General features: G+C 42.3%; 3 protein-coding genes and 1 non-coding gene across 7 annotated transcripts; all 4 read left to right on the top strand.

The window, feature by feature from the left end:
• The first annotated feature begins 8,818 nt into the window (after nt 1-8,818).
• PCLAF (PCNA clamp associated factor) lies at nt 8,819-11,454 on the top strand. The gene is made up of 4 exons (XM_063445882.1): nt 8,819-8,940; nt 10,712-10,792; nt 10,899-11,091; nt 11,331-11,454. The coding sequence occupies exons 1-4, from the start codon at nt 8,877-8,879 to the stop codon at nt 11,374-11,376; spliced, it is 384 nt and encodes a 127-aa protein (XP_063301952.1). The 5' UTR covers nt 8,819-8,876; the 3' UTR covers nt 11,377-11,454.
• A 2,884-nt stretch (nt 11,455-14,338) lies between these two features.
• CSNK1G1 (casein kinase 1 gamma 1) lies at nt 14,339-103,635 on the top strand. 4 transcript variants are annotated; one of them, XM_063449290.1, is made up of 14 exons: nt 14,339-14,906; nt 53,686-54,095; nt 57,018-57,058; nt 73,304-73,373; nt 74,367-74,518; nt 78,040-78,274; nt 81,555-81,640; nt 83,112-83,196; nt 83,804-83,952; nt 84,109-84,216; nt 88,031-88,141; nt 89,422-89,528; nt 91,088-91,111; nt 101,742-103,635. In XM_063449290.1, exons 2-14 carry the CDS (start codon nt 53,915-53,917, stop codon nt 101,797-101,799), a joined length of 1,407 nt encoding a protein of 468 aa, XP_063305360.1. In that variant the 5' UTR covers nt 14,339-14,906; nt 53,686-53,914; the 3' UTR covers nt 101,800-103,635. The 4 variants fall into 4 exon arrangements, with proteins under 4 accessions (XP_063305360.1, XP_063305359.1, XP_063305362.1 ...); XM_063449289.1 differs by having other exon boundaries at nt 14,339-14,914; XM_063449292.1 differs by lacking the exon at nt 88,031-88,141 and having other exon boundaries at nt 14,339-14,914.
• Nucleotides 52,816-52,897, top strand: TRNAS-CGA (transfer RNA serine (anticodon CGA)). The gene has a single exon. It is a non-coding gene; the product is annotated as a tRNA-Ser (tRNA).
• Nucleotides 103,636-109,151: 5,516 nt separating the features above from the next.
• Nucleotides 109,152-118,151, top strand: PPIB (peptidylprolyl isomerase B). The gene is made up of 5 exons (XM_063449288.1): nt 109,152-109,366; nt 113,492-113,605; nt 114,750-114,843; nt 116,274-116,458; nt 117,722-118,151. The coding sequence occupies exons 1-5, from the start codon at nt 109,232-109,234 to the stop codon at nt 117,842-117,844; spliced, it is 651 nt and encodes a 216-aa protein (XP_063305358.1). The 5' UTR covers nt 109,152-109,231; the 3' UTR covers nt 117,845-118,151.
• Nucleotides 118,152-121,896: the final 3,745 nt, after the last annotated feature.

Below are 121,896 nucleotides of genomic sequence, written 5' to 3'. Positions count from 1 at the left end.
TTCAATGCTTTCCAATGGGGAGGTCTAATGCGTGTGCGCTGCATTGCATAAGGTCTCCCCTGTCGCCGGCCACGCATGCGCAATAGGTCTCCCCTGCCGGATGACGCCGGAGGGGGAGGAGCGTGGGCGGACCCTGAACCAGCGCCGAGGGACATTGGCGCTGGATACAGGTAAGTCACTGAAGGGATTTTAACCCCTTCAGCAACATGGGATGGGGGGGTGGGAGGAAGAGGGACCTGCAGTGCCAGGAAAACGGTGGTCTGTCAGAAGTGGTCTGTGTGCCTGGAGTGTCCCTTTAAGATTATTAGTACACTAAAGCTAGCATAATCTTTGCACAGAACTCACATTAGGCAATTCCGGAAAAGAGTTCTGGGCTGCCTAAGAACTCTAGGAGAGTTGGGAAGTTCGAGATCTTCTTCTTTTAGACCTTTTATGTCATCATATAGAGATGAAATAATCCCAATAATTTTATTGGGAGGATTATATAGCTTAGGAAGGTCTTCCAGAGAAGGGTTGTGGGGGATTCTAGAAAGAGCATCGGCCTTTTTGTTTCTAGACCCAGGTCTATAAACGATTCGAAAATTAAACCGATTAAAAAAGAGATTCCATCTTACTTGTCTAGCTGATAAGGTCTTGTTTGTGTAAAGATATTTGGGATTCTTGTGGTCCGTATAGACCATTGTGGGTTTTTTTGTTCCTTCAAGAAGATGATGCCAAGTCTCAAAAGCTGTCTTTATACCTAGTAATTCTTTTTCACCGATAGGATAGTTTTTCTCAGCGGAGGTCAAAGATCGTGAAAAGAAAGCAACTGGATGGAGTGGATCTTGAGGTGTCTTTTGTTGGGAAAGGACTGTTCCAACCGCCGTGTCTGAAGCATCCACTTCCAGGACATATAGGAATGTAGGGTTAGGTAAAGGAAGAACAGGAGAAGTTGTAAATCTTCTTTTTAAATCGTTGAAGGCTGATTGAGCTTTTTTATTCCAACAAAATGGATGTTTATTGCTGTTGAGGAGATTAAGAGGATGAGCTATGTCAGAGTAATTTCTAATAAATTTTCTGTAGAAGTTGGCAAACCCAAGAAAACGTTGTAAATCCTTTGTAGAAGTAGGGATAGGCCAGTTAAGAATACAATCTATTTTGGAATTATCCATCCTTATGGAATGAGGTGAAATAACATATCCCAGAAAAGTGATTTCACTGACTTCAAAAATACATTTTTCTGGTTCAGCATATAGTTTGTGAGTCCTCGGTCTAGATAACACCCATCGTACGTGTTTCCTATGTTCCTTAATATTGTCGGAGTATATCAGGATATCATCCAAATATATGATAACACATATATCCAGAAGATCCCTGAAGATATCGTTTATGAAATGTTGGAAGGTTGCGGGGGCATTACAGAGCCCAAAGGGCATGACAAGATATTCGTAGAGGCCGTATCGGGTCATGAAGGCGGTTTTCCATTCATCGTTTTTTATTCTAATAAGGTTGTATGCCCCAAGGCTGTCAAGTTTAGTGTATACAGTAGCTGTTCTTAACCTTACCTAAGGTATCAGTGGAAGGGGATAACGATTTTTAACAGTTATTTTGTTCAATGCTCTATAATCTATAATAGGGCGTATGGTTTGGTCCTTGTTTCTTACAAAAAAATGCCAGAAGCAGCTGGCGAGGTGGAGGGTCTAAATGTGTCCGTAAGGGATAGGAGCACCAGGTATGAGATCTATTGGACAATCATATATTCTGTGGGGTTGAAGAGTCTCAGCCTCTTTCTTACTAAATACATCTGAGAACTCTGAATAGCATATAGGTATAACCGGTTCTTTAGTAAATTGGAGAATGGGGATATGTGGTAAGCATGTTACTTTACAATATTTAGAGGTGAAAGTGAGAGAAAAAGGAGACCAGTTAATTAGCGGATTGTGAGTCTTTAACCAATGGATCCCTAAAAATAACTGGATAAAGTGGAGATTTGATAACATCAAAGACAAGGAATTCGGAATGAGTGTTGTTGGTAATCATTCTTAATGGAACGGTCTTGTTTTTTATGGGACCTGAGGATATGAAATAACTCTGACAGAGACAAAAGTGCTTTTACGAACACAAGGGATTGTATTATTTGTTACAAAGGATGAATCGAGGAACACCCCATTAGCACCAGAATCGATAATGGCCTCAGTCATATTTCTTTCTTTGTCCCACTGTAAAATGAGAGATATGGAAAAGTGAGTGGATGGATTCGGAGGGAGTACGTTCAATACAGAAGTAAAAGAATTATGCTTACCCCCTTTAGAGCGTTTCAGTAAAGGGCAGTAGGGCACTCTGGAATAAGATGTTCTTGTGAGGCGCAATACATACAGAGGTTTAGATGTCTTCTTCTTGTTCTTACTTCAGGGGTAAGGGGACTTCTTATCACACCTATTTCCATAGGTTCTGTTTGTGGTGAGGTTTTTTTCAGGCAGTTTTGAAGGAGCAAATGTTTTTTTCCATAATGAACTGGAGAGAACTTTTTCAGCCTTTCGTTCTCTGAGTCTTCTATCGATACTGATAGAAAGTTGAATCAGTGTGTTTAAAGTAGGAGGGAGTTCAGTTCTGGAGAGTTCATCCTTTACTGCTTCGGATAACCCGAGACGGAACTGATTGCGTAAAGTTATGTCGTTCCACTGGGTTTCTGTTGTCCATCTTTTAAATTCTGCAATATAATCTTCGACAGGTCTATTTTTTTGATGTAAGGTTCTAATGGTCAGATCCGCTGTAGCTTGCTTATTAGGATCTTCATAGAGGAGAGACATGGCTTCAAATAAATCATCTAATGAATCTAATATGGGATCATCATTTTCTAGGAAGGAGTGAGCCCAGGCCATAGGTTCACCCCTTAGGAAAGATATCACAGAACAGACTTTAGATCTTTCTGTGGGATAAGATCTGGGTTTGAGGGTGATTAACCATTTGCAGGAATTCAGGAATTCCCTGTATTTGGATCGATCTCCATAAAACTTTTCAGGGTTGCAGATGGCAAGATCACTAGCAGATTGAAGAACGGCTTGTGGAGCGTGATTCTGTATGTCTCTGACATAGGCTAGGATTCTTTCATTGGCAATCTGTAAGTCTTGCATGCCTTGGGTAATTGTGTCCACTCTGTGAGTTAAGGCAGACATTTGGGAATTGATATCTGCTGGTTCCATTGTTAGGGCTAGATTATTCTGTTATGCTACTGAAAATAACAGATGGAACACAACTGCAGAAAGACGAGGAATTAATAATTGGATGAATAAACAAGTAAGGAACTTAAGAAAAAACTATTACTGTAGCTTTAAGAATTTTGAGTACGGGTGTTAGTTGCTGAAAGGGAACAAGCAGCAGATGATTTTCAACAGTGTAGCAGTAGTAGTAGCTAAAGAGGATTAGTATAAGGTGAAGAATTATTTGCAGGAAGCAGAAAATATAGCTTTTATGTAGCAACAGTGTGGCAATTGCAAATAGCGTAAACAGGCACAATCCAAAATGAAAACTTGAATTTAAATACTTAGGGTTCAGTGGGAGATGATTCCACAGCTCTTTGTTAGGAGTTGAACTCAGTGAAGTTGAATCCTTTCCTTGGTGTAGAAGGAGTGGGTAACTTTATACAATCCGAGGTCGAGGAGAGGAGAAGGTAGATCAACGATTTCCAGTCCAGGGGTTCGGTACATGTATATCTAAATGCAATAATTTGTAGCCGGTCTGAGGATCTCGGGGGAAGCCTCAACAATAATCCAGCAGTTTGAATCTGGCGCGGTCTCCCTATGTAGCGTTGAGGAGACTGCGTCAGAGAAGGGGGCTCCGTCTACCCGGAAGTGCCTGGATAATGGTGATGCTGACGGGTAACACCTGACAGAGGGGTAAACATCACGCTCCTCATCCAAGGAAGCATTGTATACCATCTGGGACATGGTTTGTACGTGTTTCTCCTTTTTTAGGGGTGCTTTACCTTTTTTAGACTTCTGTTTCGACCTTTCGCCCTTCCAGTGGCGTTTCGCCCTTTAGAGGATGAATCTGAATCATCTGACATCTCTCTTGTCTCTCTTTCAGAGTGCTTGGGGGGCGGTTTTGGCAGTTCTTGGGTAACCGGTAGCTCCTTAGCTAAGGCCTTTACAACTGAAGCGGCCACAGCCGCATTAATCAGGACCTGTAGGTCTGCTGGCATTTGGGAATCTTCCATCTCAGTATTCACTCTGAGTCTCCTAAATAAGTATTTTAGTTATAAGGTGGATAGGCACTTACGGCAGATCATCAGCAGGGACCACAAGGGGGTTTTAACAGCCTTTATAGTATACATGGCCATTTCACATATAGGCAGACAAATTCTGGGGCACACCCAGAAATAAAGGAGACTGCGTGCACAGCTCCACTCAGCAGCGCCAATCAAAATTGTGGCTCACCCCAAGCCGGAGTACTAGGTACGAGAACCTGACCGTCTGACCCACCCTTAAGGTTTCCAATAAACTGTAGCAGGTCCCTGAGACAGGCAGTAAATACAGCAATAGCAAGATATTTGAGGAATAAAATACATGTAGTACAGCACACTGAGGGATTATGTCCACACATCACAAACTCCGAATCACACTGAGTGTTTATAATGGCTGCCGGGACTCTCGCTATGCAAGATCCAAGATGGCCGCTGAAAAGCCAGCAAAACCGTATATAGGATTTGTGGGAAAACTCACGAACGGGTCAGTGAAAATTTCTGCAAACAACATTAAGCCGCAAAGGCTATTATGCGTGAACAACCGTTCGCGGCAAACATGTGAACCCAATGGGAAACCCTCTCTCGAACGCGATGTGTTTTAGTTGCGTTCAACAGGTAGGTATAGGCGAACGCTTTGGATAGTTACGCATTGAATTCAATGCTTTTCTATGTGAAGAAGCTGATTGGCAATATTTGCGGAGCTCATCAGACGTGCTGTATGTCGATCAATGCTTCTTTATTATTATTATTATTATTATTTATAAAGCGCCAACAAATCTCGCAGCACTGTACAATGGGATTATAAGAAGCATTTTATTGGGTGGCAATGAGGAAAAAGATAACACGGCTTTACGGAAAAAAGGTGAAAAATAAGAACTTGGTCTGACGCTGGATTCCAGGGAAGTTTTATATTTGTAACGATTTTTTGAGCAAAAACGAGGAGGAGTACACAGCAAAGAAAACGCACCAGTGTTCCTGCATTTTTTGCCAAGATTTCTGCTGGTGACATTGGCGCTTGCGCTGCGATAGCCTGGGGTCCCCAAAGAGGTCATTGATACTTTTGTGACGCTGTCAAACCTGGGTGGCGCCATCTTCACTTTTCAACTTCTGGCGCCAACACCAGACGTTTGTGTCTGCTCGGTGTTAACGCCAGGAGCTTACCTGGATTTATTAACTTATATAGTTCTGGTTAATAAAGTGTTAATTCACATTAGATTAACCTGTCAATCATTCCTTGTTCATGGTGGCAAAAAAAAGTATCCAACACGTTAAGATGGAACTAATACACATTTTATTAATGAGACAGGTATAGGAGATATTTATTATTTTATTAATGAGACGGGTATAGGAGATATTTATTATTATGGGTATAGGTGATATTTATTAATGAGAAGGGTATAGGAGATATTTATTATTTTATTAATGAGACGGGAATAGGAGATATTTATTATTTTATTAATGAGAAGGGTGTAGGAGATATTTATTATTTTATTAATAGCAAGATATTTGAGGAATAAAATACATGTAGTACAGCACACTGAGGGATTATGTCCACACATCACAAACTCTGAATCACACTAAGTGTTTATAATGGCTGCCGGGACTCTCGCTATGCAAGATCCAAGATGGCCGCTGAAAAGCCAGCGAAACCGTATATAGGATTTGTGGGAAAACTCACGAACGGGTCAGTGAAAATTTCTGCAAACGGCATTAAGCCGCAAAGGCTGTTGTGCGTGAACAACCGTTCGCGGCAAACATGCGAACCCAATGGGAAACCCCTCCTCCCCCCGTCCTGTCTCGGTTGGAGTCCCCCAAGGCTCCGTCCTTGGTCCCCTTCTATTTTCTCTTTATACTGCCTCTCTTGGCAAACCTATTACCTCTTTTGGATTCCACTACCACCTGTACGCTGATGACACCCAGCTATATCTCTCCTCCCCGGACCTATCCCCTGCCGTCCTGCAACGTGTCACTGCTTGCCTTTCTTCCATCTCTGACTGGATGTCCTCCCGCTTTCTGAAACTCAATCTCTCAAAAACTGAGCTCCTTGTCTTTCCTCCTCCTAATACTGATCCTCCTCTTTCGCTCTCCCTTCAGGTTTCTGGTACTAACATCAGTCCATCCCTGCAAGCGCGCTGTCTTGGCGTCATACTTGACTCTGGTCTCACCTTTGAGCCTCACATCCAGCATGTTGCCAAATCCTGTAGATTCCATCTTAAAAACATAACCCGCATCCGCCCCTTTCTTGCACCAGATACTACCAAGGAGCTTGTCCATGCTTTAGTAATTTCCCGCATGGATTATTGTAACCCTCTCCTGATTGGTTTTCCCAAAAGCCGTACTGCACCCCTACAGTCCATATGAATGAACATGAACGCTGCTGCTAGACTGATTTTCCTCTCTAGTCGTTTCTCTCACACCTCACCCCTCTGTCAGTCCTTACATTGGCTTCCTGTATGCTATAGGAGTCAATTCAAGGTACTAACTCACACCTATAAAGCACTGATCAACTCTAGCCCCTCTTATATCTCTTTACAGATCCATAGGTATGTCCCTTCTCGGTCTCTCCGCTTTGCCCGTGACCACCTCTTGTCCGTTGTCCCCACCTGTACGGCCAACTCACGCTTGCAGGACTTCTCGCGGGCGGCTCCCTTCCTATGGAATAGCCTGGCTTCCGCCATCAGACTCTCCCCTAGTCTTGCATCTTTTAAGAAGTGCCTTAAAACCCATCTCTTTAGGAAAACTTATGGCCTCCAAGACTAACCCCTACCTCGCATACCTGTCTCTTGCCCTCTCCTAAAGGGCAGCCCACCTTATTTGATTGCAAATTCATGTCCTAATGTGTTTTACACCCCACCTCCTATAGAATGTAAGCTCGATTGAGCAGGGTCCTCTTCAACCTATTGTTCCTGTAAGTTTATTTGTAATTGTCCTATTTATAGTTAAATCCCCTCTCATAATATTGTAAAGCGCTATGGAATCTGTTGGCGCTATATAAATGGCAATAATAATAATATTAATGAGACGGGTATAGGTGATATTTATTAATGAGATGGGTATAGGAGATATTTAATATTTTATTAATGAGATGGGTATAGGAGATATTTATTAATGAAAGGGGTATAGGAGATATTTATTATTTCATTAATGAGATGGGTATAGGAGATATTTATTAATGAAAGGGGTATAGGAGATATTTATTATTTCATTAATGAGATGGGTATAGGAGATATTTATTAATGAGAAGGGTATAGGACAGGGGTAGGCAACCTTTTAGCAGCACTGTGCCGATATAGGATTATGATGTCCCGTAGCGTGTCGATCCTATTTTTTTTAAATTGAGGTGTGTATGCTGCCGTATTCTGCTTGTGTAATTTTTACTGTAATTGCTTTGTATTGTTGTATTTGTGCGTATATGAGCTATTATATTGTATATGTTCAGGAGTAGTTGTGGTATGGTGTATGATACATATGAATGTGGGCTGTGTATGAGGGCTGCTTTTGGAATTGTGTGTGGATATGTCACATTGTATGTTGGTAGTGTGTGGGGCTGTTTGGGGTATTGCATGTGAGAGGCTGCATGTAGATTGTTAGTGGTGTTGCGTTTGCGGGGATTGTGTGTATGTTTGTGTGTGGGCTGTTCGTATTTGTATGAGGGGAGGGTTATTCTGCATTTCTGTGTATATCTAGCAGTGTGGGTAGCTTCCCTAGGTTCCAGTGGGGATCGGGCCGACCAGGTATAGCTGCAACTGCTCTGCTACAGTGTGGATTCCCATTCACAAGTGCTGGGAGGAAGTGATCTGAGATCACTTCCTCTACGTGCTGCAATGCATAAATTGAGGATTGTCCTTCACCACCTCTTCGTATTAGCAGATATCTGAAGTTTTACTGGGACTCCTGATAGGAAAGAGCCTGTTTGTCTCTAGCAGCCTCGAGTGCCGTGCAAAGACACCTCGAGTGCCGTACATGGCACTAGTGCCGTAGGTTGCCTACCCCTGGTATAGGAGATATTTATTATTTTATTAATGAGATGGGTATAGGAGATATTTATTAATGAGATGGGTATAGGAGATATTTATTATTTTATTAATGAGATGGGTATAGGAGATATTTATTATTTTATTAATGAGATGGGTATAGGAGATATTTATTAATGAGAAGGGTATAGGAGATATTTATTATTTTATTAATGAGATGGGTATAGGAGATATTTATTATTTTATTAATGAGATGGGTATAGGAGATATTTATTATTTTATTAATGAGACGGGTTTAGGTGATATTTATCATTAATGAACACAGTATGACATGTATAGACCCTTGGTCCCAGCCATTTAATCGCCCTTTTTGCTCAGGGCATGGCTTCCCGCCCACAGCGCTGTGAGGATCAGGCGGGAAACTCCCAGCTCCCTCCTTCCCTCCTCCCACCGGCTACAAACTCCCAGCAACACGTTCGGGCGGGAAAGTGAGAAACAACCTCCAGCTGAGCTCGGATTGGTCGCCGAGGAGCAAAACGGGCGGGGCCACGGCAGAGCGTGCCCAATAGGACTCAGGGGGGCGGGGAGGAAGTGCGGTTGCGGAGGGCGGGAAGTTTAAATGGGGCTCGCGCTGGCGCGGGGCGGTCATTGTGCGTCCAGGCGGCGGAGAGAGCGGCACGATGGTCCGGACTAAGGCAGACAGCGCGGGATCCAGCGGGAGCGGCAGTGGCAGCTACAGGAAGGGTGAGCGCACTTACCGACATAGCACACACTGCCTGACTGACCCCCTCACTGCCTGGCGGGGAGAGCCGGTACCCGGCCTGGCGGAGTGTCCGCTCGGTAATGGCGGCTTGTTGGATCCTGTCACGGAGGGCGCCGAGCTCGGCTCCCGGTTATTAACTCCGGGTGTGTCCGGTCTGACTGTCCGGTTATACGCCGAGCTCCCGAGCTGGACGTTTTGGCGCCAAGTTCCCGGCTGGAGCGGATCCTGCTCTGTGACCCTCAGCCAGCTTCCCGCCATCCGGCCGGTGTGATGTGTAACGCGGGGCACCGCTCTGGGTGATGGTAACTTCACACCCCGCCAGCGGCCAGGCTGTAAATACAGCCCATAGGGAGAGTTACACCAAGGAACTACGAGTCCCAGCATGCTTTGCTGTCACTTTGAGCGCTAAAATCTAGGAGAAGTTTAACCCCAGCCCTGCTTACTGGGTTACAGCAGCACACTGCATGATACAATCACACTATAGCTTTATAACTAACTTTAAGTAATTTGTTTTTGTTGAACGCTAGAACTGTATTGGGGTCACACTTCATTATATTACTGGTGGTGAGTGATATTGGTGATTGTTTGCAGTGGATATCACTGTGTTGCCTTAAATCTTGTATCATTACTTGTGGCTTTTAATTCTTCAAGGATGAAAGTGGTTTCCCTTTCCTGACAGTCAATCTTGCCGTGTGTGTATATGTTCACAGCTGTTTCTGTGACAGTGTAACTTGCCATGGTTTCTTTTTTGGTGGTCCTTTATCTCTCAATATGAAGCCCTGTCCTATGCTTATTGGCTACTCTGCAGCCCATCCTCCTGTAATAGCCACTCTCAGCACACAGAACTACACATGCGTCCTGAAAAGCTGTGACTGTTATAAGATACTGGGTTATGTTAAACATTGACACCACTTTATTTTAATTGTTTTTGTTGAGTAGATCATATACCTTTTTCAACTTTGGCTTCTCAGACAGTCTGCTTTTGTTTGAAACTACATTCATGGCTGTCAAACTGATGACCACCGGAGGCTGTATAACATTATATGGACACTATAAATTTTTCTTCATTCAGATTTGTTTTGACTTGCGTTGTGGCCCTCAAAATAAGAAATTATGTCAAATGTACCTTAATTACGGTGCTAGATCTGTGGTGGAGCAGCAGCTCTATAGTCTGAGGTCAGAAAGCTGGCTGATTTTGTCCAGTGTAGTGGAGCATTGGGGACATAGACTTATAAGAAACATCACACTGCGTGAGTTCCTTCACATGTACTCTAAGTGAGCTTTTCATAGAAATACATGGGATTCAATGTATTAGAACCACTGCCACCTGCTGTATTTATTCACCAGCTCAGACTTTCAGCTTTAAGGCAATACATTACCCTCAGCAAGAATATGCACAGAATTGACATAAATCAGCCTGGAACAAGAGGATACATAAATGCTGCTAATGGCATACTTACATCTTCAGCAGCTATAAAAAAAAAAATTGCATTTCTTAGTGAGATGTTTCCTGCATGGACTCCAAGGCCAATTCAAAACTCTGAAGTGGTCATGGTGTTTGAACTAAACCTTTAACCTCATACAGTAGATTAAAAAAAGTTCTGCACAAATATCTATTGTGACTAACTGGCATTTTCAAACTTGAACTGACATTGACCATCTTAAATCAAATTAATTGATTCAATGCTTTACATATTTATTCATAAGTGTTAACTTGCTTGTTTTTTTTTAACAACCTGCTTTTTCTTAAAGCTGTTGCTGCCAGAGCCCCAAGGAAATCATTTGGAAGCCCTGGTCCCTCTAATAATGTTACATCACCAACTGGGAAAAAGTGTAAGTAGGTTATTTATTGGATATCATCTCTTGATTTTCTTGGAGTATCCAGTGTTGCTATGTTAAGGCTAGGTTTAATTAATGTTAATTCAATTCACTTTTTTAGTTGATAAATATGCTGGTGGTAATCCAGTGTGCGTTAGACCAACTCCAAAATGGCAGAAAGGTATAGGGGAGTTCTTTGGCTCTCCCTCAACAAGTCAAGGAGAGAATGAGAATCAACCTGAAAAAGAAAACCGTATTCCATCAGAAGATGAAGAGGAGGCTGGAGGCAGTGGTACATCTAAAGCTCCAAGAAAGTAAGTTTGTTTGGGGCTTTTTTATTATAAAACAAATACAGAGTGTAAAGTCTGTTCCTTGCACAGAGGAGATGCTTCAAGTTATAAAAGCTGTCATTACAGTAAATGTCATAAGTATTTATGCAATGTTTTTTTGGTTTAACTTTACAATTGCATAGAGCCCTGATGTCTGTACAATGTCAGTATGCCGGTACACCTGAAGTCACTCAAATGTAATGCATATCTCTTGTCTGTTGCAGATCTCGCAGACTTCCTTCAGATGATGAAGCTGCCTCAGAAGATTAATAAGACTTTTGGACATGTTAACATGTTTGCCATTTTTTTAACTGTTGTATATTTGTAAATAAAGTCTGTAGTTTTTTTTTGTACAGAACTGTTGATGCTCTTGGTTGCGGTCATGTTGGGTTTTATAAATGGATTTTCTTAAATTCAACCTGCTATCCATAAATGCATGAGTAGATTCTCTGCATGCAAGCTGCATTCAAGCTGTAATACGTTCTGAGGTAATCTGCTTTACACATGAATTATATGCAACCTATTTAACAGATACTTCATTTTTCCTGCCATTCCTTTGAATTTTCTACTTTTGTAGAAATGGAGACTTAAAATATTAGTTTTGAATATCTTATGTGCTGCAGCTTTTTAAAAAACATGCAATATAGTTTGTATGTATTAAGTAGTAACAGTCTTTATGAAAGTCTCAGAATTACACCTCTCTATGCACACTTCTGACTGCTTTCTTAGTAATGAATAAACACTGTTGGCATCTTGCCTCCAAGCGAAATGGAAAACAAACCGTGGTGATTGTAATATCTAACCTTTAACTTCCCTAAAGCGATCCCTTTTTCCCATGTTAAAATAAACTATCACTAATTGTCTGATAGTGGTCTGATTTCACTTGGTAGGAATGCTTGTAAACTATCATTTTTATGGTGTTGCAGGCTATAATTTGGTATTTCTAGTTGCCCAAACTGTTTTGACACAATTCCCAAATGCTTTTGAGGGAAGCAGAACTGTTTTTGCACTGGGTTATTCGGACCCTGAATGAGACCTCACAAATGGTTAAATTGATCAGGTCGGAACAGCCCAGTGAAGCATTGGATTAGATTTACTGATTTATGTAATTTGAACACTTTGAGTGGCTGTCCCATGCAATGTTGACAGATTAATCAATATGTTGATTTGTCATTTGCAGAGCTATGGTCCATTAGAGTCTCTGAAGGAGTGTTCAGATCAACAAAAATAAATATCAATTGATCATTGTAAGGGTACAAACCCATCATATGAGAATATAAATAAACCAAACGGTAATTTCATAAAACTAACATCAAATTTATTTCTGAATAATGTATGGCAAGATGGAGAACTGTATAAACAAGATATATGGAATAATTGTATTGCAAAATCAAAACTTACAAATATATAAATGGTAACTTTAGAAATGCAGGAAACGGTTGGGTAAAATCTCAATGTCTGTCTGCATGCTTGTTCCATGGGAGGATTCCAAGCACCAGTCATATTTTAATCAATTTGTTTGGGGACTAAATTGCTTAAATCAACTAACAATTAATATAACTTTATTTAATGTTTAAATTTAGCCCATTGGGCATTAATCTTTAGATTCCCTCTCTCCTTCCTCCACGCCCCGTCTTTAAACTTGCGAAGAAAGGAGAAAAATGTATCTTAATCCAGGGCCTGTCAATGCTCTCAGAGCTGCCTTCCATGCTTTCATCCAAATTTTACCAAGCACCTCAATAGATCTAATCAAATGCTTCTCATAGAAAAGAATTTGGATCATTTCACCAGTTTAGAGCGCATGTCCATCTGAGCCAAGGAAGAGGAGGCACAAATAAAATGGCAAGAGTGAAGAGTAAGCTTCCCCTTACAGGGGGAGGCTTGTTAAATCTTCTGCTGGCTTGCTGATAAACTTAACTTTGCACAGGATTGATAGGCAGATGTGCTAGATATGTAACTAACTGCTGGCACAAAAGTGCAGATATCACTATGTGCAGCATTTCGAGCAGAAATTAGAGGTCTACCACAGTGACCACTTAAAATCATTGTTCATGGTGGCTATGGTAACCTTTTAAATAAATTAGTGAGTTTCTCTAAGCATCATGGTCACTGAAGTCTGATGGTCATTCACTAGCTGAGCATCAGCTAATGAGTTTGAGCTTTTGCATAGGAATGCACACCGAATTGATATTGGCCGGGAATGAACTCTAAGTTCTGGTTAGATGCCCATATGGCGTTTTCAGCAGCAAAGGGGTTTATGTGCCCATACAAACTCCAGGCACCACGCCCACTTCAAATCACTGATCCTTTGTGACATTTAGCACTGAATATATAAATGAACAATGGAAGACAATCTGATGTGCTGTGAAAGGAGTTTCGGTTAAAATGCTTCCCTGTATAAGAGTACTGGTTAATTGTCAGTTTGAAATCTGCTGCTCTTCCCTTTGAACGTTTACATGTCATTGCTGCGTCTGAGCTACAAGAGATATTGAGAGATTACTCTTAAAGAAACATTCCAAGCAACACAAATCAGTACAGCAACACCCCGACTGAAGGAGTCAAAGCACTTTATAACACTTGGACTTGTTACCTGGGGCACCACTGTTTTCAAATTAATCGCAGTTTCCAGAGCTCTTCCATTTTAGACTTTTGATAAGAAAACATTGGACAGCAGGGCTTAAGTATTTTATCTGAACAATCAAGGAGGATCAACAAAAATCTATTAAACACAATGAACACCTTTGAACTTGGCCCAGAAAACATATATCAAGAGAAGAGAATCTGGTTGCAGATTACATAAACTACTCCAAGATAGCTAAACTGCAAGCTGAGTTATATCTGAGGTTTGGTGAGAATCCACTAGGGGGCGCTTGAGTCTTACAGGCAGGAAGTGTGGAGCTCTTCCGCATGGTAACTATACAAGCGGTTACTATGGTGAGATAACCCTGCCGGCGCCATCTTGGATGCTGGCAAAGCTATCCATGCCAGAGAATACCACGCGCTGGGCAGCCTTCTTCATACTGATCGATCCACTCAAAACAGCAGTTCGCTTGTTCGACGAGTGTCTAGGTCCGCAGCCTTTCTCTCTGCCGACGGGTTTTCCTGCCCACCTAGAGCCCGGCTGCCCGTAAACAAGATGGCCGGCGGGAGCTTCTCCCCTCATTGTCCACTGTGCACCCTACGTCATGACGCTTGTTTCTCCAGGCCACGCCCCTTTCCTTGTTGTGCGGGAGCAAAGGGCGGAGTCGTCATTAGCGTTTCCGGTGTGGGAGCTCCGTGTTGTGAGGAGATACCGGGAGCTCAGACTGGGAAAGGGGGCGGCCGACAACCCGGAAACAGCCGCCATTACTCGGTATACCGGAGCCTGGCGGGGGGGGATCCTCGCTGTGTGCTGAGCTCTCTGCCCTGCCTGCCAGCCAGCCGTGTACCCGGGGAGGGCCATGCTCGGGGGGGCCGCCGGCGGTCACTGAGTGCTGTGTGCTCCTCACTGGGCTCTGCCGTCCCAGCGCTGGGTAATAGGAGCTCAGCAGGTGAAGGAGACCAGCTGCACCCCCTCTCTCTGACCGGGTACCCCAATACTAAGACCTGCTGGGAGTGAGAGGAAACCCAGGGAGACCCCCAGCAAGACCACCACCACCCTCTCCAGAAAACCAGACAAAGGCATCCCACTCCCTGGGCTAGGAGACCCCCAGCAAGACTAGACCACCACTTTCTCCAGAGAACCAGGAGTCCCAGGACACCAAACAAAGGCATCCCACTCCCTGGGCTAGGAGACCCCCTGAGTGGGGGGACCAGAACAGGTACCAAGGTGAGGGCAGAGTCTCAATATCCATCTCAATCAGAGACCCCTGAATTCACAGTGCTGCTCTATCTATCAGGGGTCTCTGTTAGGGATCCAAGGGATGTACATGGCATTTTTTTCAATGTTTAAATTAGTTTGGTGACTTATCTATAAATGGGATACAGGATATTCTAAAATGATAACATATTGCAAAAATGATTCTAAAAACATCTTCATTGGAATGTTCACATTGTCATGGGGTGGGTGGGGGGTCTCCAATGCACTAGGGAAGGCAGTGCTGCTTCAGGTGATAACCTATTGTGGGCAGTTGCCTATGGCCTGTTTTAGTATCTGCCTTTTCCAACCAATAGGGGCATCATTTAAGATCCAAATTCAAAGATCCGGAACCATGTCTCTAACCTAAGAACGATGGGGTTTTGCATGTCGTGGGAACCTCATCTAATAAGGGAATATATAACTCATAATTTGTATGTTTAAAAAAAAAAAAAAAAGAGATTTTGTGTATTTTGCATTGATGGTCATATTAATAATACTGATATTTGTTTAGCCCTAATCAATCACACTGAAATATTGTCATTAAGCTGTAGTTGATGATCTGAGTTTCTGGCTCAGCTTTGTGGATTGATTCTACCACTCAGTATGAAATCAATACAGCTATTTAATAATTAATAAACCTGTAGAAGAAAATGGTATGTTTTTAAAAATTGTGTTTGTTTATATCGCATATGGGCAGGTGACCCATCCCAGTGTTTATTTCTTTAGGTCAGGCGTGGGGAGCCTTTGGCCCTCTAGATGATTTGGACTACTTCTTCCATTAATGCTCTTACAGCCCTAATGCTGGCAAAGCATCAAGGGATATGTAGTCCACAACATCTGGATGACTGAAGGTTCCCCACCCCTGCTTTAGATAGACTTGCCTGCATTGTAATTTAACATGGAGGACATCTAAATGTGTACTTGTTTATACAAGACAAGTAAATAATTGTAATCACTGACAAGGGTGTTGTGTACTATCCTAAATATACAATTCATGCTAGTCATCAGATTATACCTTTATAGACTTTAGAGATTATTGTGTTTGAATAGTGAAATCCCTGGAATGTATGATGCCTCTGAGTTCCATTACAGAATGCTGCCATAGAGAAACTAAAATTGATGTTCATTATGTATGCTGGACATTTGAAGTATTTGTCAGCATGAAATGTAATTTGATGGCAGCATGAAAGTGGTTTGCGATTTATTTAAATAATCTGCTAATGGGAAAAATTCCTAGATTTTACTAGTAACATGACGTAAAGTCATGATTTTATTAAAGACACGGAGGCGAGTATTATGCATATCTCTTTCTTTATTTCCTCAGCAGCAAAGATAGAGGAATATAAATATTATCAAAAATGAAAGAAAAAACTGTACAGGCATAACGAGTAGCCAATCACATAACAGAGGAAGTAGCTATATAAGTCCTGTGTCTCCCACAATCCCCCTCTTTCTTGCGCAACCGAAGACCAGGTAAGATAAACGATGTCCCACTTGATCCAAACAGGAAACGGGAAACAAAACGAGAACTTCAAGCTAAAAAGATAGAAAAATATGGTAATTTCCAAACTCAAACTGTAGACTTACCAAACATAAACGTGAGGGATCTACATGAAACATGATTCTGAAATAGAATATATACATGATTAGAAATCAATATAAAACTGTCAAATCATCTAAGCATGATAAAAACTACATAGTACAAAAACATGAACTCAATACAGACCCAATTGCCCACGTACTTGCATTGCATCGAAGCATCTCCAATCCCAAATCCACACCGGGAGGGTGGGAGGGAATAATACTCGCCTCCGTGTCTTTAATAAAATCATGACTTTACGTCATGTTACTAGTAAAATCTAGGAATTTTATTAAAGACACGGAGGCTCCTATTATGCAAGTTTAAAGCTGTGCTATCACCTGAGATGCGACGTGTTCAATTGGTCTGAAATAGAAGTCTCTGAAGGTCGACTCTCGGGACCAGTCCGCTGCGCGCATGATGTCCTCCAGGCGGCAACCAACTGTGGATGCCTTCGAAGCCATAGCACCCCTTACAGAATGAGGCGTAAAGACAGATGTGTCTATACCCGCTAGGGATAAAAGCCAACGAATCCAACGCGCCAGCGTCGGAGTCGATACTGGGCGATGAGGAGCCTTAAACGAAATGAATAGGGGATGGCGTTCAGATGAGCGCACCGTACGTGTAGCCTCTAGATAGGCCTTTTAACAATCCACCGGGCAGAGCGCCGGACACAACGGGAATCTAGGATATACGAAGGATTTGGACGCCGACTTAGTTCTCCTAGATATGGTGAAAGTAACGCCATCCTGCGTAAACACAAAGGCACCCCAGTCAAGAGCCCTAACATCGGAGACTCTCTTACAAGAGACCAGGCAAAACAGCATAACCATCTTGGAGGATAGTTGTTTAAGAGTCAAGTCCTGGTTAGGGTACCAATCCGACAGGAACCGCAACACAATGTTGACGTCCCAAAATGTCGAAAACCGCGACCTAGGCGGACGGACGAAGCGAATACCCTTGAGAAGACGGCATACAAAAGGATGTTTGCCGATGGGTACACCGTCCAAACCACCATGACCGGCCGAAATGGCCGATCGAAAAACATTGATAGTCCTGTACGCCTTGCCTGAGTCGAACAGGGCTGTAAGAAACCCCAGGATCAAATGGAGAGGGGCAGATATGGGATCCACTGCCCGTTCCATGCACCAATCAGACCAAGACTTCCATGCAGCTCGGTAAGCTGATCGTGTGCCCGGAGCCCAGGCGTTATCGAGGAGCAAGAGAGTCGACTGTGGAACGTCAGGGACAAGCCAGCGTCCCCTGAAAGGAACCATGCTACTAGGGGCAATTGGTGCTGGAGCACCAATTCGTGCGAGTTCCCATCCGGATCCCGAAGGAGGTCCTGGAAGTTCGGCAACAGACGAGGGAAGTCTATGGACAACTCCATCAAACGAGGGAACCACGGACGTGATCTCCACAGAGGGGTGATCAGGGTCAGACAACAGTCGTGACGAACCAGCTTCGAGATCGTACGAGCGATCATGTTGAATGGGGGAAAGGCATACAGGTGGCCTGGAGGCCATTCTTGAAGAAAGGCATCCGTCGCCACTGCCGCCGGGTCCGGTCTCCAACTGTAGAACCTCGGTAACTGAGTGTTCAGTCGAGATGCGAACAGGTCCATCTCGAACCGACCCCACAGCCTGTTTAAGCTTTGGAAGACCGAGGCGTGCAAATGCCAGTCTCCCGAGTCTCTCAAATGTCTGGAGTTCCAATCCGCACCTGAATTGTCCAGACCCGGAATATGTTCCGCCGTCACCGAGACGTTGTTTAGGAGGCAGAATTGCCAAAAGTCCTTCGCCAGCAGAGCCAACATTTTGGACTTGGTTCCGCCCAAGTGATTTATGTATCGGACTGCCGATACGTTGTCCAATTTGAGGAGAACACAACAGTTCGCCTTTCCAGGGGTAAGGCTGCGAATCGCAAAGTCCCCCGCCAGGAGTTCTAGGCAGTTGATGTGTAACGACTTCTCTGCGTCGGACCATCTGCCCCCCGTGGAAATGTCTCCACAACGAGCCCCCCAGCCGTGCAAGCTGGCATCTGATTCTATGACCACGTCCGGAACGGAACCGAAAATTGCTTTTCCGTTCCAGGCTTCCATGTGTGCCAACCACCATACCAGCTCGTCTCTGGACTCCTCGTCCAGACAAAGTCGGGATTCGTACGATCGACCCGAACGTAGGTGTGACCCCTTGAGCCGCTGGAGAGCCCGGTAATGTAAGGGGCCTGGGAATATCGCCTGAATGGAGGAGGCCAGCAAGCCGATGATCCTCGCCAACTGCCGGACTGACAAGTCCGAAGCGCGAAGAGCTCGACGGAGCTCCTTCTGGATGGCTTTTATTTTGGATTCTGGCAAATACAGGAACTGCCGTACGGAATCCACCTGGAACCCCAAAAACTCCATAGACTGGGCGGGTGTCAGGACCGACTTGTCCCAGTTTATCAGAAAACCTAGGTTCTGTAAGAGGTTGATCGTCCAATCTAAATGCAACTTCAGGCATTCCAACGACTGGGACATGATTAGGATGTCGTCCAGGTAAATAATTAGTCGAACCCCTCGGGTACGGAGGAACGACACCACCGGCTTCATAACCTTGGTGAAACACCAGGGGGCCGAGGAGAGGCCGAACGGAAGGCATGTAAAACGCCAACGCCGTCCGTGCCAGGTGAAGTGCAAGTAGTCCCTGGATTCTATCGCTATTGGAACCGTGAAGTACGCATCCTTCAGGTCCAATTTGGCCATCCAATCCGACTGTCTCAGAAGGTCTCTGAGACAATGGATGCCTTCCATCTGGAAATGTTGGTAGCGTAGGAAGGCGTTGAGAGGGCGAAGGTTTATCACTGGGCGGACACCGCCCCCTTTCTTGGGTACAAGGAAGAGATTGCTCGTAAAGCCTGGAGTGGCGAATGGCAATTCTTCGATGGCGCCCTTTGAGAACATCTCCGCGACTTCCGCGGAGATCATCGCGTCCTGCTCCTGTGGGAGGGACAATTCCCTGGGGGTATACGTTTGGACAGGTAGGGAAACAAAATCTAGTTGGTAACCCTTTACGCATTGCAGAACCCAAGCATCTGAGGTAATAACTGCCCACCTTGGGTAAAATAAGGCTAGCCTCCCCGCCACCCGAACCTGATCGAGAAGGGAAGAAGGGGTACTCACCATAAGGGCGTCTGCCCGACGACCCACCACGGGGGTATCTAGAGCCCCACGATCTCCCTCTAGCCGGGAAGAAAGGAGGCGTTTTCGGGTCCTGGAACCCTCGAGAGGGGAAAAAGGAACCTCTGCTGGCACGGAATGAGCCTCGGAAACCACGGCCGGGAGGACGGTTCCTGCTACGCCCGGCCCCACCGAAAACCTTGGGCGCGAAGACGCGCTTCATATTAGCTTGCGCCTTGTCAATAGCCGTAAAGGTTTTTACGTAGGACCCCATGTCCTTCACGAAGGATGTGCCGAACAACATCCCCTCATCGGCTGAGTCAGGTTCAGCTACGGTCATAGCAGCCAGCTTAGGGTCTATCTTCAAAAGAATAGCCTTGCGTCTCTCGGAAGACATAGCTGTGTTGGCATTCCCCACAAGGCATATAGCTCGCTGGACCCACCCGATGGCCACATCCATATCGAGAACTGAGTCGCCATTACGGGCTGCCTCAAGGAGCTCGTACAGCTTAGACAGGGGGCCCAGCGTATCCAGAATTTTATCCTGGCACCCTTTCAGGGAGTGATCAAGACCCTTTTTGGGCTTCCACCCAGACTTATTAAGAAATTGGGCAATTTGAGGGTCCACGTCAGGGGTCTTACAGGCAGCGCCAGGGAGGGAAGGTCGTGGGCATTCGGCACGCAATTTATTGCGGCCTTCCTTTGACAGAGGCGTGCGAATCCTCTTAGCCACATACTGGGCGATATGGTCCGGAGGGACCCATTCGGCAGACCGCGGGTGACGCAGGTCGTCCGGGTCAAACAGGGGGTTCCCCTGTGGGTCTAAAAGCCCTTTTTCATTATCCCCAGCGGGGTCTGGCACTTTTCTACGGGGAACGGCAGAGGACCCAGAAGGGGTTACACCCGTAAGGGGTTGATCCTCGCCAGACTCGTCCTCCCCATAGGAGTCATATTCCATAACATCGGAATCATTGTCCACACTCCGGTCGGTATCCGACCCATCATCCAGGGCTCTAGCCCGTTTCCACAATCTAGCCTTTTTAGCCCGGCCAGGGGCTCTTGTGCGCGTGGGATGCGCGCTATCTGCGACCGCCAGAGGCGTGTCAATCATGACAGGCAAAGCCTGCATCGAGGAGTGGGACCCGATATGTCTAGCCTTTGCCTTCGCCTTACGGGCACCCGGCACAGTTAGGGCAGGGGAGGGGGACCCCACACCCAGGGGGTTAGGGGCAGCCATAGAAGGCAAGAGCACAGACTGAAGGGACTGGGCAAAAGAGGATGAGACAGTCCCCATAGCGGAGGCAATAGCCTTCTCAAGGGAGGAAGCCATAGTAGCTTCTAACAGGGCCTGGAGCTCCTGAGAGGCCATAGCGCCCTCAGGATTATCTACTGGAAAATCCCCAGAGGGGACGGTAGGCCCATCCTTGCTATCCTGCATAATGAATACTAGAAATGGGTTGATTAACCCAGCAGAACAGAGAAAAAGCTAAACCTGATCGTTGGTGTAGTAAGGGGACCCGTAGTAAAGGGACCGACCGCACGGCACAGCAGGGTGAAACGAATGATCGCCCAAAATGACCGCCGCACGTGTCAGGGTGTGCCCGTGGACCGGCTCCAGGCGGGGGAAGGGGCGCGTGCACCCACCCGCGTGGGCAGCCCGCGAGAGGGGAAAACGAGCACACTCAGTCGCGTCCACGGAGAAAGGGGGCACGCGGCTGAGATAGCGCCGAGAAGCGGCAACAGGGGCGGTATGAGGGAAAAACAGCCCGCGGCGGCGGGCAAAGCCCCTAGGGGAAACCCCCAAATACACCAACGATGTAGGTACTAGATAGTAATCAACAATAAATAAAAACGACAATAATGAACAAGCATAAGTAAAACATGAATCACAAGTAAACAAAATGCAATGAGTAGGAGAGCTCAAGTAAAATACTTAGCTGTCTGAGGAAGCAGCAAAGAAAGAGGGGGATTGTGGGAGACACAGGACTTATATAGCTACTTCCTCTGTTATGTGATTGGCTACTCGTTATGCCTGTACAGTTTTTTCTTTCATTTTTGATAATATTTATATTCCTCTATCTTTGCTGCTGAGGAAATAAAGAAAGAGATATGCATAATAGGAGCCTCCGTGTCTTTAATAAAATTCCATGTTCCTTCTATGGAGACAACGACCATTTTTAAAATAAAAATTATGCATTTTTAAGCAAAATCCTCACTTGGAAAAACATATATATATTTTTTAAAATAGCTACAGCTTGGCTAAATATTGATATTGCATGGTGAATAATTCCAATCAAATATAGCTTTTATTTAGTTTCTCAATATCTCACTGTTTATGGCTGTGGTAGTTAACTTGTAAATCTGGTTTTATATAGATAATTTGCACTTTGCAGCCTATTAGTTTCCAAGAAACATTTGCTTTAATGCAGTTTCATTGTCATCTGCTTAAAGTAACCAATTACCTTTTTCCTTAATTTAGCATTTCATCCGCTTTATCAAAGCACCCTCTGTAGTGGTAATGATGCTGAGTCCCCTGGACTGTCTGATTACAAACCGCTTAAGACTGGCTGTTTTGGGTGCCCCTCTCTGCTTCCAGTGTGTGCTAGCCATCTGTAATGGAATTCTTACTTTTGCGTTATCACACTAAGGCCTCAGATTATATTGTTGGATAATGCTTGCAAATGATTTAATATTTTTTTTTAGATAAACGTTAAAATTGATTTAATATTGGGAAAAATATTTTATTTTTGATTTATTGATATATTTTGTGTTATTTTAATGTAAAAAAAATAATTTTAAAAGTTACTGCAAAAATATTAGTTTGATTCAGTCTGATTTCATGTTTTTGATTGGCCTGTGTCTGGCACTTAACTACTACAGTGTGCCTATCTTATTATTATTATTATTATTATTATCGGCACTTATATAGCGCTTTAAAATATTATGAGAAGGGGATTTAACTATAAATAGGACAATGACAAGAACACTTACAGGAATGATAGGTTGAAGAGGACGACCCTGCTCAAACGAGCTTACAGTCTATAGGATCCCTTGTTATGCTTAAAGCAACCCTGTCGCCATCTGGGGTCCTTGTATAATTTGCAAAGATCACTGATATTGATACCGCCGCTCGGGGTCCAATGGCAAGGGTTGTTGGGTATGATGAGTTAAACTTACTTAAAACCTGTTACTTCTTTCCGTTGCCATCATCTTCTGTCCGATCCTCTTCAACTCCAGACGCTTCAGCTCTTTTACGTTTATGGAGGGTCATGCCGGGTCCTCCACAAAAAGAGCCTGGCCCCCCTCAGCCGTCACTCATGCTGAATACACTTTCATTCACATTTTTTTTTTATAATTAATATTAGTCTGTAGTGTTTAATTGACAAGAGGAAAAAAATATTTTATGCAAGTAAACGTAATTAATACGCAGCTTCACGTTTTTTCTTAATTGAATGAAATTAAGATGTCTATGGGAACCATACAGCCCGTACTGGTATTTTTACCTTTGTGTGCTCTTCATACTGGGAGATCGGGGAGGTAGATCTCTGATATAGAGGAAGGGGGTCTGTGTGCAGGAAACTTGTATTTGATATTTTACAAATATATATATATATATATATATATACATACACACATTACACACACCTGTTTGTGTGTTGCATGACTATTTGAATTGAACATTGATGCCAGTTACTATTTTTGTGTAATTTACCTAATCCACCACTTAAACACTTAATATGTCTGTGTAAAGTTTTCCCCAACACTTTTTCACTGCGTCCATATTTTTGGCCACTATGTGTTCAGTTTTTCATCATTGAGACTTTTTAAATTTCTATTTATTTTTTTTATTTTTACTGGATTCATTTCACAATCTCTAAACTATGTGTGTGCCTGCACAGACACCTTTTTTATATTTCCCTGAAGCCCCAAGTCTAGTTTTGGTGGTTAACTCCAATGCTTCACAAAAACTTATCAGGTTAGGTTGGTTTTGATTTTTTTTATTTTTTTTTTTAAATATTTGTAAAGCATTTTTTATGTGTAGTTTAGTATATAGGACACACTCTGAAAAATATATCCAGAGAGTTGTGATTTTGGAAATCCTACATTTTCAATTTCTGAACTCTATTTTAAGGTTCTATGTGGTGAATGAAGTGTCTCCTGGTTCAGGTGTAGGTAAAATGGATGAAGGTCTTGATACTAAAGTATATGTAAAACCTCCACCTGACGCACCAGGTTTGTTCACTTTACATGTGATGTTGAGGTGGTGATATATGCATTTTCTTATAGAAAGCTTTATTAAAGAGCAGCACACACAGGTGTGTGGGTAATGCCTACAACCTGTCTATTTGTAACAAAAAATTGAACCGTAATACAGTATGTGCAATATGCACTGGTTTCAATCTATCTTCAAGATACATCAATGATCCAGGAGTTTGGAAATGGAATTATTACATTCTATTCAGAGTGCAATGTTTACAATCCTGTATAGGGAGTGCACCTTAATATCTTGTTTAGAAACCATTGTGCCAGTGGGAGGTGGATTGCTGAGAGGGGCAGTTGGAGACAATGTGAATGAGCTATAGAGAACTTTAGAATGTGGGAATGGGCAAATAAAGTTAAAATAAGACGGTAATCACAGTGCTAGCAGCAGGAACATGAGATATATATATATATATATATATATATATATATATATATATATATATATATATATATATATATATATATATATATATATATATATATATATATACACACCCCCACCCACCATCAGGGTATAGTTCTATTGGTGATTATCGTGTGCCTTTAATACAGCTTTTCCAATGAAACAAGATACCGTAGTTATAACAAAGAATACGTCTAAAAATACAATTTCTCATTAATTATCAACATGCAAAAATATTGCATTGTAATGGCTGCTGGCTATAACATATTCGAGGTAGACAGTGTCCAGTGATTATGATATACTGTAAGTTATGTCTACTTGTCTATATTAACTGTATACAAGTCCTGTATCAATACAACATCACTGTTTGTTCTTTAAAGGGACACTATAAGCACTCAAACCTCTTCAACTCATTGAAGTGGCCTCGGTGCAGTGTCCCTGTCCCCTTATCTCTGCAATTGTAATTATTGTAGTTTCTGAGAACCTGAGATAATTACCTTGCAGGGTTAAGACTGCCTCAGACTGCAGTCTGACTGCCATTAGAGGCACATTTCTGGTGGTTAGGCCACTTTTAGTCAACTTACTGACATTGGACGTCCTTACACTCTGCATGAGGACCACCAGCGTCAAGAGAAACCCAATTGGCAAGCATTGCAGCAAGGCTTTCCTGTAGGCCGGGCCTAATGCGCTTGCGGCACTGATGCCACCTTCCAAAGTGGGATTGGGTATTTGTGTAGGGATGGGCAAAGGTAGGTCATCAGGTGGTGGTCTTCATCACCTGTTATTCCTTGCATACATTTCCACCACTAATCATTGGCGAGTGAAAACATTAGCCCTGGTGAGTAGAAATTCACCATTAATGTGTATGCCACGGACTCTCCCGGCTTGCAGGGCCACTGGCAAGTAACTTTTAAGGCTTGGCTAGTAGAGTAGAACTTGAAATAGTAAGCCTTTTTTCTGTGTGTAGCTGTGAATATATATATATATATATATTAGTATATTTTTGTTTCCATTGGTTATAAAAGTACATTGAGAAAATGTTTTATGATTTTAAAGAAGCGGGTAAAAAGTCGTTTACATTTTTTTATTTTTTATTTTAAACAAAATATTTAAAATTCAAATAATAAAGCTAATAGAATTCTTTTAATTCCAGAATTATGAATAACATATTCTAAGGGATAATCTGAGTTGCGGCCATGTATGTAACTGTACAAATGTATTTTTTCAGAAAAAAATAACCGTGCAGTTGAATTTTCATCAGATAAATCCTGTTTTATGTAATTCCATATTATGATCTAGGCTAGGTTAAATGTCTGAGATTGCTAAAGGCAGATGTTCAATTCTAGTGGATCACATTAGAATTAGTAGTTATTTTGGTTTGGTCGTCAATGGCTTTTGTTCTGATTAATTCAATGAACGCGTCACAGCTTACAACTGAACAGATGAGTGATTTGGGAACTGTGATCGTATGCTAAACTTGCATCCATCAACTACACAGATACACGGCCTGTAGAAGCTGTAGTTAATGTCACAAAAAATGCTCCCACATGTTCTTATTTTGGGAAAACAGAACCTAATTATTTTGTTGTGGTATTTAACCTTTTAATAATTTTGTTTACACAAGTAGTAATTAAATTTGCTGATAGGCTTATGCCAATGTAGACCATTTTTCACAGGCAATCATAAAAAAAAAAGGCTTATGTAAAACGCAGCCAATAGGAATACATTATAATGTTGTGAAAAGCCCTTTCTTCACAGTGGATCTACCTGCCCAGCTACATTATATTGTTATTCATATAGAGCTAGCAAATTCCGTAGCGCTGTACAATGGGCATTCCAGCCATTGACGGTACAGTAGTCAATTCGTAATGAAGTATGTAGGGAGGTCTACAAAGGGCCATTTCCCGACCCATGATTGTACTGACCGAACGCAAGATAGATTGTAATATTCTATAACAGAACATGCTGCAATATGTAGATTGTATCATCACATTATGCTATGAAGGAAATGTGTCGTAGATAAAATACAGTCAAGCCACTTCTCAATATCTCTAAAATTCATTCCAAAATGGGTTCTAGAAATGTTTAAAGTTGACCTTTCCTAACTTAGTTAGAGAAAAAAAAATGCTTCTTCATTGTTGATTGTCCACAACCCAGCTTTGCAGTACATTTACATGCGCGTAGAGATTATAAATTCTTTCATTGCTTGTGCAAAGCATTGCCATTTTACATTTTTTATGCACATTGTGTGGAATCGATGGCAAAAGTAATCACCGTGTCATGGTCTGTTTTTTTTTTTGTTTTTTTTCTGCTTTTTTTTTTTTTTTTTTTTTAAACACCTTATCTTTTTTTAAAAGCATACACCCAATAGGATATCGTTTTCATAAGCATCCAGATAAAGGTGATTTGGCTACTTTATTGAAGTATCTTAATGGGACACTAAAGTCATCAGAACAACTACAGCTTATTGTATTTGTTCTGGTGAGTAGAATCATTACCTTCAGGCTTTTTGCAGTAAACACTGCCTTTTCAGAGAAAATGCAGTGTTTACATTACAGCCTAGGGGTACCTCCACTGGCCACTCCTCAGATGGCTGCTAGAAGTGCTTCCTGGGGCAGTGCTGCACAGTGTGACTGCCATTCAGTGTCTCATCCCTCTGCATGGAGACACTGAACTTTCCTCATAGAGATGCAGTAATTCAATGGATCTCTATGAGGAGATGGTGATTGGCCAGGGCTGTTTGGTTTCTACTGGCTCTGACCCTGATCTGCCTGCGTGACAAACACACGGAAAAGCATTGTGATTGGCTTGGATCACCACTTCTGATGACAGCCAAGCAGGCACATCAGGGGCAGAGCTAGCAGCAGTCTGGAATAAAAGTAAGATTTTACTATATTTGTGGGGAGTGGGGTGCAGTGGGGCTTTTTGGTGGGTTATTTTTTTTAATTCTTTATTTATGCGTGCTTGGTTTAGCAAGTTAACAGAATCTCACGTAAACAATGGTATGACATTTTGAGCGGAACAACAAAATAGTGTTAACATGGATGACAAGGTAGTAAGCACATTTTTATATAGCTAGCAAGTTGGGTGACATACCCGGGGTCGACAAGGTTGTGACAGGCATGGTGACATGTATGTTACTCCCCTGGTGTACTACAAGTGTGAGAGTGTGAAGATGCTCCCTAGTTCGGGCTCTTGTGTGTCGGTGTGTGTGGGAGCAGGTGTATATGTGTTGCAGGTAGGTTCAGGTGTGTGGGTTTGGATGCCTATGTGTACTCGCCTGTGGAGCTCTTAGTAGTTCCATGCTAATTGGGCTGACGTGTTGCGCGCTCCGGTATGCGTCGTACCCTGTGTGGCATCTCTATCCCCCTATCCCTGAGGGTGGGCGGAGTGGTGTTAAACCAGAGTGGGCGCCAATGTTCTATCGTGCGTGGGGGGCTGTCTGCCGCTCTTGTGAGTGCGGGGGCGCCAAGGCTGTGGTTGTATTGTGGTGAAGGAGAGAAGAGGGGGAAAAAAAAAAGAGAGAGGGAGAGGAGCACAGAGGCATGTGTGCGATGCAATGTGTGATGAGTGAGTTGCAGCATACAACCAAGAAATAAAAGGTAAAATAGAGTTGGTGCTCTCTGGAACTACCCTCATCACAGGATGTCTGGATCTTCCCTTAGGCGGTTGTGACCGCGCCGTGCATATTGTCTCTGGGCTCAGTCCTTGTGCAAGGTCAGGTGGGTAAAGGTTATGGGTTACATAGTAACTGTCCTGGATTGGAGCTGTCCTCTGGGTCCCAGCTCTCCGGTTGGCTTACGGCTGTTGAAGGTTGTAGTCCCAGTGCCCTCAGGAAGGTGGGGGTCCCGGATGGGGATGCAAGGTAGTGTGCAGTCCCATTGTGATGGACAAGTAGTGCACCCGTGTTCCCCCACCTGTAGACTATGCCTGCTTTGCGCAGCGCAGTTGTCACGGATCCAAAGGTCATTCTCCTCAGCAATGTGGCTCTGGTAACGTCCTGGAAAAAGGAGAGCTGAGCACCCTCAAATGTCAGCGGTGTTTTGCCTTTTATGGCGGTCATTATCAGAATCTTGTCAGACACTGTCAGTAAGCGCAGGATAACATCTCTGGGCGTGTTGGGTGGTAGGTGTGCGGAGCTCGTCACTCTGTAAATCCTGTCCAGAGTTATTTTCTGTGCGGTTGTCTGCGATAGCATTGTTGTGAGCAGCCGCCGTGTGTAGTGCGGTAGCTCCTCAGTCGTGACCGCGGCTGGAACACCCCTGATTTTTATATTCGTTCAATGTTGTTTGTCCTCCAGGGAGGCAATCTGCCCAGCTCTGCTTGGAGTCGTTGGACCGAGTTCTTGAGGGTGGACACTGTGTCCTGTACGTTGGTGAGGTCTGCCTCCACATTTCCAACCCTTTCTGTTACGCTTTGTACGTCAGCCTTGACCATCGCGACGTCCGCCGCTAGCAATATTTGGATGTTGATCAGGAGGGCCTTTAGGTCCCCTTTAGTAGTGGTGGCTGAGTCATCTTGGGATTCAGGTGTCAGCGGGTGTTCCGCCGAGAGGGCCGTTGTTGTGGCTGGCTCACCTTGGTCGTGTTCGGGTGCCGGGCCGGCTGGGGGTCGATGCGTGGTGTGCGCAGACTCTGGTTGCGCAGGCCGAAGCCACATCTCCCCTATATCTCTGCCTTGCGTGTTGGGGCCAGCTGTGGCTTTGTGTGAGCAGTGGCCCATGGTAGTGGTACCTGTGTCCGGGTTGGATGCGTAATGTTCTAGGAGGCTTCCGCCGAGGTAGGCCTCTAGGCCTTGGGTTGGCGATGCGCGGTAGGCCGCGGATTTGCGCCTCTGCCTGAGCTGCTTGGGTGTCTGGGAAAAAAGGCATCAATCGGTCCGGTATGTATCGCTGGTCAGCGCCGGGTACCCGTCGAGGCTCGATGGGGCTTTGTTTGGGAGATTTTTGGCAGATTATCTCCGCGTTCGGGAGAGCAGGTTTAGATGGCGTCTGTACAGGATGGCTGCCAGGCTCCGCCCCCCCTTTTTGGTGTTTTTAACACTATAGGGTCAGGAATACAGGTTTGTGATCCTGACCCTATAGTGTTCATTTTAAGAAAAAAAAAATGATTGAAGCATTTAAAGGTGAAAAAGGCAACTCTGTGGCCCTGAGAACTTTTTTCTTGGGAACGCTCAAAAGGCATCACTAAAAATAGTTACCATACAAAGCAGGTCCTCCGGCTTTACTACATTGTAATTTTATGATCTGCATCTCTCTTCAACACAATGACTGTTCACCTTATATTAACCTACCTGTTATCAGATACAAATTGATTGTCTTCGCATGTCACAGAGATTCTATGCTTACCTGTACCCTTATTTACTTTCTGTGTATATATTGCTGCAGTCTTATGATTGTCAGTAGGTATTTATTTTGGAAGTGTGGAGTCTAAATATCTACAGCCTGCTTTTACTGGCAATTGATTTCCACGTGACTTCTCTCTCGAGCAGTGGGGGAGTCAGAGTACAGAGTATCCTGCTTTCTCTGGGAAGCCCTTCTACATCAGGCATGTAGTCTATAATGGCAGACTGTAAGGAGGAGCAATGGCACTAATATACCTCTTCACACACTACCACTGAAATATCCGCTATGCCAATATGTCCATACAAAAATAGGTTTGATTTAATGCCCAAAACGTAGACACATCACCTGGACAATTGTAATTAATTCCAATTTATCCATTCATTTAAATTACTTTTCCAAGTTTTAAAGAAAACCTTTCTAGTAATTGGATCAGTGTAGATGACATGCATGTTCTTTCATTCATTCCCCATCTGTCTCCTCTTGTTTGTGCATCTTTACAATATATGTTGTCATTTGTTTCACCCAGTTAAAGGGTTAATCCATCTGTTATATGTCCTGTCTCTTCCACCCCCCCCCTTAAAAAAAAAAAAAAAAAAAAATATATTATTTATTTTAAAACATGAAAAATTGATTTAATCAGTATAAAACTTAACTGACATCCAGCACTGGGCCAAGTTTCACAGATCTCCGGTGATGGTGCATGTTCCTCTGTTCTGTCCAATTTAATTACTACTCATAGAGTAACACTTATTGGTCTTTGGCCAATGCTCCAATGGGTGCATGAAGGTGGGCAAGGGGATGGAATCTCATAATGGGAGAATAGAGGATGGAGAGGGCTGCCACTGTTGGAGGGAGGGAATATTTTAAACCACATTGACAAAGGCTTCACATTGCAGGTGCACTCAGCACTGCCTGCAGTTGAAGAATCAGATTACACTGACAATACATGCATTTTATGCACAGTATTGACATTTTGCAGTCACTGGGCTGTCAAAGTCACGTGTTCAGAGGTGCAACTTGCCCTGCCACAAAAGTGCAAATATCTCTGGATGTACATTGTTTCACATCCAGATTCCTTCCTCCATGACCTCTTCTAAAAGCAGGAAAGAAAATCTCTTCAGATGTGTTTGGAAACATTAGAATACGAATTAGAGCATTTATCCAGTTTAACGTTTTTAAATTTGTACTTCACCTTGAATTCTTACTTTAGTTAATAAACCTGTGTTAATTCTGGCAATTCATGTTTATCCTTTGGAATAGCATTTCCCTTGCCTTTTACTGTTAATCAGACTTTGAGTTGTTTATTAATATTATCATGAAGTCTTTGTGTAGGTGGAAGATGTTGAAGAACCTGATTTTTGATTTGTGTTGTAAATTTAAAGTGTCACAACAGTGATCACTTTGTCTCAATTAAAGGGACACTGTAGGCACCCAGACCACTTCAGCTCATTGAAGTGGCCTGGATGCAAACTCCCATCGCCCTTAACCCTGAGCATGTAATTATTGCAGTTTTTATAAACTGCAATAATTACCTGCTAGGGTTAACTCCTCTAGTGGCTGCCTGTCTCGACGCTGGACGTTCTTATGCTATGCATGAAGACTTCCAGCGTCACCGGAATCCCCATAGGAAAGCATTGAATAATGCGAGCGTGTATTAGTTCTCCGATGAGACAGGAGAGATAGGATAGAAACATTTAAATACATAAAGGGAATCAACACAGTATAGGCTATATTTAAAATAAGAAAAACTACCGCAACAAGAGGACATAGTCTTAAATTAGAGGGGCAAAGGTTTAAAAATATCAGGAAATATTACTTAACTGAGAAGGTAGTGAATGCATGGAATAGCTATCAGCAAAAGTGGTAGAGGATAACACAATTAAGGAGTTTAAGCATGCGTGGGATAGACATAAGGCTTTTTTCATTCCCTGCTGGTCCAGCAGTCTTCCCAGTGCAACGTTGACTGGTTGCAAACCCCTCTGAATGCCCCCTTCAGGTCTTTGACTGGAAGGGAACAACTGTAGAAGGCCGCACCCAGTCGGAGGTGATTAGCATAGGGCCGCACAGGAAGATCTGTTTATCAGTTGCAGGGCGGTGAGGGACTTAATAGAGCTGGTGCTATAACAATAGCACTGGCTCTGCCATCCTGCCAGCCATTGTAAATGAAATTTGTTTGCAATACAGGAAGTAATTTTTGCAATGGTTAAAATAGTGTAAACAATATTGCAAGATATGGCAATCCTGTATACACAATTGATGTGAAGGTGTTAGGGCTTTGACATTATGCTGCACACGTGAAAAATCCCACACGTTCGTGTTACATACAGAAGAATGCTTATCATCGTTAAGGAATGTGTTAAAAATATTTGGGTGCTCGACTTATTTTATTATCGTTCCTTGGGTTCTTGGTGGCTGAACATCAAGTGGAAGTAGCCCTAAACACCATGTCTGGAGTGCTTCAGGTTAGCCACCTCTTTAATGTTCTAAAATGGCTTCCAGAATGTCTTGTTTTATATAGAAATCACTGCCCCTTTAAGTAGTCTGATTTTCCTTCCTCAGTACCACACAGACCAGTTGTGACTAGTGACCTCAAGAGATCTGTTTTTATTCTCTGCAGGAGTCATCATAGCCTCTTAAATTCCGTTCTATGACCGTCTGCTCTCTGCATTGTAAATGTCGTTGTGCTTGGAATTAGTCCTCCTTCGTGTTACAGCTAAAATGTAATGATAAAGAAATATGATTGTAGCCACAGCAGACGTTCTGACCACAGATAATTATTGGCCTTGCAGAAGTCTGAATGCCAGTAACGTTTAGTACACTAAGAGAGACTGTAATCTCCCTATGGCAGTGTCTGGACATTAAAAAGTACGCTCTGATTGTTTTGTAAATCCCCATGCAACCATTAAAAAAAAAAAAAAATACATTTAACTCTCCCTCTGTGCAATGCACTCCCATACCTGAGGAAAAATCTTGTAATTTACTTGTTAGTGAATATTAAATTATAGAGCTTACTGCCCTCCCGTTTGTCATTAAATTAAGTAAATAGAGTTTAACTCCCCTTTTTACCAGTGACGAGATGTCCAGTGAGCTACTTACTTCTCCGCCTCCTGTGACATCATCCTGCAATGTTGCAGTATAATGCTACTCATTGGTGTCCTGATGTGCATTCGCGGTGAATGCTGCATGCATCCAAACATACCCATAAGAAAGTGTTTTATTCAATGCTTTCCTATGAGCTGCCACGCTACATGACTGAGGTTTAAAAGGTCAGCACAGTGGAAGAACCTCTAGCCACTAGAGGTGTGTTTTCCCTTCAAAATAAACATTGCCCTGCTGCCAAAGGCAATGTTTTGCCTTGATGGGTTAAGCATACATGACTACTTAACTGAGATTAAGTGTTCTGGGTGACTTTACTGTCCTTTTAGTTTGGTGCCCCGACAAGGCTTGAAACCACTTGCTTATAGCGATGCGTTGCCTTATAACTGTTTTCTTTTTTTAGTTATATTTTTGTCACTGCGTCTGGTGTTTAGCAGAAAATGTGAAATGATTTAAAACATTGTGTGCAGCTATTGTGACTTACAAAGGTACGCATGTTGCTGTGTAAATAATTGTGTGAAGAGCATATGTTTGGCACGTGGGACCATATTTATCAAGGCTAGAGCAGTTCTGGGCCATTTGGAGAAATTGCCATAGCAACCAGAGGAATCTTTCCGCACCAGATTCGTCTTTCTAAAAAGGTCTCTTCCTGCGTTCAGAATGTGTGTGCAGTGTACAGTCTCTGAACGGGTTACTCTGCTCCACTCTCTCTGATATATTATACTGTCATGTAATATTAATGCTGGGGGGGGGGGGGGGGGGGGTGGGCTCGGAGGGGGTACTTAAAAGGCTTGTATTGATTCTTTCTTCTGTATACACAAGGCCATTTTCTACCTCCTCTTCTGTACTCCCTTCCCACTGTTCTCATTGACAGTGCTGGGGGTGAACACTTAGTTTCTGTCAGTGAGTTCATGCTGTGCTTAGCTCTGTCTGAGAATACTCCTATTGTGATTTCATGTGGGTAGTATAATTTACCTGACACCCCCTCTGTGTAAACTCTTCATGGCGTTCCTCCTTCGAGTGGTGATGAACAAGTGAGGTAATTCCAGATAAAGCTGTAATCACAGGTAGAATTAACGCAGATGACATTGCTGGCTTTTCCAATAATGTACGGCTGGATGCTGATTGCTCTTGTTTACACAATGTTTGTAAGCCCGGCATTTACATTCTAATGCCCTTATTCTGATCTCCGCATGTCTATAGTTGGAAGAGACCCTTTCATCAGCTCTGTTCAAACCTAACATTACACACACCACACACCGCCCCCCCCCCCCCACCCCATGTACAGCATGATGTCTAAGGCCTCTTTTAATGAAAGAAGGAACTTTGCACTTTTATAACAGACACTTCCTGATGCCCTACAAATCCAAAGTAAAATACAGTGCCACAATAGTACAATAAAATGAGCTGCTTGCATTCATAAACTCTCCATAAATACATTTAAAATGGGTTATTAGTGTTTGCATCATGGGAAATATAGCTCGCAAACGTCACAGTGATGGCACTAACTTGTCCTCTTCTCAATGCTCCTGGTAGTATTTTAGGACTGTATGTTCTTCATTATTGCTGCAGTTATATGCTTGTCTGCTCGCCTGTACAGTGTGTGCAGGCTGTATGACTCCTAATTAATATGTACGTTCTGTAGTGCTTCTATAGATATCGCATGCAAGAAAACATGAATAAGAAACCGGATTATTTTTTTACCACGGATATTACAGATCACCAGAACGGGTTAATTCACCACGGGTCCAAGACGAAGGAAAGACCAATGTTTTAAAGGGTCACTTTAGCAAACATGGAAGACTGGCTTCCACGGAAGGAAAACCAATAAATAAACAAACCAATCTTCCCAAAATGTCAGTACAGTACAACTACAGCATTTAGTTTTATTCTTACTTTATTGCTAGACGTGTCTGTGATAATATTGTATAATTTTTCCATCCAACAGTAATTTTAGCTCTTCAAGGTGTGATTGCAGATATTGTGATGACCCTGTTTGCACACATTGTACCCAGCAGCTTTCTTAGTACCTTCTTATAAACCCAGCTCCAATGTGCTCCTGTGATGTCCACCTATGGCTGCACTTACCAGAGGCCCATTATTATTTGGCTTTATTCTCTCCTAAAATGGACTGGGGCAGCTTGTCTGGAATGGGGATAAGTGCTTCCCCTTCCTGCATTTGCTCCACCATGTGAGGAGTCCATCTGGATCTACTTACATTGCACAGCTGTGCCTTCTACCCAGCGATGCCAGTGTGTGCGAGAGAACAAAGGTTCACGCTGAAATGGCATCCAGCATCTTATCAAATTAAATTATTACTGAGGCCCTGGCCTTCGTTACTCCACCTTATTATTCCATTTAAAACATGGCATCTGCTCTTTAATTGAACACTAAGTATGGAAAGAGCTGTATTCACTGTTAATCGTGCTACATGGATATTACTCGGTAACAATTAACTATTCACATGTACATGCCTGTCTGCAGTAGAAATGCTTACCAATACATGCAGGGTTACTCACTACAGCAGGGGTAGTTAACCTTTTATTACCGACCGCCAACTTTTGTATCTTTGTTGATGTTAAAATTTTCGTACCATCCACCAATGCAGTAACTAATTTTATAGCGCATGTATTTTTTTTTCTCCAATTTTTTGTAAAAATTTTTTGGAGAAATATGTACTTAAATTTATCTATTTTTATTTTTTTAATTTTCTATTCTACTTTTTTTGTGTGGGTGTGAATGGTGTAGTGTGTGTATAGGGTGCATAAGGTCTATGCTGTGTGCAGGTAGGTGAGATGTGAAAATCTTATCATAATGTGTGTGTGGGCAGTATGTGTGTTTGTGTGTTTGTGTGTGAAGGGTGCATAGGGTCTATGCCAGGCTTCCCCAAACTCCGGCCCTCCAGATGTTGCTGAACTACAACTCACATGATTCTCAGCTATTTCATTCTTAGAATCATAGTAGTTCAGCAACATTTGGAGGGCCTGAGTTTGGGGAAGCCTGGTCTATGCTGTGTGTAGGTGGGTGAGATGTGAAAATCTTTCAGCCAAGCTGGCTCTGCATGGGCCGGTAGGGGAGATAAAAGGATCTCCCCTGCCGGCCTTGGTCCATGGCCAACTGGGCCCACCGCGAGTTTTCTACCGGACCCACCACTGCCCACCTGAAACCCCAAACCACCCACTAGTGTGCGGTGGGGACCAGATTGACTACCCATGCTACAGTGTGAATTGAAAATGTTTCCAATTTGATTACCTTGACCTGAAATTGGAAATCCAAGGTCTGATATAGCATCTTCTTTAGAAAATGGGGAAGGTGTGTGTGTGTGTGTTTATTTTTTTATGACATTAGCTGAAATAGCTGCTGTCCTGGTCTGTAACTCCCACTAATCGTAGGCAGCACCAGGAGTTACATTTTGTCTTCCCCTAAAACCTCTGCATTACTGCACACATTAACCTGCACACTGCACTACACTAAACATTGACTCCTACATTACCTTAACAAAGGGTAACATAAATAATTCATGTAGTATAGAAAGATCTATAACAGCAAACTGTTAGGGGAAAATAATGCTGCCTTCTTAAAACACTTGACTTTAGTTCCCCTGGTTTATCAGGATGTTTCCAGAACATGTAGATTGCAAATTGCCTTTTCTAATAATATATCAAGTCATTTCAATGTGTCCATGTCCTGCTGCCAGTCCAATGCTCCACTTTGTGTTTGTCTCCGGCCTCTAAACGAACATCCACCTGCCTTCCTACAGTGTTTTATCAAATGAATTCAGGTTTCAGCTTTAAATGGCGCTGGGAAATTCTCTATACCCTCTTTTCTTTATTCTCTCTTAACTGTGGCTTTTGGTTTTCATGTGCGCCTCTTGGTTGTATTTTGTTTTTTTATTTATTTATTTGTTCAGTCGATTACACTTCCTGTTTGAATCAGTGTCTGGACTTGTGATTGTGACAGAAGTTTGCGATGCTTTGCCAGCATCAGTCCGGAAACAAGCTACGTTGAAGTAGAAACCTAAATAAAGTGCACAGGCTAACAAATGCATGCTGCGGGTGCAAGTGTCTACATTGATTTCAGGTTAAGTTACGCCCCTCGTGTAGCAGAAATCAGGAGTTCGTGGTGAGGTCAGGTGACGTGCCAAAAAGTCAAGTCAGCCTCAAAAGAAACAAACTACATCATGATTCAGTCTCTGCCTTCAATAACAGACCTCAATATACATGTTCTCTCTGTGTCAGGGATCTCAAACCGGAACTGTCCCATTAGATCTGGACTAATTGATGCAAGGGATGGACTCTACGTATGGTGTTGTGAGAAGTATGCATTTGTTTTGTGCCAAAAGCAGGTCTTTGGTTTGGTTTTGTACCCCATATTGTTGCCATCGCACACTGATGCTCCACTGTTCTTTCAAATTATACTTTGAATAGCTTCCATTAAACTATTTCTGCAGAGAGCTTGATAGTTTGACTGGTGAGCCATTACTTTACTTACAGACCCTTTAAAAGTAAACTATGGGTGGAAAATGATCCCCTATTTAACGTATTATTTTGCTAATGCATTAAATAATGCAACAAGGTTTCCTGTAGATGCAGTGTTGAGTGAGCCTGCTTGACTCCCTCCATCACAAGAAAAGAACCTATCCATTCAGGAGTGTCTCCCACTGATCTATGGAGTCTGATCTTATACCATAAACACCTGACGTTTTCTACACAGGATGAGTGTAAGTGCTTAGTAAACAGTTAGCAGCCATAATGCAGCTGTTATAAGATTACACAAAAGCCTCGTTAAGTGATCGGGACTGTGTACAGCAATCAGCAGACCTATGGTCCCATGGGTCGGTTGTGACTCCAGAGGAGGGAGATAACTTAGTCCAAGTTGTGTGTACATGTTCCAGCTGTTTAACAAGTCTTGGGGGCTTGGTTAGATCAAAGTGATTTTTAAAAGTGGCTGCAGTTGTATGCATCTTTCAGAGTTGAAGGCTGCTTCAATGAGCTCAGTGCACTGTCATTTTTGTGATGATGCCGGGCAGTCATGGTGCTTAGTAACCCATTACACATTCTGGCTCCTTCCTAGTAACCGGTCCTCCCTTTGTACAAGCAATTGTCCTGGACCACGGTGTTCTGGGAATAAAATTTGGGGATTTAAAAAATAAAAAATAAAATGTCCTTGGTAGTACAAGGCTCCATTAGAAACATTCACATCTAATACGAATGTCTAGAACTTACAGAATTGTTTACTCAAGTGTGAATTGTTGAGAATTCAAATTAGAAGCCAGAGAAAAACTGCTTTGGGAACATTCTTCGAGATGTGTTTTTTTTTCAGTTTGTCCTTTTTAGTGTAAAATGTTAAAATCAACCAGTAATGTTGAAAAAAATCACATCTCGAGTGGATTGGCTGTATATTGCCGTGTTTCAGAAAATTATCCAAAGTTGTAATTGAAGCTCTTCCAGTCCTGAATCTCTAATCTTAGCCTTTAGACAAAAGCCCTCGTTCCCCGGGTATCTGGTGTAGACCAAATCCATTTATTTCAGAAAATAGATATGATCTAATGCACTGAAAAGAATATAAAAGACAACTGTAACAAAGAGCGAAAACTAAGCAATAGGTATGTCTGCAAGTGCAATTCTAGATATACCATATATACATAGAGTACCTAATGTATTATCAGACAAGTCAGGACATGTTTATGGCTTTATCAGGGGTGAAACTACTGCTATACTAGTCAGGGCAATGTCCACGACTCCAGTAGCTGACGGTCAGGTTTAAGGAACACTCCTGGCACCATAACAACTTCATCAGAATTAAATTCCGTTGCTTAACCCCTTAAGGACCAAACTTCTGGAATAAAAGGGAATCATGACATGTCACACATGTCATGTGTCCTTAAGGGGTTAAAGGCCCCTGACACTTTCTTACCTTACCATTAAAAAAAATAATGAATGGGTCATCCCAGGGAGGCAGCGCAAAACACAGTTTTTTTGTTTTTTTTTGTTATCCTTGAAATGAACATTTAATTTTTTTTCCAAAGAAGCCACTTTAATAATAATAATAATAATAATAATAATAATAAGCAGTTATGGTGCTTAGATTGTCCTGACTAAGCTAGGCCCTGTGGTTCAAGTTAAAATTGTCATGAAAGGGTGTTTAAAGAGTAAGGCATGATTATTTTTTTTTTTTTTAAGTAAAAGTACACTCTTTCCCCCTGTTTACCTGGCGGTGTGTGTGAAGAATTTGATCCATATTTCACTTTAACTGGAAAATCTCCCCATAAAACTCTTCTCCATCTTCTATTTCAGACATGAGATGGATATCTGTCCTGTGCACTACGATCTATAGGTTTTTCTCTGTGCAGTGACGTTTTTTTTTTTTTCTCCTGCTGCCTATTCCCGGTCTCTGTGTAGCGTAATGCCAGTAACACACATTGGTCCCCTGGAATCGGAGGGTCTCGCACCTGTTGGCACTTATCAGTGTGCATAGCCCTACGGTCTCCTGTTTCAGCAATCGCTTCCTGTCCTAAATCCTTGCTGTCCCCGTGCCCTTTCCCTCATACTAATCATTTGGTGTCTGCTCTGATTCACAAATTATCTTAACCAGTTTGAATCCAAATTGCCAATGGATTAAGCATCCCGTCGCACCTTGTAAAGGTAAAACACCTGTGTGTACATGGCAGTGCAGGTTTTAAGTTACTCCCTTGTCAGTTCTTTACGAGCTTTGCTTTAGTAGATAATTACGTCCCAGTATGTGTTCCAGTGATTGATTTGAAATGGCTCGCACCGTTTGGTTGTCCATTGTGACTTTCCTACAACAGCATTTTGTTTTTAAATGTTTGACAAAAAAAGTGCATGTTTTATTACTCTCTTCTAGAGAATTGTTTCATGTGTTATATTGTTTTGTGTTGGAGGATGGGTTGTTTGTACATGCTTAATTGTCTTCTACTTGAAACATTACGTATAATTTCTTTTTTGTTGTTTTTCGGGTAAGGGGGCAAAAAAGTTTTTATTTTTATTTTTTATTTTTTTTCCCTTGCTAGTTGTGTTTAGTCTGCGCGGCTCTCTGCCTTGCCGTCCGGTCTGCGCGGCTCTCTGCCTTGCCGTCCGGTCTGCGCGGCTCTCTGCCTTGCCGTCCGGTCTGCGCGGCTCTCTGCCTTGCCGTCCGGTCTGCGCGGCTCTCTGCCTTGCCGTCCGGTCTGCGCGGCTCTCTGCCTTGCCGTCCGGTCTGCGCGGCTCTCTGCCTTGCCGTCCGGTCTGCGCGGCTCTCTGCCTTGCCGTCCGGTCTGCGCGGCTCTCTGCCTTGCCGTCCGGTCTGCGCGGCTCTCTGCCTTGCCGTCCGGTCTGCGCGGCTCTCTGCCTTGCCGTCCGGTCTGCGCGGCTCTCTGCCTTGCCGATTTTCTGTCCCATTGTTTGCAAGTGTACATTTCAAATCAAGTTTCCACGTGTTAGGGGGGTAGGTGCACACTGACAAACAGGATTTTCAGGTACTTGAGGAAGCAGAACACTAGCCATGTGGTTTCGTATGGATTTTTTTTACATATGCCTTTTTTTTTTTTTATCAGCTTTTCGGAGTATATGTATTGTAACTAGATTTCTATATTAAATATAAGTTATAGCGTTGTAAGAAATAGGTGTCCAATGTGATTTCTCTCCCTGCTTTCCATAATTCACAAGCTTTTATGAGAAGTCACAATTCTTTTACTGTAACAGTGGCTAGCTTCACAGCGAATGCCTGAGGCAATGACTAAAATGTGCTTTACCTCTATCCCATACACATACATACAGCTTATCATTATTATTTTCTATCCTTTTATATATACTTCTGTGTTTACTGTTAGTTTTTATTACATCTATCTACAACTGCACACCTCACTAGGGCCCCTGTCCGTAAAAATATTGAGTACTTTTAAATCTTCGTTACTGGAGTAAATCTGCTGCATTAAGAATGTTTTCTTCTTTAAAGGCACACTCTAAGTACCATAACAAGTAAAACATGCTATAGTGGTTATGGTGCAAGAAGTGCCCTGGACCCCTCCCCCGCCCTCTGATTTCATTTGGAGAAATGCCAGTCTCTCTTACTACGGATCGTCCACTAGTCTGCTTAAATTACAACCTTTCTGATCCTGGATCTGCTTATCAACTAAAATGGTCTACAAAATTCCACCTGGAGAATCTTTTCATCCCAGCGCTACTTGTTAATTTCTACTCATCCACACAGGAATAATGAAAACCTTGATTCAAACAACATACTTCTTTCATTGTGAGATCAAAGAGATTGCAGTCATTGTTTTGATCTCAAAAAGGTAGATTATATCATTTATGTACCTTTGGTCACTCAGGGCAAGGGGTGTGCAAACTGTGCGGTGGTGTCGCAGCGCGCACTATGGATGAGCGTTCACTTCCGCCACTGTGTCTATAAAATGATTTGTTTTTTGTGTGTGAACGAGGTGTACATAGCAAGGCGGGTTTATGAAGGCAATGCAAAATATATGCAGTTGTGTTTATAGAGTTCTTCATAATGTTTAAAAAGGCAATGTGGAATGCATGTGGGTTTTTAAGCAGAAATGAGCCCTTGCCTCGCTCTACAGTAGGCTTCCCTATTGTATTTATTTCTCAAGTCCCTTTCTATAGCCATACGGAGAGCAAAATGAAATGGTCTTTTCCTCTAAGCCTCCATGACACCTTCAGATAGGACATACAGTCTGTGTGTTGTGTAAGAGCTACTTACCTGGTGGTTGCTACCTCCACACAAGGCATGGCGCCTTTACCTACTTTGCCCCAAAGTAATGCAGCTGGCATCTCACAATTCATAAGATGTGGATGCCGCTGCCTCAGCCCCCACAGATTTGGTACATTGTAATGGATCGGTATAGTTTGTAGATTTAAAGTTGCCCAGTCTTTAGCATCAGCCGTAAACCAGTTTATTTGTATGAAGTGTGTAGCCATTGCCAACCGTATTCTGTCTGCTCTCTGATTCACATAGCCTGGTTTGAACAGAGGCAGAAAAAAACAGGCCTCTTAAAACAAATAAATAAAATGATATTTGTTGTTTGTTACCAAAGATTCAACACCATTCTGGTGTGATAGATTACATCTTGTACCACTTTGTCATATGTTGTCATCCCTGCTCTTATCAGCTGTGTAGAATAAACAAAGATAAAAATCTAAATGTCATGGAATATAGCTTTTTACTACCTGCAACAAGTGCATATAATAATAATTACTTGTTAGTAAGGAGCATGTGAGACCCCCTGGATGTCTCATTACAGAAAAGATGCTCTTTTTAAAGTAAGACTCAGAGCGCCATAACCATTAAAGGACCACTATAGTGCCAGGAAAACAAACTTTTTTTCTTGGCACTATAGTGCCCTGAGGGTGCCCCCACCCTCAGGCTCCCACTCCCGTCGGGCTGAAGGGGGGGGGTTAAAACACTCACCTTTCTCCAGCGCCGGGCTCCCTCGGCGCTGGGGACTCTCCTCCTCCTTCGGACGTCATTGGCTGAATGCAAATGCGCGGCAAGAGCCGCGCGCGCATTCAGCCAGTCCATAGGAAAGCATTCTCAATGCTTTCCTATGGACGCTGGCGTCTTCTCACTGTGAAAATCACATTGAGAAGTGCGGAAGCGCCTCTAGCGGCTGTCAATGAGACAGCCACTAGAGGTTGGATTAACCCTGCAATGTAAACATAGCAGTTTCTCTGAAACTGCTATGTTTACAGCAGGCAGGGTAAACACTAGATGGACCTGGCACCCAGACCACTTCATTAAGCTGAAGTGGTCTGGGTGCTTATAGTGGTCCTTTAAAGTTCACTGTTTGCTAAAGGTTTTACTACTGACATGCGGGTAGAATGTTCCTTTCGTTTAATATTATTTGCATCCACTGTTGTCAGACGGCAGTCATGTTCGGTAACCGATCGCTTACTGTTGCAGAAATGGTAGAGCTTATTGTGATACAAGTGTTTAAAAGTGTACATACAAATTTTAATAACTAAACGTAACGGTGTTCTGAATTGTTCTGCTGTTCCACTGCCTCAAATGTGCCAATTACAGTTCACATTTTACACTTCAGCGTGTGTTTTATTTTCACAGTTAAATTTATTGTGGCTGCAAGATGTTGCAGAACAAACAGAGCAGCTAGCAGGCCAGATTTCAAAGATGAGTCTTAAAGATGGGATAAAATGTGTGAATGACTGTTTAGGAATCTCTACATTCTAAAGGAAATTAGAAGTGTAGGACAGTGGTTCTTGCAACGGAACGGTCACGTGTGAGGTTCTGCACAACCCGAAAACAATTGTTTTTTTGTTTTTACCTTTTGTTTTTTTCATATACAGCACCTTAAGGATTGCCTAAGTGTTGATGCACTTATATAGCATCAGTGCATTGCTTTACTTACCTATGATGCACTTTTCATTAGCTGAGGTAAGGGAATGAGGAGCTGTCACTTCCTTAAAACCGACCATTCTTCTTTACCCTTTCTTGACAGTGCCCCAAATTATGGACCTGGCATTAGCCTGCTTCAGTTTAACAATCCCCTAGCGACCCATTAGGGTCTCGTTTTGAGTCCACACTAATTTTTTTTTATTATTTCTGTTGTAGCGCTTGGCAAATATTTTAAAATATAAAGGCCAGGATTGACTTTACAAGAGCCTGTGTTGGATTTTTGCCAGATCTTATTAGTATACATTCACAATTTTATAGCAAGCAGTGCTTAGAAACAAATGTATTTGCACTTGTAGTCTTGATTTTAGGGCAGGACCACCTGAATTAAAGGAACAGTATAGTATTAGGAATACAAATACTGTACTTAGTACTCCTACTGCTAAAATTCCCTGACTATTTAGATGAGGTTCTCCTAACAGTAGGGAGGACAAAAAATGTATTTTACTTGCCTTGTCTCCTTTGCATGGGTGGTCTACACGCTGCCATCCCACAGCAGCAAAATGACACACTGCACCAATTAGATGGTCTCTTTGAGGTTTTGTTGAAAGTGCCTCTGGTGGCTATCTGATGACTGGTACTAGAGGCATTTTAACCCTGCAACGAAAACATTGCAGTTCTGCAGAACAAGGGGCATGACACCCAGACCACTTAATTGAGATAAAATAGTCTGGTACCTATAAGGTCCCTTTAATTATGTACTTTGAATAGCTTCCAATTTGACTTTTCTTTTTCTACTTTCTATAAGATTTCCCTTAGTCTTTCTAAGTTAGCCTTTCTGTTGTTGTTCACGTAACCCCTTTGCCTTAGGGATTCTGGGCAGCAATGCATGTTGCTTTTCAGAGATCGACTGCTTTTTTTTTTCTTTTTTCTCCTTAGTCAGCAGATAGGCAGGTTTTCTGGCCCAGGACACTCATCAAGGAAACAGATATTAACCTGGGTGGTGGTTTCCCAGCTCTAAGCTCTTTGATCTGTGGAATCAATCAGAGCAGCCTGCAGGGTAAGATGCATGGGTTATTTATAGTCACACAAGGAGGAATAAAGTGGTTGCAGCAGTGCTGGTGAGGAGGCGGAACTGGTCTATTAAAGTGAAAACACTTTGTTTGACACACCTTATTCTGCTGTTTACAACTCTTTGTCTGTTTACGTCTGTAATGTTCTAAACCTTCTACTGGGAAATGAAGCATGGATCCAAAATTACATGAAATTTAGAATACTTGTTAAAGCAGAACTGTCATTTCTCAAGAAGTGACAGTTCCTCAATCTGTCATCCCAGTGAATACTGTTGAATTGTTTACTGAGAGTAGCAGTCTAGTGGGGGCAAGTAAAACACACATACCTGCTGTATTTTATCTCCTTTTGGTGTGCAGTGTGTGCGCCCATGGCACTGCAAGGGTTAAACTAACTTGCATGGCTTGCTCAGAATGTGCCCGCGTAGGGAGCATGCAATGTCAATTATAAGAAGTATTGCAAGGTTTTGTTTTCTTCATTTAGTTGGCTAAATGTGATCAGATTGTACGCTCGTTCAAGCAGGGTCCTCAACCTATTGTTCCTGTCCAAATTCAGAATGGTTTGTGTTATGAGTTAGATTTCCATTGTCCTAGTGCCCTTTTGTTAAATCCCCCCTTTATAATGTTGTGAAGCACTGCTATATAATTTAGCACAGCGTAAATAAATTATTTTTTAAATATTGCAGCTCCAATTATATTTTCTGATTTCTGAATGAAGTGGTCAAAAAAATAAAAAGTAACCAATTAAGTATTTTCAATCACATATGCTCTCTCTAAATGCCACCTCTTCTAGTAAGGGCCCAAGGGGCATAAAAGTTTGTTTACTAGTAGTGGTTTTCTCCTTGAAACTGGCAATGATATGTGCGCTCTGTGCAAGTTCAGGCCACAGTTTAATTCATGAGAAATCCTGCGAATAGTGGCTGCAGTCATACACCAACTAATGACATGGGCCCTCCAAGCACTGTACGCTACACGAGGAGCATTCAGGCGCTTGGTGTCTGTGTTAATTAAGGTTTTAGCAGAGACATGAGGCATGCTTTCTGATTGTATGCTGTAACTGTAGTCCACAACTGTTATGTGACGGGTACTATCCTGGACTGAAAACAGGGTTTTAGATTTACTGTTGCAATGTGTGGATGTCACAGTAACCCCCTCAAAATCGGGACATATAGGGGTAGGGTGGAATTTGGGAGTGGCCATGGCAGATTCACAGGAGCGCCCTTTCTGAGCTTTCTAGTCCGCTCTAATGGATAGGTCACCCTGGGCTTATTAGTGGCACAGGCTGGCATGCTCATATCGGAGTTCCACCAGCTAACCAGCTTTGAGAACTTAATGCGCCTGATTGGGACAAAACTAGGAACTCTGTGGAACAGCCAAGCGGATAGGAACTTTGGCAAAACCCACTGAAACTTTAATCAGATGTAGCTCGGCCCGCCTGCATTGGATCTTGGTGCTATTTTACCAGTTGGGGTTCTCTGGGACAAGCTATCGGGGGATGCCATATATGTGGGGTTTACTAATATATAAATGTGTTTCAGGGGATATTAAGGCGCCCTGTTTTCTGGGAGTTAATTAAATTTGAGGTAACTTGATATTGTTAACTCACAGACATAGAGGCACCTGGGTGGGATTTCCATTGTTCTAATGCCCCGTTGTGTGCCTGTGTCCCAATAAAGTATGTATTTTGCCCTTCGCCCTTTTTGCACTTCAGTGCGGTCTTCTCCAGCGAGAAGGAACATTTAATGGAGGTACTCGGCTACATTTTCCATGCTTGTTAACCTTTTTGTTTTTTTTAATTAAACATTTTTGTATACCACTTTTTACAACGTTCAATGTCAGAACTATTTTAATCCTCCAGACCATAATAATTACCAGTATTAAGAAAAACAAATTTGTTTATTTAGAACATTGCTTAAAGGGACACTCCAGGCACCCAGACTACTTCTGCCCATTGGAGTGGTCTGGGTGGCAACTCCCATCACCCTTAACCCTGCAAGTGTAATTATTGCAAATTTTATAAACTGCAATAATTACCTTGCAGGGTTAAGTCCTCCTCTAGTGGCTGTCAATGAGACAGCCACAAGAGGGACTTCCAGCTTCCTGGCACTATGGTGCCCCCACCCTCAGGGACCCCCTCCCGCCCGGCTCTGGGGAGAGGAAAGGGTTAAAACTTACCTTTATTCCAGCGCTGGGCGGGGAGCTCTCCTCCTCCTCTCCGCCTCCGATCCTCCCTTTCGGCTGAATGCGCACGCGCGGCAAGAGCTGCACGCGCATTCAGCCGGTCGCATAGGAAAGCATTTACAATGCTTTCCTATGGACGCTTGCGTGCTCTCACTGTGATTTTCACAGTGAGAATCACGCAAGCGCCTCTAGCGGCTGTCAATGAGACAGCCACTAGAGGAAATAGGGGAAGGCTTAACCCATTCACAAACATAGCAGTTTCTCTGAAACTGCTATGTTTATATCAAAAAAGGTTTAAACCTTGCTGGACCAGGCACCCAGACCACTTCATTAAGCTGAAGTGGTCTAGGTGCCTAGAGTGGTCCTTTAAAGCACAAAGTGTTTTAAACGACGCTGGATGTCCTCACGTTATGCATGAGGAACTCCAGCGTCGCCATAATCCCCATAGGAAAGCATTGTATAATGGGAGGTTAATGCACACGCATTAGAGGAGCGTAGGCAGAGCCTGACCCAGCGCCTAAAAACAGAGGCGCTGGATTCAGGTGAGTAACCCCTTCAGCAATATGGGATGGGGGGTGGGAGGGAGGGGGGCAATGCTGGATTCTGCAGTGCCAGGAAAATGGATTTGTTTTCCTGGCACTGGAGAGTCCCTTTAACAATTTCCTGTTACAAATGACTGCAGGAAAAAATTGTCATCAACAGACACTTTCATTTGCAAGCCAGATGATATATATCACCTGTATATAAACAACTTCAGGCATCATCAAAATCTTCTGTTCCCTGAATTGTTTTACAAATGTGCAAATTCATTCCTCAGCATGGCGAGAAATATGATGGCAATAACCTGTAGATGAAGAAATTTCAACTTTATTATCGCCTTAAGTAATGAATAGTATTACCCATAATTTAAATTTATTGTAAGATCTTGAAGCACACAATTACTTGAGGCCTGGATTTCACTGTCGCCATGTAATGCAAAAGATTATGTTGTACAACAGCATAATTTGTTTAAAATACTCAAACGTCGAATAGGGCAAATACTCTTGTGCACAATAATATTCAAAAGCATTCCTATAAATCGATGATCTTTCAGTAGTTTGCAAGGATTCTATATTTATATATGTCCTATTTAATTCTGTATATATTTAATGTGTATCTGCTCTAATATTGTTAATTTTGCAAAGCACTGCGGTATACGTTGGCGCTATATAAATGGCAAAAGTAAAAATAGTCTTTAATATTAAAGGCTTAAAAAAAAAACACAATAAAATCGTTTATGAATGATTTTTTTTTTCTTCAGGAATGGTTATAAGATTTCATTGTTAGAAATAAAAAGAAAAATGTATGGGTATTTGTGGATGCAGAATTTTGGACTTAGGCATGGTTTGTGTTGTAACAAGGCTACTTATCATACATTACTAAGCATTGTATACCATTTTCTGTGCTTAAATAAAGAATTGAAAAACAGGCACTTTGATAAACCTCCTGAATGTTTAGAATTTGGTGTGATCGCTGCTTTATTTGTTTTATATCCCTCATAGTTTTATACAGTAGGAACTTTGAAATGCATTTTTTTTTAAAAACAGCACTATAGTTACCAGAATTACTACAGCTTAATGCAGTCTTTTTCTGGTGTTTAGAGCCTTTCCCTGCAGTCTTAGCACTGTAAACACGGCTTTCTATGAGAAAAGGTACTGTTTACATTGCTGCCTAGTAGCACCTTTGTCAATCTGACAGCCACTAGAAGGACTTCCTGGGTTCGGTCCTGCAAAGATTGCTGGACAGCTGTTCAGCATCTCCATGTTGTGCATGGAGACGCGGAACGCTTCCTATATCTCCATTTGGTGATGCCGATTGGTGCAGCTTGGAAATTTGTTGTGCACTCTAGCCTCTCAATGCTTTCTAAGGGAAAGCACTAGATTGCCTGAGATCATTCAGGTAAGGGTAGCCGCAGAGAGAGGGGGCTGGGAACCTGAACACTGAACAGGTCACTATAGCGTACTACAGAAGTGTGTCTTTGTATCCTTAATGCTATAGTGCTCCTTTGGGGGAAAAAAAGGGAAATTACCCCACAAGAGGAACTAAATGCCCATTATTTTTTTAGTTTATTTTTGTTTTCCAGCTTGTTGCCAATATGTTTTGATTTTTTTTGTCTGTGATGTTCCATAATCTGTATTTGGAGCCAAAATGTTGGCAGTAAATAGAGCTGTATGTAAAATTAGCTTTTCACTTTTAACCAGCTAGTATAGATTTCATTGCCTCTTGGATTATATTTTCTAGTATGTATGCATTGTATTAATAATATACATTTCCATATTTACTGCCCCCATTCTGCCTTCTGCGTACCCAACCCTTCCATTATCAGTGACCTGGAATAACCGTGATGACGGCTCCTGTTGAACATATTTCAGCCGTATGTTCCTGGAGGTTTTGAAGAATGGAGAAAGTCTTCATAATCGTCATCACCTAGAACAACACTAGGGAGTGAGGGAAGGGAGGATTAGGGAAACAGAGGTAAACATTTAAAAAGGTGCTGTCTGTAAGCCGAAAACTTTGTATGTATTAAAAATCATTCTCTGTCAAAATACAAAGTGTTCTGTACAAACTGCTTATATTGTAAGCTCTATGGGATGAATGATCTCTGCTAAAGCCGGTACATTTTCATATCCTTGATCTGTAGCGTGACGTTCACTGTAAATCACTAAACACGCCGTCTCCATAAATTACTAGTGTACTTTGATTCTGGGAAAATATTACAGCTGGCAAGATGCATTGTAACGACTATGAGGTTCTCTGTATTGCTGGTTCCAGCTTCCTACAATGGCTGAGCTCCTTACAATAATTTAAATAACCATCACCATTGCTGATAATAATGTAAGTTAAATAATGATTACGTACCTTGTTTCCAGCACTGGGAGTCCTCCGCTGCAGCCTTCAACTCCTCTGTCAGGGAGGGCAGCATCCAAACTTAAATCACCTGCAATTTCCTCAAATCCATGGGTTTGATTCCCAGACCGTTCTGGAGGATGAAGCGCTTCTAGTGTCTGTCAAGAAGACAACCACAAGAGGTGGATCTAACCATGCAATTGCAGTTCCTAAAATGCCTGTGTTTTACATTGCAGGGTTAAAACTAAAGGCTGTTGCACTCATATAACTTAATGGAGATGAAGTGATCTGGGTGACTCTAGTGTTCTTTTAATTTTGTTAAAGGGACACTATAGGAACCCGGACTTTACATCCCCCTCCTCCTTTCCTTTCACCCCACAGCTGAGATATTTTCATTGGAGGCTTCAAGTGTCTTTAGTGCCGGGGTGTCCAAAGGTAGCTACGCAGATGTTTTAGAACAGCTTCCACAATGCTTTGTCACTGTAAAGACATTCTAAAGACATGCAAAGCGTCTGTGGATCTACCTGTTGGACACCCCTGCTTTAGTGGCTGCCACTAGAAATAGCAGAATTAAACTGCTATTTCTATCAGATGAATATGAAGAAGACGCTCAGATCGACAAAGCATGCTGTTTTGCTGCGCATGCGTACTAGCCTCCTGATGCTTTCTTATGGAAAATAATTGGATTGGCTGAGATCATCAATCTGTGTCATGAGGTAGAAAAGGGCAAAAGTTAAGTTGAAAAAATAAAAATAAAAAAATATATATATGTTTTTTTTTTTTTTTTCCCCTCCCTAATGAGGACTGATCACCTAAACTACCACCAGGGAACTATAACGTTAGGAATACACCTTTGTATTCCTATTGCTATAGTGTTTCTTTAAGGGATTTCATTGCCTACACTTGTTCATCTTGAGAGTAATTGCATATCACGTTTGCATTGTATAACGCCATCAATCAATGTCTTTTCAGCTTAAGCTATTTGTAGAGGGATGGTAAATAGAATGTCCGTGTTGCTGCTTAGTGAGTGTTGGTTAATATTTTCTGATATTGTCATTAGGGGCTCAGAGATCTGAGGCTTTATCTTCTTCCATTCCTTGTAGTAGTGCCTCATGCCCAACATGTCCTTCCCTGTACCCAGATGTCTGATGCACTGAACCTACATGCAGGTCTAATTTTAAATGCTCTAGAATACTCTGTAATACCTCCCCCTCCCCCCCCATAGTCTGAGAAACTGTGAGATCGAAAAGCATTCTCATTGCATTAATAATTTTTATGAAGACATGCAGCTATTAAGTGTCACTGGTTTAAATGGTAGAATTAAATACCAAAAAAAAGGAACTGACCCGCATGATGTCCCAAAAACAGCTTTTTATTAGGAACACAGACCACGTTTCTGCTCAAACATAGATTGGAAAAAAACAAGACAATCCAATGTTTGTAGTGTCTTGGGTACCCGTTCCTCCTTTTGGTATTTATTTCTACATTATTGAGTTAATTTGGTCCTGGCCCACTTTGGAGAGTGCCATCTACTTCATTTTTTTAGACAGAGTACTTTTAAAATAGTGCCTCTTGCCTTTTTTTTTTCTTTCTTTCATCTGTTAAAGGGATACTATAGTGCCCATTTAACAGATGTATAATACAAAAGCTGTATTCCGTGCCCTATCGGAACCTTGTATGCTCATCCAAGCCTAAAGTTCATATATCTATATATGTGTACACTACAGTATATCTATTAATGTATAGAAGTAATTTTTTATTTGGTTTTATTTATTAATTAACAGACCTATTTGGGCTCCATAACAGTTTCTACCAAATTAAATTGTAATGGTGCTTGGAGGTCCATGACACTAATTTATTTCAAAAGGTTGACAAATGGTTTAACTCCAGAGAGTGCAATCCACCAATGTTTCTGGCTTTTTCTTAATATAGAAACATAGAAACATAGAATGTGACGGCAGATAAGAACCATTCGGCCCATCTCGTCTGCCCAATTTTCTAAATACTTTCATTAGTCTCTGGCCTTATCTTATAGTTAGGATAGCCTTATGCCTATCCCACGCATGCTTAAATTCCTTTACTGTGTTAACCTCTACCACTTCAGCTGGAAGGCTATTCCATGCATCCACTACCCTCTCAGTAAAGTAATACTTCCTGATATTATTTTTAAATCTTTGTCCCTCTAATTTAAGACTGTCCTCTTGTTGTGGTAGTTTTTCTTCTTTTAAATATAGTCTCCTCCTTTACTGTGTTGATTCCCTTTATGTATTTAAATGTTTCTATCATATCCCCCCTGTCTCGTCTTTCCTCCAAGCTATACATGTTAAGATCCTTTAACCTTTCCTGGTAAGTTTTATCCTGCAATCCATGAACCAGTTTAGTAGCGCTTCTCTGAACTCTCTCTAAGGTATCAATATCCTTCTGAAGATATGGTCTCCAGTACTGCGTACAATACTCCAAGTGAGGTCTCACCAGTGTTCTGTACAATGGCATGAGCACTTCCCTCTTTCTACTGCTAATACCTCTCCCTATACAACCAATCATTCTGCTAGCATTTCCTTCTGCTCTATTACATTGTCTACCTACCTTTAAGTAATCAGAAATAATTACCCCTAAATCCCTTTCCTCAGATGTTGAGGTTAGGACTCTATCAAATATTCTGTACTCTGCCCTTGGGTTTTTACATCCAAGATGCATTATCTTGCACTTATCCACATTAAATGTCAGTTGCCACAACTCTGACCATTTTTCTAGTTTACCTAAATCATTAGCCATTTGGCTTATCCCTCCTGGAACATCAACCCTGTTACATATCTTAGTATCATCAGCAAAAAGACACACCTTACCATCAAGACCTTCTGCAATATCACTAATAAAAATATTAAAGAGAATGGGTCTAAGTACAGATCCCTGAGGTACCCCACTGGTGACAAGCCCAAGCTTCGAATATACTCCATTGACTACAACCCTCTGTTGCCTGTCACTCAGCCACTGCCTCACCCATTCAACAATATTGGAATCCAAACTTAAAGATTGCAGTTTATTGATAAGCCTTCTATGTGCAACAGTGTCAAAAGCCTTACTGAAATCTAGGTAAGCAATGTCTACTGCACCACCCTGATCTATAATTTTAGTTACCCAATCAAAAAAATCAATAAGATTAGTTTGGCATGATCTCCCTGAAGTAAACCCATGTTGTCTCTGATCTTGAAATCCATGTGTTTTTAGATGTTCAACAATCCTATCCTTTAACATGGTTTCCATCACTTTCCCCACTACTGAAGTAAGGCTTACTGGCCTATAGTTGCCTGACTCCTCCCTATTACCTTTCTTGTGAATGGGTACAACATTCGCCAACTTCCAATCTTCTGGGACTACTCCTGTTATCAATGATTGGTTAAATAAATCTGTTAATGGTTTTGCTAGTACACCACTAAGCTATTTTAATAGCTTTGGGTGTATTCCATCAGGTCACATTGACTTATTTGTCTTTACTTTTGACAGTTGAAATAGAAAGCAGCAGAAAAGCTGTGATGGCCGAGTTGTTAAGGCATTGGACTCGAAATCCAATGGGGTCTCCCCGCACAGGTTCAAATCCTTTTCACAGCGGGAGAAATGACTGTTTTTAAAGTTTGAAAATGTGATTATGTTCATGCTAGATGAAATTGCACATTAAGAAACTGCATAAAGTGACGTTAGTATCTATTTAATGCCAATTCCTCAAAAACATGCACGCTGAAATAAATGAATTCTTAAATCTGTTTCTAGTTATAAAGCGGGCATCAACATTCTGCTGTGGAGTGCAAATGTTGTCTTCTGTGGAGTGCAAGTGTCTCAAATTCAGATAGAAGAAGCAGGGACTGTCACCGGGCAGTGTGCCACTGATTAGCTTAAAGCAGTCAGCTGATGCATAGACTGTCCCTTTGGAAAAAAAAAAAAGTTGTTGGGTTCCCTTCCCCCCACCAAGATTTATTTGCCATGCTTATGTCTTACACACATCCTTTGCTAGCTTCTTAATAAATCTGACTCCTGAGCTCCGACAATGTGTTCCCCGTGCTGGGAGAGTCATAGATCTGCTTACTTTTTATTGTTTACCTTCATGAATCACGAACCCCATAGTTTGTTTCCACTTATTGTTCTTTATGAGTATTTCCCTTCTTATCAAATTTCTTCTGCAACAAATTCTGCCCGTGACAAGTGGCTCTCTGGAACATTTTGTTATTAAATTATTACTTTATTTTCCAGTTGGATGTTTTCCTACTAAGAGAGGTTGTTTGTGTTTTTCCATCTGAGAGATTGCAGAGCACCTGTAGAAGTGACTTATTTCTGCTTGATGTATATAGTAGCTAAACTCATTTATTTGACTCTAATGCTTGTCTTTTCCTGTCTCTCTTCAGAACGTGCTTTGACTGTGAAGATAGGATGAGAAGTTTTCGTTATGAAGATGCCAAATCGCTCTGAGATGGTCCACTTTTAATTCTTTGTGGTGATGTGATCATTTTCTCCGGCCCCTGAGGACATTTGGCTGGATATTTTGTACCACCCATTGTATTTGTGGCCGTGTGGTTTGGGAGTTCCCCAGCCTGTGCGGGGGATCCCTGGGACTAGCTCTTATGGTATAGCAACATGGACCATAGCAACAGGGAGAAGGATGACAGGCCAAGGGTGGCTAAAGCTATGCCAGTACGGACTGGCCATAGTTCCCGTCCATCCAGCTCGACCACCTCCTCAGGGGTCCTTATGGTGGGACCCAACTTCAGGGTGGGAAAGAAGATTGGATGTGGGAACTTTGGGGAACTTCGGCTAGGTAAGATTTTAATTGTGATGGTTTAAGTGGTGGTCGTGATTGACTTCAGTATATTTCAATCATGAGCAGACAATTGTATTGGGATTGCAATATCTGTGTGATGAAAATAATTTTGTAGGTTAATATCATTCCAGTGTGGTTCAAGCCAAATAATGGAGTGACCTGAACCTGTCTTTCACTAAAAATCTCATCAGAAATATGTTGCAATATTTATTATTTACAGCACACACTCTAAAGTGAGAATTGCTGTGAATTCAAAGTTGAATTTTAAAATTAGGCCAAAATTAGAAAAATTCTCCAAGCCAAAACCTTTGATTTTAGGCTCAAATTTGAAATTCAAAGTTGAATTCTTGGCAACTCTCACTAGTTTATAGCAAGATGGTTGCTCTCTCTAGAATTTATTCAGTGATCATAAAATAAAAAAGTCGTTTTTAATATAGTGTTATGGTGAATGCCCTAATTTTAGAGATCCTTGTGGAATGCCTATTTTTTTATTATAATGACCAGATGTTGGCTTTTAATACAGACTAATTGTCAATAATAGGAAGATGTTGGTTTACCTATTGTCCTATATATTATGTGTTGGGAAAAGAAGAAAGGGGAAAATATCAACAGTGGAGTAATGAGAATAAAAAAGACTGGGGTAGGCTTAACCCACATCACAGGACCTTCTTTCCACAAATAATGGCTGTGATCGTGGATCAAATGTCAAAGGGGCCTGTTTTATACAGGCTGTTTTTCTACATATTGTCTTACCTGTGTAGTCTTACCTGTTACTGCTGTCTGAGTTCCACCCAGTTATTGAATTCAGCTCCAATGAAAGGTATGTTCTACACCAGACCCGGATTAATGTCGCCCTGGGCCCTAAGCAGGAAACTGCTATGTTTACAATAGGGTTAATCCAGCCTCTAGTGGCTGTCTCATTGACAGACGCTAGAGGCGCTTCTGTGATTTTCAGATGCCAGCGTCCGTAGGAAAGCATTGAGAATGCTTTCCTATGAGACTGACTGCGCGCGCGGCTCTTGCCGTGCATGCGCATTCAGCCGATGACATCAGAAGAGGGAGGAGAGTCCCCAGTGCCGAGGGAGCCCGGCGCTGGAGAAAGGTAAGTGTTTAACCCCCTTTCTCCAACTTCAGACCGGCGGGAGTGGGACCCTGAGGTTGGGGGCATCCTCAGGGCACTATAGTGGTACTTTACCTGTGTTTCTGTGAGTGATGTGTGTGTGTTGACTAGAAGGATATGATATTGTCACGGTGCTTGGGGTCTGTATGTGCAATATTTTGCTTTGAAAAGCTACACATATAAAGATTAACCCCCTAACTGATGGTTATTGCATTGGATATAGGAAAAGCCAAAATTTTAAACATTTTACTGTCTTTAATTCCTTTAGTCCTGCCACGTGCTTTTAAACTCCTCTGTCACAAAACTGTTGATTTTTTTTCTATAAAAAATATAAGGCAATATATTAATATTATTCTACTTGGTAAATGATCACAGGGTAATGCATATTCTCTCTGGATATGCTAATAATACGTGTTGTCTTCATTATCTGTCGGGCTGATTTCCCCATTTCCAGCCTTTCCCGTTAATAGAACTCATTGTACATTTCATTGCATTGTTCATCCATGGCAGGTGCTAGCCCCCCTATACTGTGACAGTTCTGAACATGGTATGCCCAGGTCCTAATCACTGTGTACTCCTACACACGCTTCCTTTGCATAATGACTCATTGGAGAATATAATCTGTATGTGCTTCATATATTAGATAATTTCTACTGCTGGCAATTGCTCCCTGCTCATTATATCACTCTGCTGCCAAATCTACATGTTTCACTCCTAAATATTAAGCCCTAAACATAAAAAATGTTATGGTTTCCTGATTTGAGCAAATTGAACATTCTCACTCAAAACACAAACTATTGGAGCTGCTGCTGACTTAGAGAATTCTTCTAGTTTGGCAATCATTCCCTAATATTTAAAATTCACTTTGAATTCTCACTCATGTGAATAATCCTGTATTTGTTGCAAAGCAATTTTGAGTGTTGCTCCCATTTTATGTTAAAAGCATGGTTTTGTGGGTTTTAGAATGCAAGTAAACCACAGTCAACATTTAGCTGTGACACAGGAGCTAGAATGACTAATTTGATCCTGATTCATTATTATATGTAGATTAATCAAGTGGTGCTTTTAATCTACCCTTTCACCTTTCCTAGGGTGTGTGGCCCTATGTGGATGTTTGCCTTTACAAAATTCCTTCGATAGTTCAATCATCTTTTTCCGTATATGGATTTTCACAGTGCCACTTCCTTCCCTACCTGCCTCATCTTAGAACTGCCAGCCCCCACTTATTATTCAGGGTTTTCCCACCTGCTCTGCGCCATATTAACCATTAACCTTTTCTGTCTGTCTTGCAACGCTGCGTGGTTTAATGACCAGATGTAACTCTCAGTATATTTAGAGGTGTTTTATGGTTAGATGTCAGTATGAGGTCTCCACCTCCCATTCCTTGATATTAAAAAGATAAAACCTGGTGCCTCCCCAGTTCCCTACATTACAATGCCAAACCCACTGCATTGCATTGTGGGAGCCTGGTAGATACTGTTTTTGCTCATTGATACAGTAAAAAAAAAAAAGCATAAACTCTGCCATGTATCTTTTCGACGGGAAGCAATGTTTTCATGTATATTTTAAGTATGCCATAATCAATTAAAGAAATTACATGAGGTGGAGAGAGAGAGTGTCCCTGTGATAAACACATATATATCCAGAACAAGCATTATCATATTAAAAGTACTCTGTGCTATAATAGCATATGAATATATCCATGAATCGGGTCGTGTTTTGGGGTTTTAAATTAGATTGTACTTGTACATCAGTCTATGAAGAGGTTGTGATTTTGAAATGTCTCCTTTATTTTGCAGGCAAAAATCTTTACACCAATGAGTATGTGGCAATTAAACTGGTGAGTATGTAACTATTCCTCTGCTCATTGCAATTTGCCCCACACCCCATTTATTCGGGATTCTCTGCCTGCTCCTTCCTGACAGAATATCACACTTCCTTCCTCTTCCTGCCTGTGTGTAAGTCATGACTGATTTCCTGGTTAAGAAGTCAGAGTTCAGGGGTTGGCAAATGATGTTATAGAATTATTGTTTCACAAACATCTTATTAAATTCACACAATTTGCTGTGAGGCTTTTACTTATAAATACCACAATGGGTGGTAATGTTTACAGTTCTGTTTTATAAATTGCTTTTAGAATGCATAACCACAAAGGTGTACCCCCCCCCCCCCCCCCCTTCAATATGGAGATACACAGTAGCACAAAAGACTAAAGAGGAAACCCCACCCATGTGGACAATGCCAACCAGCCAGTCTTATAGTAAAATATAACCAGGAAGTCGTTAATTCTCTCCTTTGTTTACCTGACATTTTCTGTCGTCTTAACCTCCCCATCACCAGCGAGTTGTGAACTGTATAGACTTAAATCTCATTGTACCAAAACAGTTGTTAGCTTTGTTTACATTGTGCTTTATTCTTAATTCAAAGATGAATGTGCTTCTTAATCATACTGGTTTATTTACTAACGTGATAATTTAAAATAAGTGAGATTCACTTTAAATTCTCACTTTGGAAAATATCCCTGATAGATCTCAAACTGTGTATTGTTATGATTATCTGCAAGTTCATGTCTGGGAATTCTAGGAATTGTAGTCCATGTCCAGATGGGGGCTGCTGGTTTCCACACCATTTCCATAAAGTAATTTTGTCTCCCGCTAACAATTTGTACGTCTTGATTGAGGGTTACACGGGTCTGCAATATGTTTTGTGTGTGTGTGTTTTTTTTTTTGTTTTTTTTTTTGTTTTTTTTTACGTTTGCATGTCCCAAAACAAGCTGCAGAAACTAAAAGGCAATAAAACACTTTTAAGGAGCTGATTTAAAGGAAGGGAGGCTGTTGTTCTGCCTCCTTGGCTGAGATCATTGGGATTGATGATCTCAACTAGTGAACATGCGCAGCAAAACGCTGTGCTGTGCTGATCAGTCTCTGAGACCATCTGATAGAAATAGCGGGGTTATTTTAGCTGGCTATTTCTGCGGAGGCGCTTCTAGTGCCTGTCAAGGTGAACAGTCACTTCTCCAAAAGTATATCCTACAATAATACATTTACTTTGAATGTGTGTATGCAGAAGGGATTCCAGGCACTGTAAACATTACAACGTGCTGTCCTGTGGCATTGTATGCCAGTACTGCAGTCCTTCCGGTCTGTGTTCCTCTGGTAATGCAGAAGAATGAACTTCCCCTTTATCATACCAACTCATGCAGGATTGATTGACAGTGTGTCAGCTGCCATCTCTCAGCTAGTGAACACTGTATAAACCTTTTAGCAGTTGGTGTGATAATGTAGGAGTATGTACTTTAAATATATCAGAGTAAGCCAAACTTGAAGGACTGTGAGAGCAACGTAATAGTTAAACCGTTCGTAATAGTCTAACAATGTGCACGGACTCTGCTGCCCAAAGTTAGAATCCTAAAACCAGGATTGACCTGCCAAAATACGGACAGTTGGGAGGCCTGCCGGAACTCATGGCACCATACAGCACACTAGTGGTTGTGGTGCCTCGTGTCCCAATTTTGAAATGTATATCCCAATCCAGTTACGACAACTTTCATAACATTTTTACTTCCAATTGTATTTTGTTTTTAAGTTTATGTATTTATTGAAGCTTAATGTTGTGTTTTTTGTAATCACTTTTATCACTTTATTTGACTGAGTAAAACCATGTTGGCTTAGATTCTACTATTACCTGACCAACCATGTAAAAATTGAAGGGACACTGTAGCTCTGTGTGGGCCTGCAGCTTCTTAGCGAGATAAAGTAAACCTATAGAGGGCGTGGCTTGGCGCCGGACGAGAATGGCCGCCTAATCCTCGCGCTCCGCTCCTGCCTGCTCTCAAGCACCGCAAAAACTGCACGAACCGGCACCCATGGGACGCACAAGACGGTCCCAAATGACCCCCTCCACACCAAGAACCCAGGGGACCAGCTCCCACCCCTCAATTAGGAGTTACCTCCAAACGCCGGGCGATTTACTTCCGAGGGATGAGGACTCCAACATGGCGCCCTCCTCGCCGAGCTCTGAGATGTCGGACGACGGTCCCAACGCACGAGGCAGCATACCGGCACCACAAACGCCGGACTGGTATGCACTCTTCACATCCCTGCCTAAGAAGGAAGATTTCCAGACCCTCCTGGAGGAAGTCAAATCCACGCTGCGCACAGAAATCTCGGCCCTTGGCACCTCCCTCACAGCACTGGAGGCAAGGGTGCAGGCCCTTGAATCCCAGGGCCCAGACCAGCACTGTCCTGCACTCCCAGCCATCACAGCACAAACCAGACAACTGCAGGACCTGCGCCTCCACGTTGAAGACCTGGACAACCGTGGCAGAAGGCACAACATCAGGGTAAGAGGCTACAGGGAATCAGAGGCCCCAGAGGATACCAGGGCCCTCCTAATACCACTATTTAATCGCATCCTAGGCCGGCCCAGGGAAGCCCGCATCCCTATAGACAGGGCGCACAGGGCACTGAGGCCCAAACCACCCCCGGGTGCCCCCCCCAGAGACATAATTTGCCACATCCCTGACTTCCAACTAAAGGAAGACATTATGCGGAGAGCCCGCACAGAACGCTCCTGGAGGCACGAGGGGCAAGTGGTCGAGCTATACAACGACCTCTCCCACCTAACCCTGCAGGCCCGGAGGGCGTTACGGCCCATAACCGCCGCGCTACAGGAGGCCCAGATCCGGTATAGATGGCAATTCCCCTTTGCCCTCACGGCCCGACGGGGCACTACGGAAGCTACAATTCGCACGCCACAAGACACCCAGGCCTTTCAAGAGGCACTTGGCCTCCCACGAATCCCCATCCCGGATTGGACTGGCTACCCGATGAACGAACGCTCCGCAGGAAGACCGACCCACCGCATCGTACACCAAGGCCCAGACACCGACTTCACTCCCCCCCTGCTAGCAGCACCTGAGGAATAAAGAGGGCACTACCCATCCCCCCTCCACTCAAGACCCATGTCTGAACTACACCTCAATGGGCACTACCCACCTACCCTTGACAGGCTTCAAGATACCCTCCCTCAAACCTGAAACTCTCTCGTTTTTTTTCGGCCCCTCTCTACCTTCTCAGCAAGACCCCCTGGACGCTGCTCACCAACTAAGAGAAAACGTGCACCTGCACACCGCAGCTTCACACAACTGGACTTCCCCCTGCCCCCCCAACCTATCTGGATGGCCCCGTAGATCCCCCATACAGGCCATATGGGCCCTACAACGTAGACATCTGACACTCCACTCCGATTGCCTTGGGTCGACATACTACCCGATCTACCTTTTACCTGAAACTGCACACGCTCCCCATGATAGCCTGGGGCACATCCGACCAGAGACTACACCCCATCCTAACGCTGATGCTCCTGCCTGGTGATTTTCTGATCCTTTGGGGATTGCTGACCCAAAGACACTCTGAACACTCTCTCGGAGACCACTGGGGAAAATGTGCCCAGCTGTGCAAGTATACTGCAGGGGAACACAGACACTACAGACACACCGCAAACCGCACCCACCCCAAGAGAGAACACACACAGCAAATACAAACATCTCACTCTTACCTACATAGGCCTACACCAGCATGACAAAACCCTACTCACCACACCTCTACACACACATTCAGGCACTGATAACGGGGGGACAGACCACCGAAGCACTACCTAATGATGGTCACAATGTTACATAGATGTACCACCCATGTCAATGTTGTTTATCTTTATTTTAAGCCATGTAATGTCTTTAAAATGTAATATTTGCCTCTACAACAGCAAGGGGATGGTACAACACGACGGGAAGCCTGACCCTCCCTGACGAACCCCCCGAAGGCCCGAAACATCACCACATAGTGCCGTTAGACGACTGGACTGACACCAGAAAGAGTGGACTGAGCTCACAGGCACACACAGGGGCACATATCGACGTGTGTACGCACACTTAGACGCAGGTATACGACCACACTACGAACGCCCACGAGCTACAGGTACGCCGATAGTACACTTAACCCTACCCACGTAAGACAACCTGAATTAACAAAACACCAAGACGGAAACTCAAAGGGTAATGACAAACTCGCATACGCTCCCCCCCACCTCGATCCCACCAACCCCCCCCATTCCTGACTGACCACCTCTCAAACAGACGTGCACCCCACGACGCACAATCCCACCGACAGAGAGCTGAGTGCCACCGCACCACTGCACATCATCCTACATGGGTATGCTTGGGTTGCTTACCTTGCTCAACAGGTTTAACTGGTCAATTTGTCTAAAACATCTGAAATGCTTGTCTTGTTTAAAATGTTACCTATGATCTTCCATGCTGCAAAGTTGTACCGTCCATGTCAAGGTTGTTTATCTTTATCTTACTCCATGTAATCTTCAAAATGTCACATTTGCCTTTACAACAGCAAGGGGGTGGTACAACACGACGGGAAGACTGACCCTCCCGAACGAGCCCCCCGAAGGCCCGAAACACTACCACATAGTGCTGATAGACGACTGAGCTGATACCAGAAGGGGTGGACTGAGCACACAGGGGCACGCACCACCGTGAGCACGCACACTTAGCCGCAGGTACACGACCACACTACCAACGCCCACGGGATACAGGTACGCCGATGTTACCCATAACCCTTCCCACGTGAGACAATCTGAACTCACACAACACCGAGACGGAAACTCAAAGGGTAATGACAAACCCGCATACGCTCCCCCCCACCTCGATTCCACCAACCCCCCCATCCCTGACTGGTCACCCCACGACGCACACCCCCACCGACAGATGACTGAGTGCCATCGCACCACTGCACATCACCCTACATGGGCATGTTTGAGATGTTTACCTAGCTCAACTGGTTTAACTTGTTCAATATGTTTAAAAGGTCTGAAATGTTTGACTTGTTTAAAATGTTACCTAAGATCTTCCTGTGCATGCTACTGTTTAAAGATATAGGTTATACGAATGTATTAGACAATCCCTCCCTCACCCCGCTCAATTCCCGCAACGCTCAACTCACGAACACACCACTCCGGGGCCGAAGCGGACATCCGCTTCCACGCTACACGGACCGCTTCCGCTCCCCTTTTACGACTCTACCCTCCATGGGTGCCACTTCAACCTCCACTACAGAGCTACTGGGCAGCAGGAGACGGATGAGGGCTGACTGTGACTCACCACTCACCGGGAAGTCATCAGTGGGCGACCATCCCTCCCCCGACACTACCAACCCCACGGGTGTACTGCCAAAAACCTGTGAGGTGGACCCACAGGACTTCGTCCCTGGACCTCCGCCTCCCAGCGGCACATTACCCCTACTTACTGTCGCCTCTGCGACCTGATCACACCTCCCACACCCCACACTCCTCCCCACTACCCCTCCCCTCCTTACACCTCCCACTCAGGGCCAGAAGGTGACCCGGTGGCATGGGTTCGCCCCCCCCCGCTCCCCACGCCCCTGGCGCGGGCAGAAGCGATGGCAACTCCATCAACCTCTACACGATAAACGCAAGGGGCCTCAACTCACCTCACAAACGAGCCAGAGCCCTGCGAGAGATTAGGGCACTGGGGATATCGGTGGCTTTCTTCCAGGAAACCCACTTCCACGCTCCCCAGGCCCCTAGATTCTCCAACAGATACTATCCCACGGGATACTTCGCCCACAACCCCCTGAACAAATCCAAGGGAGTGGCCATCCTGCTCTCAGCAGACGTCCAATTCAAATTCGAAGCGGAGATACAAGACGCGGAAGGCAGGTACCTTTTCATCAAAGGGAATGTAGGCAACTCCAAAATCACTCTGGCAAATTTATACCTCCCGAACAAGGGCCAGAAACAATTCCTGTCCGCCGCCCTACGAACCCTGGAAACATTTGGAGAGGGCACCGTCATAATTGGAGGGGACTTCAACGCCCCCCTGGACCCCAGAGTCGACACGTCGAAAGGCGTCTCCACGATCCCGGACCATGTCCTCCGAGGCATGAGATCCCTCCTCTCCGAGCATCTACTAGCGGACTGCTGGCGCATTCTCCACAATACGGAAAGGGACTACACATACTACTCAGCACCACACAGCTCCTATTCGAGATTAGACTACTTCTTCATACAACACAGGAACCTAGACACGCTGAGATCTGCCCGCATTGCACCCATAACCTGGTCCGATCACGCACCACTAATCCTCGCCATCGATGACCCCAGACCCTACAAACCGCAATGGACGTGGAAGCTAAACGAATCCCTCCTGGAAGACCCAATCATCCAAACGGAAATACGCACCGCTTTGGAACACTACTTCCTCACCAACAAACCACCTGACTGTACACTACCCATCATCTGGGAAGCGCATAAATGCGTCATCAGGGGCATTCTCATCAAGCACGGCACCCGCCTGAAGCGACAACGCGCACAAGAAATCTCACACCTCATCGACCGAGTGACCCAACTTGAAACACGACACAAACGCTCCCTTGACGACGCTACCTACAAACAACTCCTGGACGCCAAAGCAGATCTAAACACGCGCCTCACATCTAAGATTACATTCCAGTTTCAGCTCACGAAGAAAACATTCTATGAATATGGGAACAAGAGCGGCAAACTGCTAGCCAGAGCGCTGAGAGCAAGGAGGCAAAAGAGCCATGTCCAACGGATCGCACTGAGGGGACAATCACTGCTCACGCCGAAAACCATCGCGGAGGGGTTCAGACAATATTACTCCTCACTATATAACCTGCCCGCAAACCCCTCACGCCAGACCGAAACGGCGAAGACCTTCGAGGCTCGCCAGAAGGCATATATCACACAACACATGACAACTAAACTCCCGCCCGAAACCGTCGCTGCCCTGGAGGAAGACATCACGAGCGCAGAAGTATGCTTGGCCATCAAAAAAGCCAAGCAGGGAAAGAGTCCTGGCCCGGACGGTTTTACGGCAAAATACTACAAGATGTTCGCGGACGTTCTTACCCCACACTTGCTCAACCTCTTCAACTCCATTCAAAATGGAGGCTCATTAGACCCCGCCTCGCTCCGAGCCCACGTAGTGGTAATACCAAAAGAAGGGAAGGACCCGTCCTCCTGTGCCAGTTACCGCCCGATCTCTTTGCTGAACACCGACCTCAAATTGTTCGCCAAGATTCTGGCTCTTCGCCTCCAACCGCTACTGCCAGACCTGATCCACCCTGACCAGGTGGGATTCGTGGAGGGCAGAGAGGCCAGAGACAACACCACCAAGGCACTCAACCTGATCCACGCAGCAAAGCAGGGTCCCTTGCCCGCCCTACTGATCTCAACGGACGCGGAGAAGGCCTTCGACAGGGTCGATTGGTCCTTCCTGCGGTCCACACTGGCACACCTCGGATTAGGACAGCACATGATGGCCTGGATATCGGCCCTGTACGCCAACCCAACAGCCAGAGTACAGGTGAACGGACTCCTCTCAGACCCGTTTGAGATAAAAAACGGCACGAGACAAGGCTGTCCGTTATCACCGTTGCTCTTTGTCCTCAGTCTGGAGCCGTTCCTCAACGCCATTAGAGCTCAACCTGGCATCTCCGGAATTGGAGGCAGATGGGGAGTCAGCAAAGTCTCCGCATATGCGGATGACCTCCTGTTTACAATCACCAACCCACGGCACTCTCTCAGAGAACTGCTGCAGCAATTCGACACGTATGGCACCTTGTCAAACCTAAAAATCAACTACACTAAATCTGAGATTCTCAATGTGGGATGCCCCCAAGCGCTGGTTACCAGCTTGCAGAATGACTTCCCCTTCCGCTGGTGCACAGAGGCGATCAAATACCTGGGGACATGGCTATCGGCGGACCCTACGGACACCTTCCGCATCAACTTCCCCCCCCTCCTGGAACGAATCACAAAAGACCTGAATGCCTGGCACCTCCCCCATATCACATGGCTGGGCAGGATCAGTGTACTCAAGATGAATATTCTCCCACGTCTCCTATACCTCCTACAGACCCTACCAGTACATATCCCCAAATCCTTTTTTGCACAAGTCCGAAAAACAATGACAGAATACGTGTGGCACCGTAAAAAAGCGAGACTGAACTTTGCCACTCTCACCAAACCCAAACTGCATGGGGGCCTAGGCTTACCAGACCTGACAAAATACCGACAGGCGATACACCTCCAACGACTGATTGAATGGACACACAACCCAAAAGACAAACTGTGGATCCCGATAGAGGCGAGCTTCTCGCAAACTCCCCTCCCTCTCCTCCCGTGGCTACCGAAAGCGACGCAAGGCGAATTGCCAAAACAACATCCAACGCTGAACGTCACAATGACCATCTGGAGGAGACTGGCTCTACAAAAGGACATGGCTCCGGAGCTCTCACCTCTCTGCCCTGTATCGCACAACCCACGACTCCCTCCGGCGGAGGATCCCCGCTACATTACAGCGCTGGGACTACCAACCCCCTGCAGGTTGAAGGACGTGTACAAACAGGGCGCAATCACAACCCTGAGAGAACTGGTCCCGAACAACCCGCACACCTGGTCGCTCCTCTTCAAATACCATCAACTGAAGAGGTTCCTGCAGACCACGCCAGGACTGGACTCAGCGACCCGAGCACTCACCGCCTTTGAGATGATGTGCACGAACCCCCCGAGCCCACCGCACGCAATATCGTTACTATACCGCACACAGATTACACCATCCACCGATGCACCTCTCCCTTATTTCACTAAATACTGGGAAAGGGATCTAGGACACACACTCCCTGCGGAACAATGGACCACAGTGTTCACACTCATACATAAAGCATCCATAGCCACCAAATTCCAGGAAACAGGATATAAAATGCTCTCGCACTGGTACAGGACACCCGAGAAACTATCCATAATAACAGATGCCTGCGAACCCGAATGCTGGAGGTGCGGGAGGGAACTGGGATCCCTCTTCCATATCTGGTGGACCTGCCCACACATCAAACCCTATTGGTCGGCGATTCACGCTGTCATGGTGACCATAACGGACGCAAACATACAACTCACACCGGAAACCTACCTACTCCAACTAACCTCAATCCCCACACCTAAATTCAAGAGATCAGTGATACCACATCTCCTAAACGCGGCGCGTAGTCTTATCCCGACACACTGGAAACAACCCACGGCCCCGACGCTGAGAGAGTGGCTAACCAGAGTGGAGGACATCAGACAGATCGAGGAGCTGATCCTCTCAGCGGCCGGACGTATACAGCGCTACCACGACACCTGGTACCACTGGCTAAGATGGCTCGCCTCCCCCTCCGGGACCGGAGGAGACACGCAACCCCCGGGATCAAATACGAGGCCCCCCCTGCCGGAGGGCCCAGACAGGAGCGACGGAACATCGGAGGCAGTCCCGACGGAAGGACGGATCCGAAATGAGCACGCCGATGCCGGGCCCAGGGACGGGGGGAGCTGGGACGCGGACACAGGCCCGGGAGCCCGAAGCCCACACCCCACCTCTCACACCCAGGCACACCCAAACTAATTCCTGGTCACCCCCCGCCATCGCTACCTCCCCTTCACTCCCCCCCCTACTACCCCTGACCGCACGTCACCCCCTGCCAGAGTGACAACGCTGAGCACAAGAACCACCTGTGACACCTGACACACAAGACTTCTCCCTCGCACACCTGACTGAGGCCGACACAAGCCACACGCCAGGTAACGAAAGGGGGCCCTGTCAGGGAAGCAAAGCAAACACACACTACAGAACCCCGTCGACAGACCCCTTACCACACACCACGGACCAACCTGCTACCTGAGGTCCCCAATACCCATGACTCCACGCTACAGGCGACTGTAACTGAAGGGATACCTCGACCCACATCTCCCTGCTGCCCACAGGCCGCCCTCCCTCCTCCAGAGCAGACCCCGTGTTCCAAACATGGAACATCAGAACACCACATACCCCACCTTATGGGGCATCACCCACCGCAACAAACCTCTATCACACACCATACCGCACCAATACCCACTCCTACGCAGATGACATCCTCACCACAAGCAGTCAGTGGCAAACAGACGTCGGACCCTATACATACACTGCAAGGTGACATACTATTATAAATCCTCAAATGAGCGTCAGCCCCGAATGTCACAGACATAGTAATACCCTCTGTATGACTCACTGTAACATGCAATTGCAAAGTCTACTGCTACTTGGGAGGCACATGATAGCCTTCATTAATGTATATACAACTTACGCAAAAACAGGCAGCGCTCCTCATTATACGTAATTGCTACAAGCTCACTAGATAATAAGCTTCTGGTCCTTATCCTTATCCTCGCTACTTCCGAGCTAAACTCATCAATGTTTCTATGAACCAAGCAACTCACTAAACTATGTACAAGTTTCTTTCCTACCACAAATATGCTCGTACACTTGTAACCAATGCGCTTGTTAAGGCTGTTGTGGCCATACAAGAAATGTTGTGATCTTTCATGCACCATAAAAATAAAAAATATGAAGTATAAAAAAAAAAAAAAAAAAAAAAAAAAAAAAAAAAAAAAAAGTAAACCTATAAAAAAGTTCAAAATAGCTTCGTTATGCTTTAATTTTAGGCACAGCCAGGGCACACATTTTAGTGGGCAAAGACAGGTAAAGCCTAATGGGAGTTGTATTCCCAGCTAATTATCTCCTTGTTCGCATCAGTTGGACTTCTGATTCAAGTAAAGCTTTATTGTAATACATGCCATACCGTGGCTTCTTTTTTGCTTTATTTCTTTATTTTGCACAGGAAGCCAGCGATAGTAAATCAGGACTCACTGTAAATTTACAGCCACTTATTTCAGAGAAATAACAATATTTTTATATTGTCTTCAAAGCATGCTCTGTTTATATAAAACCACATAAGCAATCTTTCCTGCCATTGTACTTAGCAATGTCTTCTATTCCCTCAATCTTCTGGATCTGTATTGAGAATGAAAACCCTAAATAAGGCTTCGTTATTTAAACGATATACCGGTAGTTCTAAATAGGGCCTTTATTACTTAAGTGCTGGTGCATTTGCATAGTTATCACCATATCCCCAGTTATTGTGACAAGGAGAGAATTATGGGAATGATATTCCACCATCAGTTTGACTAATTTGGCAGTTTCGCAAAGTCCCTGATTCATTAATTCATGAAAACCCATGAATTCTCTTCAAAGTGGCATCACTCTTTGTGGCCAACCTTGGTTTAAAGGGAAACTGTAATTCTCTGGCATTTACACCATTAAATCAAACATGGAAAATGACCTGCAACTTGTGTTAACCTTTTCTCATGAGATGCTCGATTTCTTTTTTCTTTTTTTTCTTTTCTTATTTATTTAGAAAATTTAGCAAATTACATTTATAACCTAGTTCGGAGAAGGCAAAACCACAGCAAACTTTGCTTCTATGTATCCTCAACATTGGTAATGTTTCATTCCTCTGTATGCTTTCTCTGTGCCCACTGCTAGGTTCAAAGGGCAGAATTTATAATAAATACTGACATGGCGTTAGAGGGACTATAGTCACCAGAACAACTACAGCTTAATGAGTGTAGTCAATCAATGTAAACACTGCCTTTTCTGAGATACATTGATACTGGGGGTGTTGTTAGGCACCAGTCACTCAGGCTTTCACTAGAGGTGCTTTGTGGGTCCGCGCTGACATTCAGCATCGGCACTCTCTCTCTATATGGAGGCACTGAACTTCCCCTGTAGAGATGCATTGAGTAAATGCATCTCTATGAGGAGATGCTGATTGGCCAGCGCAATATTTTGCCGCACATATGCAATAGGTCATCAAGCTTGATCTCCGCCAAGGGTACGAAGCGTGGGCGTAGCCAGCCGCATGCAAAATTGCTTGGTGCTGGAAAAAGGTGAGTAAATAGCCTTTTAAACCGGAGGTAAGAGAGGACTGATCACCTAAACATTATTAAAGCGGCACTGTCATTCGCCGAATCCATTTTTTTTAACCCCCCCTCCCGACTCCAATACATCTAATTGTCCCCCTAGTTAACCCCTAAGCCCCCCCATATTAACTATCTTTTCATCTTTATTTTCTGCCCGGACCTAGGTCCTGGCACCGCCATCTTTGTGTGGGTAGAGGAAGTCCCTGTGGGACATGTCATCTGCCCACACTAGATGGGCTGCCCCCTAGTGTCCCTCGTCCCGAGCTGGCACGGATGGGGGCTATTAAACTGAAGGGGGGGTGTGTAGATGGCACAGATTGGGCTTTACAGGGCAGGGAAAGGCTTATAAAGCCTTTCCATGACCTGCAATTAGGCTCAGAGCGTTCTGATTGGTTGGTTTAAGCCAACCAATCAGAGTGCCCTGACAGGTAAATGAAAGCTTGAAGGCTTGAAATCCAACCAATCAGAGTGCTCTGTGTCATTTTACATAGCGTGGGAAAGTGTTTTTTGGAATTTTCCCATGCTTTCAATTTGAATGGGTGGGGGCTGGGGGTAGGACAATAGGTCTCCCCTCACCCCTTATTATAATTTAGGGCCCCCATCCGCCACTTATTAGGTCCGTAACCCCGCCCCTCCCCTCCCCCCATCATTTTTATTTAGGTCACCCCTTCAGTTTAATAGCCCACACTCGCATGACACGGGAGGTGGGATACAAGGTTTTTTTTTTTTTTTTTTTTTTTTTTAAACCGTGAACAGTGAGTAGGGGCAGAATTTACTAATACTAAGTAATCTTTACTTGTTATTAGTAAATTTGGCTGAAAGACCAATTTAGGTCTTTCAGCCTTTTGGTAGATAACTCCTTAATTCCCCACGGTATTAGGGAGCTATCTACTAAGTGGCTTCAAGATGCAGCTGCGGCACGAATCGGATCCGAATTTCATTCATTCAAATGGAATTCCGATCCGAACAAAGTCCTGAATTGCGTCCTAATGCGATTGGAGAAACTGTTCTCATTCTGTTATGACGAAATTCGGTAGTTACGCCGGCCTTCGTTCTAAATGAGAGGACGTTCGGGAATACTGACAGGAAGCATCGCGAGATCACGGAGGAAAGATGAGAATTGTGGGAAAACTGCTTTGACCACAGAAAACGGAGCACACTTTGCTCCTCCGCTGGTCAAGCGTAGGAAACCTCCATAAGACAAAATAGTCCCTACTTTGTCTTTTGTTTTAAAGAAAACTAGAGCAGACATAAATAAAAGAAGAAAAGATCCTGACAGAGAGGGAGAAGAGGAATCGATTGGGGAAAGGTAAGTTTGGCATGACAGTGCCGCTTTAAGACCTATAGTGTCAGGAATATACATTTGTATTCCTGATACTAATATTTAATAGAGATGGTGGCTCCAAGTTGAAGGATAGCCAGGTGTGAATTTCTACTTTTATGTTTAATTTAAAGGAACACTATAGTCATTACAACTTATAACATAATTGAAGTTGTAGTGCCTACCGTAGATCCCCTGGTAATAGAGCCCTCTGCATAGGAGAGCTTGGACTTTTACTTTTCAGCTCTCCATACCAAGGCATATAGTGACGTTGCATGTGCAGTGCCATCATGGCTTGTCAGAATGAATCATTGGCATATACCAGAGCAAGCACCGCGCAAGGAGCATTGGGTTTGTTCCTCATCCTTGGGCGCACCCCATGTTAGATCTCTGGCTGCAAACCAGTCACACGGTCTGTCCCTTGAATAAACTGGTTCCACTCCCTTGTGGCCTGGAACAGAACATTGTTTAGATGCAAAACGTTGGCCCATTTGTCAAGCAGCTTTGGCTTTAATTTTAGTGCATGTGAAATCAGTACATTAGATTTTTTGTAAAAATTTTGCATAACTGTTACCAGTTTTTATTTATTGTTAATACTAAAAATCCATGTCCTCAAAGGTAAAAGATTTTTTTTTTTTTTTTTTTTAGACATAGTATAAGTATTAACACATTGTATTAAAATAAAATAAAACATGCATAAACAAAGCATATATTAATCTGTGTATGCTATAACTCTGTGTTGTATGTTCTGTACTACTTCATTGCCTCAATAAAACATCGGTTGACAATTAAAAAAAATATACCCAAACAATTAATGTCTCCAATGATATTGCCAATTTTAGAGAATCCAGAATAATTCTACAATTCTGGAGAAATATGTTCCTTACACACTGATGTCTACAGCTACATACATCTCTATGTTTCACATTTTTATAAAAAAAAGACTTTGTAAAAATAAAATTCTGTAAATATTGCAATTACTTAGAAATTCTTACACTGAATGTATTACAGCTAGCTGAAGGAAATGTATTTGAAATGTGTTAACTAAAACCTGAGAGAAGTGAGAAACCTGTGTAAAGTATATTTATTTAAATAAAAACCCCAAGAAATACATGTATTATGTGTGGATTCTCTATTGCCTTTCAAAACATGATGAAATGATTGTTTTATTAAAAACTTATTTTGAGTTGACCGTTGTGTCTGTGCGATGCAGTAGTGTGCATTGTGCATGAACAACTCATGTCAAGCATGTTTTTTAGCCCGGAGAGTCTGGTGCCGGGCCGAGAGACACTTGCATCACGAGTCATGTTCTGTACATCCTATCACACTCGCCTATGGCTGTGTTTCGTAAAACCCACCAGTAGAGATAAATTGGGAAGTTTGATGGAGCACACCAGTACTAGGTATTCTGCAGATACCTACAATGTTTGGGGTGGGGGGTGGGAGAGTTGTATTGTTTTTTTGTGAATTGCTGCATTTATGAGATATTCTTTGGGAGTACGGGGAGCTGACATACAACATATGCTGTGTCATGAACATACATTTCTGGGGCCTGGGAGTTTCCCTTTACGTTAGCGTGTTGTGTGATCATCCCAAGTTACAGGCAGTATAAATCGCTGGGTTATCACATTATATCATAGTTTCTGTTGCCGTTTCCTTTCACTATTTTTGATGCTAATTTTAGTTTTGTTTGGTGTACTTTGATTTTATTGCTTTTATAATCTTTCACTCCACCCTCTCCTTTTATCCACGGAGTTCACTTGTTCTCCAATTCCTGCCATTTTTACCCATGAATCATTTGACCTTTTCTTTCACTTGGTTTCTTTAGTGTTTTTTTTTTTTTTTTTGCTTGTTCGTCCTGTCTCGCTCAGACCAGCCTAATCTCCTGTACATTGCCTTTCTAGTAGCTACTTCATCCTGTCTTTTCCCAGTGCTCTGTCAAAATGCTGACACTGGACATCACTCCACACAGAAGCCCTCACAAATTACAGAGAGAGGAAAGCTGCCTCCTCCTTTTAACCTCTTCGTAGCAACGATTTCTTTAAATCCAAATATAAAATGGCAGCATGTCATATGAGCTATATATATATATATAATGTGTTGCTATGTAGTACATGTAATGGTTCTGCTTTTGTAAGTTTTAAATTACTTCTGTATGTATTTATTTTACTTTCTGTGTTTTCATTTCTATCCAGATTCTTTTGGGCTGACCTTTCTTTGTAGAACAAAACCCCACTCCCTTAATGCTTTTCATACATTCATGGTTCAAAGCAACATGGGAGTTTGTCGTTTTATAATACCAGTCAAGCTACGTTATTGACCAACCTTTTCCAAACTATAACGTCTGCTACGTACTATTTACCTTCTCTCGCTGTCTGCTCCCAGTAATTCTTATCCCATCATCTTTCCCTTATTTTGGTAAAAAGCTTATAATTGACGAAAAGCTAATTAGCTCTTGCCTTATTACACTAGGAATAGCATTAGAGGTAGAAATCACTGAGTTTGTTCACTTCACAACAAATTGTTATGCGTTAAAAACTAAATTGCAACATGTGTGTTAAAATAGCCAAGCTAGGTCTGTTGCGAATTTGGATAATTTTTCCAAATCAGCAATCCCCCCCAATCCCAAGTTTTGCTATTTTGTTTTTTTCATCATTTCACTACAAGTTTGTGTTTAGTAGTGAATAAGTGCTCACTTTGCTTCTTGTGTACACTCTGTGTATACGTTTCATCTTCTAGCTCCTTAAATTATTGAAATTGATGTGCAATACCTGTATTTACATTTTGAATTCAGTCTTTAAAGAAAATTTAAATATAGCAGTACATTACTTAACATGTGACGTCTGGTGATTTGATTATACCTTATCTCTTCAACAGGAACCAATAAAATCACGCGCTCCACAGCTTCACCTGGAATACCGGTTTTACAAGCAACTCGGGAACACAGGTATTCAACTCCTGCAGCTTCATTTGTGACTGTAATAAAGGAAATTAGAGCAAAGTTGTTCTATGTACTACTGGGTACCTTCTCAGGTTACTGCCATACAGGTTATCCTGGCCTGTCCTCTAATATTCAAATAACTCACCTGCCTATGGATTTATAATAATCGACTACAGTACTGCCTTGAGTATTGCAGGCTCATTATGGTTGTATCCAAACAGTCAAAATAACGTTCTACACATTACATAGATGTAGAAAATACTGTGTGGGTACGTCTGGCTTTAAAACTACATCCATACATCGGATCATACTACTTATCAGCTGTTTTTGCATTAAATAAGTTTCCCTTAGAAAAGCCAACACTGTGCCAAATTTGTACCTTTTTTTTTCAGGCTACAGTAATGCTGTTAAACAACCTGGCTGTGGTTCTCGTGCAAATTAATTGGGGGGGAGCACTAGTGCATGCAATGATAGCAGAGAGCTGCTTCCTATTCAATGAAAAGCAGATGGCAGTACTGCGCATGCGCAATCAACACCCATTCATTTGCTGGGGAGAGGGGAATGCTGTATATACTATTTATAAGTGACCTGTTTTGTGCATCCTGACAAATGCAAATGGGATTCAGTTATGGTAGGACTTTCTTTCATGAAAGAAGGATAATGTTAAAATTCTGTGCTGTACACTGCATGATACGCAACCTGTTTATGCAACATTTATCTATTTTCAAACGGGAAACACCAAGAGAGAGCTACTAGAATCATATACTGCTGTGTGGTGATGTTGTCTGATTTCCATGTTATTGAGATTTCCTTTATTTGTATGGAGGAAGCATTCACACATGTGGTTCTCTGTAACATACCTAAAGAAGTATTGGCAGTCTAGTCTGTGACAGTGCCTCTAGTTTTGCATAGGGCAACCAGAGAAGTGTTGATTGTGTACTCTTACTAAAATATGTGTATAGTTTCTCTAAATGTTCACACCTCCTTTACATGTCACAGCTGATGGGCTTCCTCAGGTCTTCTATTTTGGGCCATGTGGAAAGTACAATGCCATGGTACTGGAGCTTCTGGGCCCAAGTTTGGAAGATTTATTTGACCTTTGTGATCGGACCTTCACTTTGAAGACTGTGTTGATGATAGCCATTCAACTGGTAAGTGAAAGTCTCAGTGGCAGTAAAGTAACTGTATTTTTCTTGCTCATAAAATATTTATGAACTACTTTCCAGCAACACAATTCTTTTTTGTCCCTGTACTGTTGTGAGAATATGGGAGTTGGCAAAACCCTTCTGCTAAAACAGGAAATCAGACTCTGCTTCTTGTTTAATACTTGTCCTACTGTTCGCATAGTAAGTAGGGCTTTCAGCGTGTGCCTGTCTAACCCCCTACGGTCCGTGCTTCTGTTGTGGAAATTGTTAGCCTTGTAGTTGCCGGTCCGTTAAAAAGTAACACCTTGACCGAGATGGTCTAAAAGTTACCATTAGGATTTGCTTTTTGTCAATCCCTACTTTCAAGCAGTGAACTTCCATAACATTGAATAAGGCTGGAACACTGCTTTTTAATTGCAATTAATGTAGCAATTTGGATTTAGAGTAGTTGAAATAACAAAGTAAAAGTTAAGTGATTTATATTTTCGATGCATTGTTCCTGATAGTCAGCTACAATTTATTATAAGCCAGACACTCTCGGTCTACTGAGCGGGAGTTTTATCAGATTGGCTGAAAACACCAAGAAGCTAAATTCTCTAAAGCACATGGATTCCTACAACTGTAATGAAAACAGGTCCCAGAATTTATAGAAAGAGGCATCCTGTATGATTTTTTTTTTATTTTTTTTTGTTTTTTTATAATTCTGTTTTACTTCAATGCCATTATTTGGTTGAATTGGGTTTTGGCTAACTTAAAAATATAGAAATAGGGGGGCGGAGCTAGCCAGTGAACAAGGAAGACGCACATGCTTAGAGCTCCGGCGAAAACACTGAAAATAACAGCGATACATCGGATGAAATTATCCGACTACCACCCAAAAGTCAGCCAGACACTATGGGGAAGAAAACCAAACAAAGGAGAATCGATATGACCCCCTCCTCCCAAGATATCGGCACTCTGCTCGGGGTGATTCAGCAGCCGCGGCCTACCAAAATGGCGCCTGTGAGAGGGGACATCGCCAGCGATTTGGAAGAAAGTGATACTGGAGCCGTCCCACACCCCTACACACAGGGTACAACACGGGCTCACTTTGACCCTCAGCACCCACCAGAAGGGCGGCAGGCAAGATCTACCCTCAGCCTGGAACAAACGCAAGCAAGCAAAGCCGATATACAGAATCTGCTTAGGGAAATGAAAACCCTATTTGCTGCAGACATTGCACTGGTCCGGAAGGACTTGGGGGTAATCACTGCTCGACTGCAATCGCTGGAAGACTCTGGTGTGACACTGCACAGTGCCGGCAAGATGCTCAGCAGTCCAAGCTGGACAAGCTCAAGCACGCTAACCTTCTTATGGAGGGCAGAATAGCAGTGCTGGAAGACTCCAAGAGACAACACAACCTCAAGATTCGGGGTGTTCCTGAGGAGGTTACGGAATCTGAAATCCCCCACTACCTCCGCCACCTGTTAAGCAGCATACTCACACCATCCAAAGCTAAAGCGATCCCGCTGGACAACTACTTCAGGATCCCAAAGCCAGCTAAGTCCCCGGACGGGGCTCCCAGGGACTTGCTAATATGCTTTCAATCAATAAGCAGATGGTACAAGCGGCCATCCACGACGCTCCTTCACACCATTTCGAAGGAGCAGACCTCACCTTCTTTAATGACCTGACACGATCTACCATGGTCTGGCGGCAATCCCTCCGTCCAGTAACCCAGCACTTGAGGCATCACGAAGTGGTATACTGCTGGGGTCCTGGCCGCAAGCTTACTTTGCTCCACGATGGGAAGAGAGTCCAGCTACAGCACCAATCGGATGCGGGGAAACTCTTCAAGACACTGGGACTGCCTATCCCAGAGGCCCTACAGGCAAACACTCCAGGTGCGGACCCCCAACCACCGACCCAGATGTGGGATGTGAGAAATGTCCGACCCTTCTACCCGAAAGCCGGAACCGAGGCAACGGGGTCAAACCTGGTCGTCACATGAGACTCGTCTCTGGTACAGAGACCGTTCTAACCCACTCTCGGACATTCACACCACTACTGTAGAGTGTCTTTAGTTTAACACAACCTATTCCAATGTTATCTGTTTTTGCTAACCATAGTTCCTCCATAATTGCTCTCACCTGCGAATCAACCCTCTCTCCCTCTCTTCTCCCCCCCCCCCCCCCCCCCAATTATAAGCAAACTATTTTAGAGTATAGGCTACTCGTACTTAAAAGAGCAATGTTTAAAATGAAAATAACTAGACTTATGACAGCCTCACAGCATTTTATTTTATATATCACTTGAGATCACTTGACGTGTAGTTGTTATTGATTTTCCGTGCCTGCACAAAAAAAATGTAGCATGATATGCCTTCCACAGTTTGTATGATGTGTATGATGTCTATATGCTACAATAAAATATAAATTAAAAAACATTTTTTTTTAGAAATAAACAAAACGTTGGAGCCAAATAATGCAGAAATTAATTAGCCATCAAGAAGGGTTATTCGCTAAATTGTGAATTGTTGGGATTTCATCAAGGAATGTATAATTTATTCAGCTATGTTGCAGCTCATGGTCTTTTGGCTTTAAATAAGAAATTCCTGATACTTTTTCTCTTTTTGGAATAACTCTGGATATGTTAAAGGAATTGCACATTATTAAAAGCTTTTTTTTTTAATTTTTATAACAGACCTTGAACAGTTCGTCTCCATCCTCCTTAGTGGATGCAGGCATATCCCAAATAATTGCATGAAATCATATGGATTTTAACTGTTACTTTAATGTTTAACATTATGTGCTTGTGCTGTAATTATTATTTTTCATGTTATTGTTTGCATTTTTTTTTTGAAACTTTTAAATTGTTTGATCTGGCAGGGTATTAGGCCCATTCAATAAGCTGGGACTTGCCACCCTAGTGTTATTATCTAATCATGCTGCTGTGATGACCTCACCTTTGACGCATTGGTACAGCACAAAGAAGCATTACTTGTAGAGTTCTGGTTTACACCAGTATGTTCTAACATGCATACAATAGGTAGGGCGTGTATGTAAATGTATATATTTTCCATTAAATCCTTAAACTTGCTTGTTTCGTTTACATGTTTGTATTTCACTGTGAAGGTTTTGTTCTCCAGTTCCACATGTCAAGTTCAGAGCATTCAAATTACCAAAGGGGTTTATTTTATTTTTTCTTTGAAAAACTAAATACAAACTCCCCCCCCCCCCCCCCCCCCCAAAAAAAAAACACCTCATTAAAAAGCTTTGCATATTTCATGATCCTTTGAAATCTTCAATAATTGCCATTTTGTTTCCCTCACAATCCTCAATATGACCCAATATAATCTGGTTTCCATAGAAATTGCACAGCATTTTATCTCCGAATTGTTCTTCATTCCTAATTAAGGCTCCTGGTTAAAAGTATACTCACAAACCCCATATGTTCAAAATGGCTTCATTTGTTTTCCTGTAAAGAATTACCTGGTCTAGTGATAGAATATCCCATGTTGTAACCAATACCTTTAAACTTCTCTCCAGATTTCCAGGATGGAATATGTACACTCCAAAAACCTCATTTACCGGGATGTCAAGCCAGAGAATTTTCTGATTGGTCGTCAAGGCAACAAGAAGGAGCACGTCATCCATATCATAGACTTTGGTCTGGCCAAGGAGTACATTGACCCGGAAACCAAAAAGCACATACCTTACCGGGAACACAAAAGCCTAACCGGAACAGCCAGATACATGTCCATCAACACTCACCTAGGGAAAGGTTTGCATTAATCTTTATTTGTTTTGCCTCCCCTCCCTGCAGTGGCACAGTATGAAAGTTAGACATATACTATCCCAAATACGGTTTAACGTGTCCCCAGCACTCAATTCTCAACTTTTTTCCCCACTGAATTTCTGCTGGCACACTTTATAGTTGAACACTGGTTCAAATACAGCTTTCTAAATAAACACATGCATGGTTTACATTTTTTTTTTTTTTTTAAAAAGACTACTTTCCTGGGTTTTTTTTTTTTCTGTTTTTTTTTTATTTTTTTATTTATTGAAACTGAGTTGTTGATCAGTAAACCATAAGAATTCCTTCGGTGCAATTCTTTAAATCAGTTTATGCTGTTAAAGGACCAATGGTCACTTAATATGTAAAGTACACGAGTGCTCAATCTTGAAATATGGAATATGTAGGCACTGAATGTTTGCAATTGAAGACACTTTTGTCCCACACACTTTACAATCCTTCCAGAGTGGGCAGTGGAGACACCATGCTGCTTTGTCTATATAGCAACAAAATTCTTTCCACCACTGTCACTGCCAAATTTGTTGTGACCATTTTCACCCCTAGAACAGCATTCTATGGCAACAAATGCAGACGGATTGTCCAGGAATATTCCATCTAACTGTGTGCCCATCTTACCCGAAGTTTTACTTGCCTAACCAGGAAGTGGTGCACAATGTGTTTGTTTTGGACAGGCAGCTTTCCAATATAGGGACAGGAAAGTAAGCATTTGCTGATGATCAGAAGACAGGTTTGATGTGGCTGTCAGACCTTTTGTGCACGATTGTCCCTTTATTCTGCTGTGTTGCTAGCTGCTCTGGCAGTATTTGTAGCACATCGCAAATTGCATAATAGGAAAGTTTCTATGGCAACTGCTATGTAAATTGTTATTACAACAGTGCGGTGATTATTATCTACTTTATCATTAGCTCCTCCTCAGTGTACCCATGACCTCCATGGATTATCATCTATGTGTACAAAGAGAGACAATATGAGGGTTTATTTACTAAGCATTAGATTTAAAACTGTAGAATTTCGATTAAATTAACAAAGCTGTGACAGATCACTCGAGTTAAGTGAATAAGCCCGCATACTGCATGTCTTTCAGTCCCTGAATTGAAATGTTGGTCTGGTGTGCTGATATACAGGTTTTATACAAAACAATGAAGGCCATGCACCATTTAAATTTCTATTACAATATTTATCAGAGATAAGTGTGCTATTGTGTAGGTTTGAGCTAAACGAGGTGCAGTCTCCAGGCAACCATTCCTCCACATTTAATACTTTGCCCCAGAATACCATAAGTTTTACCTTTACTTAATAAGCCCATATTTGTCTTTGTTAGATAGGAGGCATTGTTTGTGTGGATGTATTTTTATATGAATGCAATATGCTGTGTTTTTTCGTTTGAGGATGTCAGGTCACACTTTGGTTTTGTCCTTTAACAAGTGTATATTGTGGTACCATCTAAGACAGTGCTTTATGCTTTTGGTTTTACCTGCCACCTACATGATCAAACTTTTGATTGGGAAGTTATAGAAACCATGAAGACATGTTCTCAATATTAAATTTCTGACAGCAAGCCAAAATATACAATTATGTCTATGGGAACTCTACACTGTAATGCCACCAATGTCCTCGATAATTTTTTGTCCTAGTATCTAATGACGTGTCGAAAGAACGGGCATTATTCTCTAGCCTATACATGGCAAATCTGCTTAATGGCGGTAATAGGGCTTTTTGTGGTAATGTGTCTCTGATAGGCTTTTATACAATTGACCGGGTTCAACATTTCAAGTCCAAATGTCTGTTACTTGCCAATACAAGTCTTGATGGTCCATGTCACTCTCACCAGGGGTGAATTGTTACTTGCCAAATGCTAGTGTATGGATTGGGGTTTGAGCTCTGCTATAGATATTGCTCCTAGGTCTAATATTCCAGGATGCCTGATTGTTCATTACAAAACCCATTTGATATTGGAATGCATTGGGAGAGCATGTGCCCAAACCTTGTTTTAATTGGGTACATTTGCTAAGCACCCAAATCAACAAGGTCTTTAACCTCACATTCGTTGGGGAGGAGGCATACTCCATATGGCATGCTCAAAGTACCACCTGACGTATTAGGCTTGGAAAATTAGAGGTCTTTATCTTCTGTATTTACAAAGGGAACAACATTTGCAAATTTGGCAATTTTTATGGACCTGCTATTTTTCATATGCTCATAGGTTTGTTGGCCCTTTCAGTATGCCAAAATAAAAAATGAAATCAAAGAATATGAGATTAAAAGTGCCTCTTTATTGGTTGATTTCACATGGTCTAATAGCAAGTATTATTTACATTAAAATGGAACTCTAAGCACTCTATCTAGTGCTAGAAGACCCTTTTCACCGTCCCATGGTAAGCGGTCAAACCACTGCTTGTCTCTGTTGGGTTTCCACGTTCTTCCAGTCTGCAGTGATATGCTAAACATAAAGTTCATGTTTCTTCATTAACATTATCAATTGTGTTCAACTTTTGGACCATATGCATTGTTGAGAGTATCTGCTGACGCCATCAGTCAATGAATAATGTCCAAACATGCACAAAAATGTAAAGATATTAGTATGAAGTTACGCTGTAGCATGTCCATGCAGACCAAAAGGACAGAGCCAGATACTTGTCATACTGTTCATAAATGGTTTGATAGATTACGGTGTGACCGCACCAGGAGATTCCTGACACCATGACCACTACAGTACCCTGTAGTGATTGTAATACTTAGACTATCTCTTTCATTTAAAAAAAAAAAAAATCACATCTTTATGGGCACAAGGGGGTCTGTAACTAGGTCCCTTTAGAATTGATCTTTTCCCAAAATAAATCCTGGGTGGTGTCCATGCTTCCTTCCTGGCTGTCTCTCCCTGCTGACTGTTGACCAAGCCATGTGAAAGAACAAATGAAAATTCCTGGCCTTCATATCATACCCTTACTCTTGCTACCTGATGCAGAAATTCCAGTAAGGGCACGGTTATTTTAGCTTCTCTATTCTGACTCATGAGCATGATCAGAACAAATACAGATGTCAGTTTCTTTCACTGGAGAGCAAGTCTTTACATTTCAATCAATGAACCACCGTGTGTTGTGTAATCAGTTAGATGTTATTGTGCTGGGAAGCTGGTAGAATGCAAAATGAATGGAAGAGGCCAGCATGTAAGATGATCAGACCAGTGAAACAAAATGGCATTCCAGGAGGATTGATGCATGAATGTAAATATATTTTTATCTTTTAGAACAAAGTCGACGAGATGACTTAGAAGCTCTGGGACACATGTTTATGTATTTCCTGCGAGGAAGCCTTCCGTGGCAGGGCCTGAAGGTTTGTGAGGTTTTTTTTTTTTTCTGGTTTTGGGGTTTTTACTGTTTGATTTTTTTTGTAACTTTATTTTTTATGATGTATTTGCATACAAGAAAGAGTAATACAGTGTTACCAATGTCTAATACAATATGTGACATTATATATAGTAGTAAAAAGAGAAAGGGAGCACACTCTACCATAAAACAGGGTGCTAAACTGAGTTAGGGTCAGCACAACCCTCATAGAAAGTATAAGCTTGACAAAGACCTGAGTGCAGGTCGAAACGTTGCTGTGCACTTGACGTTCCATTAAATCCAGCTTATTTTTTCTGTTTATACGTCATATATAGTAGTAATGCCTAACTTCTAGAATGAACCAGGTGTCTCTTTTCGAGCAGAAAATTTATGTGTTTTTGGTATATCAGTCAGTAAAGGAGGAGACTATATTTAAAAGAAGAAAAACTACCACAACAAGAGGACATAGTCTTAAATTAGAGGGACAAAGGTTTAAAAATAATATCAGGAAGTATTACTTTACTGAGAGGGTAGTGGATGCATGGAATAGCCTTCCAGCTGAAGTGGTAGAGGTCAACACAGTAAAGGAGTTTAAGCATCCATGGGATAGGCATAAGGCTATCCTAACTATAAGATAAGGCCAGGGACTAATGAAAGTATTTAGAAAATTGGGCAGACTAGATGGGCCGAATAGTTCTTATCTGCCGTCACATTCTATGTTTCTATTTTCTCTGCTTGCAAATCTCAGAAATCCTTCTTTCAGTCCATAATAGGCCTGTAGTAGTGTTTTATATATTGCATTTCATGTCCAATTTATAGCATTTTCAAACCATTTACATTTTTTGATGGGAAATGGCAAAAACACATTCTTATACATAAACCTATTTCTTAATATATGCAAATATTTAGTGTAGATGGCACCATATGGCATTGTTGTGTTTCAGCGGCGGTTTACCATAAAAAAGCTGGCAATGGGTTTCACAGATTAAAAATGGCAAATTGATATACCTCCAGTCTGCCATGAAACAGTTGTTAAATATTAGTTATTCTGCATACACATTTCTGAATCGTATAAATTGTTCTCTATTAGAGGAACATGTAGGCTAGAACCTTAAAGGTTCTTACATTTACTCTGCTCTTTATAAACGGTTCACTTTGGAATCCAAACCCTACTCTGAAATAAGACGAAATAAGGGCGGGAAGGGGGGGGGGGGGGGTCTTCCATCTGTAGTCATGTGATACCAGGAGAACAAGTATGACCCAAGCAGCATAATCGGCTGTATCAAACATGTTGCTCCTAATGTAATTGAGTACCCTGTTTTAATGCTACGTATTCCTTTAATTGTTTGCCAAATAACAAGTGATGGGATACACATGTTTTCCTTTCTAGATTGTGGCACATGGGACTATATATATTTGCTCATGCACGATATTTTGCATGCTTGTTGAACTAATTTCTTGATCTATTCATTTTGCAGGCAGACACTTTGAAGGAGCGCTATCAGAAGATTGGTGACACAAAGAGAAACACTCCAGTTGAGGTTCTTTGTGAGAACTTCCCAGGTGAGGGGAATGTATTAACCAACGAGAGCACTTTGATCCTGGGTAGGATGTTCTTCTTTGGTTGCTTAGAAGCCAGAGTCCCTTCCAGTATTGTGCTTTACAATGTAGTCCTGCGGTTTTCGGTAACCGTGTGCCTGTTGGATCAGTTGAGGTAGTGGACCTGCTTTGTTTTATGACGACCAAGTTTGTACCATGATGGACTGGATGGATAACTTTGGCACTTCAGATCTGTGGAAATGACACTCCATACATGAGGTTATATATGGGATAGTGTGGGTATGCCTACACAATGTTTGTTTATATGTATGTATTTATCAATGGAAGAGTGTGGGTAGAACTGTGTGTATGAAAGGTGGGTATGGCTGCCTGTTTGTATGGTAAATATGGGTATTGTTACCTGTAGGTATGGGGTAATGTCATATGGTCAACTGTATGTCTTTAATGTATGGAAGAACGTGGATTTGGCTGCTTATCTATCTGTGTAAGAGAGTGTGATCGTTGCAGCATGAGTAGCCACTGGTTTAATACTGTGAAAATAGTTTGTGTTGCCTTTTTAATTTAGTAGTTCACATGTACTCATACATCTAATATCTCTTCCTTCCTCCAGAGGAGATGGCTACTTACTTGCGATACGTGAGGCGGTTGGATTTCTTTGAGAAGCCGGATTATGATTATCTACGGACACTTTTCTCTGAACTCTTTGAACGGAAGGGATACACCTTTGACTATGTTTACGATTGGGTTGGCAGGCCAATTGTAAGTAAACATAATGGACAAATGAGACAGGGCTGTCTCAAATATTTAATGTGATTTTTTTATATATGCATTTAGGGTTGCTCTGCTGACTGTTTTAGCCATGGAGACAGCAGAAGGAAACATTCCTTCCATGTATTTATTTTTTTTCTTCTTCAGCCTACCCCAGTGGGATCCGTCCATGTAGATTCTGGGACTTCCGCGATAACTAGGGACAGCCATGGGCACAGGGAGAGACCGTCCCAAACACAGCCTCTAAGGCACCAGGTCAGTACTTTTTTGATCTTTGATAGCAAGCTTTTCATACCATGGTATGCTATTGGTATGCCTATCTTGGCTGCTTTACCTATCATTAACCTCCTTTGCTGCCAAAAGGAGTCCCTTTCGGTAGCATAGGCATTTGTTTTTTTGTTTTGTTTTTTTGTTTTTTTTTCTATTCCATGAAAGGCTTTTAACACCTTTCCTAACCTTTCTTACCAAGGGCCACATTGTTCCCTGGGTTCATAAAAGGCATCAGTCTGCCAATTGGAACAGTTAAGCAAGGTTGTGAGAGACTGGAGATTTCAGACCTGTCAGTGAAAACACAAAGGGATTTACTGTCTAACTATGTGGTTTATTTTTTTCCCCCTTCACTGCATGCCAGCCCTACCAGCCACAACCAGAGTAAATTTAAGCTTGTGGTGCCGTATAGCAGGGCAGTCTGATTACCCTATCTATGGTACATAATTATTCCTAGTTTGGTATTGCTAGATCTGAAGTTGATGCCATGTAAATAGAATCTAGCTTTGGTGTGAAAAGGCAAAAAGTTAATTGTTACCCTCTTCTTTAAATAGCTCCTATAAAGCATGTGTTTATTCTGTATGCTTACTGATTGTAACAGTTGCATTATTTGCTGCTTTAAAAAACAAAATCAGTAAACCTTGTAGGAAACTTCTACTGCTTCCATAAAAAAATAGTTTTACTGCCTAGGGGTTTCTCTGTGTTTGATTATCTGTCACTTGCGACATTAGGATGTTACTCTGACTACACCAGCGGACAGCCCTGACACTGTCACAGAGATACTTAGCTAATGTGATGGTTCTACTGTTTACAACTGTATAATTAATTCTCCTCCATCTCCCAGTTCTGGATACTGGCTTCCTCTTAGCTGTGTGCGGTTAACATTGATTGCCCTTAAACAATCTGCTGTTTGTGAGGTTAACTGTCAATCATTACATTTTGTACTTTAATTGCATGCCTCTTGCAGAGCAGTGGTTGGTACCTAATGTCAGCCAATCACAAAGCAGCATATATATTGGTATTGTCTGCACCAATTACTGCATGATGCTAGCAGGAAGTGACTAGAAGAAGCGCTTGTCGCTTTGTTGGAGTTCCTTGCTGAACTGGCTAGCGATCATAGTCACTCTAATATGGCATTGCTTGACAATAAATTAACCCCAAACTTTACCTTCACTTCCCCAGTTATCACTCATTCACTGCTGCTACCATGTGACTATGCAATTCAATAGACAATTAATTGTGATCAATAACAGTACCTTCAAAGAATTATAGGTTCACTAGAGAGTTCTTTATATTCTAAATAAAATTAAGATAATTTTGTGTTTATTAAAAAAACTGATGTTAATACATTCAAAATTAACTCAAAGAAGGCAAAGCAAACAGTTACACAAAATAAAACATTTAAATCCCCAATTTAAAAACCTCAAAGTTCCAAAGTTTGTGGGAACTTTTAAACTTCCTAGAGTCCTTGCTGATTATGTTAAACAAAATACCAGGGTCTAACTATCCAGAAACATCACAATATTTTATATTTTATTTTATATATTTTATAGTCTGTCTACCCTAAACCATTCAATTCCAAGTCTTGTGTTCCGATTAGAGGCTTGAATGCCTATCTTACAGTAAATGCCAATCAAAGGTGTACGGTATGTTTGCATGAAAATACATGGAATCTCTTAAAACCTGGCATAAAGATATGCTATCAATCATTATTTTCCAACTTTACTTAGTTGTAAAGAAGGCTTGGTTATTAATTCACTGTCCGTTGTGATTAGATATCCCCTTATTTAACATTATCATGACCAGTTTGGGCTCACAGATGTTTTCTGCAGGATAAATATCGGAGTCCATTTGGAGTTTTCCCTCCACATAGATTTTTGAATAATACCCTGTGATCTATTTTTTTTTTTTTACACAGGTGATTGATTTTTCTAGTGTGCTTTTACATGTCATTCCTTATCTAGATCTATATGCACTGGGTAAGGAGTGAAGAATGTCTCAAACACCCACTGCTCATTTTAATTTCGAAAAACATGTTTTTTTTTTTTTTTTTTTTATTCTTACACACTTGAAATTAATAAAATCATGCTCTGTGCCTGAAATTTCCTGTTAATTTAATGTTTTGATTGTGATAATAGAATAGCAGAATATCATTGCTCATTAAGACGTTAATGTGGATTAGGAATATAGGCTTCAGTTTCTCCGTAGCCTGTATTTACAGCTTGGAGGTGGATTCTGATCAGCGGCAAGAGCCAGTTCATCACAGTGATTAATTAATTTACCCAATGAATCGTCCTGTTAGAACAGCTACTCCATCCCAGCTTGAGTGGATTTACGTTCCTTGTTAATCATATTGGCGTCACTTCCATTTGTTTTCTTTAATGCACAGATCGATGGAGAAAATATACTTTATTAGTTTGGATAAAAAGATTATCAATGTAGCTCATGTTTAACATTTACACACCATGCCATTTGTATATACTCTTGGACAGGGGAGCAATGTATATGAAATTAGTTTTTATACTAAGGTGACTGAACCGATTGCATTACCCAAAAAAACCCAAAACCTTTTCATGTAAATCGGCAATTACTGAATTTATCATCACAGTAGATTCTTATCTGCTTCCGGAGATGACATCATTGCATGTCTGGGAGGTACAGATCCTCTTCATCAATTCAGTGCATTTAACATTTGAGACATTGCAGGCCCTGGTCAATACCTTTTTTTATTTTGAAAGCTTTCTGGTGGTACTGCACTAAAATCAAACCTGCAGAGTAAATTAATTTGGGGGAAGCAAACCTGTGAAAACCCACAATTTGTTGCAAATTCCTGGTATCTCAAGGGAACCAGAAGAGTTCTCTGTGCAAATCTTTGTCCCCTCTCTGGGATTTATGGGATATGTAGTTTGAGCTGTCATAAGTTCCTTCATTTATGAAAATCATTGTATACAAGTAAAAGAAAATATGGGCTTGTATGTCCTGAAGGGAGCAGAGATTTTACACCCATCTACAAAATATTGTGGTTCCCTTGCAAGTTTGAGATTTAAATGGATACTTCAAGTATCACAGCCATAACCGCTTATTATATTGAATATGGTGAAAGGAGTCTTTGGATTTAGTCATGTTTTAATAATTATTTTCATATTCAAGCACAAAAACTGACCTTCCTGGCACTCAAGGCACACCTTGTTTACTTCACTTCTGCATTCAATGTAGACATTTGTGGAATCTGGACAGCAGGCTAAAATGATTATGGTGCTTAGTGTCCTTTTAATCATTCCCAGGATTAACATAGCCAGGTATTAGGCTAATTATTCAGAACAGCAGGGTTTGGATGGTTTAATTTATTTGTATCTCATAGCTGTCAGTTTCTCTCCAGTCTCTCATCTCCCTTGTCGGGCCTATTCAGGTATTCTTGAGGCCCTATAATTACACAGTATCGAAGAACTGTTATAACCTTTTAATTGCATTTTAGAAGTTACTACACATTGACTGATACTTTTGGGTTCCTTGAGAGGAATGCATTTTGTATTGGGTTATTTTGTAACTTATATTATGCTTGCTTTGCTTTGCCCGGCCCTCTCGTGTCAAGGTAGCTGCTGATTGCACATATGGCTCCCATTGGCACTGAGACAGCTGGATTCTGTGCGTGCAGCATGCGGTCACAGCTTGGCTTTCTACCCACCGCCACTAACAGTGCTCTGTTTCCATTGCTTTGGCTTGGCTGAACCCCTCCTTCCCTCTCAAATCCTTCCTCTCCACCACACCTCGCAAACGCATGCTTCCTAACGCCTCTGCGCAGACGGGCGCTCCAGATCGTCGAGGAGCTTGGGAGTTACAGGCCAGCCGGCAGGCCCACCCCGCTTACCTGGCACCTCACCTGGCATCTGACCGGCATGGGGGATCTGTTCAGGTATTAGACATTTCAAATGGGAATATTTTGTTATTTGTAGTAAGTGTGAGGACGACTAACAAAGTCCTGATGTGATTGTAGATTTAACCTGTGTACCACAATATTTAATTTGCATTCATATCATCCCTGTGTGCTTGGGCATATGGTTATATTTTTTTTCAGAGGGGGAGGGTTTTTTTTTCTCGTTTTTTTTTTTTTTACCCAACCACAAATGAGTGTCACATTTGAACATAGGAGTCCCATTCATTAAAACAAAACAAAAAAAACTTTAATAACAATCTTTCTTACAACATAATCCATTGTACAGCTCAGGACAAAGCCACCTAAAATATGACCTGTTGTCCGAAAGATATACAAACAAAACAATTACTGTAATCATCCAGGAATTACGGAATGCTCTTTATGTTGAAATATTGGCATTTTAAAAATTCAAGTCAAAATAAGTGAACTAGAAAGAATTGTCAGCGTCGGCTATGATATTTTGGCCTTAAAATATTGAATTCCGTTGGAACCCCTGACCGTTTATACTTCATTCAAAACTGCTTCTTTCCTGAGATGTAGTTCTCACCATTTATTCCAAATATTCTATTCCAAATATTATTTTCCAGACAGGCTGTTCCATACATCATACCTCATACCTCATTTCAAATAGAGAGAGCAGGGCTGTTCTGAGAAATATTCAGTGATTTACTAATAACTTGTATATCTACAATGTTATTTTGAACATGAACGATTAATCTTATTTACACAGACTGATTGCTAAGCACATTTATTGTAGTTAAGACACATTGCTATTAGTATTATTGCTGTAGAACTCTGTTATGCACTCACAGAGCTCCTAGAAAAGAGGGATTTGGGCTCAAAATAGGGGCACTTGGGAGGTATGTTGTTTAAGCCGTTAGAATATGTGAGTTCCATGTGGACTATAGTTGTGGTGTCTTTAGTTTGGGAGTTTTATCATTGCATGTTTAGTAGTAGACACTCTTAGAATAGATTTTATTGTAGAATTTCAGTATTGTTTCTAAAAACCATTCTCAAGGAACCTTTTAATTTTGACGAACTATAGAATAGTTGACATCACTTGCTTACAGGCATCTGGTACTCCGTCCATTGTGTACAGCTAAATTTGATTTTGAGTTGATGATATATTATTAAACTGAGTGTTGTGTGAGCTCGTTAAAGGTTCCAAGATACTGGTTTGAGATTCACATCTGTAGTTGAGCATTCTAAATCTGTAAACTGTCCATTCGCAATTATAAGTAAATGTTTTCAACCCACAGGTAATGAGTTCAACAAATGGACAGCTGAATGCCGACGACCAAACAGGAGGTCACTCCAATGCACCGATCACAGCGCAGGCCGAGGTGGAGGTTGTGGAGGAAGCTAAGTATGTGCCCCTACTCTGTCACAAGACCACGTCCCATGCCTGCATGTCTCACTTGTTTATCCTTTCCTGTCTTCCTCATTTTCCCCACATTTCCATCTTGTGCCTTGTTCGTCTACACCCATTTACACCCACCTCCTTTATTGCAGCCGCTTATGCATGCGGATGCTGAGATGCCCTCGCAGAGGATATCAGATTGTAATTGGCACCATTGTACCAGCAGATACAGTCTTGCACTTAGCTCACACTAGCCCTCGCAAAGCAAGTAGCCCATACTTGTGCTTTCTTCATCCTATTGAGTTTTATTGCTGTGTCCAACAGATTTCTCATTCTGCTGTCAAGAGGCACTTTGTAGTGTTTTGTAGATTTTTTTTAAATTTTATTTATTTAGTTCAGCTTTGCCCCAGGTTTTAAAAAACAAAAACAAACGATGGGATAAAACCTACGTTTATGGATTCTAATTCTTAATCCATACACTACGCAGAAAACATTAAATTCCTCGGAACCTTACAAAGCACCCTGTAGTGTACATCTTTCTTGACTATGTTTAACCTGCCACTCTGTTTTGGGAAAGGTGTTTAAGTAAATGTGACCTATACCTTGTGCTGGCAAAATTACAAAGAAATGTATGTGAAACCAAATTAATTTTAATTTTTCAACTCACTATAACCTAATCATCCCAACTTCATTTAATAAATGAACGGCTGCAAAGGAGAGTATTTTTCTTAAGACGTCAGCTAATTTTAGTAGAGGTGGCTGAGGGCAAAATACAGTTCTGTTAATTGCTAAATTTGCAACTTGCCAGTACTGTTGGTGAACACTTAATTCAAGATTATAAATGACCTACGATTATCACATATTGTGACTCTCTTTTGGCTTTGCTGTCCATCATGCCCTGTTATGGTTTCCTTGCTGCTTAAAATATATTATTTTTCCCCTTGATCTTATTCTTTGACATCAATGCAATATGATGCACATGCTTGCATTCTGCAATCTTTCCTGCCTCTGTAACCAATTGAGAGGCACCTTGTTAAATATGGAGCTTTATATGTTTTATCTCAAGGAGAACAAACTTGATTCTGCATGTTAAATGAAGTGAGAACAATTAGGGACCGAGGGGTTTGCAGCTGCTAGCCTTTGATCTGGTGTAATTGGCCATAAATCAAAGCAGCAAAGTCTAGAAATATTAACATGAGTAAATGTGTTTTTATTAGAGTATTGGGTAATGCTATAAAATGTGCTAGAATTAGATTGGCAGAACACGGTACCAAAGCTTTCTTCTTTTACATATAACTAGAGATTTGCTGATCTGAAGATCATTTAACCACTTTAGACTCTGTGATTACATTTTTGTGTCTTTTTATTTTTCTTCTGTTGTGTTAATGGTTTAGCCTGAGTGTATATATGGACAGCCCCAGCCTTCGTTAACCTTGATGTAGAGTCCCACTCTTATTAATCAGCAGCATGCTGTCTGCATGGCTACATCCCTCATCCCCCTCCTCATGTCTCTTGGGTGTATTAATATTTTTCTTTCTCTCTCTGTCTTTTAACACACTCTGTAGCTGCGTGAAAATGCTCAACATGTGGTGAGTCTCTCTCTCTGCTGAACACACACCAGGGAGAGGACCTCCTAATCAGGAAATGGTCCATGGTATTAATGCTAGCTTCCTGGTACTCTACTCCCTGTTAGACAGTCCATCCACTGATTAGCTAATTCATTTACTTGGGACCCAGAAAGCGGGAGTGTTTCTGGAAGAGGCATGCAGTGTGAATTCATTTTGTATTATTTTTTTTAATTTTTTTTCTTCCTGTTTTGATATATTGGGTTTTTTTTTTTTGTTTGTCTGTCCAATCCTCATGTATATTTTGCATGATCTCTGACTGTCTGACTCCTCTGTTCTTGCAATGTGTCTCTATGTATGTATGGCCTCTGTCTACTACCAGACACACAACACTTTAGAGCAATTTTGTCACATTTCAGATCAGATTTTCCATTTATCTCTGATGGATATCTTGAATATTAGATTGTTTCTTATAGCATACATTCCTAAACCTTAACGCCTTCACTGCCATCTCCATGTAAAACCAAGTGGGTATGGATCAAACCGGTAATATTTATTAAAGAGAAAAACATCACTTACCAGGTTTTTTTAATAGTATCTGCAATGTTTGCCCTGGCTTTGCCTCTCCCGATCTTGGTAATGTAATTTGCTAATTATTTAATATAAATATAGAATCAATTAGAGCACCTCATGAAAAAGTTATCACAATTTCCATGTGATTTTAAATGTTTTATTCAGTGATGCAATTCAAGAGTAGAGACAGTTACCCTTTTTACTACTCCTGTCCTTGTGATTACCTGGCTGGGGTGAATGATTTCTATTTCTTTGTTTTTTATTTATAATATATAATAGTGGCTAAAAACATTTTACATTTTATTTCTTCTAATAACCCACTATAGTTCCCTCTGGTCCCCCTACCCTCCCTCTTCTAATAGAGTATCATTGAGAACCTAGAAGCAACAGTCCCGGCTCTCCTATTAAGAGGGCTTCCAATCCTTCAGGTTATTAAAATACTGTATAACATAACATTTTGGAGTAAGATCAAGTTTTTGTAGTGCCCACAGTGTTCCTTTAATATATCCTTTTATATATACAGCAGTGACACCTCATGGTGCATCACAGAACTGCACTTTGAGAACAAATATGCATTGAAAAGAAATCCAGTTGTGTCAAAGTAGGTGTAGTAAATCAGAATTAAAATAGGTGGTGCTGCTGAACTACCTTATATGCAATAAGGTTTAAGGTGTTTGGAGGGGTTTTTTTTTGTTTTTTTTCCACAGCACTGAACATAGTTTGGGGATATGTACCTATTTAAAATGTAGATGCACAATTTCATGTTTAATATGTTCCCCCTTTTCATCTGATCCTTGTATGACACATTGCATGTTTACATCAAGTTGTAGGCTGTCTCTAATATTCCCTCCATATGTTAATTCATGAATTATTGCCCTCTGATATGGGTATACCACGTCTCCATCAGGGCTCTTTAACAAACAAGGAATTGTGGAACGTTGATCAGGGGACCGAAGCAGTTGAGCTAGTAAAATAGTTAAGATGCGGAATTCTTCCTATTCAGCGATTCCAGTTGTAAATTCTCAATCATTCCTCCTCATTACTAATATTGGTGGTCTTTCCTTTGTCTGCGCATGCACACAGCTGCATTGTGAATTCACACACTGTTGATCCACATGGTTGTATCTTTTAAAAGCCCTTTAACTAAAATGTGACGCTGTTTCGCATTTTAAAAACAGGGCATGCGTCAACCGTTTATTTTCAGAATTACTTTCAAGATGTCCATTCTAATAATAGTGTAGTCAAGGCTAGCCCACTCATTTATGCAAACAAACTAACTCAAAGAGGAAGTATGATGTAGTGAATCCTGTAACTGTAAGCACTGTACAATGTCATCCTAAATTAGGGTTTAAACACATTGTACTCTTTTACACTGACCTAGGTCTATCACAATAGGCCATCTGACCTGGCTACTTTTGTCCATATCACAGTTGAAAGATGTCACAAACATGGCCACTCCACGCATGCACTTGACTTGTCTCATTGGGTGCAAGTACAAATAATTTCTTCTCTCTCATAATTCAAAGAAAAGTGGCTTATTAGGATAGGACTTACGGCTACACTAATAAGTTTGTCAGATATGGACAGCAAGGCTTTCTGTCGGGGGAGCAGGAAAAAAAAGAATTGTGACAAAAACTAACAAAGCGTTGCGTGAAAATAAATGTTTTGGTAGGTGTCTGTGTTGGGAATGTGAGTCAGTGCAGAGTGTTTTTGGGTGGGTGTCTGTGTGGTGTTTGTAGGTGTCAGTGCAGTTTGAGTTGTTGAATGTCTGTGTTTGTGTGTAATTGCGTACATGTCAGTGTATGAACATTATTGTGTAGTATATACTATGGTTAATTGTTTTGAGTGTCTGTCTGCATGAACATGTAACTATACTTTTTTAATATGCTGAAAATTACTCCTATACTAATAGTGACTATGCTGTTCTATGACTCTTTTAAACATGTGCTCATCTGAGAATCTCACTCAGAATTAGTTTGCCATCTGGAAGGCCCACTTGGATAGCCTTTTATCTTAGTATTTCACTATCATTTATTATCCAACTGCCCTTTGTATGAGTTTCCATTTAGTATTGGATACAGTGGATACAGTGTTGGTGACATTTTCATATAGACTTCTTTTGTCCTCTGTGATCGAAGGTATGAATGGAGGGCAGCTTTGTCACTGGTTTACAAATAAATACTGCAATGGATTGGTTTTTGTCACTCTCCCTGTTGAAAGTTGTACACAAACAAGGCCACTGCAGGCATGCACTTGACTTGTCTTATGTTAAAAATCACTAAGCTTCTGTACTGAATACAAATGACTGATAAAATTCCCTAATTAAAACCACCTACACCTATCCTGAAATTAAAGCGGCCACCACCTAGACAATGTTAAAAAAAAAAAAAAAAAAAAAGTTAGTCACAGGTTATCTCCGCCAAAACTACATTTAGTCGGAATATATATAATGGCACCAATGTTTATACATGTATATATGTCACTTTGGTAATGTGATTCTTCTTAAACCAGACAGACAGAACTTAATAAAGTTCTGAACAAAAACAGTTTATATATCCTATTTTCCAGAATATAAGATGCACCAGCTGAAATGTAGAGAAAGGGAAAAAAACGTTCAATGTCTTACCACACTTTCGTGTATCTTGTGCACCCTTTAATGTCACCTGCAGTAAATCCTGAACTGATGGCAGTGGGCAAGAACAGGTTTTGCATCTGTTAGCCAGAAACACAAGGACCCCCTAAAGTGAACACTGACCTGACTTTCTCCACCCCACACTTCAGGCAAAAATTAGTCTTGAACAGAGCTGTATACATATTGCAGACCACAAATTGATGATTAAACATTATTATGCAGCTTGCTTAAGACAGATATGGATGTGTGTTGTGTTGGATAGTACGATCTTAACCAAACTTTGTCAAATCACAATATTGTTCACCTCCCCCTGCTGTCCTTTCCCTTGCTGTATAGTGTCCGCATGTAAAAATAACTGTGTAAATCACCTCTCATTCCTTCATATCGTATCTATAACATATACTGTACATTTCATTCTCCAGAGTGGTCTTCCAGTGTTCAGAGAAAAAGTCCACTAAACCATGTCTAACTGTGGTAATATAGAGCAAAACACGCATTTCCTACAATTTAAATATGCATCCTAATAGATAGATTTGGAAGACAGACCTGTTCTATTCGATGCTACCTTTCTGTAACTTCACTCTCTGGTCCCATGTTTAAATTAATAGCTAGTGATTTGCATATTGTGCATCTAATGTAATTCACAAAGGAATTGATGTCACCAAATGCTTATCAATGTTGTTCCATTCTGCCAGTGTGAGTGGCAATGCCAAGCCGATAATGGCAATCCATACAAACAGGGTTATTCAACCATCCAGGAAATTTAGTTTGATACCAAAACTGTGAAATTGGGGAGGGGGGGTAGAGAATGTCCAACTATGCTTTTTTCCAGATCAACTATTTTAGTCTAACATTTTTCACCATTTAGTTCCCAGTTCTGTGAATAGCCCTGATTGTTTCGCTTGCTGGTTCTGTTAGTGAAAATTATGGCAGGTAGCAACATTTCACTTCCTTGGGGATCATGGGATCATATATGCAAATGAGCAAGGTGCTTTGGTAAATAGTTGTGTATGGGTTTTTTCCCCCACTCCAAAGTAGCTGTTCACTAAGGTCCATCTAGTGTGAAAGGTTGGAGATACCTAGATTTCCCTAGGCAGAACATATAAGATTTTTTTTACTTCTCCTGTGTACAACTGAATTGTTCCATTTAGCTTGCCAGTTCCTGTTATGGAAATGTGGCATCAAGTAATTTGCAGACAACACTTTCAGGGTTATTCTCTAAAGTGAGGATTCGGAGTGAATTTCAAATTTAAGGTCAAAATTGCTGAACTGGAAAAATTCTGTAATTCAACTATGCTTCCTATTTGATTACGGTAGCTTTAAAGGGGCACTATAGTCACCTGAACAACTGGAGCTTATTGTATTTGTTCTGGTGAGTAAAATCATTCCCTTCAGGCATTTTGCAATCAACACTATGAAATGTGAATCAGGATTTTCCAGACTTAATCCCGTACAAATAGAATGTATATACAAATGGCAGAGGAGTATAGCTGATAAACACAATACAATAACGTAAAACTGTAAATGAACAATAAAACTGTGCCAATAAAGTTAAACTCACAAGATGTAGATAGTAAGAACGCCTTAGGGTGCCTCCCCTTAGATGTTTGGGGTGTATCCAGAACTCCCTCTCAGCTGGTTGGTGGTGTCGCCACAATATGGAAGTCCGGACTCAGGAAATGGTAAAAATTATCTGCTTTATTTCATAAGTATAAAAGGTAAAAAACAAATATGGTCCAACATGAAATGTCACATAAAAGGAAGGACTGGGGAGTGAAGGGTTATGCTGCTATTTTGTCCTTTTGTTTAGGATATTTTATATTTACAATTTGTTTTTACTATTGGGTCCCTGAGGAAGTCTTTTGTTAGACGAAACATGTTGGACCATATTTGTTTTTACGACAACCCTCATGATGCAAAAGAAAAAAAGGCCGCCGATCACATGACCGAAAAATTCGGTCTAATCTTCCATTGTCACCCTCGTTTTTTACTACCACATATTTATCTGTTCTGTCTTCAATTTACTGTTTCTTGCTATACAGCTATATATGAATTTTTAATTTTGCTTAATTGTTGATTGTAAATAATGTCGTCATTTTGGCGCCATTTTAAAAACACACCAGCTGTTTCACTCCCTTTATAAACCCAGACCTGCCAGGCTATGTTATCTGCATTTCCACTTGAAAAAGTCTGCTGGTGAAACGCGTTTTGGACATTTTAAACTGGATTGTATTTTATTAAAGGTATTTTGGTCACTTCCTCACTGTGAGTTGCCATTTTACTATATATATATATATATATATATATATATATATATATTTTACCTGGCTTCTGAGTTTTATCCTGTTCCAGTGAGATATTACTTCAAAGAATCCTAGGTGGGGGTTATACCACTCAAGCCCTATACACTGAGCAGTCCACCTGCCCGTGTAAATGTGAGTAACCACTTTATATTTAATTTTCTGTTTTCTGATTTTAAATAGAGAACACTATTGCTGTTCCTTTTTATTTTCATATGACCTTCCCTCAGACATAACTTCACGTATCCTATGAGTGGGGTTTATACCACTGTACCACTGTACGCACTTCATACTAGAGCTAGTCCATTCGCTCTATAAAACGTGAGTAGGATCATATAAGACTTTTACCAGAATAACACCTGATTGTTGAATATAATGCACCATTAGTTGTCTTTTATTTCCACATATGGAATTTAAGCACATCTTCAACTTACGGAGCTGTTATCCCATATTCTACATTTTTGTTTGCTTCTACGTACAGTTCCCCAAAATACATTCTTGAACTCTACTTGTCTTTTAATCACTTAGACTATATTATTATTATTTTTATCTACTTTGCTCTTTATTACTGGCGCCGCCTATCTACTACCCTCCCCCCTATTGCTTTGTCTACCTGTAATGCATTCTGAGGGAGCCTTACTAACCTGGTGTGCTGCCCAATTATCCATTGTTTTATCTGTAACAATACCTTGAGCGCTGACTCATCTCTTCCTTTTTTTTCCCCTTTGATGTTTTTTTTACCTTTTTATACTTATGAAATAAAGCAGATAATTTTTACCATTTCCAGGACTTCCATATTGTGACAATATCACCAACCAACTGAAACATAGAAACATAGAATGTGACGGCAGATAAGAACCACTCGGCCTATCTAGTCTGCCCAATTTTCTAAATACTTTCATTAGTCCCTGGCCTTATCTTATAGTTAGGATAGCCTTATGCCTATCCCACGCATGCTTAAACTCCTTTACGGTGTTAACCTCTACCACTTTAGCTGGAAGGCTATTCCATGCATCCACTACCCTCTCAGTAAAGTAATAATTCCTGATATTATTTTTAAACCTTTGTCCCTCTAATTTAAGACTGTCCTCTTGTTGTGATAGTTTTTCTTCTTTTAAATATAGTCTCCTACTTTACTGTGTTGATTCCCTTTATGTATTTTAATGTTTCATATCCTCCCTGTCTTGTCTTTCCTCCAAGCTATACATGTTAAGTACCTTTAACCTTTCCTGGTATTTATCCTGCAATCCATGAACCAGCTTAGTAGCCCTGCTCTGAACTCTCTAAGGTATCAATGTCCTTCTGGAGATATGGTCTCCAGTACTGCGTATAATACTCCCAAGTGAGGCCTCACCAGTGTTCTGTACAATGGCATGAGCACTTCTCTCTTTCTACTGCTAATACCACTCCCTATACAACCAAGCATTCTGCTAGCATTTCTTGCTGCTCTATTACATTGTCTGCCTACCTTTAAGTCATCAGAAATTATCACCCCTAATTCCCTTTCCTCGGATGTTGAGGTTAGGACTCAAATATTCTGTACTCTGCCCTTGGGTTTTTACGTCCACCTTCTAATAAATATATTAAAGAGAATGGGTCCAAGTTCAGATCCCTGAGGTACCCCACTGGTGACAAGCCCATGCTTTGAATATATTCTATTAACTACAACCCTCTGTTACCTGTCACTCAGCCACTGCCTTACCCATTCAGCAATATTTGAATCCAAACTTAAAGATTGCAATTTATTGATAAACCTTCTATGTGCAACAGTGTCATAAGCCTTACTGAAATCTAGGTAAGCAATGTCTACTGCACCACCCTGATCTATCATTTTAGTTACCCAATCAAAAAAATCAATAAGATTAGTTTGGCATGATCTCCCTGAAGTAAACCCATGTTGGCTCTGATATTGAAATCCATGTGATTTTTAGATGTTCAACAATCCTATCCTTTCCATTACTTTCCCCACTACTGAAGTAAGGCTTACTGGCCTATAGTTGCCAGACTCCTCCCTACTACCTTTCTTGTGAATGGGCACAACATTCGCTAATTTCCATTCTTCTGGGACTACTCCTGTTATCAGTGATTGGTTAAATAAATCTGTTAATGGTTTTGCTAGTACACCACTAAGCTCTTTTAATAGCTTTGGGTGTATTCCATTGGGTCCCATTGACTTATTTGTCTTTACTTTTGACAGTTGAAATAGAACCTCTTCCTCTGTAAACCACAATGTAACAAATGACTCATTTGTCCTTTTTCCTAACTGAGGCCCCTTTGCTTCCTTTTCATCTGTAAATACCGAACAAAAATATTAATTGAGGCAGTCAGCTAAACCTTTAGTCTCTTCTACATACCTTCCTTCTTTTGTTTTTAACCCCTTCAGGACGGAGTCAATAGTGCACGTTCTGATCAAAACAAAACGTAAACAAAAACTGGAATTTGCGCTATATGTCTGTTCACCCGTAGTTCCCCTCTTTCAAATTATATGCACCCACACTTATTATAGATCATTTTGTTCAGGAGAAACAGGGCTTTAATCTATCATGAACTATTCATATTTGGAACATAATTTATTATGAATAAAATAAAAAAAAGTGAGAAAATAAGATTTTTTTTAAAAAAATTTGCATTTCCGTCTGACATTTTAACTGTGAATGTCATAACACTGCTAGGTTTTACTGCAAAAAAATGCACATATTTGTAATCAGCGATGTCTCACGAGTACAACCTTACCCCCCATTAACAGGTTTTATGTTGTTTTGGAAAGTTACAGGGTCAAATATAGAACATTCCATTTTCAAACAGAAATTTTCCAGATTAGTAATGTTACCTTTGAGACGGTGTGGTAGCCCAGGAATGAGAATTACCCCCATAATGGCATAGCATTTGAAAAAGTAGACAAGCCAAGGTATTGAAAGTGGGGTATGTTTAGTCTTTTTTAGTAGCCACTTAGTCACAAACACTGGCCAAAGTTAGCATTCATATTTGTTTTTGTGTGAAAAAAGCAAAAAAACGAATATTTGGCCAGTGTTTGTGACTAAGTGGCTACTAAGAAAGACTGGACATACCCCATTTGCAATACCTTGGGTTGTCTTCTTTTGCAAATGGTATGCCATCATGGGGGTAATTCTCATTCCTGGGCTACCATACGCTCTCAAAGGCAACATAACCAATCTGGCAAATTTCAATGTGAAAAAAATGAAATGCAAGCCTTATATGTGACTCTCTAACTTTCCAAAACACCATAAAACCTGTACATGGGGGGTACTGTTATTCTCGGGAGACTTCACTAAACACAAATATTATCCTTGTTTTACTTTCCTTTTCTCATTTATGTATCTAAAATAGTGTTTTGTCCACTTTTTTTTTTTACTGACTGTGCTATTTTCTCTTCTGTGTGTGATTTGGAAGCTCTTATAACTTGCTTAGCCTCTTTCTGCCTAATATTATAGATCATTCTATCTTCCTCTGTTTTTTTTTTTTTAATAATTACTAAATGCTAACTTTTTGTTTTTTACTATATTGGCCACATCTGCAGAGTACCACAGTGGTTTCTTGAATTTTTTTGATTTTACTGACAAGCCTAATACAATTTTCTGTTGCCTTCAGCTGTGCAACCTTTAAATAATCCCATTTCTCTTGGACTATATTTAAATTGCTCCAGTCTGATAATGACCCCTTTACACATATTCTAATTTTAGAAAAGTCTTTTTTTCTAAAGTCTAAAACTTTTGTTTTTGTGTGGTGTGACTCAGTCACTGTTCTTATATTAAACCACAATGACTGATGATCACTGGATCCTAAACTTTCACCTACAGTAATATCTGATATCAAATCTCCATTTGTTAACACTAAATCTAGTATGGCCTCTTTACAAGTTGGCTCCTCAACGACTTCTTTTAGAGACAATCCCACTAGGGAGTTTAGAATATGTGTGCTCCTGGCACAAGCAGCTATTTTGGTTTTCCAGTTCACATCAGGAAGATTGAAGTCACCCATGATGATAACTCCCCCTTCATTGTCATTTTAGCTAATTCCTCAACTAGTAGTTGAGGATTGAGAGGGAGTTCTGGATATAGCCCGCAAACATCTAAGGGGAGTCACCCTAAGGCGATCTTACTATCTTCATCTTGTGAGTTTAACTTTATTGGTGCAGTTTTATTGTTCATTTTCAGAGAAAGGGCAGTGTTTACATTACAGCCTAGTGATAACTCCACTGGCCACTCCGCAGATGGCTACTACAGGTGTTTCCTGGGGCAGTGCTGCACAGTGAGCAGCACTGACATTCAGTGTCTCCACCCTCTGCTTGGAGACACTGAGCTTTCCTCATAGAAATCCCTTGCTTCAATTCATCTCAATGAGGAGATGCTGCTTGGCCAGGTCCTTTGGTTGGCTTGTGCTGGCTCTGCCCCTGATCTGCTCCTTGACAGTCTCCAATGGAAAGCATTGTGATTGGCTCAAATCACCAGATCTGATGACATCAGCCAAGCAGGCGGTTCAGGGGCAGAGCCAATAGCAGCAGACTGTTAGGGGGCTTAGATGGTGTTTTTAACAGTAATGTCAGGAATACGTGTTTATGTTCGTGACCCTATAATGTTCCTTTTAATTTCAAATTTACTTTAAATAACCCTGTATGTGTCCTTGCAAAGGACTTCAAGAAGTAGGACTTCTGTATTTGGTATTTGACACACTAGGCAGGCATTACGATGAAAACAATAATTTAAACCCCAAAGTGCCATCCATACATGCAGATACAGAATTACGGAAAATTACCAGAAAGTAGTAACAAACCGCAAATTAACATTTAAAATAGCATTATTTTTTTTGTGTATTTCTAAAGGTTTTATTTATATAAAAAAAAAAAAAACTCTTGAGACTGTGAGACACTGCTTGATCTCTGACACAAATCAGGACAATGGTTCCATTTCTTTACTAAGTGTTATATTACATTTATGATTGGGATTTGAAGCCTTTATCTTGTCCTCCATTATTGTAAATTAATGTTCAGTATTTTCTACTTGTCTCGGCTGCCCTAGAAGTTTTAATCTCCCATCTCACTAAGCTATAAAGATGTCCGGCAATATAATGTGATATGTATTTAAAAGCAAAAACTTTGTTTCTAACCCCTACTATTTTTATTCCATCATAGGTGCTGCTGCTTTTTTAAAAGGAAAAGGAAGAACCACTCTCAGCGACACCACAAGTGAACTCCCAGAATCCTGTGGGGAAGCAATTGTGTGGGCTTGGCATCTGCAGTGTCGCGCTGTCAGTGACTCCAGGGCTTTGGGGGAGAGAAGACGTGGGTTCTATTCCACATAAAACCAGAGGGGAATAAAGAAAATGAAATGTCATCGACATTAGCCTGAGGCCGACTCGTAAATGGTTACTGAGACTAGGTGCAATAACGCTTGGCCCTCTGTGTCCCAAGAGGAATTTTCAGGGCCTTTAACTCAGAACAGGGACTGGCAGGGTCCACCCCCTCCGAAATCATTTCTGTTATCTCCATTGGTAACTGCTCTCTCACATTGCTTGAATGCAGCAAGTTTCCTTTCTCTCCTTTATAGCCATGGCCAGGAGTGTGGCATCTCATCTCCTCTATCTCACCTTTTCAGTCATGGTGGCTGTAAGGATTAAAAAAAAAAAAAAAAAAACCTTGACTATATTAAGGTTTTTTTGTTTGTTTTATTATCCCTTGTTTTGTTTTTGATTTTTGAAATCCCATTCCAATTCTTCCCTCTTTCTCGATTAGAAATAAACATAGAGAATTATTAAAGCATTCCACGGTAGACGGGCCGCTTCCTGCATGGGTATAATGCCTCACGGAGTCTGTGTTGCACTACTGGCTTTAAACTAAATATACCTTTTTTCTAATTGTGTGCATTCACTTGCTCTGCTGCACGAGTGAGACTTGGGCTCAGGATCTGCAATGATAGAGCCATGTCTCCTTGCTTAGCTTTATGTATACAACCCATCCCACAGATAAACGGAGTATACATATAGTGTTGCTGCTTCAGGGGAAAATGTAAATTCAGATAGAAAATCTTTCAAGAACTGAATACTACAGGAATATCTTTTTATGCTTGAATTCCTACTGTTGGTCTTGCAATGTCATAATTTTAATAGCCGCTGTCAAACTTCACGTATATATATATATATTTTTTTTTTTTCTGTTTTTAAAACTCCTGTTGTACATCTTTCCTACAAAACACTACCTTGTGTTTTGTTTAAATTGCTGTGGAGGGTAACGCTTGTTCCCTGTTTTATAAGATACACTGAGTTTCGCTACAGAAAACTGTGAATACATTGCCCATTTTTATATTAAATCTATTTTTTTTTTCACACAAATTGAAATACGGTTTGCTATAAAGCAGCTGATTGGATAATCGTTTTTTGGTGGTGTGGGCTGACTTCAGTTTTGTCACTCATTGATCGGTTTTATTTATTTTTGAATGTTCAATTGTATCAAAAAAAAGGATGAGCGGTTTCGGAATACCGGAATTGAGTTAACCACACAACTGATTACCACCACACTGCCAAAATTCCACCACTGGTGGTGTCTTCACACCAGCCAATCAGATTCTAGCACCGCACTCCTTTAATAGTACAAGTGGTCCACTGCATACCTGCCCTGTGTGTAGAGCCAGCCTTGTATCTTAACCATGCTTTGTTAAAATGAGGAAATACTTATCTGATATCATGTACACTGAAAATGGTTTATCTGACTGTATGAACTTCTTCCGATTGCCGAAGAGGTAATTCCCAATGCACTGAAAGCCTGGGTTACCTCTAAATGGATTCCAAAATGGAAGGTTTCCCCGCGGTAGTATCCTAATACTAGACCCCATCTATTGACAAACTACAATGAACCTTTGCCTGGCACAAAAATTCAGGTGTCTGGCAATGGTTTGAGGGAATTCTGAGCAAAGGGTCGAAGGCCCAGTATTTAAATATCCCTGCACTACTGTTCCAGTGCCTTTTGTGTTTTGCTGTCCAGTCATGTTCTCAATCTTCCAACTGCTGGAAATAAAAATGTTTGACAAGGACTTGCCTGCTAAAGATTCACCTCTGGGTTTAGAGGTAATCCAACCACTTCAGCTAATGTTCAGTTAATCTCCTCTTCTCCTTTGTTCCATGCGGATGGATCACCCCTCAGGAATCTTTCCACTTAACTGCAATGTACAAAGACCACCATTTTTTAACTTGTAATTTGTTTTTGAAGGTATATTTAATTTAGAGTATTGCATTGCACTGTAGCTATAAGGGGATTATATTTTTTTTTTTTTTTTTTTTTTAAAGCTAATGAAATGTTGGGGATTTTTTTTTTCTTTTCTTTCAAGAACTTTAATAAATGTTTGTCTGTTTAATTTTGCTTGTGGTGATCTATGCTACACAAACACACCTGGTGAGGCCATAAGTGGGAGTTACTGAAGTTGCTTAAAATAAATTGGACAAAACAGATCTTTTGGGTCACATTCCACCTTAATCTGAAATGTAATGTAACATTTTAACATAATTACAAATATTATTATAATTCTTTATTTTTGAGTGCAGAAAAAAGTTACATAAATGCTGGTAATGCCACGATAGCAGGTATCGGCCACTTGAGAATAACATACATATGGCATAAAGTAGGTCTGCACAAATTTGTATGAACCATAATTACAAATATTGGTAATTTTACCGAACAATTGATTTATGCACTCAAATTCAGCAATGAAGACAACAGCAAAAAAAATGAGTTTACAGAAACAAGTGTTTTTTTTTTTTAGAGCTTATAAGTTTACTATGTATTTGTAATATATAAAGTATATGAATGTTCTGCTTTGCCTTACCGCAGGTGAGGGGGGCGGGGAATACTAGAAGTATTGATTGATAAAGGAGAGCAGTAGAGACCTCCCACAGGTGGTCCTTCTTCCCTCCACCTATAGCGCATGCACCATGGCTATGGAAACTCCCTAGCCGACACAGCTAGTGCTGGCTATTGAGTATAGGAACTGAGACATGACGTCAATCTGTTTAGATGTCTGCATCACTGAGGATTGCTCTGCTTGGGAGAGTGTCCCTAAGCAGGACAAATCAGTGAAAAGCAGAGGTGGGGAGCAAGGTAAGTTGTTACAGGTCGCCCTTGCAAGTGAGTCCTCTCTGAATATTTTCTCCAGTCTTTTTATTTACTTGCTTCCCCTCATCTGGTGATTTTAGACATGTTTATAAGTCCCTTCCAGCACTTCACCTGATTTAACAGTAACAAAAAAACATTTCAAGGTTTGTGAAATCAACCAATAACAAGTTAAATTAAAGTACACCTACCCCTTGGTGCCAGTTTGTCTGGCAGCACTAACTCTATCATAGTGGCAGATTTAATTACATTTACAAAGAATGGCACAAACCTTTCCTTACATTTACAACTCCAAGAACCTAAAACACAAACTGATTTTTCTAATTTGGTTTTAAATTGCACTGCATTAATGACCTTTATGGGCTAGTTAAAGTTTTCACTTTTTCCATAGTATTAACACCTTTATATGCCCACATGGTTCGTTAGCATCTATGGTATGTGCTGAGTTCACTTTCATTCATAACATAGGACCCACAGTCTGTAGGAAGGAGGGTGGTCTCCAAGATCCTCTACATGCCCTCTAGTCTCTGTTTAGCTGTTTTATGAAATGGGAGTTGTTCTGTTTAGTAGCCATGAAAAGGTGGGAAGCTTGCGCTACAGATCATATATTGTATTGAAAAGCTAGTGATCATCTCAATCCTGTTAAAGGAACACTATAGTAATCTAAATTACTTTAGCTAAATAAAGCTGTTTTAGTGTATAGATCATTCCCCTGCAATTTCACTGTTCAATTCACTGTCATTTAGGAGTTAAATCACTTTGTTTCTGTTTATGCAGCCCTAGCCACACCTCACCTGGCTATTATTGACAGAGCCTGCATTGAAAAAAAAACTGGTTTCACTTTCAAACAGATGTAATTTACCTTAAATAATTGTATCTCAATCTCTAAATTGAATTTTAATCACATACTGGAGGCTCTTGCAGGGTCTAGCAAGCTATTAACATAGCAGGGAATAAGAATCTTAAAGGACCACTCTAGGCACCCAGACGACTTCAGCTTAATGAAGTGGTCTGGGTGCCAGGTACCTCTAGGATTAACCCTTTTTTTTTTTTTTTATAAACATAGCAGTTTCAGAGAAACTGCTATGTTTATAATGAGGGTTAATCCAGCCCTCAAAGCCTCTAGTGGCTGTCTCATTGACAGCCGCTAGAGGCGCTTGCGTGCTTCTCACTGTGAAAATCACAGTGAGAGCACGCAAGCGTCCATAGGAAAGCATTGTAAATGCTTTCCTATGCGACCGGCTGAATGCGAGTGCGGCTCCTGCCGCGCATGCGCATTCAGCCGATGACATCGCGATCAAGATGGAGAGGAGGAGGAAAGCTCCCCGCCCGGCGCTGGAAAAAGAGGTAAGTTTAACCCCTTCCTCTCTCCAGAGCCCGGCGGGAGGGGGTCCCTGAGGGTGGGGGCACCCTCAGGGTACTCTAGTGCCAGGAAAACGAGTATGTTTTCCTGGCACTAGAGTGGTCCTTTAATTAAAACAGAACTTGCAATAAAGAGCCTAAATAGGGCTCTCTTTACAGGAAGTGTTTATGGAAGGCTGTGCAAGTCACATGCAGGGAGGTGTGACTTGGGTTAATAAACAAAGGGATTTAACTCCTAAATGGCAGAGGATTGAGCAGTGAGGCTGCAGGGGCATGTTCTATACACCAAAACTGCTTCATTAAGCTAAAGTTGTTCAGGTGACGATAGTGTCCCTTTAAGTCCTTTTAATGATTACATACACAGACCTTTGGAAGGAATGTTTACCTACCATCATCGCTAGTTATATTACATAAACTGTTAAGTTTTTGATCAAAACTTTGACGTTTCATTTTAAAATTTAATAAATTGTGGAGCCTAGAGATCAAGACTTTGACATTTACGCTTTTCTTTTGTGGTGTGAAGTGACATCTAGCAATGCAGTCCATGACATTTTCCATCTTATCTTTGCTTTTGGGAGGCCAACCCTTTAAATTGCCAACTATGAATGTTAGCCTGTGTCTGCATGTTGGCCCCAAATACAGCCTTGTTTCATTGTTGCTTAGACATTTGCTACAGTTGAATATTACTTAAATTTTCCTATACAGATAATCTTCGATTGAGCAAATGGATTATCATTAAGATAAATGTTATGAAAACTCCAAGACTATAATCAGAGCAATACGACTTCCTCAATAATGCCAGAACAACCAGTTGACCTCTTGCATCATGTGGAGGACCCTTAGAAATTCAATATACTCTTTTCATAAATCTGATGTGGTTTAGTCTTTAGTTTAATAAAAGAACACAGCGGATTAACAGCGCATTTAGGTAATGCCAAAAATATAAATCCTTTTTAAAGGGATCTGTAATTGTAGAGCACTAGTATTTACTAATCTCTGCAGTTGGGTTATCTGTAAAAATTCTACTGTATCAAGTTACTTTAAAAAAATAATAATAATAATATTGCTCTACAACCACCTCTTTTCAAGCATCATAGCCACTACAGCTTGCTGTAGGACAATTACAAGAAAACTTACAGGAATGATAGGTTGAAGAGGACCCGGCTCAAATGAGCTTACAGTCTATAGGAGATACCAATCAAATAAGGTGGGAGTGAAGCAGAGCTGGAGGAGACAGTGCTGCAAATTAGGAGAGAGCAAGGGACATGTGAGGTAGAGGTTACTCAGGGAAGCCATAAGCTTCCCAAAAGAGATGGATTTTAAGGCACTTCTTCAACAATTGAAGACTATGGGAGAGTCTGATGGCGGTAGGCAGGCAGGCTGGCTATTCCATAGGCAGTCCTCCAAGCGTGAGTTGGCCGTACGGGTGTGAGCAACAGCCATGAGATGGTAACAGGCAGAGCGGATTGACTGAGAAGGGGCATACCTATGGATCTGTGATGAGATATGAGAGGGTCTAGAATTGTTCAATGCTTTATAGGTATGGGCTAGCACTTTGAATTGACTCCTATAGGATACAGGAAGCCAATGTAAGGACTGACAGAGGGGCGAGGTGTGAGAGGACAGACTAGAGCGGAAAATCAGACTGTAGAGGGGCAATAAGTTTTTGAGTAGACCAATTAGGAGAGGGTTACAATAATCAATGTGGGAAATTACTATAGCATGGGTAAGCTACTTGGTAGCATATTGCGTAAGAAAGGAGCGAATGCGGGCTATGTTTTTAAGATGGAATAATTACAAATAGACAGAGCGGATCAGTCAATTTGGACTGACAGATCTTATGTGGGTCTGGTGACTAAGGGGTGCAGGCAAAGTGTTTTTTTTTACGTATCTCAGGCTGTCCTCTTTGGCTCCTGGCACTTCTGTTGCCAGTAGCCACATCAATGCTGTACTTTGGTATATACACAAAAGTACAACACTGTCAACGGAGGATACCGCAAAATCCTCTATAGCCAGAGCCTGAATCCCGCAGCTGTCATGTGAATGCTGCTCGGATTGGACACCAGCTGACGGCGGGGGGCGAGCTCTGCATTTTGCCACCCTCAGGCTTTGCCATAAAACAAAGTAATCCTTGCTTTGTCTTACGGTATCTTTGGATTGTGTTGGAATTTCACTGAGCTAGAAATATGTCTTTATTAAATACTGAAAGTGATAGATCTGCTTTAAATTTCACTTTGAATTCCACACAATTTTCACTTTAATATTACATCCAAAAGGCTGTTAGAGCCCAGGGGCCCCAACCTAAATAAACAGTGTTAGAGGTCTCCAAATAAAAACTACAGTCAGTAATTAGAAAGGGCCATTGAAGGCTTTATTATAGCAGCCCCCCTACAATGGAGCCCTGAGCGATTGTTTAGTAAATACTGAGCCAATTGTTCCATCAATGGATCACTCTGGCAACCAGACAAAGGCTGGCAACCATAGCAACACTTGACATGCACCTCGCTTGGCGGATGTCGTAAATCAAGCAGTCTGCTGCATGAGACACGCCCCTTCCTCTGAGGACAACCCCTGATTGGACGGCTAGTCTGGCATGTCCACTTGTGATTGGCGGTTTGGAAACCCAATACCGAAATCATAACGTGGCACTCGGTTGTGCGGCTCTGAGGGGGGATACCGCGAACATGGTACAGTCCGGCCACCGGCGGCAATGCCTCATAAATCAGAAAATCTACTTAATTTCACTGAAAATAAACCTTGAATATGCTGGCAAATGGCTCTGTGCATTTCTGGAGGCAGGCGCTAGTATGTAATAATTTGCAAACGTGCTGTGGAAATGAGTGTCCACCCCTATCATATTTTTGAAGTGGTCCAGTCCAAAGGGTCTGTCACTTGCAGGGCTAATCCATTCCGAATAGGGGGTGGGGCCGTTATTATACCGACCTTGTAATTAAAGCTTTTCATTACATAAGGCCCCGCTCGGTAAATGTTATCCAATAAAAACATGACCTTTGAGAATGCGCCCGTGGATTTAAGCCGTAAATGAGTGGGTATCCGCTTGCCCGCTCCTCCCCGCTGAGTGGTACGGTCTGATTTCGGCCGTGACGTCACGGCGGTGGTCCTCCTTTTCTGCCTGTCCCCGGCCCCGCTCGCCCTCGTTCATGCTGCGGCTGCTGGAGAGAAACATGAAGCTGCTATTCGCTGCCGCCCTGATCGCTGGCTCCATCATCTTCCTGCTCTTCCCCGGGGGCTCCGAGGCCGACGAGAAGAAGAAAGGCCCGAAGGTCACCGCCAAGGTACGGAGACTGGGAGAGGGGCATTGTGGGTAATGTCTGGGGCAGAGAGGGGCATTGTGGGGAATGTCTGGGGCAGAGAGGGGCATTGTGGGGAACGTCTGGGGCAGATAATGCAGAGAGGGGCATTGTGGGGAATGTCTGGGGCAGATAATGCAGAGAGGGGCATTGTGGGGAACGTCTGGGGCAGATAATGCAGAGAGGGGCATTGTGGGGAACGTCTGGGGCAGATAATGCAGAGAGGGGCATTGTGGGGAACGTCTGGGGCAGATAATGCAGAGAGGGGCATTGTGGGGAACGTCTGGGGCAGATAATGCAGAGAGGGGCATTGTGGGGAACGTCTGGGGCAGATAATGCAGAGAGGGGCATTGTGGGGAACGTCTGGGGCAGATAATGCAGAGAGGGGCATTGTGGGGAACGTCTGGGGCAGAGAGAGGCATTGTGGGGAACGTGAGGGGCATTGTGGGGAACGTCTGGGGCAGAGAGGGGCATTGTGGGGAACGTCTGGGGCAGAGAGGGGCATTGTGGGGAACGTCTGGGGCAGATAATGCAGAGAGGGGCATTGTGGGGAACGTCTGGGGCAGAGAGAGGCATTGTGGGGAACGTGAGGGGCATTGTGGGGAACGTCTGGGGCAGAGAGGGGCATTGTGGGGAACGTCTGGGGCAGAGAGGGGCATTGTGGGGAACGTCTGGGGCAGAGAGGGGCATTGTGGGGAACGTCTGGGGCAGAGGGGCATTGTGGGGAACGTCTGGGGCAGAGAGTGCAGAGAGGGGCATTGTGGGGAACGTCTGGGGCAGAGATGGGCATTGTGGGGAACGTCTGGGGCAGAGATGGGCATTGTGGGGAACGTCTGGGGCAGAGATGGGCATTGTGGGGAACGTCTGGGGCAGAGATGGGCATTGTGGGGAACGTCTGGGGCAGAGATGGGCATTGTGGGGAACGTCTGGGGCAGAGATGGGCATTGTGGGGAACGTCTGGGGCAGAGATGGGCATTGTGGGGAACGTCTGGGGCAGAGATGGGCATTGTGGGGAACGTCTGGGGCAGAGATGGGCATTGTGGGGAACGTCTGGGGCAGAGATGGGCATTGTGGGGAACGTCTGGGGCAGAGATGGGCATTGTGGGGAACGTCTGGGGCAGAGATGGGCATTGTGGGGAACGTCTGGGGCAGAGATGGGCATTGTGGGGAACGTCTGGGGCAGAGATGGGCATTGTGGGGAACGTCTGGGGCAGAGATGGGCATTGTGGGGAACGTCTGGGGCAGAGATGGGCATTGTGGGGAACGTCTGGGGCAGAGATGGGCATTGTGGGGAACGTCTGGGGCAGAGATGGGCATTGTGGGGAACGTCTGGGGCAGAGATGGGCATTGTGGGGAACGTCTGGGGCAGAGATGGGCATTGTGGGGAACGTCTGGGGCAGAGATGGGCATTGTGGGGAACGTCTGGGGCAGAGAGTGCAGATAGGGGCATTGTGGGGAATGTCTGGGGCAGAGAGTGCAGAGAGGGGCATTGTGGGGAATGTCTGGGGCAGAGAGTGCAGAGAGGGGCATTGTGGGGAATGTCTGGGGCAGAGAGTGCAGAGAGGGGCATTGTGGGGAATGTCTGGGGCAGAGAGTGCAGAGAGGGGCATTGTGGGGAATGTCTGGGGCAGAGAGGGGCATTGTGGGGAATGTCTGGGGCAGAGAGGGGCATTGTGGGGAATGTCTGGGGCAGAGAGGGGCATTGTGGGGAATGTCTGGGGCAGAGAGGGGCATTGTGGGGAATGTCTGGGGCAGAGAGGGGCATTGTGGGGAATGTCTGGGGCAGAGAGGGGCATTGTGGGGAATGTCTGGGGCAGAGAGGGGCATTGTGGGGAATGTCTGGGGCAGAGAGGGGCATTGTGGGGAATGTCTGGGGCAGAGAGGGGCATTGTGGGGAATGTCTGGGGCAGAGAGGGGCATTGTGGGGAATGTCTGGGGCAGAGAGGGGCATTGTGGGGAATGTCTGGGGCAGAGAGGGGCATTGTGGGGAATGTCTGGGGCAGAGAGGGGCATTGTGGGGAATGTCTGGGGCAGAGAGGGGCATTGTGGGGAATGTCTGGGGCAGAGAGGGGCATTGTGGGGAATGTCTGGGGCAGAGAGGGGCATTGTGGGGAATGTCTGGGGCAGAGAGGGGCATTGTGGGGAATGTCTGGGGCAGAGAGGGGCATTGTGGGGAATGTCTGGGGCAGAGAGGGGCATTGTGGGGAATGTCTGGGGCAGAGAGGGGCATTGTGGGGAATGTCTGGGGCAGAGAGGGGCATTGTGGGGAATGTCTGGGGCAGAGAGGGGCATTGTGGGGAATGTCTGGGGCAGAGAGGGGCATTGTGGGGAATGTCTGGGGCAGAGAGGGGCATTGTGGGGAATGTCTGGGGCAGAGAGGGGCATTGTGGGGAATGTCTGGGGCAGAGAGGGGCATTGTGGGGAATGTCTGGGGCAGAGAGGGGCATTGTGGGGAATGTCTGGGGCAGAGAGGGGCATTGTGGGGAATGTCTGGGGCAGAGAGGGGCATTGTGGGGAACGTCTGGGGCAGAGAGGGGCATTGTGGGGAACGTCTGGGGCAGAGAGTGCAGAGAGGGGCATTGTGGGGAATGTCTGGGGCAGAGAGGGAGCGGGGAACCTGCAGGGCAAACAGTATGAGCCTTAGAGTGGTGCTAGGCCTGCATGAGGCAGGTCTTGTGAGTTGGTCACCGGGGGGCAGGTAGGTCTGTCCTTGGAGTTGGGCGCTAGCATTGTGGGGTTGGTATAAAGGATGCTCAGGGCCTCCCTGCCAGTCATGTATCTGAGATCATCCTAACTGCTGTGGTGTCCATACTACAAAGCAGTAGCGCAGCCATACCTGAGGATTGGTCATTAATGCAAGAGTCGAGTATTGATAAAGAAATTGGTGTTGAGACAAAATTATAGTTACAACTCGAACCATGGTTCTAGTTTTAATACATGCAATGTATTCCAGACATCAGGGTAGAAACCTCCTAACCCTCTATTTAGGGTGTAATGTTATGCGGTCACTGGTGTTTTAATAGTTGGTGCTAGGCCTGGGTAATGTCCTGTAGAGGGGAACAAGGTAAAGTTGGTGCTTTACCTGATGCAGGATGATAAGAGAGGAGGCTCCAGTGCCTGGGGCAGACTCTGCAGAGGAGAGAAGGGCTTTCACCGTCTAATTTCCTAAGTCTGTTGTTCGCTATTCCCATTTCGTGAATAAACTTGCAAATTAATTATGGCTTCTTAAGGGCACGTTAAGGTATGAATTCTTTAGACTTTCAAGGACTGTTCCCAGTTCATTTTGCTTGGTAGTGAACTATTGAAATAGGCTGTAAACATTCCAAGATCTCTACCAGCTGAGACCCATCTGCTGCTCATTCCCATAGCTGGACAAGTCTTTGAACATAAGAAGGTTCAGACAATGCTTTACTTGAATCATGTTCAAACCTGTTCTTTGGTTTTCTACACTCATATCAGTATGCATTTACAGTGAAAGCTAATCTTCTGAGACTAAACCATAGAACCAAACCCTCAAAACAATAAAGACTGAACTATCTTTTAACTTTAAATTGGTACTCCATGCTAAAAGTGGACCACTTTTAAAGCATTTTATAGTTCTTGTAGTTATAAGCAAGCAGTAGCAAGCTCTGTCTAGAAGAGGACCCACAAATCCGACTCCTGTTCAGATCTAAGATTTCTTATTACACAAACTCCAGTTCATCATGGATTTATGGGACCTTTGTTTCAACCCAGCTGCACTTTTCCCTTTTTTTCATTTTTTTTTTTGCAATCTGAAACCTCCCTTCCGTTTCAAACATGGCTGTGCACATCTGTTCCACTTCACATGGATTCCTCGGGTTTTGACTGGCATGTGTACTCAATTCAAATATTTTGAGAGCAGAGCAGGAAGCATGACTTCTTCCCACAGCTGTAGCTTGCAGAATTCTGGGTAGAAGATTACAATTCTAAAGATAATCTTTTCAACATTCTTGACATGATGTAGGCTTGCCCATTTAAAAATAAATAAATAGAAAAAAAACTTAATTTGTGATATATATTTAAGTTGTTTGGGTATTTTTTTTTTCTATCCTACATCTTGTTTTAACTTTTGTGTTCTCTCCTCCTAAGGTATATTTTGATATGAAAGTTGGCGATGAGGCGGTAGGACGGATCGTAATTGGTCTATTTGGAAAAACTGTTCCCAAAACTGTTGAAAACTTTGCAGCTCTGGCAACAGGAGAGGTGAGTTGCACTTTTAATTCTGCATTATCATTCTTTAATTCTGCATTCTTAACATAGCATTAACTTGTTCCGCAGTCATTATCAGTTAATCGGCAATTCTGACCGTCTCTACATTTGGTATACAGATTTGGCACAGTCTGATACCATTTGGTGTTATTCACTAAATGTAAATCGCGTAGGTGACCTAAGGGATGGCAAACATGGCTGAACTGAAGAATTCTTCACATTAGGATTTCTGGTTCAAAAATTTGCAATTCATTTGTCAACATTGCACATTTCAATCTAGTGAATAACAATGACGGTTATCTACTAAAGTGAGATTTGTTGGGAATTCAAAATAAACTTCTAATTGTAGACCAAAATAGCCATACTGGAAGCATATCTGACTTGGAGAAGTTTTCCTATTTAGATAATTTGGCCTTAAGTTTGAAATCGACTGAATTCGCAACCATCCACTTATTAGTAAATAACAATGTAAATGTGTAAGCAATTAAAAACAAGCAGGTAAAATGCATGGTGATAAACATTGAACTGTGTAGTTATGTGGTTTTTAAGCCTTCTACATATAAATGTTATTTTTTTTTTTTATACTTTTTAGCTTATTTTCATAAATTATTCTTACTCTTTGTTTTGTGAGTTTTACAAAGTTATCTTCTGGTTTTAACATAAAGAGTGTTCATTTTGTAGATTAGAAAATTGGGGTCCAACAGCAATGTTTTCAAGTTGCCAAATTAAAGAGGCAGCACCTTTTTTACCAAAACCACTAATGTGGTTTTATAGCTTAAAGTGTGAGTGTGAGTGTTTTTAACAAGGCTTTAACAAGTGTTACTGCTTTTATAAAAAAAAAAAACACTTATGATTATTTTACTACTTCCATTGTTTCAAATTGGGTCACAAATTTTAAAGAATCCGAAATAGCACTTTTGTCAATTACAGTAAATGTGAGAATAGTCCAATGCTTTGCAAATAGGTTAGAAACCTGATGGTATCTCTGGGAATTCAGCTAAATTCCAGCAGAATATGTCCTGTAGTGCACACTGTGCTGAGCCACCCTCCTTCCTGGTTTCTAGAATACGGCTTGATGTATTAAAGAATTTATATAGGTGTGTCATTGTATTAACGAAGTTGTTTCGTCGTCTTTCAGAAAGGATATGGTTATAAAAACAGCAAATTCCACCGCGTGATCAAAGATTTCATGATCCAAGGAGGTGACTTCACAAGGGGAGATGGTACTGGAGGTGAGTCTTTTATCTTGTGTGTGTATATATTTGAGAGCGGTTTGGCTTTATCAGAATAAAATGCTTCATTGGCATATGGAAGGTTCGTGGAGGGGGATCACGTCATTTATTATAATTCAGGGTTTGACAAATCCTAGACACCATGGCAGCTAGGAATTTTGCCCTGGCACTTGGGTGTTTAACAACCTGTTCAGCACTGGCCAACTTGGGTCCCCTGAGCAGTAGGTGTGGGCAGCGAGGGAGCTGTACTCTTCCTGCTCTGCTTTCTCATGCATCTTGCGTTAATGCTGGGAGCCGGTTTATGACATCACAACGTTCCTGGCATTGCTAAACGGCGCGCTAGGGATCTGAGCAAGAAAAGCTTGGCGCTAACAGGATCGCATCCGCTCCACTGGACACCAGATAAAGGATCCACTGCAGCTCGCCAAAAGGAAAGAGGGAGGCTGGGTGAATTTTTATATATATATATATATATATATATATATATATATATATATATATATATATATATATATATATATATATATATATATATATATATATACATTCGTGAGGGTGTGAGTGTCTGTGTAGGTGACCGGCCAATTTTAGATTAAATGGGGAAAGAAGGCAACAAAAAGTTTGTATCATTTACAACATACTAGGAAATTCCTTCTCGGCCCCAGAATGGCAATCAGATCTCTCCTTAGATCAAGAAGACATTACCACAAATTAAAATGTATTTCTCTGAATAATGTTTTGCAAGTATTCAGCCAGTTGCTATTTAAACATCCGTACAGACTTTAATGAACTCTAAAAAAAAATCTTTCATTTGCCATGGCCTAAATCTCTTCCACTCCAAATACGTGACCTTGTGCCCTAGTTAATTGTAACACAGGGTTACAATCCGGTACTCCTTTTTCATCCTGTAAAAGTAACCAGCTTTCAGGGGCCCCAATCAGCGTATCTTTAAAAAAGGAGAGAAAAGCTCTGCCAAGCAAGAAGTCCACAATAACTGTTCGTGTGTTTGGCATTTTCTGATGGCATGACTTATTTATTATGGATCATTGCTGTAATAGTTTATTTCCTTTCCATAGTGTAACGTCATGGCCTATTTAGAAAACATCTTAATATTTTCTATACTGTGCTCGGTCTGCTTACTTACATGGCTGCTATAAGGAATTATCTTTGATAAACTACATATTAATGTTTAAACTAGGTGCACTCAGATAATTTCTGACTTTCTGAAAGACCTTATTCCTGTTCAGGGTAGCAACTGTATTTGTTTCATGTTAATTCTAAACCATAAGCCACTGTTGATCTTTGTATTAAAGATTTAAAGTAAATATATGCATATCTCGATCAAGATCTCCTTGAAACACCTTAAAGTAGAATTATTATGAGTTTGCTAAACCATCGTGACCATATGTGACATGCTTTCTCTTTAACAGGCAAGAGCATCTATGGAGATAGGTTCCCTGACGAAAACTTTAAGCTGAAGCACTATGGTCCATTCTGGGTAAGCATGGCCAACGCTGGCAAAGACACCAACGGTTCCCAGTTCTTCATCACTACAGTCAAGACTCCATGGTTGGATGGAAAACATGTGGTCTTTGGGAAAATCCTGGAAGGAGAGGTTTGTCACAATGCCTTACTGCAATTTAGTTGTGTATAATTATGCTGATTGGTTTTATTTATGGTGTTTTTTTTGGGGGGGGAGGGGTGCAGGGGTTTGAGCAAGGGCATTTTCTGTAGCCCTGTAATGCATTGGCATCACTTAAATGAGCAGTTTAGGCACAATAACTACTACATTCTGATATAGTGGCAATGGTTCCATTAGACTGTGTGCATGTCCCCCAGTTCTTGGTCGAAATATTTTCAAGCATTCACCTGGGCATCCACAGGGTCCTTGAGGTCCCAAGAACTATTTGACAATCCTTGTGGCCTAATGGCACTATATTGGCATGTAATGGTTATTTTACTTTTAACTCCTCTCTCCCAAACCAGTGTGTTCATTTGGAAGAATGGGGTTTATTTTATAACAAAATCAAGATAAAGAATTGTACTTTCTTTCCCAAATACACTCTCTGCTATATATAGTGTAGCAGAGCTCCGGTACTCCGGGTATCTCTGCTGTAATCACTCTCGACATCATAGCCGTTCGTGGGAGGAAGACTGGCAGAGTACCCATACATCAGTGGAGACTTGATGAAGTGTATAAAAAAAAAAAGCCCACTTTATTGGGATAGGGGCACCATATTTATACAGGGACGTGTGTATTTACTCTCCAGGGGGTGATTAACCAAACTAAGGCATAATCCCTCACTGGCACCTCTCAGTCTGGGAGTGAAAATGGTCTCCCACCTGCTGAGTGTGACCAAAGCTGTAGAAAGACTGGGGGCCTCAGACCCCACGGAACTTGGTGGTCCCACAAACTAAGGTATAGTGCACCCTCTCAGCTACTCTGTCCAAAAAAAACCCTGACCGTCCATACGAGGTTCAATCACCACCTGGTTTAAGGTTTTGCCAGCAAGTGTTGGTTTTCTGATTCAGGGTATAATTTCATGCTACCGCTCTCAAACATCAGTCTCTCCTGGAATACGGTCACAACCCAGTGGCAAGGATTCGGATTGCTCGGGGAGGTTGGCTAGGTAGGCAATGGGGCATTTAGGATGAACAAATAGGATGATTCTATCAATCTCTCCCCTCTAACAATATATCTAAAATGATCTACTCCAGCAAAGACTTATTCAGAACTTACAAAGCTGGTTAAATTTAAAGCAGTGTTGTATCCATATCCTTCTCGCTGCATTTGGGGAGGAGTGTTTGGGATATGCATCTAATCAGCAGGAATGCTCTGAAAGGTCTGATTTTGACTCCTTTTTGTTTTTCCATGCAGGATGTTGTAAGAAAGATTGAATCCACAAAGACAGACGGTCGAGACAAACCTCTAAAAGATGTGGTTATTGCAGACTGTGGGGTAATTGAGGTGGAGAAGCCATATGCAATTGCCAAAGAGTAAACACTGATCTTTTGCAGCCAACAAAGGCCCCGATTGTCTGCAGATTTTACCACTGGATCAATTAGAGACTCAAGGGCTTTTCTAAAGCCATCTCCTCCCACTGCCTACTGCATCAGGCCTGGACTGATCTAACTCTGCAGTTATTCTACCTAGAACAGTGACCAAAATAAGGGCATTTCCAATCCCATCGATCAAGAGCAAAGAAGGGATTTACACATTCCATCCATTTTCAATGTTTAATGTGTTCAATTTGGACAAGCAACTATGCTATGTAAGATTGGGTTAATAAACTGTTTCTATAAAATTACCTATTTTTTGTATTTTTATTATTTTATTTCAAATGGTGTATTTTGTGTTTTTTTTTTTTTCAACTGATTTTTTTTTTGTATTTAATTTTGTTCTCCTCTTTTAAAGGGTTTATTTGGTTTTTCTTTAGTTTTTAATATATAATTCTATAATCAGTTTTAAGTCAGAATTGTATCTATTCTTTATCATGCGAGCAAGGCAGCCATACGACAGTAATGACATGTTACAGAATGATATAACATAGGTAATGCAAGGCGTCATTGATTTACAGTTCGTATCTTTTGTGGGCTAAATGAGCTGAGAAGTTACAAGGGATGTGGGTTGAACTTGGGAGAGTGTGGACCACTAGTGTGTGTGTGTGTGTGTGTTTTAACCCCTTAAGGACACATGACATGTGTGACATGTCATGATTCCCTTTTATTCCAGAAGTTTGGTCCTTAAGGGGTTAACAGCACCTCAGTCTGTGAACTTGTGGCCTTGGAGATCTAGAGGCCTGGATGTGGTGACACTGTCATAGGTGTTCCTTGACCTTTGGGATTAGTGGAGTGTTTTGTCATGAGAATTTTGTAAGTCTAGTCTGTATAGTCCTATTTTAGTAGTGCTGTTGGAAGGTAGTGTGCAGTTGCCAGTCCTCTGGTTAGTAGAGGGTACTTCAGTTGGCATGGCAAATATCATTTTGGTTTGTGAAGTGCTGTGTGCTAGCGAATAATGCCTACATTAAACTGGACTAGGAAATGTTGTGTGGTGTAGTCGGTTTGTAGATTATTAATGGTGGAGGTCTAGTTGAGGTAGGAGCGTTAGTGGGTCGCAAGGCCTAGATGAGCTATCTTGCAGGTGCTGCTGCTATTCGTTTGGAGCGTTGAAGCTTGTGCATTGCAATGCAATATTTAGCAAGTAAATCATATTAAAATTGGCAAAAAAACAAAGCCTAATATACAAGTAACTTAAAGAACCGAGTTGGTGAATGGAGTGTCACAGCAGACTGCAGAAGTCAACTTGAATTTTATTATATTTATTTATTATCCTTGGGCGCAGTATACGCCATATTTTATATTTTCTGAGTCAACTTGAACAGCTGGTGTCGTCACTGAGAGGTGACTCCTCCCGTTACCCCAGGTCTGGTGCGAGCTGTGGTTGCGGGTTAGGCGTTGGCATAGAGTTCTCATGTTGGGGGGAGTCCCAATGCTGCCAGCAAGGCTGCTGCCTCTCTTGGATTAGTGGCTTTATAGTGTTGGCTTTCTTTTGTCACCCATATTGCCCTAGGTGTTGCCCATTTGTAAGCTATTCCGGCTACTTGTAGCGGTCTATTAATTGATTGCATATTCTTGCGCCTCAGTAGCGTAGCCCTGCTTAAGTCCTAAAAAAATTAGTTGGCACGATTCTAATTCAAAGGGTGTTTTTTATTTTAAAGCAGCCAGCAGTCACAGCTGGTCTCATCGTTTGGCACCGAAAGATAAGATCCTATGGGGCTGTGTTTGGGGCTTTTGGGAATTTAGAGATCCTGTAGATTCCGTAGAATGAGAAGGCTTTGGCCTGTCTCGTTGGCAGTACAGCCCCTGTCATAAAGTATGTTGGCTTGCCTGGCCATGGCTGCCTGAGTGGCTTGCAGTAGTCTTACACTGTCCCCAAGGTGTCTAGGTCCTGCCTTAGGTCTGTGACCTCTTCGGTAACTTAGGTGCGTGTGGTCACTACTTGCACTTTGGTGGCTAGTACAGCTAGGTCTGCTTCCTACATTTGCCTGAGGCTGTGCTGTAGGCCTGTTAGCATGGTCTGTATGTCGCTTTTTGAAGCTGGTGTACAGTCCTGTGGGAGCTCGAGGTCTGGGGCTCTGTAAAGGGCTGTCTTGTGGGTCCCCCTCTTCTGATGGCTGTGGTGAGGCCTCTCGGGGAGTCTGGGCCCGCAGCACATTAGGAGTTTGGAGCACTTGCCCTATATCCCGCTGTCTTTGGGGTGAGTGGGGGCAGTTTTTGTGATCTGCGTCCCTTCTCGCTTTTGGTATTTGTGTCTAGTGGTGTCTCCTCCAGACTGAAGCTACTCCACGGCAAGAGCCCTCCAATGTCCAGAGGTCCTATGTGCTAGCAGGCAAAGTTTGTGCATGGGGAGAGGGGTAGCCAAATCTCAAACCTGAAGATCAATTATGCCAAATCCTCTATTCTCCATATTGCCACCCCTCGGGAGAGGGCAGACCAGATCCAACGAAGCTTCCCCTTTCAAAGGAAAGACACCACTATTAAATACCTGGGAGTGAGGCTTATGACTGACCTGACCAAACACTTCCAAACCAACTTTGTCCCAATGTTAGGGTTTATATAGAATAACTTTGCAGAATGGGCTATGCCCCACTTCTTGTGGCTTGGTAGGGTGGCCATAACCAAAATGAACATCCTACTAGGATCTTTGTTTCAAACATTACGAATCCCACTCCCCACCGCCTTTTTTACATCATTCCTCATTAAACCCAGACTCCTACACACAACTTACACTCCCCAAAACAGCAGGGGTCTGACCATTCCAGATCTCAAACTATCCTACTTGGCATGCCATATGCAATGGACCTTAGAATGGGCTAAAGAGGGGGTACATACAGAGGTGTAACTAGAAACCATGGGGCCCGGTGTGAGAATTTACATGGGGGGGCCCCCGTACATCTACCTCCTACCCCACACGACCCGTTCCCACCCCCCACACATGCAGACAAACATATACATACAGACACATGTACACACACACTTAGACACTGAGACGTGCATGCGTGCAAATATTGATATTAAATGTCCACCCAGTCTCCCTACCTGGAGCGCTGGCATGGATCTGTCCCTGAGGTTCAGTGCGGCGGGTGGCAGAGTTCCTGTCAGACGCGACAAGGGAGCGGTGTTCTCTCTGCTCCCTCGCGGGCTGTCTAGTGATGCCAGGAGCCGGAATATGACGTCATCAGCAAATGGCGGGGGAGGGAGCGGAGCAGAGAGAACACCGCTCCCTTGCCGCGTCTGACAGGAACTCTGCTGCCCGCTGGGGGGTCCATTAGGTGGCCAATGGGCCACCTCTTAGGCTCCTCTATAACAGTGGGAAAACTGAGGGGGCGGCATCTAAGCAGTACGCGGTCATGGCTGCGGCTGAGCCTCCTACAGTGAGGGGCCTGGTCGCAGCTGTGACCATGGTAGGTACGCCACTGGGTACATAAACCCTGGAAGGCCATCGAAGCTCATCAGGCAGACCACTCTCTGCCCTCCTATGGCTTGATCCCGCTGTAAGCAGGTGACTGGTTTCCCAACAACCGTTTATTACAGCCACTATGTCTATATGGCACTCACAAGCGAGGAAATACGTCTTTCTTTCCCCTCCCTATTATTGCCTTTGATGTACAACCTATATTTTGACCCGGGGATAAGACCCGTAAACCTTTGCTGCGTACTTCCGCAAATATCCAAGATATTACTACTAATAGGAAAATCCTGCCTCTGCAAACACTCACAGGCACACCTACCCACACCTTCATGACTGATTTCAGATACACTCAAATCAAGAACTGTCACCGCGATACCACAATGCCCTGATATCTAGAGAGACCTCACACCATTTGAACAACTGTCAGGGATCGGACCCCATGCCCTATAGCGTCTCCTGCTTCTATTTAATGATACAACAGCAGCATGATCTCCTTCTCTTCCATCCTCTTCTTCGAGGGGCCTGTGACCTGGGGCTCGGGGTGTGGCCCAGGGAGTGACCACACCAAGGCACACTTGTCT

This window comes from Pelobates fuscus, chromosome 3 (genome assembly GCF_036172605.1).
Source record: "Pelobates fuscus isolate aPelFus1 chromosome 3, aPelFus1.pri, whole genome shotgun sequence".
In the NCBI taxonomy this organism is placed as follows: Eukaryota; Metazoa; Chordata; class Amphibia; order Anura; family Pelobatidae; genus Pelobates; species Pelobates fuscus.
This window is presented reverse-complemented; position numbering and strand designations above follow the sequence as displayed.

Coding starts and splice junctions, on each gene's coding strand:
- PCLAF (XM_063445882.1), top strand. CDS start 8,877: ATGGTCCGGACTAAGGCAGACAGCGCGGGATCCAGCGGGAGCGGCAGT. Junction 8,941..10,711: donor CAGTGGCAGCTACAGGAAGG/GTGAGCGCACTT, acceptor TTTTTCTTAAAG/CTGTTGCTGCCAGAGCCCCA. Junction 10,793..10,898: donor ATCACCAACTGGGAAAAAGT/GTAAGTAGGTTA, acceptor TCACTTTTTTAG/TTGATAAATATGCTGGTGGT.
- PPIB (XM_063449288.1), top strand. CDS start 109,232: ATGCTGCGGCTGCTGGAGAGAAACATGAAGCTGCTATTCGCTGCCGCC. Junction 113,606..114,749: donor CAGCTCTGGCAACAGGAGAG/GTGAGTTGCACT, acceptor GTCGTCTTTCAG/AAAGGATATGGTTATAAAAA. Junction 116,459..117,721: donor GGAAAATCCTGGAAGGAGAG/GTTTGTCACAAT, acceptor TTTTCCATGCAG/GATGTTGTAAGAAAGATTGA.
- CSNK1G1 (XM_063449290.1), top strand. CDS start 53,915: ATGGACCATAGCAACAGGGAGAAGGATGACAGGCCAAGGGTGGCTAAA. Junction 73,374..74,366: donor CAAGCAACTCGGGAACACAG/GTATTCAACTCC, acceptor TACATGTCACAG/CTGATGGGCTTCCTCAGGTC. Junction 81,641..83,111: donor TTCCGTGGCAGGGCCTGAAG/GTTTGTGAGGTT, acceptor TTCATTTTGCAG/GCAGACACTTTGAAGGAGCG.